Source organism: Babylonia areolata, chromosome 16 (genome assembly GCF_041734735.1).
Source record: "Babylonia areolata isolate BAREFJ2019XMU chromosome 16, ASM4173473v1, whole genome shotgun sequence".
NCBI lineage: Eukaryota > Metazoa > Mollusca > Gastropoda > Neogastropoda > Buccinidae > Babylonia > Babylonia areolata.
The window spans coordinates 14,627,844-14,751,243 of record NC_134891.1 but is presented as its reverse complement, the minus strand read 5'-3'; the positions used below and the strand labels follow the sequence as shown (position 1 = coordinate 14,751,243).

General features: G+C 44.0%; 1 protein-coding gene across 2 annotated transcripts; it reads left to right on the top strand.

Annotated features, from left to right (window-relative positions):
• The first annotated feature begins 14,155 nt into the window (after positions 1–14,155).
• LOC143291184 (uncharacterized) lies at positions 14,156–83,868 on the top strand. 2 transcript variants are annotated; one of them, XM_076600909.1, is made up of 12 exons: positions 14,156–14,276; positions 23,403–23,607; positions 25,666–25,797; positions 26,539–26,673; positions 28,876–29,071; positions 30,197–30,393; positions 45,226–45,431; positions 46,202–46,346; positions 56,833–56,994; positions 58,218–58,651; positions 71,404–71,555; positions 79,062–83,868. In XM_076600909.1, the coding sequence occupies exons 2-12, from the start codon at positions 23,455–23,457 to the stop codon at positions 79,478–79,480; spliced, it is 2,331 nt and encodes a 776-aa protein (XP_076457024.1). In that variant the 5' UTR covers positions 14,156–14,276; positions 23,403–23,454; the 3' UTR covers positions 79,481–83,868. The 2 variants fall into 2 exon arrangements, with proteins under 2 accessions (XP_076457024.1, XP_076457023.1); XM_076600908.1 differs by having other exon boundaries at positions 14,188–14,389.
• The last annotated feature ends 39,532 nt before the right edge of the window (positions 83,869–123,400 follow it).

The following is a 123,400-nucleotide window of genomic DNA, read 5'->3' as shown; positions in this document are numbered from 1 at the left end:
CTTGGAGAGGTTACCATTAAACTGCACCGTCCCTTTCATGTTGGAGTGGAAGGACTCAATCAGGCTGTGCAGTTTGGGGGAGGCAGCCGATCTTTCGAAGAGCCCCGAAAAGGCCATCTCTGCTGACTAGGTCAAAGGCCTTGGTGAGGTCAATGAATGCGACATATATGGGCATCCTCTGCTCCCTGCACTTCTCTTGGATTTGGCGAAGGGAGAAGATCATGTCTACCATGGATCTCTCTGCTCGGAAACCGCACTGTGATTCCGGGTAAACGCGATCGGCCAGTTTCTGCAGGCGGATTAGAAGGACCCGAGCGTAGCCTACAATGCTGGGAAGCGAGATGCCTCTGTAGTTGTTGCAGTCGCTCCTTTCGCCCTTGTTTTTGTACGTGTGATGATCTTGACGTCCCTCATGTCCTGCGGTACAGCTCCCTCATTCCAGCACTGACAGAAGACTGTGTTCAGAGGATGCAGAAGAGTAGTCTTGCAGTGTTTAATGAGGTCTGGGGGAATTCCGTCACTGCCAGGTGCCTTGCCTGGTGTCAGGCTGTTAATGGCCTTGCTGAGTTCGTCCACAGTTGGCTCTAAGATTGGCATGCACTTGATGGCATTAAGGGCTGAGTTGGACACCATGTTTTCTGTGGAGTAGAGGTTGGAGTAGTGTTCTGCCCATCTCTCCATCTGCTGGCTAGGATCGTTGATTACTTCCTCAGTGGAGGATTTGAGGTGGGCAGTCTTGCTCTGTGTTGGTCCCAGTGCCTTCTTGATGCCATCATACATCCCTCGGATGTTGCTTCTTCCAGCAGCATTCTGTATCTTTTCGCTGAGCTCTGTCCAGTACTCATTTGCACATCACCTGGCGTTAAGCTGAACCTTACTCCTGGCGGCCCTGAGGATTTGCAGGTTCTTCTCACTGGGTGACCGTTTGTACTCGGTGAGTGCAGCAAGCTTGACCTCAATAATGGGAGTCATCTCTGATGATTTGGCCTCAAACCAGTCGTGGGATTTCGCAGTTTTTTTCCCAAAGGTGGCCATAGCAATGCGGTGCATGGTGTCTCGTATCGTTTCCCATCTTTCTGTGGCAGTCTCTGGGCTGCAATGCATCGAATTCTCTCTCAAAGGCCTCTGCGAACTGTTCTACAAGGTCTGGCTGGGACATCTTGCTGACTTCAGTGCGAGAGTTCCCTTGTTTTTTTGTTTTTTTTGAACAGTGGAACTTCTTTGGTTGTAGTCTGATCTTGCAGCATACAAGAGAGTGGTCGCAGTCTGCGCTGTGGTAAAAGCAAGTGTGGAAAAGGTTTTTGATGGCAACTCGTCTTACTAGAATCAGATCCAGTTGGTGCCAATGTTTTGAGCGCGGGTGCCTCCAGGAGACTTTGTGTTGGGGCTTCGTCCTGAAGAAGGAGTTGGCGATGCACAGTTCATGGCAGGCTTTGTGTCATTTAGGCTCAAGTAGTCGCTGTCCGTTCTCATTCATTTTCCCCACTCCAAACGGAACCGAGACAGGCGGACCACGAATCGTTGTCTGCACCCAGTCTGGCACTGAAGTCGCCCAGGAGAACAAGTTGTTCTGTCATGGGGATGTTCCTTATGGTTGATGCAAGATTTTCGTAGAACCCATCCTTGGCGTCTGGAGAGGCGGACAGAGTTGGAGCATATGCGCTGACGAGAGTGACATAGCCTTCGGAGGTGTTGAGGCATAGAGTCAGGAGTTGTTCTGAAACGCCTGGTTCGATCATGCTCAGCAGGCTGTTCCTGACTGCAAAGCCTACTCCGTACTCTCTTGGGGCATCAGAGCTCTTTCCTTGCCAGAAGAAGGTGTAGTCCCTCTCCTTTAGTGTTCCTGAGTCAGCCAGCCGTGTTTCCTGCAGAGTGGCAATGTCCACATTTAGTCTCTTTAGCTCGCTGTTTATGACGGCCGTCTTTCTGGCGTCACTGATGTCTTGCAGATCTTGGGAGAGCCCAGGCATCATTGTCCGGACATTTCAATAGGCCAGTTTCATTTTTGAAGTTCTTGAAGTTTTCTGTTTGCCTGGTGCGGAAATTAACGACCTGCTTGTCGGATATTCTCCTAATCTTCATACACCCATAGAAGAAAGCAGGTCGTGGCGGGACAGCACCTAATTGGCTGGGGGCTGCCCAGGTTGGGCGGGCGCCGGGTAGCTGTCCAGTGGGACGCGAGAGTCCATCCTACCGTCAAAAGCAAGGCTGTTACGTTTTGGTGCCAACGCGGCCACAGGAGCTGCCGGAAAGTGACACAGTTTGCCATCCAACCGCCTTAGGGGCCCCGCACCGGATTTTCTGTCAGGGTTTACTCCCTTAGCTAGGTGGCCGCAGGTAGCTCTCCAGAACTGGCGCCCTCAGTAGATGGGTCATTTATTTCTACCGGGGTGTCTAGCCACCCTCCTCACCATCCTCCTGAGAGGACTGGTGGGGGTGCTGGTTTAGTCGCCAGCAATTCGACCCTGTGACAAATGAAATGAAATGAAATTATGGTGCTTAGAGCCTCGCCGACCACTAAGGCCATCTCAAGGCTATCGCCGCGTCAATAACTACTACAAGGATAAAAAAACAACCAATTAAAACGAGTCACCACTTCAAACTTTCCACTCCAAAGTTAAAAAAAACCTCCATAGTTTAAAACCTTCAAATCTGGTTAAAAAGGTTCACTTCTTTTAAGAAGTCCATCAGCGCCCACGGAGGGACATCACGAAACAAAGTCTTCAAAGAAACCGCCGTGTAATGTCTGCGTCTAACGTCATGCAGATCCCAACAATCAAGGAGCACGTGTTTCACGGTGAGAGGCTCATCACAGGGAATGCATCGAGGGGCCTCTTCCCCCTTCAACAAGTAAGAATGAGTAAAAAAAAGTGTGCCCCGCGCGCAGTCTGCACAGCACAGACTCCTCCTTTCTGTTCTTCACCCCCGAAGGGAGGGTCTCTTTTAGGTCCGGACGGATCTGGAAGAGCTTGTTGTCCCTCTGGGTGTTCCACTCCTCTTGCCATAGATCCTTAACGTAGGTGTTCACCTTCCGCTTCATGTCTGTATATGGCACAAAGGATCTGGACAATTCTTTCTTTACAGCGTTCCTGGCCAGCAGGTCCGCCCATTCGTTACCATGAATGCCAACATGTCCTGGAACCCAGGCCAACACAACCTCGTATCCTTTCTTCGTTGCAAGAGTAAAAGTTTAATAAAATTCCAGCAGTTTGGGATGAGTGATATTCCTGCAGGCGATCGCCTCCAGGGTTGACAAGGAGTCGGAAAAGATCATGAATCTCTTCTGTTTCGAAGAGAGAACCATTTTTAACCCCAGAACCAGTGCGGTCAGTTCCGCGGTGTACACCGAGCTGTCTGACAGGATGTGTTCCGTTGAGGGCCGGTCAGGAAAGGCGGGACAGAACGCAGATGCGGCGACTCCATCCTCTGACTTGGAACCGTCAGTGAAGATGCTTTTAAAAGTGGGGAATTTGTGGCACAGTTCCGAAAAGTAGGTTCTGTAGGCCAGAGAACTGGTGGTGTCCTTACGGTACGAGGCCAGATCGAATCGGACCTCAGGTGTTGTAAAGGTCCACGGAGGGCTGTCAGGGAACTTAGAGAAATCCGAGATGCCACCGACATCCAGATTGGCCTTTTCTAAGTGCGGCTGAATGCGGAGTCCGAGAGGAGGTATGCAGTTTGGGTTGTCTGTAAATTTCTTATCGAAAGGGTTGTTGAATACAGCGTCGTAAGCAGGGTTTGTAGGTTCAGAGAACAATTTCAGATAATAATTCAGGGTCAGCTTCAGTCTGCGGTTGGAAAGAGGTGGTTCCCCCGCCTCTGCATACAGGCTGTGCACAGGGGTGGTGCGGAAAGCACCTAAGCTGAGACGGAGCCCTTGGTGGTGTACAGGGTCCAACAGTTTCAGATAGGACGGTCTGGCCGAGCCGTATACCACACTTCCATAATCCAGTTTGGACCGGACCAGGGCTCTGTAGAGGTGCAAGAGAGTTCTCTTATCAGCACCCCAGTTCGTGTGTGCCACAACTCGGATGATGTTAAGGGCTTTTTGGCAAGATATTTTCAGCTGTTTAATGTGGCTGAGGAAGTTCAGCTTCTGATCGAAGATGACCCCTAAAAATCTGGCTTCCTTGACCGCCGGGATGGTGGATGTTCCCAGACGGATTTCAGGGTCCAGATAGAACTGGCGAAAATTATGAAAATGGATGCATTCAGTTTTGGAGGACGAAATTGTGAAGCCATTCTCCTCTGCCCAACACTGGATCTTGTTGACGCAGAGCTGAAGCCGTCGCTGGATGCTGGCGTACGTGCTGCCGGTTGCATATAAGGCAAAATCATCCACGAACAGCGAGCTGTCCGATCCTTTCTGAACGGATTGAACGATGTCATTAATTTTGATGCTGAAAAGAGCCGGCGACAGGATGCTCCCTTGCGGGACACCCAGCTCCTGCTCGTGAATGTCGGACAGGGTGGTGCCGACTCTCACCTGGAATTGTCTGTCTTGTGAAAAATTGTGGATGAACTGAGACAGGTGTCCTCGGAAGCCGAGCTTGTGCAAGTCGGAAAGAATACCAAATTTCCACGTGGTATCGTAAGCTTTCTCCAAGTCAAAAAATATGGCCACCACATGTTGTTTGTTGACAAATGCATTTCTTACAGTGGATTCCAGACGGACCAGATGGTCAACGGTAGAGCGATGCTTGCGGAAACCGCACTGTTCTTTCACCAGAAGGCCGTCGGTCTCTAGTTTCCACATCAGTCTACCGTTGACCATCTTCTCCATCAGTTTGCAGATGCAGCTGGTCAGTGCTATTGGGCGGTAGTTGGAGGGGTTCGAGGGGTCTTTTCCCGGTTTCGGCAGCGGGATTATGAGGGCTTTCCGCCAGGAGGGTGGAAAGAAGCCTGTGACCCAGATGTGGTTATAAACTTTAAGCAGGGTGTCCAGACAGGTTTGGGGAAGGTGCTTTAGGAGTTTATAATGGACCTCGTCCATTCCTGGACAGGAATCCGTACAGGTCTGAAGGGCAGATTTAAGTTCGTTCATTGTGAAAGGAAGGTTGTAATTCTCTGTGTTGTCGGAAAAGAAGTTACATGGTGTTTTTTCTGACAGGTTTTTGGTTTTAAGAAAGCGAGCAGATTTGTTAGCAGATCTCGAGTTCTGTTCTATTGTGGAGGCAAGCAAATTGGCAACTGCTTTCTTCTCTGTGACCAGAGCGTCTGAGAGTTTAAGATGGTGAAAGGTCGGGCATACGTTTTTGCCCTTAATTCTTTTTAAAACCCTCCACACTTTCTTCTTGGGTGTGTTGGAGGTTAAGGAAGAGCAGAAATCTCTCTATGACTTCCTCTGGCTCTTTTTAAAAACATACCTGGCTTTCGCCCTCAGCTGTTGATGGGTTCGAACGCTATCGGTCTCCGGTCTCCGAAAGACGCGTCGCTGCGCTCTCTTCCGAGACTTGCGGGCCTCCCGACATTCCGCGTTGAACCAGGGCGTTCTAGGGACCTGAGGCTTGGAGGTAGATGATGGGACTGCTGCTTTGGCGCAATCTAAAACGATCCGAGTCAGAGCGTCAGCAGGGTCCTGGCTTTTCAATACTGTTTCTTCCTGCAGCTCCGCTCTTATCTTGGTGGTAAAAAAACTCCAGTCTGCTTTGTCGTAATACAGGCGGTCAGGCAGAGAGTCACCTTCTCCATCTGTGAGGCGGAGGACGACAGGAAAGTGGTCACTCCCGTGCAGATCGTCGTGCACTTTCCACTCGTAGTCCAGGACCAACGATGGATCGCAGACCGACAGATCTAAACACGAGAGCTTTCCAGAGGACAGATGCAGGTAAGTGGGAGACTTGTCGTTAAGACAGCACAAGTCCATGTCAGAAAGAAGGTTTTCTATGAGAAGACCTCGGGCTGATGTCATCTCACTTCCCCAGAGCGGGGAGTGTCCATTGAAGTCGCCCAACAGTAAAAACGGACGTGGGAGCTGGTCGACCAGGTTCATGAGGTCCTGCCTCAGAACGCGGACGGAGGGGGGAAGGTAGAGAGAGCAGACAGTGATGGTTTTCTCAAGCGTGACTCTCACTGCCACCGCCTGTAAAGGGGTGCTTAAAAGAACTGTACTGTATAAAAGGGACTTGCGAATAAAAAGAGCGACACCTCCCGTCAATCCCTCTTGCTTCGGTTGAGCGGGTTTAAAAACGGAGTTAAAACCAGAGAGAGATAAAACCTTGCCATCTCTTTGCAGAGTCTCCTGCAGCACCAGCACTGAAGGTTTCAAAGCACGACAAAGCAGCTGGAGTTCCTGAAAATTGGCGTGGAACCCCCGGATGTTCCAGTGGATCACTGCCACTAAAAAAAGGTTAAAAAAAAAATAAAGCAGCAGCCTATTCCATCGCTACCCCCTGCTCCTTTGCTTGCGGTGGCTCAAGGTCCGCCAGGATGGAATATTTATTTTTCGAAGTAAATTTTTCGGATTCCGACCGAGTCGGAATATCCACCACCTCGGCCCCTCCCGATCCCGCCGAGGCCGCAACCCTCCCCTCCTTGAGTTTTGGAGGTAGGGGGGGTTTCCGGCCGCTTCCGCCAGCCCGAGGGCCAGGCAGACGAGAGGCGGGGCGAGGGGTGCCGGGGGGTGGGGTGGGGCGGGAGGAGGACAACGTGCCTCCGCCCGAGGTTTTCCGCTCTCGCCCAGCAGCCCCTGAGGACTGCCGCACAGGATGGGAAGGGGTGGACACGGCGTCTCCACCCAAGGCCAACGGTTCCGACGAGGCGGTTAAGTCGTCCGTCTGCGTTCCTGTGGACGTCGTCTGGACCGCGACGTCCACCGTCCTGGGTCTGACGACAGAGGCATACGACACCTTAGGCGACGCGGCCTCCACCTGTTTCCTTGCCTCAAAGAAGGAAATTTTCTTTTCTGTCTTGACTTTCTGGATTTGTTTCTCTTTTTTCCAGACGGGGCAGTCTTTCGATGAGGAGGGGTGGCCACCTCCGCAGTTGGCGCACCGGGCTGGATTGACGCAATCGCCCTGGTGCGCTGCCTTCGAACAGGTGCCACACGCCTCTTCCTCCTTACATCGGTCCCTGACGTGTCCGAATTTCTGACATTTAAAGCATCTCAGGGGGGACGGCACATACAAGCTTACGCTGACCATGAGGTATCCGACCTGAATGTCCTTGGGGACATCCGGGCAGCAGAAGGTGAGGAAGAAAGTGTTGGTCGGGACTCTGTCCGACCCCTTCCTCACCGTCACCCTGTATACTTCGGTCACTCCCTGAGAGGACAGCTCGCTCTTGATCTCGGCCTCAGACACACCTTTCAACTCCGGGCATCTGATGACCCCCTTTGAGCAGTTGAGGCCTTTGTGAGGGGAAACCTTCACCGCCCTATCCACGAAAGTGGTCGCCTTGAGAAGGAGCTGTGTCTGCCTTTTGGATTCCGTCTGAACTAAAAATGCTCCGCTCCTCAGCCTCTTGATGGACTTCAGCGATCCTGCCAGACACTGAAAGCCCTTCTGGATAGCGAAGGGGCTGAGAGCCGACAACGCCTTGTCGTCATCAGCGCCCTCCATCACCAGCCACGATGGCCAAAATCCAGAGGTCTCAACGACCTCCGAATCGGAGTCTGAGTCATCCGTTCCCTGTCTTCTTCTTTTACCCGAGCCAGGGGGGTGTAGTTTTTTGGAAGTCATGTTGAAAAAAAATTGAATTCATCCCTCCCTTACCCACCCACCATGGGGTCCAACTTAGGGGCCAGGGTCAAGGGAACACCAGCTTGACCCCTTCCAGGTTTCGGGAGGGATATACGACCAACAGTCCAGCTCCAACGTGTTCCCCCCCGATCATGCCCAGCTCCAGGGGACAGAGAACCGAGCACTACGGGGGTTACCTTCGTCAGCCACTAAACTGCCAGTCTTGACCCAGCCCCACGAAGGGGTAGCCGATTGACACACACGGGCCAATGTGTGCCGCCTGTCTTAGGAGAGGTCCGAGCCAAAGGGATGTGTTGAGAGCAGCGTGCTCTCTCAATCCCCAGGATCTCATTCCCCTCCATCACAGGTCGCGCCGCACGACAAACACGGCGGGCCTAAAGAAGGCCGCAGAGAAAAAAAGAATGTGGAAAAGAAGGCTTGATGGGGAGCTGAGGACAGAAAAGAGGCAGTAAAAAGAAGAATAGAGAACAGCGAAAGGGACAGTGGGTCACGTTTAGTTTGGGCCTCACTCACGACCTGTTCGGCATGGGAAGCCCTATCAGGGGCATCAGTACAAAACCACCACTTATTCAGCCCTGACAGCTACGATGGCTATGTAGGCTGTCAATTAAGACCTGGAATCAGAGCACCAAACCCCAAGAAGCACTGATGCCCCCGCCGACATAGCTCGCTCGATCACTGGCCACTAAGCCTCCCGACCACGACAAGGTAGTGACCCTCCCGGGAGTGGGTCAGGAGAACACCAGCCTGACCCCCTCCAGGTTTCGGGAGGACCCTGTGACAGGTAGTACTGGGATCCAGGTTACCAGCAGCAGATATATCTATCTGACATGACATACATACGGGAGTGGGGGCCGGGGGGACCATCGCGCTCAAAAGTATGGAGGGGAAGAAGGGAGGCCGGCCGCGCGCTAGCAGGCTGCCATCTTGCTGCCTGGCGCGCGCGCCTCTCCCTCTCTCTCTGAGTCTTAAATTAAGCTGGCAAATCTGATGTGCCTGAAAATTACCTTGGTTTTAATGTCTCCAAACAAATGGACAAGAGAGAGAGGGAGAGAGAAATTGGTTACTCAGCTGTAAAATGTTAACTGCGACGAAAACTTACAGGAGGGAGGGGGGCAAAGAAAGAAAACGAGATAAAGGTGATAGCACACACACACACACACACACTGTTTTTGGCTGTTGTTTTCTTGTTGACTCACTTGTGTAAACAAAGTGAGTCTATGTTTTAACCCGGTGTTCGGTTGTCTGTGTGTGTCAGTTGACACCAAATTTGGCATAAAAATAGGAAAAATTCAGTTCTTTCCAGTCATCTTGTTTAAAACAATATTGCGCTTCTGGGATGGGCACAAAAAAATAAAGAATGAAGCCTAATTATCTGCAAACTGCATTTACTGTTATATTTTTTGTATTCTCTAAACTTGGCACTTTGATCTGATATTCTGACCCAACAGCTAGAGCAGTCATTATTATCATTTTTGGTTCAAACAGGAACTTCTTTTGCTAAGCATGGAAGTTTTATTTATTTTGCAAACGTTTTGGTGCAGATAATAAAAAAGGGAAATTACTCTGTAATGCTAGTGGAGTTAATTTGCTTTAAACTGATCTTTCTCATCTTAAACATTACATTTTGAAACAAGAGAGGCAAGGCCTTCAAGACTCACTTGTGATGCACTTTTTTTTTTTTAAATGCAAGCTTTTTATTTATTGAGTATAATTTCAAAATGTAATGTTTAAGATGAGAAAGATCAGTTTAAAGCAAACTAAGTTCCCCAGCAGAGTAATTTCCCTTGTTTTACTGCCTACACCAAAACGTTTGCAATAAATAAAACTTCCATGCTTAGCAAAAGAAGTTCCTGTTTGAACAAAAAAATGATAATAATGACAGATCTTTTGTTGGGTCGAATATCAGATCAAAGTGCCAAGTTTAGAGAATACAAAAAATATAAATGTAACAGTAAATGCATTATGACTTACTTTGACTTATTCCTCTTGATTCCGTGGGGAACATAGGGCTGCAACAACACTCCTCCAACGCACCCGGCTCTGGCTGGTCCTCTTCAGTTCGGCCCACGTCATTCCGGCCGCCCTTGTCTCTGCCTCAATGCTTCTCCGCCAGGTCTGTTTCGGACGGCCAACTTTCCTTTTCCCATGTGGGTTCCAATCAAGAGCCTGTCTTGTGATGTTTGTTGCAGGCTTGCGTAGTGTATGGCCTATCCATCCCCATTTCCGTTTCTTGATTTCCGTCTCCAGTGGGGCCTGTTTTGTCATGTTCCAAAGTTCTTCATTGGAGACAACCTCTGGCCATCTGATGTTTAGGATGTTTCTTAGACATCTGTTGGTGAATGTCTGAAGCTTGTGGATGCTGGTCTTTGTCACTCTCCACGTCTCTGAGCCATAGAGTAGAACCGACTTCACGTTGGTGTTAAAAATCCGGATCTTGTTGCGGATTGAGAGGGCTGTCGATCTCCAGATTGGTCGAAGGGTGTTGAAGGCGTGTCTTGCTTTGTTGATACGGCTCTTGATGTCTTCGTCCGTCCCCCCGTCTTATAAATGCATTATACTCAATACATAAAAAGCTTGATTTTTTTTTAAAAAGTGTATCACAAGTGAGTCTTGAAGGCCTTGCCTTTCTTGTTTGTTTTGTTGTTGTTGTTTGTGGGACCTCCAGCCTCCTAGCTAATTTTTCCCACTTCTTTTTTGTTGTTGTTGTTGTCACACACACACACAATGACGCTGTTTTTTGTTGTTTATTGTGGGGCCTCCAACCTCCTATTTTTCACACTTTCTCTCCCCCCCCCCACCCCCCCTTTTCTTTTCTAACTCTTTTCTTTTAAAGTCTTCTTTCATTTTCTTTCCTTTTACACCCATTCATGCACAGTTCTTTGTCTGCCTGTCTTTCTATTGATGTGCAACAATTGTCTACTTAAGTGTACGATTTGCTACATGAACTTTGTCAAAGACAAAGTTGTTTTTATATTTTAAAAAAATATTATTTATTTATCGAAATTTATTTTTAATTTATTCATTTATTTATTCATTTCATTTCATCCTTATTTATCACTATCATTAATTTTTGACTCACGTGTGTAAACAAAGTGAGCCTATGTTTTAACCCGGTGTTTGGTTGTCTCTGTGTGTGTGTGTGTGTGTGTGTGTGTGTGTGTGTGTGTGTGTGTGTGTGTGTGTGTGTGTGTGTGTGTGTCCGTGGTAAACTTAACATTGACATTTTCTCTGCAAATACGTTGTCAGTTGACACGAAATTAGGCATAAAAATAGGAAAAATTCAGTTCTTTCCAGTCATCTTGTTTAAAACAATATTGCACCTCTGGGATGGGCACAAAAAAAAAAAAAAGAAAAAAAGAAGCCTAATTATATGCAAACTGCATTTACTGTTATATTTATATTTTTTGTATTCTCTAAACTTGGCACTTTGATCTGATTTTCTGACCCAACAACAAGAGCAGGTCATTATTATCATTTTTTGTTCTTCTTCTTCTTCTGCGTTCACTCGTATGCACACGAGTGGGCTTTTAACGTGTATGACCGTTTTTACCCCGCCATGTAGGCAGCCATACTCCGTTTCGGGGGGGTGCATGCTGGGTATGTTCTTGTTTCCATAACCCACCGAACGCTGACATGGATTACAGGATCTTTAACGTGCGTATTTGATCTTCTGCTTGCATATACACACGAAGGGAGTTCAGGCACTAGCAGGTCTGCACATATGTTGACCTGGGAGATCGTAAAAATCTCCACCCTTTACCCACCAGGCGCCGTCACCGTGATTCGAACCCGGAACCCTCAGATTGACAGTCCAACGCTTTAACCACTCGGCTATTGCGCCCGTCACTTTTTTTTGTTCAAACAGGAACTTCTTTTGCTAAGCATGGAAGTTTTATTTATTTTGGAAACGTTTTGGTGCAGATAGTACAAAAGGGAAATTACTCTGTAATTACTGCTAGGGGAGTTAATTTGCTTTAAACTGATCTTTCTCATCTTAAACATTACATTTTGAAATTATACTCAATACATAAAAAGCTTGGATTTTTTTTTTTTTTAAGTGTAGCACAAGTGAGTCTTGAAGGCCTTGCCTCTCTTGTTTTATTATTTTTTTCATTTCTATTTTCCTTTTCATTATCATTATTTTACTAGTATTCGTATTCTTATGTCTAATATTAATTTACTTCTTTTTTTCTTCTTTTTTTCACAAGGCCTGACTAAGCACGTTGGGTTAAGCTGCTGGTCAGGCATCTGCGTGGCAGATGTGGTGTAGCGAATATAGATTTGTCCGCAGTGACGCCTCCTTGAGATACTGATCGATACTGATACTGATGCTGTCTGAGACAACTATTTGTTGCTTTAATTATCATTATTATTATTATTATTATTATTATCATCATCGTCGTCATTATATTGTTATTATTATCATTATCAATTGTTGGTATTATCATTATCAACATTATTAATATTATAACTATCATTATTATTAGGCGTTATCATTATTATTATTATAGTCAAGACTATAGGAGAGAGAGAGAGAGAGACACAGAGAGAGAGAGAGAGAGAGAGAGAGAGAGAGAGAGATGTCCAAAAATAAAAGATCGTTTGTTTGCCCCCGCCCCCCTACCTCCCCCCCCCCCCCTTTTTTTTTTCTTTAACAAATAGTACTCTTTCCCATACCAACTATCGCAATTTATTGCCAAACAACGATGAAATATTTTGCTGAAAATGTCTATAATCTACTACTGTCCAGCAGCGAAATATACGCTGCCAGCCTCCAGCAAGATGGAGAACCGGCTGCCGCGCGTGGCCGCCTGTTTGTATTATTATGCTACGTTCACACTAGGCTGTAACCACGATCTAACCAAATGGTTACATCGCTCTCTAACTCACTGGAACCACGAATTTTTGGTTGCAATGGGTTCCCATCGGTTAGACGATTTTTCGGGAAGACCCGATTTTTGGTTAGCTAGGTGGTTAGATGGCCCCAAAAAATATGACTCGGGAGATAAAAAACTTTTCGAGGTTACATCGCCCGATCAAGTTATAAACGGTTACAAAGGCATTCACACTAGTCCCCATCGGTTCCAGTGAGTTAGAGCAGAAAATAGAGGCGGAGCCGAGTTTGAAAAAAAACTCCGACGTCAAAACAAAATAGCATGCCTTGCACGCACGCTGCGTGCGGTATGCAAATTGTCTGGCCCGACACAGCTAACCGACTGCAAGTGATTGCAACCTTCTTTGCATGGTTGGGGTCAGTTAAAGTGAGTTACATCGACGCGTGTTGTAACTTGATCAGTCACAGTGTGAATGTATTTAAGCTGGCTGACTGTCATTTTTTTCGTTCTTCTTGCTGCGTCTACACGAATCCACGATTCATGATGACAGGTCAAGATGGAATGAAGAGACCCCCCTGAAACAAGGGGTTTTTATACTTTCAAAGGGAGTTACAAGGGAGTTACAAGACCCAAGTTCCAACAGGTTGCAGCAGGTCACAGCAGGCTGGTGGAGATGCACAACCTCAAGACCCCCCACCTCATGGAAACCCACGGGAACCACAGAAAACAAAAGTATACCCCAATCTGTACATGACGCCTCAGCCACAGCACCCCTGTAACTTGGCTTGTAACTTGTTCAAGTTAGAACGAAGTTACAACGGTAGTTAGATGCCACCAGTCTAACTTCAGCGCAAAACAAAACCCAGCCAGCGAGCGAGAACTGCTGCTCTCAGTCAAAAAACGCGCGGGAAAAGGGGCGGAGCCTAATAGTTAGACAGTGGTTAGACGCTTTCCGTTCACAGATGCTGTATGAAAAATCTAGAGTTTGTCTCATGGTAGTTACATCCCTCAATGTAACCATTTGGTTAGATCGTGGTTACAGCCTAGTGTGAATGTACCCTTACCGCGGTTGCCACTCCTTCCCATTCAGCTCAGTGGAGGGAACATGTAAAGTTTCACCCAACCCCAGCCGAAACAGTGTTATTTCATTGATTCACGTTGTGTGTAAAGCCAAAAAACCACTGAATCCGCACAAGACTGAGTGAAATAACGTACAAAATAAGAGTCGAAATCCATTGAAAATGGGTTACAACATCTACTAATGATATCTTTTTCATACATGCGCAAAAATGCAGTAAAATAGGTGCAATAATTTAGAATGCTAAAAATAACAGCCGAGTGGTTCAGGACTTTAATATGAAGGTCCCCGGTTCGAATCACGGTAACGGCGCCTGGTGGGTGGAGATTTTTCCGATCTCCCAGGTCAACATTTGTGTAGACCTGCTAGTGCCTGAACCCCCTTCGTGTGTATACGCGCGCAGAAGATCAAATACGCACGTTAAAGATCCTGAAACCCATGTCATATTCATCGGCAAGTCGATGTTGGTCGTGTAACGGAAAGAAGAACAACGGAAATTCCAAAACTTAAAAATAGCAACTACGTAAAGTCCGTTCCTCGACCCGGAAGTGACCAGTCCGACAGTGTGTGCGAGACAGGAGTGACAACGTCTTGTTCTTGAAACCGAAGTTCAGCGGATCAGCCAAACTGGCAGAAGTGTTCACTTTCAACAAAAACCAAGTATGAATGGGGAACATATAGAGGAGAGGACTCCGAAACGAGTGTTAGGTCTCAGTGAAGCAGCTGTCAGTGTCTGTTAATGCCAGCGAATGGTGAATTCTTCAAATTGGAAGGTCAGCCGTCATTACTAACTGTGCGCGGAGGCGTCAAAAACAACAACAGCAACAAAAAGCAACAAAAAGCAAACAAACAACTATTATATAAACCTAATCAGAACCTATGTAGACCTATCTTTCTACCGGAGGGGGTGACAGTGAGAAAAAACATGTATACATATTCCCTCCCACCGTCACTCGCAGTGACTAAACTGTGATCTTGTTCAGCTCCCTCTTGAAAGCTACCAAGGAGGGAGCCTCTGCTGCTGTTGCAGGCAGGGAGTTCCAGGCGGGGTTGGTTGATGGGGAAAAAATGTATTTATAAGGGTCAGAGGAGGAGCTAAGATGGACAAATTTGTGTCGATGATTTGATCTTGTTTTGCTGGATCCTTTCTTGAGAAATTTGTCTGGAGGGATGTCTACAATGCCACTGACAATTTTATACATTAGGGTTAGCCTTTGTTCCACCGTGATTCGAGGGATTCCCATCCTAGTTCTTGCAGCATGGATGTTACGCTGCTGGTCCACCCATAGTCGATGTGTACATAACGTGCTGCTCTTCTTTGCACCATTTCAATCTTGTTCTTTTGGCCTTCTTTGTACGGGCTCCAGACTGATGAGCAATACTCCAGGTGCGGGCGTACGAGAGTTTGGTAGGCGTTGGCTTTGGTGGTTTTATTGGATGTTTTTAGATTCCTTTTTAGGAAGCCTACCATGCTATTGGCTTTATTGGTGACTCTTATAACATGTCCTTTCCAGTTTAGATCATTTCTTATCTCGACGCCCAGATATTTTGCGCTGTCAATGTGCTCGAGGGTGTGTCCTTTTAATTTGTAGTAGTAGCTGATGGGGTTCCTTGATGTAGTACAGGTAAGGACATCACATTTTTCTGGGTGGAATTCCATTCCCCAACGCTGCTCCCAGTTAGACAGTGTGTTGAGGTCTCGTTGGAGCATTTTGCAGTCTTGGATTGTCTTGATGGTAGAGTAGACTATACAGTCATCAGCAAACAATCTAGTATTAGCGTTGATGTTCTGAGGCAGATCATTGATGTAAATCAAAAATAGGATGGGGCCTAGAACTGTCCCCTGTGGGACTCCGATGATGACAGGTGCTGGCTCAGATTTTTTGCCGTCAACTACGACGATTTGGGTGTGGTCGGAAAGGAAGGCCTTGATCCAGTCCAACTTCGATCCTTGTATACCATAATGGTCCAGCTTACGGAGGAGGCGTTTGTGGGGGACCTTGTCAAAGGCTTTGGAGAAGTCCAGAATTACCATGTCGGTCTGCTGTCTGTTGTCCTGGTTTTTGGCAATGTCTTGGAACAGTGTTAGTAGTTGAGTTTCGCAACTCCTTCTGGCTCTGAACCCATGTTGTGAATTATCAAGTATTTCATGTTGGGTCAGATGGCGCATGATATTGCTTGCGAGGATGTGTTCTTGCATCTTACAGCATATGCTGGTGAGGGAGATTGGTCTGTAGTTCGCAGCAGAGTTACGGTTGCCCTTCTTGAATACTGCTGTCACGTTCGCCCTTTTCCAGTCATCTGGTACACATCCATCTGCCAGTAATTTGGTGAAAATGATAGAGCAGGGGTGCGATCTCATTTGCGCACTCTTTCAACACTTTTGCTGGAATCTCATCTGATCCTTCTACTTTATATGGGTTGATGTTCTTCAGCAGTTTGCACACCCCTTCCTTGTCGATCGTGATCTCGGCCATTGCAGGGAAGGACGCTCCCGATGGTGTTGGGATTTTGCTGCTATTTTCTCTCGTGAAGACCGACTTGTACTGATGGTTTAGAATGTTGGCCTTTTCTTTTGGGGATGCATATAATCTTCCTTGGTCTCGAAGTGGAGATACCACTGTACTGTCGTGTCTGAGAGATTTGATGTAATTCCAGAATCACTTTTGGTTGCTTCCTTTCAACTGCTCGTCATCGCTTTTGGGAGGATCAGTGATATTGCTGATGTAAGTCCAGTAGGCATGACGTTGTTCCTGCTGTACTTTGCTCTTCATCTGTAGGTACTGTCGTCTTACTGAGGGGTCAGATGAGGTTTTGTTCTTTCTAAATTTCCCAGCAAGTTTCCTTTTCATTGACTTGTTGTGAGGGGTAATCCTGGGTTTATGGTTGGATTTGTTTCGGACAGTTTTTGAGGGGATGTGTTCCTTCATGAGGGAGTGGTTTATGGTTTTAAACCTTTCCCAAAGTTTGCAAGCGCTAAGCGTGGTTGATGCCTCTATGTATCGCAGCTTCCACAGTACACACACACACACACACACATATGCCCATACCCCCCGCCACCCCCCCCCCCCCCCCCACACATACACGCACACACACATGCCCATACCCCCCCACCCCCCACAGCCCCATCACCTCCCCCACCACACACACACTCATATACACTCATGAACATTCCAATATTCCGCAGCTCCCACAATATCCACAATACAGACATACACCCCCGCTCCACCCCCAACACACAGACACACATTCCTCCCACAACGTACACACACACATCACATGCACACGCACATGCACAGAGCTGTCCAGACACACACACACACACACACACACACACACACACATGCACTTTCTCTCCTCTCTCACACTCTCACACTCACACAAATTATGTGCATGCACACATGCATGTATACACAAATGTATGACACACACATACATGTTCATTTATTGACTGTATCTTTCTGTTTCTTATAGAAATTACACACACACACAGACATATATATGTATGGACACATGCATGCACACACATAGGCACTGACGCATTCATGAACACACACACATAGTCACACAAATAGTCACACACACACACACACACACACACACACACACACACACACACACACACACACACACACACACACATGCACAGAGGTTTGATGTTGCATTATATGAAAAAGTTAGCAGTCATGAAAGGTGCCAACTGATGTTTTGGTTGTCAAGCAATTAAAAGAATTAGAGAAAATAACACAACCAAAAATATTGCCAACAGTCAATTTCAAAATGTTATATTAAGGTATTGTCCTTCTTTGTAATGTTTCTTGAATTGCATTCAGTTACTGGGTGAATGGATGAATTGATGAATGAATGAGTAAAGTACACATGACATAATAACATTTTGTTTGTTTCATTATTTTCATTTTAGTCAGGTTTCTCCTTCGTGAGGGCCTGAAACCTAATCAATAAATCAATTAAATCTCTCCTCCCTCCCCCCCCTCCCTCTGCCACCCCCCAACCACCCCCCTGTCTCCCTCCCCTCTCTTTCCCCCTTTCTCCCCCCTCTCTCTCTCCCTCTCCCCCCTCTCTTTCCCCCTTTCTCCCCCCTCTCTCTCTCCCTCTCCCCCCTCTCTTTCCCCCCTGCTCTCCCTCCTCTCTCTCCCTCTTCCCCTCTCTCTTTTCTCCCCCTCTCTCCCCCCTCTCACTCCCTTTCTGTCTCCCTTCACTGTTTCTCCATTCCATCTCTCACAGACAGACATACAGTTAGACAGACACGCACACACACTGATACATATATTCACATACACATACACACAGAGACACAGATACAAACATAACCACAAACACAGACATACACAAAATGCACATACACAGGAAAACACGAGATACCCACACACGGCCACCCCTCATCCTACCCATGCCCCCACATCCCATCTCTCCCACACACTGTCCACTCCCAGCCTTCAGTGCATGATTAGGTGTCATGTGCAAAGTGCAGGTACACAGGACCCCTTGAGATTCCTCCGTCACATGCCTTTCAGTGTGTGTGTAGTGCTGACATACATGTTTGTGGTATTCAGTCATTTCATTGTTCACCACTCATTCATGGTCAGCTGGTACATGACACATGTATTGTTTGCTTAGGAATACTAATGCACATCGAAGTCTTCTCAAGGAAAAGGTGCAGTTGCTTTTCTCTATTTTGTTTTGTTTTTATGCATATTCAATGATTGACAGACAGACTGAATGAATGAAGTACACACAAAACAACATTGTTGCAGAGTCATGGAGGGTCATCAAAAGAAAGAAGAAAAAAAAGAAAGAAAGAAAATAAAGATCAATTCATTTTCTTCAAGTTACCTCAAGCCAGCACTTAAATTTCAAGTGTGAACAAGACATGACTCTTTGTACGCTTTGACAACATTAAAAAAAATAATCATAGATCAATAATCATGTGACATGAGAGTGTTATGAGTTGGGTTTTTTTTGTCTTTGTTTTTTGTGATAAATACTTCCAAATTACAGATAAAGAGAAATCACAAATGTTTGTTTCTGGACTGAGTGATATTTAATGCCACAGTTGCATGCCAACCAGTCTCCCCTCCTCCCATTCCAACACACGCACACACACATATGCACACACGCGCACGCAGGCATGCACGCACACACACGTAAGTACTTTTCCCAGAGCTTCTGTTTTGGCAGCTCCTGCCTTTGAACTGTATGACGTCATTACCTGCAACCCTAGCTATGGACAGCTACCCTTTCCAGTTACCACACCTGCTTCTCCAGTTTGAAATGGAAGCATCTGCTAGAGAGGACCTCATCCTCCTTCCACCCTCCCATTCTGTGTTATCCAGTGAGCTGCAGAACAAGACTTTGCACACACCACAGAAAATGTTTACCCCTGTCGGGAGAGGACAGTGAAACAGTGAAAAGGAACACTGTACCACCACCCCACCTGTTTGTTTCCAACCCACTTCCTAAACTTACAAAGTTGTCCTTTTGGAACAGCAGGTAGAAACTGTAACCAGTGCACAATCAGCACTGGAAAATGATGTTAAATCTGTGATAGAAGACATGAAAATTGTTACCAAAAACAAACTTCGTGTTAACATGAATGAAAAATTTGACATAATTGTTTCCAAAATAGACGACTTCAAATCACAAATCTTGAATCAGAGAAATCATGCAAATAACTCACAAAAGAAAATGGGTTGATCAAAATCCAGCTTGGGTCCCTCCTGCCTGAAGTTAAGAAATTAAAACTTGGACTGACCACATGACCTACATTTGAAAATGTCTCTGAAATGAAATACTTTAGTTAGCAAAAATGAAAAATACCCTTGACGTCCATTCATGTAAGCTTTTTATTCCATACACGTTTCACTAATTATAGATTATGCGTCAACTTTATGGGATGATTGTACCATTATAAATTTGAAACTTATTCATCATATGTATGAAAAGAGCATTGAAATTAGTATTGTTGAAATCAAGCTCCCTGACCCCTACGGATCACAAACAACATGTTATCATTCCACGACGGACTGTTCTTCAACAAGGCTGTTTGCATACATGATATTATAAAAGGAAATGCTCCACAAACATTACAGATGCTTTAAAACTAATGGTCATAGACAAAGCCATATGTTATGTATACCTGGACCAAGAAATAACCTTAGAAATCCAGTTTCCTGTATACCCCGGCAGAAATTTATGGAATACTCTTCCACTTACTTTAAAGTATAAAGAATAAAAATGTGTTAAGAAAAACCTGAAGAACTCTATGAAAGATAAGCAGTAACACTAATCTGTAGCTATTAGTCTACCATTTTATTTATTACTTGTGATATGTTTTATGTATGCTTTAATTGGAAATGTGTTTGTGTGATATGAGGGAACCTGTGTGAAATGGGGTGGGTATGGTGTTTGAGCATGTGCGTTTGTATTTGTGTGAAAAAAAGCAGTTGTTGCTTCTTCAGTTACCATTGTGAAATAAGAGTCTGAAATGAAATTTTGACTTTGACAGGTTTACATCAGTTGTGTTGAAATATTTTCTGTAACTTAAACGAGTAGTTTGATGACTCCTGTCTCTCTCTCTTTTTTGACTCACTTGTGTAAACAAAGTGAGTCTATGTTTTAACCCGGTGTTCGGTTGTCTGTGTGTGTATGTCTGTGTGTCCGTGGTAAACTTTAACATTGACATTTTCTCTGAATACTTTGTCAGTACTTTGTCAGTTGACACCAAATTAGGCATAAAAATAGGAAAAATTCAGTTCTTTCCAGTCACCTTGTTTAAAACAATATTGCACCTCTGGGGTGGGCACACAAAAAAAAAAGAAAAAAAAAAGAAGCCTAATTATATGCAAACTGCATTTACTGTTATATTTATATTTTTTGTATTCTCTAAACTTGGCACTTTGATCTGATATTCTGACCCAACAACAAGAGCAGTCATTATTATTATTTTCTGTTCAAACAGGAACTTCTTTTGCTAAACATGGAAGTTTTATTTATTTTGCAAACGTTTTGGTGCAGATAGTAAACAAGGGAAATTACTCTGTAATTAATGCTAGGGGAGTTAATTTGCTTTAAACTGATCTTTCTCATCTTAAACATTACATTTTGAAATTATACTCAATACATAAAAAGCTTGGATTTTTTTTTAAAGTGTATCACAAGTGAGTCTTGAAGGCCTTGCCTCTCTTGTTTCTTTTTTCTTCTTCTGTGTTTTTTTTGTTTGTTTTTTTTGTCAGGCATCTGACAAGGCATAACGAATGCTCAAATTCATTGTATGATAATTCCAAAATGTTTATATGAACTTGTCATCTTTAACTTTTCATCCCTGTGGAAAGAAAAAAAGTTGTGAAAATATTTTTCAGATTCATTTTTAACTGACTTATTTCATAAGATTGACAAAAGAAATAGAAAGTGAGCACACCAAAAGATTCTCTCCCCCCCCCTCTCTCTCTCTCTCTGTGTGTGTGTGTGTGTGTGTGTGTGTGTGTGTGTGTGTGTGTGTGTGTGTGTGTTACTTTGCAATTAAAGAAGAGTGAGAGAGAGAGAAACCAGATTATTTCATTATCCCTAAAAGAGAAAGACTATTCTGTGGAAACCAAGCGTTTCACAATCAGCAGTGCCCACACTCAGTGAAGACAGCACTCGGGGGCTTTCCTTCCTTCTCTGCCACAGTATACCAACTCTCCCAGTTTTTCCCCTTTACTGCATGATCTGTGGTCAGTCTTCTCCAGAAGACCCAATGGCACCTCCCACAGAAGACTGGGTGCTAATTAGGGGTGATGTCAGCTTTTGGTACCCATAGATAATTGTGAACTGTGGCATTGATTTCTAACTAAGGTGAATTTTTATGTGCATGAGACTTTTGTATATGCTCACGCATACACATTGGCATGAGAGAGAAAACATTTAATGGTTTATTTATTTTAAGGCCTTGGCCCTTATAAAGAGAAATGTGAAGAGGAAAGCAATTATTATATTATCAGTGTTAAACATGGAGTCAAAAGACATGGAACCATGGACATCAAAAGTTAAACAGGCATGTTAAGAAATAATTTCTATATATTAAAGGCTTTATGAAGGTACATGTGATCAAAGTCTGTAGATAGTGTTCCAGTCTTCATTTCTCTGATCCAGAAGGACAGACTTCACATTGGTGTTGAATTTGTTTTGTGGTTGGAGAGGGCTGTTGAGTTCTGTATTGGTCACACTCTCAGGGTGTGGAATGCATGCCTTTCCTTGTTCTTTTTCTTCTTCTTTTCTTCATTGTTGATATGATTATTTATGTCGTCATCTGCACCTCCAACTTTGCTGACTGCTACCTTGGTTTGACAGTTCTCAGTTTCATTGATGCTCTTGCCTTGTAGATGGACTAGGTCTTCTTTGTTGTTGATTCTCAAAGATTCTGTCTTCTTCGTGTTGCTTTTTTGGCCTGTTGCCTCTGCTTTTTTTGAAAGACAGGTTAGCTTTTCTTGTATGTTTTGGTACTTGTTTGAGATGATGCTTATTTATGTTGTTGAAGTTCTTGAATTTTCTTGTTGTTTATTGAAGGTTCATCAGATGTTCTTGTTCACAATTTGGGTGTTCTTCATGACACAGTCAACAACCAGCAGGAAAATAACTGGTTACAACAGGCAAATCCAGTCTCATGCCATTTGTCAGATGGATCAGTCAGTTTGTCGCTATGAATTTCCTGACATGTAGAATTGTCAGTTGCTGAATGGTGACTGTAAACTTTGCGGGTTATTCCACAGTGGAGCATCAGCTTCCAGATAACTTAGAAATCTCTGCCTGCACCATCAAAAACGTTCTCAAACTCTGCAAATGTTGAATGGAGGGAGCTACCATTCAGTTTATTGATCAATGATGGTACTCACCGTTGCAGTATGGCATACTTATTCATCTATATGTCTGTCTGCCAGACTGTCATACCTTTACCCATCTGTTATCCATCTTTCCACCCTCTGTATGTCTATTTCTTTCTCTGTCATGTGTCAGCACATGCACAGACCATACTGTATTTGTTTTGTACATCGATTTATTGTTTATTTATGACACACTTTTTCTTCTTTTAGTCACAACATATAATTTCTCTGTGTGATATGGTTGTTCTTGTCTCTTGTTGTTCTGAACATTAATATCATTGTTATTGTTGTTGTTATTGTTGTCAATGTTATTATCATTATTATTGTTGTTATTGTTGCTGATGCTATAAATGTTGTCAATATTATTATCATTATTATTGTTGTTATTGCTGCTGATACTATAAATGTTGTCAATATTATTATCATTATTATTGTTGTTATTGCTGCTGACACTTTTAATGTTGTCAATATTATTATCATTATTATTGTTGTTATTGCTGCTGATACTGTAAATGTTGTCAATATTATTATCATTATTATTGTTGTTATTGTTGCTGATACTATAAATGTTGTCAATATTATTATCATTATTATTGTTGTTATTGCTGCTGACACTTTTAATGTTGTCAATATTATTATCATTATTATTGTTGTTATTGTTGCTGATACTATAAATGTTGTCAATATTATTATCATTATTATTGTTGTTAATGCTGCTGACACTTTTAATGTTGTCAATATTATTATCATTATTATTGTTGTTATTGCTGCTGATACTATAAATGTTGTCAATATTATTATCATTATTATTGTTGTTATTGCTGCTGATACTATAAATGTTGTCAATATTATTATCATTATTATTGTTGTTATTGCTGCTGATACTGTAAATGTTGTCACTGTTAAGAATGTTGATGTGCCACAAGCTGGCTGAAGAGGACGAGGCCAGAAGCTAAGAGATGGGTCAGCACATGTCGTCAGCAGTGGGTTACCTGTCCAACATCACCAACATGAACCTGGAGAGCAGAGTCATCAGCACCAAGGATGGTCAGACTTCTGCTGTCAACAACCACAGCAACACTCCCAAGAGACAGCGTTATAATGCCAAGAGGGTGAGTATCAGGGTATTGACAGCATGATTGTGTCCATTATGGAAACCAGTTCTGAATCTGGCATCATCATCATCATCATCATCATCATCGTGATTAACAGCAACCACCACTTGACCACCACCGCCATTATCATTGCATCCTCCTCCCATTTCTTTATGGTTGTCATTTGATTTGATTTTTAAATGACATTTCTTCAAAACACAATGGACACGTACAAAATAAAAAGAAGAAGAAAAGATACACACAACCACGTACATGAAAAGGAATAAGACAAGCATTTCACAGTAAAGACACGGTGTGTATCTGCACTCCTGTTTTCTCTCAGTCATCTTGGTCTCTCCCTCATTCATTCATTCGTTCATTCATTCATTCATTCATTTATCATTCATTCATTACCGCTCTCCCTCTCCTCTTTCCCTCCCTGTCCCTCTTTCCTTGTTTTCCTGTTCACACCTCTGTGTGTGTGTGTGTGTTAGTGTGTGTGTGTGTGTGTGTGTGTGTGTGTTTTCCACTGGGCTTTGATACGTTGTTTTTGTTTCACAATGATACACTGCTTCATGATGTGAAAATGTTCTAAGTTTTGGTCATGGCTGTTGCTGACTTCATGACTGTTTTAGCATTTACTCATGCTGCACAAATTGTTAAGTCTGAAAGTCACATGGGGGATAATGTGCCTGGTGAAAGTGGCCAGTCATTGTGGCCATGAGCAGGGTTGAAGGTTGTAATATAATGTAAAGAGAATGAGATGGTGTGTTCACATTTGTGTCTGGGAAGCTCTGAATTTAGTTGTTTTTTGTGACGACCTTAAGTATAGTTGTTTCATTTGTTTCAATACGTTTCGAGAAGATCTACTGTTTTGTTCAGTCATAGATCCACCAGCAACAGAGGAAGCCCAGGGTGGAGTTGAACAACCTATTGGCTGACGACCTTAATGTAGATTGTCACAAACATATTTGGAAACTGCTTTCAATATTGTTTACAATTAAAATGTAAGGCTGACCAGCTATATCTGTGCATGTGTAATACATTTGTTTACATACAGACATCATCATTGTTGTCTTATTTATTTATTTATTTATTATTATTATCATTACTTTATTATTATTTTTATTACTACTACCTTTTTAAATTATTTTATTTTATTTTATTTTTTATATCATAATTATTATTTATTTATTTATTTATTTATGTAAGCTTATCTGTATATATATATTTTTTTTTTTTCTTTTTTCATTCTTTTTTTCAAGGCCTGACTAAGCGTGTTGGGTTACGCTGCTGGTCAGGCATCTGCTTGGCAGATGTGGTGTAGCGTATATGGATTTGTCCGAACGCAGTGACGCCTCCTTGAGCTACTGAAACTGAAACTGAAACTGAAACAGACAGTGATGTGAAGTCCTTACCAGGGCTGGCCTTTCTTTGCTTGCTGCCTGCCGTGTGGCTGACACCTGTCTGCACTTTGGCCTCCTGCTGACCTTTGATGCACCACACCATGTGGCTGTTTCACCCTGTTTTGTGTCAGCATGTTTGTGTCAGCATGTTTGCACTGCATCTCTGTAAAGAAGCAGCCTGTGTCAAAATGGTCTTCACACCCAAGACATGACTGCAGCCAGTCATAGATATGTATGTATAGATTACATTTCCTGGTCCGTTCAGCAGTTGGTTCCACACAAGATGAATATTGTTATCATGTCAGTGGCTGGACTGCATGATGCCATGGTGTGATTCCATTGCCTGGAGCAGGACTACATCTATGTTGTCCTGTTTCTCATTGCAGTATTTAATTGTATATATGTGTACTCCATAATGTGACAGGAAATGATGTTTTTGCAGGGTGAAAAAGGCGATGTAAATCACCAACATGTGACAACAATAGGATACAAAGAATTAGCCAGTGACTAAGATGTTTAGTGTATAGCAGTGGCTACATCACTTGATGATGATGGTGAGATATATATATATATATATATATATATATATATATATATATATATATATATATATATAAGAGAGTTTATTTTCATTCTTTTTGTGTGAGTGTTCCTCCTTCTATCTGCACAGATTCCCAAAGACTGCAAGCTAAGTTCCAATGAACTTCAGCAGGTCACCAACGATGTCCTCGACCTCATTTTTGACTGGTTCCCAGAACTGCACGACCGCACTTATTTTCTTCCACCTGTGCATATGAACAGGGTAACATGTTCTAGACTTAATTTGATTGAAGTATGGGTTTTTTGTTTGTTTGTTTTAAACTTCATAAAGATACTAATAAACATTTACAGATTACAACTGACACCACCACCTTCCATCCCTCACCCTCTCAAAACAAATGTTCTTTCTGACCTTACTAAATTCTGTAATGGATTGCAGATAATATAATTATAAGAGCTGCCAAATACCCTATGTAAAAAGATATACATGTGTCTTGAGATTTTCCTTTCCAGATTTTGTTGGTGAAAATGGCAGCTCACATCAATTTGTCACCACTTAATAATAAAGATATTGGCAGACCTCAAACACAGCTATCAGTTTTCATAAAATGAGTGGGACAGTAATTGAGTGAGGGGTTGTATTTAGATTTTCAGTGGTGCTGTGGAATTTTGTTCATGTGTTGAATGAAGAATAGCTGTGTTTGAACATCATCTTTAATAATGATTACAACCGTCACTATTGTTATCATAATCTTCATAGTATCTTGATAGTAGTGATCACCATCATCACCATCATTTCTCTTCCTTCTTTTTTCCACCATTGCTGTCCTACATGCTAGAGGGCATAGCATGCAGTCAGTATGTAAGTCTTTCAGCTATCATTGTCATCGTCATCATCTTCACAGTTGTCCTTCTCCTCATCATTGCTCCACCTCCTGTTCAACCACTGTCACCTGTACCACTGCTGATGCCATTGTGTGTGTCATATGGATGTGTGGACCAGGTGACGTACAAGGTGAGATCCATCGGGGGCAGGGAGGTGCAGGCCATCCAGCAGACCCCGGAGAGTGACTGGCGGGATGATGAGGTGATGCAGAGAACCCTGGCCTGTCTGAGGGCCCTCACTGACCACTGCAAGGTACTGCACAACACCACTGGGGTCCTGGCCCACACACTGCACAGTATCACCAAGACTACTGCAGACACTTTCCACAGCGCACTGCACTGAGTATCACCATGACTACTGCAGACACTTTCCACCACACGCTGCACAGTATCACCATGACTACTGCAGACACTTTCCACCGCACACTGCACAGTATCACCATGACTGCTGCAGACACTTTCCACTGCACACTGCACAGTATCACCATGACTGCTGCAGACACTTTCCACTGCACACTGCACAGTATCACCATGACTGCTGCAGACACTTTCCACCGCACACTGCACAGTATCACCATGACTGCTGCAGACACTTTCCACCGCACACTGCACAGTATCACCATGACTACTGCAGACACTTTCCACCGCACACTGCACAGTATCACCATGACTACTGCAGACACTTTCCACCGCACACTGCACAGTATCACCATGACTACTGCAGACACTTTCCACCGCACACTGCACAGTATCACCATGACTACTGCAGACACTTTCCACCGCACACTGCACAGTATCATCATGACTACTACTCTCTGCAGTTCACTTCTCTCTGCAGTTCACTTCTGTCTCTGCAGTTCACTTCTCTCTGCAGTTCACTTCTGTCTCTGCAGTTCACTTCTCTCTGCAGTTCACTTCTCTCTGCAGTTCACTTCTCTCTGCAGTTCACTTCTGTCTCTGCAGTTCACTTCTCTCTGCAGTTCACTTCTCTCTGCAGTACACTTCTCTACAGTTCACTTCTCTGCAGTACACCTCTCTGCAGTTCACTTCTCTCTGCAGTTCACTTCTCTCTGCAGTACACCTCTCTGCAGTTCACTTCTCTGCAGTACACCTCTCTGCAGTTCACTTCTCTCTGCAGTTCACTTCTCTCTGCAGTACACCTCTCTGCAGTACACCTCTCTGCAGTTCACTTCTCTCTGCAGTACAACTCTCTGCAGTTCACTTCTATCTGCAGTACACCTCTCTGCAGTACACCTCTCTGCAGTTCACTTCTCTCTGCAGTACAACTCTCTGCAGTACACCTCTCTGCAGTACACCTCTCTGCAGTTCACTTCTCTCTGCAGTACACCTCTCTGCAGTTCACTTCTCTCTGCAGTACAACTCTCTGCAGTTCACTTCTCTCTTCAGTACACCTCTATACAGTTCACTTCTCTGCAGTTCACTTCTCTCTGCAGTACACCTCTCTGCAGTTCACTTCTCTCTGCAGTACAACTCTCTGCAGTTCACTTCTCTCTTTAGTACACCTGTCTGCAGTTCACTTCTCTGTGCAGTACACCTGTCTGCAGTCCACTTCTCTGTGCAGTACACCAGTCTGCAGTCCACTTCTCTCTGCAGTACACCTATCTGCAGTTCACTTCTCTCTTCAGTACACCTGTCTGCAGTTAACTTCTCTGTGCAGTACACCTGTCTGCAGTTCAATTCTCTGTGCAGTATACCTGTCTGCAGTTCACTTCTCTCTGCAGTACACCTGTCTGCGGTACACCTCTTTGCAGTACACCTGTCTGCAGTTCACTTCTGTCTGCAGTACACCTCTCTGCAGTACACCTCTCTCTGCAGTACACTTCTCTCTGCAGTTCACTTCTCTCTGCAGTACACCTCTCTGCAGTACACCTCTCTGCAGTTCACTTCTCTCTGCAGTACACCTCTCTGCAGTTCACTTCTCTCTGCAGTTCACTTCTCTCTGCAGTGCACCTCTCTGCAGTGCACCTCTCTGCAGTTCACTTCTCTCTGCAGTGCACCTCTCTGCAGTGCACCTCTCTGCAGTGCACCTCTCTGCAGTTCACTTCTCTCTGCAGTTCAGTTTTCTCTGCAGTATACCTCTCTACAGTACATCTCTCTGCAGTACACCTGCAGCAAAACAAGTGAACAGAGCATGAACCTTTGAATGAGAACAACAGCACCACAGGTATGAATAAAAGTTAAGTGGAAAAACGGAAAGGGCAGGGAAGTGTGTGTGTGTTTGTGTGTGTGTGTGTGTGTGTGTGTGTGTTTATCTGTTTTGTGTGTGCATGTGCACACACACATCAGTGTGTGGTATGTGTGTGTGTGTGTATTTGTCTGTATGTATGTGTGTGCGTGTGTATTTATGTATGTGTGTGTTTGTACTATACGTGTGTGTGTGTGTGTGTGTGTGTACATCCCTCCACACACCTTAGCACGAGCTCTGTGGTGGCAGGAGCCCATGGTGGTGCTGCTGCAAATGCAGCACGACAACTACCTGAACAAACCGTGCTACGCTGCTGCTGCCAGCCACTACCCGCGCCCTGCAGACCTGGACACTCACCTCAGGAGGGGAGACTTCGATCTGCTCTTCCTCCACCGCAACCATGGTGTCATTGTGGCTGAGATAAAGTCTGTGGGCTGGAGACCTGGTGAGGGGCAAAGAAGAGACAGGATGGGGGTAGGGTGAGGAAAGGGGAGCAAAAGTAAAGCCTTGGCAATTGTTGGGAGAGCACCAGATCACGCCTGTAGACTTTGTAATCATGTTTTGTTTTCATGATTAGATTAAATCATTTTGTATTGTATTATTGTTTTGTCACAACAGATTTCTCTTTGTGAAGTTCAGGGTGTTCTCCCCAGGGAGAATGCACTGCTAAACTGCAGCACCACATGATTTTTTGTGTGTGTTTTTCTCTACATGCAAATGTGTGTGTTTTCCTATCAAAGTGGATTTTTCTACAGAATTTGCCAGGGACAATTTTTGTTGCCATTGGTTGTTTTTTTGTTGTTTTTTTTACATGTGCTAGGTGCATGCTACACACAGTACCTCAGTTTATTATCTCATTTGAAGGACTTTTGTCCAGACCACCATTCAAGATCCAGCAGAGGGGGAAAAATACTGGCAGGGGTGAAATTCAAACCTGTGCGCTCAGATTCTTTCACTTCCTTGGGGAACCCATTACCACTTGGCCACCACCCCACTTAGAAACTGTTGTTTAATTAATTGAACAATTAACAGGAAAAGCAACAGCAGGAAGTTATTTAGGAAATGAGAAAAGAAGGAAAAGATGTCGATGAGGAGGAAGGTGAAGAGGACAGCTGCACATTTTGTGATGGTTGTCACACACACACACACACACACACACACACACACACACATACATACCCACAGTCTAACCACCCTCCTTCTCCCCCACATGCATACACAATACACAGACCGATTCTCTCTCACACACACACACACACACACACACACACACAACCTCATCATCACCCCTTCCCCTCCACACACACACACACACACACAACCTCATCATCACCCCTTCCCCTCCACACACACACACACACACACACACACACACACACACACACACAAAACCTCATCATCACCCCTTCCCCTCCATACGCGCACACACACACACACACACACACACACTAATATCACTGATAGTGAAAAGACGCTAAACTAAAGAACACACACACACACACACACACACACACACACACACACAAGCCTGCGAACCAACCCTCACACCCCCTGCCATGTATTTCCCCAGGTGGGGATCAGGATGATGCCACTGTGAAGAAGAAGGTGCGGCAGGCTGTGGATCAGCTCAACAAAGCCCGCACCGTCCTCACCCACCTTACCTCCGACGTCGTCCCCCTGCCCCGCATCACCACCACCCTCATCCTCCCCAACGTCCCCTCTAACCGTCTGAGGGGGCTGCTAGGCCAGGACTCCCAGCTGGCAGAGGTCAGTGGGTGGTGTGTGTGTGGTGTGTGTGTGGTGTGTGTGTGTGTGGACATGGTGTGTGGTGTGTGTCTGTGTGGACATAGTGTGTGGTGTGTGTGTGGACATGGTGTGTGTGATGTGTATGTGGACATGGTGTGTGTGATGTGTGTCTGTGTGGACATGGTGTATGTGATGTGTGTGTGGACATGGTGTGTGTGGTGTGTGTCTGTGTGGACATGGTGTATATGATGTGTGTGTGGACACGGTGTGTGGTGTGTGTCTGTGTGGACATGGTGTGTGTGATGTGTGTGTGTGGACATGGTGTGTGTGATGTGTGTCTGTGTGGACATGGTGTGTGTGGTGTGTGTCTGTGTGGACATTGTGGGTGTGGACATGGTGTGTGTGATGTGTGTCTGTGTGGACACGGTGTGTGTGATGTGTGTCTGTGTGGACATGGTGTATGTGATGTGTGTGTGGACATGGTGTGTGTGATGTGTGTCTGGACATGATGTGTGTGGTGTGTGTGTGGACATGGTGTGTGTGATGTGTGTGTGGTCATGGTGTATGTGATGTGTGTGTGGACATGGTGTGTGTGCTGTGTGTCTGTGTGGACATGATGTGTGTGGTGTGTGTGTGGACACAGTGTGTGGTATGTGTGTGGACATGGTGTGCGTGATGTGTGTGTGGACATGGTGTGTGATGTGTGTGTGGACATGGTGTGTGTGATGTGTGTGGATATGGTGTGTGGTGTGTGTATGGACATGGTGTGTGTGGTGTGTGTCTTTGTGGACATGGTGTATGTGATGTGTGTGTGAACTTGGTGTGTGTGATGTGTGTGTGGACATGGTGTATGTGATGTGTGTGTGGACATGGTGTGTGTCTGTGTGGACATGGTGTGTGTGGTGTGTGTCTGTGTGGACATGGTGTATGTGATGTGTGTGTGGACATGGTGTGTGTGATGTGTCTGTGTGGACATGGTGTGTGGTGTGTGTGTGGACATGGTGTGTGGTGTGTATCTGTGTGGACATGGTGTATGTGATGTGTGTGTGGACATAGTGTGTGGTGTGTGTGTGGACATGGTGTGTGTGATGTGTATGTGGACATGGTGTGTGTGATGTGTGTCTGTGTCGACATGGTGTGTGGTGTGTGTCTGTGTGGACATGGTGTGTGTGATGTCCATGTGGACATGGTGTGTGTGATGTGTTTGTGGACATGGTGTGTGTGATGTGTGTGAAGACATGGTGTTTGTGGTGTGTGTCTGTGTGGACATGGTGTATGTGATGTGTGTGTGGACATGGTGTGTGGTGTGTGTCTGTGTGGACATGGTGTATGTGATGTGTGTGTGGACATGGTGTGTGGTGTGTGTCTGTCTGGATATGATGTGTGTGATGTGTGTGTGGACATGGTGTGTGTGGTGTGTGTCTGTGTGGGCATGGTGTGAGTTGTGTGTCTGTGTGGACATGGTGTGTGGTGTGTGTCTGTGTGGACATGGTGTATGTGATGTCTGGATATGATGTGTGTGGTGTGTGTGTGGACATGGTGTATGTGATGTCTGTGTGGACATAATGTGTGTGGTGTTTGTCTTTGTGGACATGGTGTGTGTGATGTGTGTTTGGACATGGTGTATGTGAAGTGTGTGTGGACATGGTGTGTGTGGTGTGTGTCTGTGTGGACATGGTGTATGTGATGTCTGTGTGGACATGGTGTATGTGATGTGTTTGTGGACATGGTGTATGTGATGTCTGTGTGGACATGATGTGTGTGATGTGTCTGTGGACATGGTGTGTGGTGTGTGTGTGGACATGGTGTGTGTGATGTGTATGTGGACATGGTGTGTGGTGCGTGTCTGTGTGGACATGGTGTATGTGATGTGTGTGTGGACATGGTGTGTATGATGTCTGTGTGGACATGGTGTGTGTGGTGTGTGTGTGGACATGGTGTGTGTGATGTGTGTGAAGACATGGTGTGTGTGGTGTGTGTCTGTGTGGACATGGTGTGTGTGATGTGTGTGTGGACATGGTGTGTCGTGTGTGTCTGTGTGGACATGGTGTGTGTGATGTGTGTGTGGACATGGTGTGTGGTGTGTGTCTGTGTGGACATGGTGTATGTGATGTGTGTGTGGACATGGTGTGTGGTGTGTGTTTGTGTGGACATGGTGTGTGTGTTATGTGTGTGGACATGGTGTGTGTGGTGTGTGTGTGGACATGGTGTGTGGACATGGTGTGTGGTGTGTGTCTGTGTGAACATGGTGTATGTGATGTGTGTGTGGACATGGTGTGTGGTGTGTGTCTGTGTGGACATGGTGTATGTGATGTGTGTGTGGACATGGTGTGTGTGGTGTGTGTCTGTGTGGACATGGTGTGTGGTGTGTGTCTGTGTGGACATGGTGTATCTGATGTGTGTGTGGACATGGTGTGTGGTGTGTGTCTGTGTGGACATGGTGTATGTGTTGTCTGTGTGGACATGATGTGTGTGGTGTGTGTGTGTGGACATGGTGTATGTGATGTCTGTGTGGACATGTGTGTTGTGTGTGTCTGTGTGGACATGGTGTATGTGATGTCTGTGTGGACATGATGTGTGTGGTGTGTGTGTGGACACGGTGTATGTGATGTCTGTGTAGACATGATGTGTGTGGTGTGTGTCTGTGTGGACATGGTGTGTGTGATGTGTGTTAGGACATGGTGTATGTGAAGTGTGTGTGAGCATGGTGTGTGTGATGTGTGTGTGGACATGGTGTGTGTGGTGAGTGTCTGTGTGGACATGGTGTGTTGTGTGTGTCTGTGTGGACATGATTTGTGTGGTGTGTGTGTGTGGACATGGTGTATGTGATGTCTGTGTGGACATGATGTGTGTGGTGTGTGTGTGGACATGGTGTATGTGATGTCTGTGTGGACATGATGTGTGTGGTGTGTGTCTGTGTGGACATGATGTGTGCGATGTGTGTGTGGACATGGTGTTTTGTGTGTGTGTGAACATGGTGTGTGTGATGTGTATGTGGAAATGGTGTGTGGTGTGAGTCTGTGTGGACATGGTGTGTGTGATGTGTGTGTGTACATGGTGTGTGTGATGTGTGTGTGGACATGGTGTGTGGTGTGTGTGTGGACATGGTGTGTGTGGTGTGTGTCTGTGTGGACATGGTGTATGTGATGTGTGTGTGGACATGGTGTGTGGTGTGTGTCTGTGTGGACATGGTGTATGTGATGTGTGTGTGGACATGTTGTGTGTGATGTGTGTGTGGACATGGTGTGTGTGATGTCTGTGTGGACATGGTGTATGTGATGTGTGTGTGGCATGGTTTGTGTGATGTGTGTGTGGATATGGTGTGTGTGTTGTGTGTCTGTGTGGACATGGTGTATGTGATGTGAGTGTGGACATGGTGTGTGGTGTGTGTCTGTGTAGACATGGTGTATGTGATGTGTGTGTGGACATGGTGTGTGGTGTGTGTCTGTGTGGACATGGTGTATGTGATGTGTGTGTGGACATGGTGTGTGTGATGTCTGTGTGGACATGGTGTATGTGATGTGAGTGTGGACATGGTATGTGTGTGATGTGTGTGTAGACATGGTGTGTGGTGTGTGTCTGTGTGGACATGGTGTATGTTATGTGTGTGTGGACATGGTGTGTGTCTGTGTGGACATGGTGTATGTGATGTGTGTTTGGACATGGTGTGTGGTGTGTGTCTGTGTGGACATGTTGTATGTGATGTGTGTGTGGACATAGTGTGTGGTGTGTCTGTGGACATGGTGTGTGTGATGTGTATGTGGACATGGTGTGTGTGATGTGTGTCTGTGTGGACATGGTGTGTGGTGTGTGTCTGTGTGGACATGGTGTGTGTGATGTCCATGTGGACATGGTGTGTGTGATGTGTTTGTGGACATGGTGTGTGTGATGTGTGTGAAGACATGGTGTTTGTGGTGTGTGTCTGTGTGGACATGGTGTATGTGATGCGTGTGTGGACATGGTGTGTGGTGTGTGTCTGTGTGGACATGGTGTATGTGATGTGTGTGTGGACATGGTGTGTGGTGTGTGTCTGTCTGGATATGATGTGTGTGATGTGTGTGTGGACATGGTGTGTGTGGTGTGTGTCTGTGTGGGCATGGTGTGAGTTGTGTGTCTGTGTGGACATGGTGTGTGGTGTGTGTCTGTGTGGACATGGTGTATGTGATGTCTGGATATGATGTGTGTGGTGTGTGTGTGGACATGGTGTATGTGATGTCTGTGTGGACATAATGTGTGTGGTGTTTGTCTTTGTGGACATGGTGTGTGTGATGTGTGTTTGGACATGGTGTATGTGAAGTGTGTGTGGACATGGTGTGTGTGGTGTGTGTCTGTGTGGACATGGTGTATGTGATGTCTGTGTGGACATGGTGTATGTGATGTGTTTGTGGACATGGTGTATGTGATGTCTGTGTGGACATGGTGTGTGTGATGTGTCTGTGGACATGGTGTGTGGTGTGTGTGTGGACATGGTGTGTGTGATGTGTATGTGGACATGGTGTGTGGTGCGTGTCTGTGTGGACATGGTGTATGTGATGTGTGTGTGGACATGGTGTGTATGATGTCTGTGTGGACATGGTGTGTGTGGTGTGTGTGTGGACATGGTGTGTGTGATGTGTGTGAAGACATGGTGTGTGTGGTGTGTGTCTGTGTGGACATGGTGCGTGTGATGTGTGTGTGGACATGGTGTGTGGTGTGTGTCTGTGTGGACATGGTGTGTGTGATGTGTGTGTGGACATGGTGTGTGGTGTGTGTCTGTGTGGACATGGTGTATGTGATGTGTGTGTGGACATGGTGTGTGGTGTGTGTTTGTGTGGACATGGTGTGTGTGTTATGTGTGTGGACATGGTGTGTGTGGTGTGTGTGTGGACATGGTGTGTGGACATGGTGTTTGGTGTGTGTCTGTGGGAACATGGTGTATGTGATGTGTGTGTGTGGACATGGTGTGTGGTGTGTGTCTGTGTGGACATGGTGTATGTGATGTGTGTGTGGACATGGTGTGTGTGGTGTGTGTCTGTGTGGACATGGTGTGTGGTGTGTGTCTGTGTGGACATGGTGTATCTGATGTGTGTGTGGACATGGTGTGTGGTGTGTGTCTGTGTGGACATGGTGTATGTGTTGTCTGTGTGGACATGATGTGTGTGGTGTGTGTGTGTGGACATGGTGTATGTGATGTCTGTGTGGACATGTGTGTTGTGTGTGTCTGTGTGGACATGGTGTATGTGATGTCTGTGTGGACATGATGTGTGTGGTGTGTGTGTGGACACGGTGTATGTGATGTCTGTGTAGACATGATGTGTGTGGTGTGTGTCTGTGTGGACATGGTGTGTGTGATGTGTGTTAGGACATGGTGTATGTGAAGTGTGTGTGAGCATGGTGTGTGTGATGTGTGTGTGGACATGGTGTGTGTGGTGAGTGTCTGTGTGGACATGGTGTGTTGTGTGTGTCTGTGTGGACATGATTTGTGTGGTGTGTGTGTGTGGACATGGTGTATGTGATGTCTGTGTGGACATGATGTGTGTGGTGTGTGTGTGGACATGGTGTATGTGATGTCTGTGTGGACATGATGTGTGTGGTGTGTGTCTGTGTGGACATGATGTGTGCGATGTGTGTGTGGACATGGTGTTTTGTGTGTGTGTGAACATGGTGTGTGTGATGTGTATGTGGAAATGGTGTGTGGTGTGAGTCTGTGTGGACATGGTGTGTGTGATGTGTGTGTGTACATGGTGTGTGTGATGTGTGTGTGGACATGGTGTGTGGTGTGTGTGTGGACATGGTGTGTGTGGTGTGTGTCTGTGTGGACATGGTGTATGTGATGTGTGTGTGGACATGGTGTGTGGTGTGTGTCTGTGTGGACATGGTGTATGTGATGTGTGTGTGGACATGTTGTGTGTGATGTGTGTGTCGACATGGTGTGTGTGATGTCTGTGTGGACATGGTGTATGTGATGTGTGTGTGGCATGGTTTGTGTGATGTGTGTGTGGATATGGTGTGTGTGTTGTGTGTCTGTGTGGACATGGTGTATGTGATGTGAGTGTGGACATGGTGTGTGGTGTGTGTCTGTGTAGACATGGTGTATGTGATGTGTGTGTGGACATGGTGTGTGGTGTGTGTCTGTGTGGACATGGTGTATATGATGTGTGTGTGGACATGGTGTGTGTGATGTCTGTGTGGACATGGTGTATGTGATGTGAGTGTGGACATGGTATGTGTGTGATGTGTGTGTAGACATGGTGTGTGTCTGTGTGGACATGGTGTATGTTATGTGTGTGTGGACATGGTGTGTGTCTGTGTGGACATGGTGTATGTGATGTGTGTTTGGACATGGTGTGTGGTGTGTGTCTGTGTGGACATGTTGTATGTGATGTGTGTGTGGACATGGTGTGTGTTGTGTGTCTGTGTGGACATGGTGTATGTGATGTGTGTGTGGACATGGTGTGTGTGATGTGTGTGTGGACATGGTGTGTGGTGTATGTCTATGTGGACATGGTGTATGTGATGTGTGTGTGGACATGGTGTGTGTCTGTGGGGACATGGTGTATGTGATGTGTGCGTGGACATGGTGTATGGTGTGTGTCCATGTGGACATGGTGTGTGTGATGTGTGTGGACATGGTGTGTGTGGTGTGTGTGGACATGGTGTGTGTGATGTGTGTGTGGACATGGTGTGTGGTGTGTGTCTGTGTGGACATGGTGTATGTGATGTGTGTGTGGACATGGTGTGTGGTGTGTGTCTGTGTGGACATGGTGTGTGTGATGTGTGTGTGGACATGTTGTGTGTGGTGTGTGTCTGTGTGGACATGGTGTGTGTGATGTGTGTGTGGACATGGTGTGTGGTCTGTGTCTGTGTGGACATGGTGTATGTGATGTCTGTGTGGACATGGTGTATGTGATGTGTTTGTGGACATGGTGTATGTGATGTCTGTGTGGACATGATGTGTGTGGTGTCTCTGTGTGGACATGATGTGTGTGATGTGTGTGTGGACATGGTGTTTGGTGTATGTGTGGACATGGTGTGTGTGATATGTATGTGGACATGGTGTGTGGTGTGTGTCTGTGTGGACATGGTGTATGTGATGTGTGTGTGGACATGGTGTGTGTGATGTCTGTGTGGACATGGTGTGTGTGGTGTGTGTGGACATGGTGTGTGTGATGTGTGTGAAGACATGGTGTGTGTGGTGTGTGTCTGTGTGGACATGGTGTATGTAATGTGTGTGTGGACATGGTGTGTGGTGTGTGTCTGTGTGGACATGGTGTGTGTGATGTGTGTGTCGACATGGTGTGTGGTGTGTGCCTGTGTGGACATGGTTTATGTGATGTGTGTGTGGACATGGTGTGTGTGATGTGTGTGGACATGGTGTGTGTGTGGACATGGTGTGTGGTGTGTGGTGTGAGTGTGGACATGGTGTGTGGTGTGTGTCTGTGTGAACATCGCGTATGTGATGTGTGTGTGGGCATGGTGTGTGGTGTGTGTCTGTGTGGACATGGTGTATGTGATGTGTGTGTGGACATGGTGTGTGTCTGTGTGGACATGGTGTGTGGTGTGTGTCTGAGTGGACATGGTGTATGTGATGTGTGTGTGGACATGGTGTGTGGTGTGTGTCTGTGTGGACATGGTGTATGTGATGTCTGTGTGGACATGTGTGTGGTGTGTGTCTGTGTGGACACGGTGTATGTGATGTCTGTGTGGACATGATGTGTGTGGTGTGTGTCTGTGTGGACATGGTGTGTGTGATGTGTGTGTGGACATGGTGTATGTGAAGTGTGTGTGGACATGGTGTGTGTGATGTGTGTGTGGACATGGTGTGTGTGGTGTGTGTCTGTGTGGACGTGCTGTGTGTCTGTGTGGACATGGTGTATCTGATGTGTGTGTGGACATGGTGTGTGGTGTGTGTCTGTGTGGACATGATTTGTGTTATGTGTGTGTGGATATGGTGTATGTGATGAATGTGTGGACATGATGTGTGTCTGTGTGGACATGGTGTATGTGATGTCTTTGTGGACATGATGTGTGTGGAGTTTGTGTGGACATGGTGTATGTGATGTCTGTGTGGACAGTATGTGTGTGTTTTGTGTGTGTGTGAACATGGTGTGTGTGATGTGTATGTGGAAATGGTGTGTGGTGTGAGTCTGTGTAGACATGGTGTGTGTGATGTGTGTGTGGACATGGTGTGTGTGATGTGTGTGTGGACATTGTGTGTGGTGTGTGTGTGGACATGGTGTGTGTGGTGTGTGTCTGTGTGGACATGGTGTATGTGATGTGTGTGTGGACATGGTGTGTGGTGTGTGTCTGTGTGGACATGGTGTATGTGATGTTTGTGTGGACATGTTGTGTGTGATGTGTGTGTGGACATGGTGTGTGTTATGTCTGTGTGGACATGGTGTATGTGATGTGTGTGTGACATGGTTTGTGTGATGTGTGTGTGGATATGGTGTGTGTGGTGTGTGTCTGTGTGGACATGTTGTATGTGATGTGTGTGTGGACATATTGTCTGGTGTGTGTCTGTGTGGACATGGTGTATGTGATGTGTGTGTGGACATGGTGTGTGGTGTGTGTCTGTGTGGACATGGTGTATGTGATGTGTGTGTGGACATATTGTCTGGTGTGTGTCTGTGTGGACATGGTGTATGTGATGTGTGTGTGGACATGGTGTGTGGTGTGTGTCTGTGTGGACATGGTGTATGTGATGTTTGTGTGGACATGGTGTGTGGTGTGTGTCTGTGTGGACATGGTGTATGTGATGTTTGTGGACATGGTGTGTGTGATTTGTGTGTGGACATGGTGTGTGTGATGTTTGTGTGGACATGGTGTATGTGATGTGAGTGTGGACATGCTATGTGTGTGATGTGTGTGTGGACATGGTGTGTGTCTGTGTGGACATGGTGTATGTGATGTGTGTGTGGAAGTGGTGTGTGTCTGTGTGGACATGGTGTATGTGATGTGTGTTTGGACATGGTGTGTGGTGTGTGTCTGTGTGGACATGGTGTATGTGACGTGTGTGTGGACCTGGGGTGTGGTGTGTGTCTGTGTGGACATGGTGTATGTGATGTGTGTGTGGACCTGGGGTGTGGTGTGTGTCTGTGTGGACATGGTGTATGTGATGTGTGTGTGAACATGGTGTGTGTGATGTGTGTGTGGACCTGGTGTGTGGTGTATGTCTATGTGGATATGGTGTATGTGATGTGTGTGTGGACATGGTGTGTGTCTGTGTGGACATGGTGTATGTGATGTGTGTGTGGACATGGTGTATGGTGTGTGTCTGTGTGGACATGGTGTGTGTTGTGTGTGTGTGGACATGGTGTGTGGGGTGTGTGTGGACATGGTGTGTGTGATGTGTGTGTGGACATGGTGTGTGGTGTGTGTCTGTGTGGACATGGTGTATGTGATGTGTGTGTGGACATATTGTCTGGTGTGTGTCTGTGTGGACATGGTGTATGTGATGTGTGTGTGGACATGGTGTATGTGATGTTTGTGTGGACATGGTGTGTGGTGTGTGTCTGTGTGGACATGGTGTATGTGATGTGTGTGGACATGGTGTGTGTGATGTGTGTGTGGACATGGTGTGTGTGATGTTTGTGTGGACATGGTGTATGTGATGTGAGTGTGGACATGCTATGTGTGTGATGTGTGTGTGGACATGGTGTGTGTCTGTGTGGACATGGTGTATGTGATGTGTGTGTGGAAGTGGTGTGTGTCTGTGTGGACATGGTGTATGTGATGTGTGTTTGGACATGGTGTGTGGTGTGTGTCTGTGTGGACATGGTGTATGTGACGTGTGTGTGGACCTGGGGTGTGGTGTGTGTCTGTGTGGACATGGTGTATGTGATGTGTGTGTGGACCTGGGGTGTGGTGTGTGTCTGTGTGGACATGGTGTATGTGATGTGTGTGTGAACATGGTGTGTGTGATGTGTGTGTGGACCTGGTGTGTGGTGTATGTCTATGTGGATATGGTGTATGTGATGTGTGTGTGGACATGGTGTGTGTCTGTGTGGACATGGTGTATGTGATGTGTGTGTGGACATGGTGTATGGTGTGTGTCTGTGTGGACATGGTGTGTGTTGTGTGTGTGTGGACATGGTGTGTGGGGTGTGTGTGGACATGGTGTGTGTGATGTGTGTGTGGACATGGTGTGTGGTGTGTGTCTGTGTGGACATGGTGTATGTGATGTGTGTGTGGACATATTGTCTGGTGTGTGTCTGTGTGGACATGGTGTATGTGATGTGTGTGTGGACATGGTGTATGTGATGTTTGTGTGGACATGGTGTGTGGTGTGTGTCTGTGTGGACATGGTGTATGTGATGTGTGTGGACATGGTGTGTGTGATGTGTGTGTGGACATGGTGTGTGTGATGTTTGTGTGGACATGGTGTATGTGATGTGAGTGTGGACATGCTATGTGTGTGATGTGTGTGTGGACATGGTGTATGTGATGTGTGTGTGGAAGTGGTGTGTGTCTGTGTGGACATGGTGTATGTGATGTGTGTTTGGACATGGTGTGTGGTGTGTTTCTCTGTGGACATGGTGTATGTGATGTGTGTGTGGACCTGGGGTGTGGTGTGTGTCTGTGTGGACATGGTGTATGTGATGTGTGTGTGAACATGGTGTGTGTGATGTGTGTGTGGACCTGGTGTGTGGTGTATGTCTATGTGGATATGGTGTATGTGATGTGTGTGTGGACATGGTGTGTGTCTGTGTGGACATGGTGTATGTGATGTGTGTGTGGACATGGTGTATGGTGTGTGTCTGTGTGGACATGGTGTTTGTGGTGTGTGTGTGGACATGGTGTGTGGGGTGTGTGTGGACATGGTGTGTGTGATGTGTGTGTGGACATGGTGTGTGGTGTGTGTCTGTGTGGACATGGTGTATGTGATGTGTGTGTGGACATGGTGGGTGTGGTGTGTGTCTGTGTGGACATGGTGTGTGTGATGTGTGTGTGGACATGGTGTATGTGAAGTGTGTGTGGACATGGTGTGTGGTCTGTGTCTGTGTGGACATGGTGTATGTGATGTGTGTGTGGACATGGTGTATGTGATGTGTGTGTGGACATGGTGTATGTGATGTGTGTGTGGACATGGTGTATGTGATGTCTGTATGGATATGATGTGTGTGGTGTGTGTCTGTGTGGACATGGTGTGTCTGATGTCTGTGTGGACATGGTGTGTGTGATGTCTGTGTGGACATGGTGTGTGGTATATGTGTGGACATGGTGTGTGTGGTGTGTGTCTGTGTGGACATGGTGTATGTGATGTGTGTGTGGAGATGGTGTGTGGTGTGTTTGTGTGTGGACATGTTGTATGTGATGTGTGTGTGGACATGATGTGTGTGGTGTGTGTCTGTGTGGACATGGTGTGTGTGGACATGGTGTGTTTGATGTCTGTGTGGACATGGTGTATGTGATGTGTGTGTGACATGGTGTGTGTGAGGACATGGTGTGTGGTGTGTGTCTGTGTGGACATGGTGTATGTGATGTGTGTGTGGACATGGTGTGTGGTGTGTGTCTTTGTGGACATGGTGTATTTGATGTTTGTGTGGACATGGTGTGTGGTGTGTTTCTGTGTGGGCATGGTGTATGTGATGTGTGTGTGGACATGGTGTGTGTGATGTGTGTGTGGACATGGTGTGTGGTGTATGTCTGTGTGGACATGGTGTATGTGATGTGTGTGTGGGCATGGTGTGTGTGATGTGTGTGTGGATATGGTGTGTGGTGTGTGTCTGTGTGGACATGGTGTATGTGATGTGTGTGTGGACATGGTGTGGTGTGTGTCTGTACGGACATGGTGTATGTGATGTGTGTGTGGACAAGGTGTGTATGATGTGTGTGTGGACATGGTGTTTGGTGTATGTCTGTGTGGACATGGTGTATGTGATGTGTGTGTGGAGATGATGTGTGTGGTGTGTGTCTGTGTGGACATGGTGTATGTGATGTGCGTCTGGACATGGTGTGTGTGATGTATGTGTGGATATGGTGTGTGTGATGTGTGTGTGGACATGGTGTGTGTTGTGTGAGTTTGTGTGGACATGGTGTGTGGTGTGTGTCTGTGTGGACATGGTGTATGTGATGTGTGTGTGGACATGGTGTGTGGTGTGTGTCTGTGTGGACATGATGTGTGTCTGGATGGACTTTGCATGTCTGTGTGGACATGATGTGTGTCTGGATGGACTTTGCATGTCTGTGTGGATATGGTTTGTCTGTTGATGTTGTATGTGTTTGTCTGTTTGGATATGGCGTGTCAGTCTTTGTGGATATGGTGTGTGTCTGTGTGGACATGGTGTGTATCTGTGTTGACATGTGTGCTTGTCAGTGAACGTGTGATGTGTGCCTGTCAGTGTGGGTATGGTGTGTGCCTGCCAGTGTGGGTATGGTGTGTGCCTACCAGTGTGGGTATGGTGTGTGCCTACCAGTGTGGGTATGGTGTGTGCCTGCCAGTGTGGGTATGGTGTGTGCCTACCAGTGTGGGTATGGTGTGTGCCTGTCAGTGTGGGTATGGTGTGTGCCTGCCAGTGTGGGTATGGTGTGTGGGTATGGTGTGTGCCTGTCAGTGTGGGTATGGTGTGTGCCTGCCAGTGTGGGTATGGTGTGTGCCTACCAGTGTGGGTATGGTGTGTGCCTGTCAGTGTGGGTATGGTGTGTGCCTGCCAGTGTGGGTATGGTGTGTGGGTATGGTGTGTGCCTGTCAGTGTTGGTATGGTGTGTGCCTACCAGTGTGGGTATGGTGTGTGCCTGCCAGTGTGGGTATGGTGTGTGCCTGCCAGTGTGGGTATGGTGTGTGGGTATGGTGTGTGCCTGTCAGTGTTGGTATGGTGTGTGGGTATGGTGAGTGCCTGTCAGTGTGGGTATGGTGTGTGGGTATGGTGTGTGCCTACCAGTGTGGGTATGGTGTGTGCCTGCCAGTGTGGGTATGGTGTGTGCCTGCCAGTGTGGGTATGGTGTGTGCCTGCCAGTGTGGGTATGGTGTGTGCCTGCCAGTGTGGGTATGGTGTGTGCCTACCAGTGTGGGTATGGTGTGTGCCTGTCAGTGTGGGTATGGTGAGTGCCTGCCAGTGTGGGTATGGTGTGTGCCTGCCAGTGTGGGTATGGTGTGTGGGTATGGTGTGTGCCTGTCAGTGTGGGTATGGTGTGTGGGTATGGTGTGTGCCTGTCAGTGTGGGTATGGTGTGTGCCTGTCAGTGTGGGTATGGTGTGTGCCTGCCAGTGTGGGTATGGTGTGTGCCTACCAGTGTGGGTATGGTGAGTGCCTGCCAGTGTGGGTATGGTGTGTGGGTATGGTGTGTGCCTGCCAGTGTGGGTATGGTGTGTGCCTGCCAGTGTGGGTGTGGTGTGTGCCTGCCAGTGTGGGTATGGTGTGTGGTGTGTGCCTACCAGTGTGGGTATGGTGTGTGCCTGCCAGTGTGGGTATGGTGTGTGGTGTGTGCCTACCAGTGTGGGTATGGTGTGTGCCTACCAGTGTGGGTATGGTGTGTGCCTGCCAGTGTGGGTATGGTGTGTGCCTGCCAGTGTGGGTATGGTGTGTGCCTGCCAGTGTGGGTATGGTGTGTGCCTGTCAGTGTTGGTATGGTGAGTGCCTGTCAGTGTGGGTATGGTGAGTGCCTGCCAGTGTGGGTATGGTGTGTGCCTGCCAGTGTGGGTATGGTGTGTGGTGTGTGCCTACCAGTGTGGGTATGGTGTGTGCCTGCCAGTGTGGGTATGGTGTGTGCCTGCCAGTGTGGGTATGGTGTGTGCCTGTCAGTGTGGGTATGGTGTGTGCCTGCCAGTGTGGGTATGGTGTGTGCCTGTCAGTGTGGGTATGGTGTGTGGTGTGTGCCTGCCAGTGTGGGTATGGTGTGTGCCTACCAGTGTGGGTATGGTGTGTGCCTGCCAGTGTGGGTATGGTGAGTGCCTGCCAGTGTGGGTATGGTGTGTGCCTGCCAGTGTGGGTATGGTGTGTGCCTGTCAGTGTTGGTATGGTGAGTGCCTGTCAGTGTGGGTATGGTGAGTGCCTGCCAGTGTGGGTATGGTGTGTGCCTGCCAGTGTGGGTATGGTGTGTGGTGTGTGCCTACCAGTGTGGGTATGGTGTGTGCCTGCCAGTGTGGGTATGGTGTGTGCCTGCCAGTGTGGGTATGGTGTGTGCCTGTCAGTGTGGGTATGGTGTGTGCCTGCCAGTGTGGGTATGGTGTGTGCCTGCCAGTGTGGGTATGGTGTGTGCCTGTCAGTGTTGGTATGGTGAGTGCCTGTCAGTGTGGGTATGGTGAGTGCCTGCCAGTGTGGGTATGGTGTGTGCCTGCCAGTGTGGGTATGGTGTGTGGTGTGTGCCTACCAGTGTGGGTATGGTGTGTGCCTGCCAGTGTGGGTATGGTGTGTGCCTGCCAGTGTGGGTATGGTGTGTGCCTGTCAGTGTGGGTATGGTGTGTGCCTGCCAGTGTGGGTATGGTGTGTGCCTGTCAGTGTGGGTATGGTGTGTGGTGTGTGCCTGCCAGTGTGGGTATGGTGTGTGCCTACCAGTGTGGGTATTGTGTGTGCCTGTCAGTGTGGGTATGGTGTGTGCCTGCCAGTGTGGGTATGGTGTGTGCCTGCCAGTGTGGGTATGGTGTGTGCCTGTCAGTGTGGGTATGGTGTGTGCCTGCCAGTGTGGGTATGGTGTGTGCCTACCAGTGTGGGTATGGTGTGTGCCTGCCAGTGTGGGTATGGTGTGTGCCTGTGTGTATGGACATGGTGTGTATCTGTCAGTGTGGACATGGTTTATGTCAGATCGTGTGGGCCAGTATAGGATTCCCCACACACATGCACTTAGCCCAGATTCCTAAGGGTCAGAGCAGGACAATGCCAGAGTGAAGCAGAAAGTCTGTGAACATGACCATGTAATCACTGTCTGATTTCAGGACTTTTGCAAGTGTTTGGGTCAGTCAAGTATACAGTCTGCCATCAGTGTGTGCCTTGGTTCCCAGCACATGACGTCACTTCACAAACCTGCAGACGTCACCCCACACATACTGCAGGAACTGACAGATTGGTGGCACCGTCTGCTGGCCTCAGGGGAAACCACACCTGGTTGTACACCACAAGTATATGAGCTACTTGTTGCCAGGTTAGGATTGGCATGATGATGGTGATGATGATAATTGTAATGATAGTGATGGAGGTGTGCTGATGACAATGAAGATGATGGAGAGAGAGAGAGAGGGAGAGTGTGTGTGTGTTCCATAATGTTATATTTGAAAATGGAGAGAGAGAGAGAGAATGTTCCATAAATGTTATATTTGAAAATGGAACAAGTCTTAATTACACTAGACTTAACTCAACTAAATTAAGTCAAGGTTTGTTATGAGATAACAGGAGATGTTAGGTGTTACACAAAAAGAAAGAATATTACCAGGCCAGACCAGAGCAAACGCATACATTTCAGCCTGATAACATTTGTTTGATATTTGATTTAATCCAGAAATGAACTGGGCTCAGAACTGAACTGGGCTCAGAACTGAATATGATCTGGTCTCTTCCTCATTTCTATGAAACAGTAATTAACTGTGTTGACTGTCCGTCCATGTTCTGTTTATTGTTTCCTCTGAGTTACTTGGATGGGGACTGCTGTGATGGTGATGCTGTGGTTATTCTTGACTTTGGGTTTTTTCCCTTCCTTTACTTTTCTGTTTTTGATTGTTTTCTGGCAGCTACATTTCCTCTGCAATGTCTGCTGTAATAGTTATTTCACTGCTGCTTATCAAAGAAACCTCAGTCTAATTCTAAAAACGTATTTATCCAGTGAACTGAATCCTAAGAAGGTATATGTCTTGAAAACTGAAACCTAAGAGGGTATATGTCTCGTAAACTGAATCCTAAACGTGTGTGTCTGTGCAGGTTCTGTGGCCCTGCCAGTACAGTGCAGGTGCACTGTGTCAGACCTCCCCGCCTGGAGTTCCGAACACTGGCCCATGCCGTTCAGGAAGTGGGGGAACGCATGGTGCAGTTTGTCCTCTTCCCTGAACAACTGGCTCTGCTTCAGGTAACATGCCGACACTTCTTGGTGCTTCAGGTAACATGCCGACACTTCTTGGTGCTTCAGGTAACATGCCGACACTTCTTGGTGCTTCAGGTAACATGCCAACACTTCTTGGTGCTTCAGGTAACATGCCGACACTTCTTGGTGCTTCAGGTAACATGCCGACACTTCTTGGTGCTTCTTCAGGTAACATGCCGACACTTCTTGGTGCTTCAGGTAACATGCCGACACTTCTTGGTGCTTCAGGTAACATGCCGACACTTCTTGGAAAGAAAGAAAGAAAGGGAACAAAATAACCTTGGTTACATCTTGATAGAGAAAAGACAAACTGAGCTGTTTTGCCATGAATTACTGTCTTTCCCCCCCTTTCCTTCACTAGGAAAATGTCAAGAAATCTGATGAATAACAAACTTTGATATTTTTTGATGACAACTTGTTTACTTTCTTGTGAAAACAAAGTGAGTCTGTGTAATAATCCAGTATTCAGTTGTCTGTGTGTGTGTGTGTGTGTGTGTGTGTGTGTGTGTGTGTGTGTTTGATAGATTTTCATTTTCTCTGGAAATACTGTGTGTGTGTGTGCGTGTGTGTGTGTGTGTGTGTGTGTGTGTGTGTCTGTTTGATAGATTTTCATTTCATTACACATACTTAACCGTGACCCAACTAGTGCAGACTCCGGCAGGGGTCTGACATTCCTGTCCTGTGCAAACTATCCGCCCATGCGGAGCAGACGAAACTACGGCCGATAACCTCCCGGAAGTAGGTAACCTCCCCTTTGTCCCGCTGGTTATCGCCCTCTTTTTCCGGCAGCCATCATGACTCCTGTACCTGTGCTCTTCATACGGCTAAGTTTTTTCGTATTTTCTGTCTGTCTGTCGATTCTCTGGCGTTCTTGTTTGTGGTCAAATTATGTCTCCAACCAGGTCACATAATTATGTAGCTCGATTGGGGAATCGTGCTAAAATTAAAGCGCGATCGCAATCGATTCGCTGACACTCTGGGCCCTCTACTCCTGGCCCTCTAAACAACGCCAACCCGCCGCCTTCTCCACTTCCTCCGCTCCCTCCGGTCGACTCCAGACCTCCGCCACCTCCTCTGATGACTTCTAGAGGTTTGTGGTCACACACTCAGGTCAGTGTTACCTTTCATGTCATTTTTTTCGATCCGCGAACTCACTCGACGCGATCCGCGTTTTCTCGGCCCTGCCAGTCGGCAGTGTACGAGTCGATCTCCTCTATCTCTTTACCATACCCACAGTTGCACCAATGGAATGGCCACAATCCCTTGGGGAAAAAAAAAAAAAAAAAAAAAAAAAAAAAAAAAAAGGCAGCTTGTCTTGGATCCGCACGTTAGACTGGGCCCTATGTGCGATGCGTCCGTGGTGGCGGCCGTGACATCGGATCACGCGACCCCCCACGCGGCTTGCCTCGACCGTCTCGGATCCAATAGCGACCGAGGCGTGTAGGGATGCCCTCCCCTGGTGTAGGGAGGAAGGTGGACCACTAGGGGACACGCTTGCCCATACGCGTGCTCCCCCCCCCCCCCCTTGTCCGGATCACCCGATCCAAGGGAGGCAACCCCTGCTTCGGCACCCTTGCCGGTGACCGCCGCAGTTATTTCCCTTGCACCGGCACTGCTCCTCGCCTTCAGTGCGAGTGTGTGCACGGTCCTACCAAGCTATGCGGTGATGACCCCATCTGCCACACCGCCGAGTGCTGCTGTTTCCCATCCACTAATGGTGTCTCAGCAAGCTACTCAACCAAACAATCAGCAACTCATCGCTAAACTTGCTGCAGCAATTATGCACCACTCTGCCTTCTGGTGCCGCGCCTTGCGCCCACAGAGCAGGTACGTGCACGCCCCATTGGAACTTAGGCAGTGTTGGATTCTTCTGCCCCATTGCCTAACTCTGCTGTTTCCCAGACTAATATTGGCACTTCCACGTTGGAGTACCTCTTATATCATATCATATATCAATATCAAGGCGTGCAAGCCTGACAAGGCCTTTTACCCGCTTGAAGTGGGGAAGAAAAAGAGAGTCCCCACGTATGTCTGTTGCATTTTTCAACATTGAGTGCGCAGTGTTTGAAAAATCAGAAAATATGTAAACGAGTTTTGTATTTAAAGTTTTCACAATGAATATCAAGATAATTCTTACATGTATTAATAACTCGATCCTGCCTCTCGGCAGTGCTCGGGCCGATCTTGTCTATCACTTTATCCGTCAACACACAACTGACAACTGAACGCCGGTCCTCTCGCAGGAGCTGTTCGCGAGATTGGACCGCCGTTCAGCAACAGGGGGATGCACATCCCACGGCAAGCCGACGGACTTGTCACCCCCTCGCCCACGACGCCCATAACACTCGATTACGGCGCCGTCATGCCACATGCCCTGACCGTCTCGCGTCCGATGGCAACCGATTCGGGTTGGGATGCCCACGGCACTAAGGGGCATTATAATTATTCCCCTTGCGCTCGTTTTCACCTGTGTCGGTTACGGTGGCATCGAACCACGGACTCTCACACACAACATGACACTCCTCCCTGTTCAGCGAGGACACGTCGCACCAGGAGGATATGTGCTCTAAAGACACATTCCTTTTCGATGATTTTCGGCGCCAAGGGAGGCAACTCCACATTTGTAACCTAGGCGCTCGAAGCTGTGGTTAGTTTCGCCGACACAGCACATCACTCCTGCCCCCCGTGCTGTCCACCAACGATGTTTTCTTTCGGTTTCTCATTGGGTCCTCATGCCCAGTCAGGGACTTTACACATCTTTGCATAGCAACTGCACTTTTCTTGCTGTTTCTCAGGCTATTGGCTACAGGAAATGCATCACAATATTTCCCCTTCTATCCATTTGATTTATTATCACAAGCAACAATCAGGAAATATATATAGAAAAATCTATACATATTTAAAAAAAAAAAAAAAAAAAAAAAAAATCTATATATATATATATATATATATATATATACATATATATATACACACACACATATATACATATATATGAGATATATTGCTACATTCATACGCATTTCTGCTTTCACGTATAGATGCGTACTTATCCATCGGTATACACATGTGTATGTGCTTATGGGATAGGTTCAGACGACTTTCATATTAACATGTACAATTATATTTCTATCTCAATTCATTGACATCTGTTCATTGAGATTCCCTACATAGCAATATAGGCACACTTGCATTTGCGGCCTTCTGTTCACAATGCCCAGAACTCTCTGCCTCTACGTACTGGCACTTTATTCATATGCGTATGTACATCTCATATGTAGGTGCATGGACAGATTCCTTTCCATTGATGATTATGCACACTTACCCACTTACTTGGGTATATCGGTGCACGCTACACGTATGCTTATACAGCCGCTTATTTCTTGTGTCTCGATCTCTTGTCATTGGCATACTTCTGACATCACTTGAGCTGATGGAAGTTTTTATTCCCTTGGCACATATATGTATTCATTTTCATAAATTCATCCCTACCTTGCTTTTGGAGGACGACTGCACTCACAAAAATAAAATAAAATAATAATAGCCTCATTCATGCCTGAATGTATGCTCCTTCACATTTCAATAGTGGCTGGTCCTTAGGGATCCACACATACCCCCTTCACACCCACAGGGCTAAGAATGCCTCTCTTGGTGCAAGGACGGACAAGGCAACCCAACTCATTTGCCTGCAACAATCACCCATAAGGCTGGAGATGCACAAGGAAGGGTGAGGCAGTCCAACTTAGAGGTGCCACTCTGGACACACATGCCTTTCATTCCTTCCAAGTTTGTAAGGCATCCCTTCTTTCTCCCCTTGCCTACAACAACCCTTGGTTTGCACCACTGTGATTGTGACAAAAGCTCCACACAGGCCCTACATCCTAGGCAGCCTTCCCATGAAGAGGTGTCTATCTTGCCTTACAAGTTTTAGCGGACCCAAAAACTGCCCACTGGGCAGGAGACAATCACCCTCAGCCCATCTCTTCTACTCCTCTCTAGTAGCAGAAGGCCTGGGTCATAATTGTTTTCCTCTACATTTGGGAGAAAGGCATATTGACGAGGACGGATGCGCACATCAGTTCACCCCATCACCTTGCTTGAACACAAATCCAGCATCAACGTCTCAAACAATTGGCATTCGAAAGCACTTTCTGCACTTAGTCTTCCCTGCCCGATCCTTTCGGCCTCTACACACAACCACTGCTGTGGTTACAGATGGCCATTCCTCCTCAAGCACTGTCTTTCCAATGAGACACTTCCAGAGGTTGCTAGCCTAGGCAGGCTATCCCATCATGGAGCCCCAGCCTTCGGTCAAGGGACTGTCAGAGGATGACTTTGTTGTCACTTCGGAAGCGAGCACCATGTCTTTCTGACACACGGTTGCACCACAAGACCCCGTCAACTCTTTCCGGCTTCCTTACATTGCAACATAATCTGCATGGTGAACACCTTCGTCCCTGAAGCACACAGCAGCTGTTTCCTGGTTTACCCATGCTGATTGGTGTCCTCCTAGGAACAGTATATGATAATCAGTCGAGTACGACAGTCTCCATCAGAACAGCAGAGGAGGCATCTGCTGTCCAGTCTATTCGGGCTGGAATTCGATTATACAATTTATAGTAGAGAGTGTTTTGCCCAAGTTGCATCCCCGGTCCCTCAATCAAGAGGGCCTTAGGACTCATAATTGGGAAGGTTCCCAAAGGCTACTTAGGCCTAAGGCTACAGCACTAAGTCCCAGTGCAATTTGACTTCTAGTCTGAGAGACATAGTCATTCATGAAAGACTAAGCTGCAAATGATTTCCCTTTGCAATTAAGAAACCACTGATAATACAGCTCTCACCTTGCAGTTGGCCATACTAAAAACGTATGTCAGATCAGTGCCTTGATGTCAATAGCCAGTGCAACACATCTTGAGCCACTTACCTCCCTGCCCCGCCCCGCTCCATCCCAGACTCAGTGCGCACCACACACAGCCAGAGGCCTGTCATGGATCCGGTCCCCTTTCTCACTAAAAAACCTTCAGCAAAAATTTTCCCCATGGAAACCCTCTTCCATTTGGGAATTCCATCACTGAATGAGACTCAGTGACCTGTGGGCACATGAAATGCACTTCCACAGCCTGATCCAACCCAGCCATTGACTGCCGACAACCTTCTGCAGGTTACTCCAACAGGCCACACTCAGGCAGAGAAGCCACCAAGCCTTCCGTATGCCCCTTCGTGATGGTACCTACCTGGGCAATTACACAACCCTGTCCCAGAGACACCAGGGACATCAAGTCTTTTGTTACCAAATGTCTGCCATCCTATGCATAGGCAACATACCAGTGCTGTCATTTTTTGACAACGTCAAAAAAGGGGGGGGGCCAGGGGCGGGGGAGTGCCCATCGCCTGTCAGCTCGCATGGAGGAGCTCCACAGATCTGGCTGTCATGCCTGAGGCAGGCCCAACACGGTGACCTACCTCTGTCTCGTGCCACAGTTTCCTTCAAACACAAAAACCACTTCCACTATCGGCCCACATCCGTTGTGGAATCATCAGATCAAACCACATGCGCACCTCCTTGCATTGACGCTCATCCGCGCTCATCTGCTCAGCTGTGGTCCACAGACCTCCCCCACAATACAGCTGTGGACCTCTGTCTTCTTTACCCGCACTAATGTCCTTAGGCGACACAGTACACTCTACTTTCGTCAAATTCTACTTGAGGGACACCTATCGCCTAAGGGATAATGGCTCATCGACTTCTACCAGAGAGATGTCGCACGCCTGCGGGTTGATGGCGCAAGAGCCATCGCTTCTGTGGTAGCTGCACAACAGACCATCACAGCTCACAGACAGTAGAACAGGCGAGCCCTCCACCTTGTCGTGCTATTCTGCACTAGTTGGGTCACGGTTAAGTATGTGTAATTAAAAGGAAATTTTCTATCTAAAATTACGTTTAAATAACATACTTACCGTGACCCAAATTTAAGACCCTCCCGTCCTCCCCGCTTCCTGTTCTTCCTGCTTACTGCGCTGGTGATGGCATATTGCCGTCAAAAGAGGGCGATAACCAGCGGGACAAAGGGGAGGTTACCTACTTCCGGGAGGTTATCGGCCGTAGTTTCGTCTGCTCCGCATGGGCGGATAGTTTGCACAGGACAGGAATGTCAGACCCCTGCCGGAGTCTGCACTAGTTGGGTCACGGTAAGTATGTTATTTAAACGTAATTTTAGATAGAAAATTTCCTTTTTCTCTGGAAATGCTTTGTCTGCCAGTACCAAACTTGGATTTAAATTGGTGGAAAAAAAAACGTTCAGTCATACCAATAATAGGTTGTAAGTCTTCCGGATTAAGCCGTATTTCAGGATCATGAATGGTTTATTTTACTGAGGCTCTGGATCCAGAAAATTGTAACTGGGCTTCTCCCAGTTGCCTGAATGGTTGTTTTGGTTTGAAGATGACATGACATCATTTTTCATGTTCACAATTAAAAGAAAAGAAATGAAAGTTCTGGACAGAACACATATTTCTTATTTATTTCATATTATTCTTATTTCTTGAATAATAGATATACATAAAAAATTAAACAGTGTTATCACCTTGAATATAGTCAGTTTATTGTACTTAGAAACATAAGTTTAAATATTGATTTTGGTTGTTAGTAGGCAGATGTGTTTTGGCACTGTAAGTCTTCTTGCTTCCAAACTTAACATGCTTGGTTCAGTCACAATCAGATACATTTTTTTCAAGCTTGATAATATTTAAGCTTTAGCCTGCCTAGGGATTTGGCAAATAACTGAATGCTATTTGCCATGGGATTTTCACAAAAATGGGAAGGCGTACAAATAAAAAATATTCTGAATTACTTTCCTAATTGACACAGGTAAAAGTTATAGTTTCTGAAAGGAAAATGAATGGACAATACAGAAAAATTGCTTTGTTGTGATGAAATGAATTTGTGACCCACAAGAATTTTTCAGACAGTAAACATTGCACATACACATACACATGAACACCACAGACATGCAAACACACACACACATACACACATACACACATACACACACACATACATACACATACACACACACACACACACACACACACACACACACACACACATACACATACACACACACACACACACACCATCCCCAACAAAGGAGTGTCTGGATCAAGATCATCAGCCCACTGTCAAACCCACTGATCTGAAAATAGGCATGCCGCCATGCCCATCCCACTGCCTCTCCCCCTCCCTCTTATGTTCTGATTTGCTCTGCATACTGTACTTTTTCTCTTTTATTTGGGATACATTTTTAATTAATTTATCCACGTCTATTACAGAAAAAGGGCATAAAGAAAGCAAAAATATGTCCGGAAAAAATCAGCATTCAAATGACAAGAAAAAAATCCAGTCAACTAAGTACTTGTGCCTCCATATGCACACACAGAGACATGCGTATAAATACATATATTACATATGCATATATACATACATTGACATAATGTAATTTAGCGACACTCAAAATCTAAATTATATGTTTCATTTAATGTTTTCGACTAAGGATAGATATGGAAGCTGTTTTTGCTCTGAAATTATTCATCCTGCACATTAACTTTGCATTGTATTTTTCAAAAGAAGAGGAAGGTGGCAGAACGGTTCAGACGTTCATCTGCCAATACAGAGAGTCTGTGAGGGTCTGAGTTCGAATTCCATTCTCTCCCTTTCTCCCAAAGTTTGACTGGAAATCAGTGTGAAGTCATTTGGATGAGACAATAAACCGAGGTCCTGCATGCAGCACACACTTAATGCACTGAAAAGGAAGCCATGGCACCAGAGTGTTGTCTTCTGGCAAAATTCTGTGGAAAAAATCCACTCTGATACAGAAACATATATGCATACATTCAATGCCTAACGAAGCGCATAGGGTTATGCAGTTGGTCAGGCATCAGCCTAGCGAGATGTGTAACGTACATGGAATTGTCTGAATGCACTGATGCCTCCTTGAAAAACTGAAACTGGAATTGAATAGCATGAAACAAGACTGTGTATTTTGAAAAAAAATTGTCAAACTTGCATTGATAAATATACATTTTCCCCAAAAAGAGTGATTGAAGAAAGTTGAAGACTGGATCAGTGTTTATTTAAGCCATTGTGAGCTGGAAAGTGTGAATTCATGCTATATTTTCTGTTGAATTTTGTGTGTAAAGAAAATCCCATTGTTTTTCAAGTAATGTGAACACAGTTAACCCCTTTAATTGTCCAACTGTTATATTACATTGTGTTGTTTCCGATTTTTAATTTGTTGTTGTATAAAACAGGCTCAGACACAATGTCTGTTTGCAATTTTGGTTTCCAGTTTTTGCTAAATTTTCTCTATGCAATAAAAGTATGTTTCAAAAACAGGTTTCCATTTTTTCTATGCAAAGTATAGCTGGGTCTGTGTTTTTCTATTTCAGTGAAAAAGGGGTAAACTTCAGTTACAATTATTGTTTCCATTTATGATGTGTGGATGTGAGATGTCATCTTTCCATCACACTAGGAGCTTGCGCAGCCCCCCTCCCCCTGCTTGTCTCCCCGGCCCCCAGTTACAGTATGCTTTTTGGATTCAGTCCCTCTCACATCCCTGGAACATAAGGTATGGTGACACATATAATTTTTAGTTTTCATACATTTTCTAGGTTCATTTCAGCTGCTTTTACTAACAATCTATAACATGTATTCAGAAAGTATGTGAAATTTGTTTATCACACATTTATGGTACACTCATTGCTAACCAGTGTGTTAAGTAAGCTTCTAACTATCAAAAATTGAGAATCTGTTAATTTTACTTTTGGAAAAGTATGGGTTATGTATACTTTCTTTCAGTTTTTGTGTGATATATTTTTTTGTTAATTATCACCCACTGCAACCAGAACCTGCCTGGCAAATAGGAAACACAAGTCACAATAATGGCCTGCACTGAGGGGTTAAGTAATATATGTGTATGTCCCAAGTATAATCAAGCCACTTGCAACTGAGTATATATATATATCATGATAAACATAAATCATACTAAACAAAGAAAACACTGTGTGCATAATGAAGGAGAAATGTAGCTTGTCAATTTAGCACTGAAGTTAAAGTAAAGAAAACAAAAGTGTTTCCTTACATGTAAACCATGGTGACCATAAGTGTAACCTTCAAACAAAGGTTAACAAATATACACCTTTGTGGCTTTGGTAAATTGAAGTCAAATAGCCTATGTTTGATTTCACAAGGCAATCAAAATAGGTACACAAATAGAGAAAGTGGCACTAATTATACATCAGATGATGAAAAAAGCAATATAATCTACACTATCACTCACGAGCTAAAGTGCATTCTCTGTGGCTCTTTTGGTTTTACAATTTTGAGACCAAGACTTGTGACTGAACAAAGAAATCATTGTGTGTGTGTGTGTGTGTGTGTGTGAAATAGGCAAGGTCCTTCAGATCATAACACAAACTATTCTTGTGATTATTTTTTTCTTTACTCTTTTTCTAAACTAAAGCAAGAGACATTCCTTAATAACATATTTCAGTGAATACAATTATAGATGGTTAAAAAAAACAGAAAAAAAAGTTTTGGCTGAAAGATGTCCACCTGCTCCAGAAACCTTCTGTCTTGTTTTTTGTTTTTTAACAAGAGGAAGGTGGACACAAAGGGAAACACCCGTCATGTATACTCAAGAGCATGGATACAAATACTTTGCAAGATTTAACAGAGTGGGGCCAACAGACATCAAAATAATTTCAGACAAATATACATACCACAAAGATTTCACAATATGTTTTATGTAGACATACCCATCTTATACATTTGTATACAATCACAGAAGGCAAAATAACTGTCCATATAATCTTAAAACCAGATATAAAAATTATCAAAGACATCTCACAAAGCAACACAAACCATACACATTTCTGTTTGAATCAATGTCATGAATAAGTTTTAACAGCATCCAACCTTTTTTTTTTAAATAAAAAACAAAACAAAACAAGTCTGTAGATGCAGTGGTATAATTAACAACAGCCATGGAAATCTACATACAATCTATTTCACAGAATATATATAATATATATTATTAGAGAAAATTACTGTGTTAAAGTTTACCACACACACACACACACACACACACACACACACACAACTGAACACCAGGTTATTACATAGACTCACATTGTTTACACAAGTGAGTAAAAAATCATGCACATTGACAACTGGTTGTTTGGAATCTTACCTGTGTTCAACAAATTATGGTTTTCTTGCCATTGAGGCCAAACACTGCCGGCACCCACCAAGTTGTATCATAGGGAGTCCATCGCCAATTGGAGGATTCATTTGATGGAAACCGATGATTGTGGTCACTCTGTGGGATGAACAATGGGACTGTCTTAGATTCTTTTTTTTTGGTTTTTGTTTTTTTGCATGGTGTGTTTCTGCTATGTGTGGCAATGTGTGCAGGAGGTGGATGAGGAGTGTGTGTACCTGACAGGCCCCCCAGGCACAGGAAAGACGCTGATGTTGATGCTGGTGGCCCTGCAGTGGTGTCGGAAAGGTCACACTGTGCACATTGTCAGTACTGGCACCTTCAGTGAGGCCGCCACACACCTTCTCTACTATCAGGTACACACACCCACAACACCATTTATGCACAAATGCAGAAAACCAATTGCAGACATGCACACTCACGGCAGGAAATCATCAGTATTATTCCAGGTTATAAATGCTGAAAACAGACCAGCCACCACAAGTCCTGTCAAGATGCAAACCATTGGAAGTGTAGACATTCCTGCTTGTCAATTGTTTTTTCGGTTGATATTTGCAGACCATTCTCGCTCATATAATTTGCTACTGTATTTAATTCATTTTGATACAGCTTTTTTGTGTAATTCATATATCGGGCAGGTGTAATCTTTTTGATTGTAACTTTCATCCACGTGCATATATCATCAGCGTATTGAACCATTACAACATTCTTTGTTAGTTTTTTTTGTAGATCATTCATTGGAATGGTGAACAATATTGGAACAATTACAGAGCCCTGAGGAATACCTGTCTGCAATGTTCGTGTAGATGAATACGTATTCCCTATTTTAGTCTGAAGTTTTCTAAGTCTTTTATAAAGTTATACATATGTCCTGATAGTCTAATCGTCTTCAGTTTTAACATTAGACGTGAATGCCACACTTGGTCATAGGCTTTAGTAATGTTGAAAAAAGTTGCGAGCAAACATTTTTGTCTCGCAAATTGGTGCTTAACCTGAGTGGTTCATTTCACTAAATGATCAATTGTGGATATTCTTTTTTAAAACCTGCTTGATTTACAGGGATGACATTATTCTTTTCACAGTAGTATACTACTACTAGACTGTTTAACATTACTTTTTCTAGCAACTTATAAACATGAGAAGTGAGTGCTATAGGTCTGTAACTGCCAATGTGTGTTTTTGGTTTGCCTTGTTTGTGGATTGGAACTATTATTGATTCCTTCCAGATTTTAGGGAGAACATCAGTGTCTCAACATCGTTTGAATATGTTAAGAAGAACGTTTATCCATTTATCTGGTAGATGCTTAATCATTTCATTAGAAATTGCATCAGTTCCTACCAATGTTTTCTTATTTGAAATGGAATAGACTGCATCTTTCATTTCTTGGTGTGTTAGAGGAGCATTAACGTAATGTTGATTATCAGGAGCAGGATCATTATAAATTTAAGATTTTTCTTCTTTTTCTCTGAGAGCTTTCTGTACCTGTGGTCAGCCATCACGCAACGTTGTATTTCTATGAAATCCATGTGATCAGCTATCCTGTAATGTTGTACTTCTGTGTCCCATCTCCATCCCCAGGTGACAAAGACGCTGGCAGAGTCGGACACAGAGGCTGTGTCCCGCATCCACATCCACCTCAATGGCAACAACATCGACAATGTGCGCAACATCCTCTCTGACCTTCTTGCTGTTGCCAAGGTCACAAACCCCTCACAGAGAAACGGACAAGGCTCAGACCCTGAGCAGCAGGAGAGAGAACTCTCAAACAACACCATTCAAAATGGAGGACAACTATTTCTGGTTGTGGACGAAGTAGGGGAAAAGTTCCGTGAATTTTTTGAGGTGCTGAGGACTCATGTTGGAGACCTTCACATGTGGGCGGCCAGTTACAGAAAGGAGTTCAGACCTCCAGGCATGATGGAGAAGACCTTGTTCACCTGCTTGAGGTCCACTCCTACTGTCAGGCGTAGGATGGAGACAGCCATTTCTTTTGCTGCAAAAGGAGTTGACAGGTTAGTTTGAGAAAAAAAAACCAAAACATTCTTTGGGAGTTTTGTTGTTCGTCATACCTGTAGTGTGTATGTGTTTGTCGGGTTCAATTTTAAATCCACCTACTTTGTCTGAAACAGAGATAAATTTTTGAAGGAAAAAAAGAATATAAAAGGGGAAAGGTGTGGAACATAAGGAGAATGATGGGGAAGAAAAAAACAAAGACAAAAATCCAAGAACAAACAACTGTAACAAGTGTCCAGTATGACTGAACATCAAACATTGTGAGTGTTAGGTAATGCCTTGACATTGTCAAAAATACAAATAAACTCTAAGAAAGATTGGGTAAGAAATGAATAAAGAATGCTTTTAACCTCAAGCATTCCAATATCACATGTTTGCAAGAAACAGGCTTGCCATATATGCATTTAACACTTTCGCTAAATTTAATGACAAAAGTTTTTAGCTTTTTCCTGTATGATAGGGGAGGAAGGTGACAGAATAGAAAATCAAACTGAGCATCAAGTCATTCGTATATAATAAACTGAGGCCCCATGTGTAGCATGCCTAGCAGATGTGTTGTAGCATATATGGATTTGTCCAAACACAGTGACGCCTCCTTGAGAAACTGAAACTGTGTGATAATGCACAAACCTGTCTTCATCTGATATATTACTGTGTGTATTTGATGATTTAAAATTGTGAAGATATCCTTGTAAAAGTAATATGTGTACCTCTTAAACTAAAAAGATATAAGATCTGACTGATATCTATTATAATCTTGGTTATGTTATTGTAGTTTGATGAATTTAAAGCATATGATACAGATTTGGAATCAGTGCAAAATAAGACTCACAAAAAAGGGAAGATCTCTCTCTCTCTCTCTCTCTCTCTCTCTCTCTATATATATATATATATATATGATATTTTTAACCCACCATTTCCATGTGATTGATGCACCACAGATTTTTTAATTTTAGAATATTTTCCATTCCATTGAAACTAAAAAAAAACCTATTTTTCTACTTGTTTTAAAAACTGTTTGGCTGGACTTGGAAGATTAGTAAATAAAAGTCATCTGAGGTATAACAAATTTTATTTTGATGATAGTGGTTTTTTCCCCCCCAAATGTGAATAAGTTTTGGGTTTTTTCCAAAAGGTGAAATATTTCTAATTTTCCACTGGTTCAAGATTTTGCAATTCTTCTTCTTCTGCGTTCATGGGCTGCAACTCCCACGTTCACATGTATGTACACGAGTGTATGACCATTTTTACCCTGCCATGTAGGCAACTTTCGGGGGGGTGAATGCTGGGTATGTTCTTGTTTCCATAATCCACTGAATGCTGACATGGATTACAGGATCTTTAACATGTGTATTTGATCTTCTGCTTGCGTATACACATGAAGGGGGTTCAGGCACTAGCAGGTCTGCACACGTGTTTATCTGCAAGATGGGAAAAATCTCCACCCTTTGCCCACCAGGTGCCGTCACGGAGAATCGAACCCGGTACCCTCAGATTGAAAGTCCAACGCTTTAACCACTTGGCTGTTGCGCCCGTCTTTGCAAATGTTCAAAAGTTGCCCACCAAAGTGTACTTCAGTAATGCATTCAGTGTCTGGTGGATTTGATTCCAAGAACATTATAACACTAGGATTTCAGTAAAAGCTTTTGTCTCTGAAATACTGCAACTGACTAGTCTTTCTACTGCCAGCCAAAATAAATTGGGTTTTCTCATTGTTGACTTTAATTAGTTTAAATCCTAAAATTTGTAAGAAAGTACCAGGAGCAACTAACCTTCTGGGTTGGATTTTTATGGAAGTTGTCATCATTGAGTTGGATTTTTTTTTCATGCAAAACAGTTAGAACAAAAGAATGAACTTTATTTCAGGATAGAATTTCTGCTGAATGCCCTATTACATATACTGGTGATTGTTGATGTCTAATTACAGTATTGATGTGTACATTTGAATGTTATCACTGACTAGTTCAGTGCCAGAGAATTTTGTTAAAAAACAGTGCTCTCCCCTTGTCAGGGAATTTTAAGGATTGGGGGGTGATAAACTTTTTAGAATTCTAGTACAAAAGCTATAGAGAAACAGAAAAAAAGCAAACATTTTTGTGACGGAAAATGAATGTGGATTCTGGTATTGAATTACCCATTTCAGTCTGATTACCACACCGGTCATAGCACTGAGACAGCCCTTCTGTCTGACTGGTCCTGTGTTGTTTCTGTTTGCGGTCTTTCATCATCCCCGTCCGACGTACAGTTTGGTGTGCCACAAGGCTCTGTGCTTTGGCCCATTCTGTTTGTTCTCTATACACAAACGATTTCCACCATTGTCAGTCATCATTTGTTGCCCCACCATAGCGTTTCAGATGACAACCAGCTGTATCTGTTGGGACCTCCATCTCTCCTTCCCTCTCTCATTGACTCTACTCAGGCCTGCATCTCTGATCTAAAGACATGGATGACTGAAAACAAGCTAAAATTAAATGAGGATAAAACTGAAATCATGATTATCACCCTACAAAGACTTTGCCACTCAGTCTCTCTTCCTTCCTCAGTCTCTCTCTGTGGCACCGACATTCCTCTTTCCTCTTCCGTCCGTAATCTTGTGGTCATTCTTGACCAGTCTCTTTCCTGTCAGCAGCATGTTGCAAATATATGCAAATTGTGTTACTTTGAAATTCACAGAATTGCATCTATTCATCATTTCCTGACTGTGGATGCAACCAAAACTCTCCTCTGTGTCTTTATGCTGTCTTGCCTGTATTATTGTAATTCCCAACTTGTTGGTTCACCCAGGTACCTCACTGCTTGGCTTCAGAAAGTCTAGAACTATGCTACTTGTCTTGTCTTTCGTTCCTCTTAATTTGATCACATCTCTCTTTCATGTTTTACACTGGCTTCCAGTACAAAGAAGAATTATTTACAAAGTCCTCTCTCTTTATTTCAAGTCCATTGAGGCTATTGGTCCACAGTGTCTTTCTGATCTCATTCTTCCTTTCATACCTTCACACCAACTCCCCTCTTCTTCTGACAACCACCTGCTTAGGATCCCCCATGTTTGAACCAAAACGTATGGCCAACGCAGTTTTTCATACCAAGCCCCCTTTCTTTGGAATCAACTTCCTCAGCCTCTCCGTCACTCATCTTCACTGCAGTCTTTCAAATCCAATCTGAGGACCCACCTTTTCCCCTCCTGAATAATTTTCAACAGCTCATCCCTTTCCAGTATGAACTGAAATGACTATTAGTGAGTGAGTGAGTTTGACAGTTTCAGAATTTGTTGGTTGTATTTTTGATTGTGTACTATTGATGATTGTGTGCTATGACTTGTGTGCATGTGTATGCATGTGCTTGTGTGGCGGGGGGATGCACAATTTTTAATAATGTTTGGTATCTTGTGTTCAGTTTTTTCCTTTTTGATATTTACATGTGTTCTAAATGTGTTGTGTATCAGGTCAGGTCAGGTCATCAGATCTGCTACTGGTAACCTGTAATCCAGTACAACCTGTTCAGGGTCGGGTTGCCGGCGACTAAACCGGCACTCCCACTGCTCCCTTCCGGGACTGGTGAGGCAGGTGGCTAGACACCCTTATGGAGATCCATAAAAGGGCGTTGGCTCAGGAGAGCCACCGACGGCCATCTAGCTCCACTGTGCTGTGTGCATGCCACACGCAGTTGGCCCCCGGGGTGTGTCTACCCATGCATGCGAAGTCTGGATCCGGCAGAATCTGCGGAAGAAACCTATCGGTTCAACGGAGAGGAAGGCGGTTACAGCAACGCACTGTGGAATGCAGAGAGCAAGATGAGACACCGAAAGGATATCTTGGTCATCCACTGCATCCGTGCTCATCCTCCAGTCGTCTCGACTTAGTCTTGCCACTGGAAATTGGTGGACCCGGACGAGAGAGTGAGGTCGACGTTGCGCAGCTCCTCTTCACTTTAAACAAACTCATCGCGCAAGTCATCAGTCATCCAAAATGACCTTTCATCCTTCATCATTTCATCACCCCCAAGTGGCGACATGCGAGCGACAAAACGACAGGTGTGGGTACACTGGCAGTCGCAGCCGCAGACCTGCACGCAGGCGGCTCAGGCCATAGGGTCATTCTTCGTCGACAGGAGCAGCGATGGAGCTCGGCAGCCGTCTGAGCGTCTGAGCAGCCCTCTTTAGGAATGCACTGCTCACCTCCCTGGCATGAGGAAGGGGCTAGAAAAGGTGCCCTAAAAATTGCCTGCTCCATATCACCCTGGCCAGCATACCGCGGCTGGCGGGGACCCTACATCAGCGGTCGAAACAAAAAGAAAGAAAAAAAACAACAAGGATCGTTCCTCTCACCATTGGTGCTTGGAACATAAGGACTCTCCTGGACAGAGGTAACGCGGACAGACCCCAAAGGAGAACGGCACTAGTTGCATCCGAACTCACCAGATACAACATTGACATCGCAGCCTTGAGTGAGACTCGGCTTGCAGGCGAAGGCGAGCTCTGTGAACAGGGATCTGGTTACACCTTCTTCTGGAGTGGACGAGGAAGCGAAGAGCGACGTGAGGCTGGCGTTGGTTTTGCAGTAAAAACAGCACTTGTCAGCAAGCTAGCTGGAATCCCAAAGGGAGTCAACGATAGGCTTATGACCATGAAACTCCCACTGGCATCTGGCCAGAAGCACCTCACCATTGTCAGTGCCTACGCCCCAACCATGACCAACCCGGATGAAGTGAAGGCGAAGTTCTACGAGGACCTTCACTCTGTCATTGCTGCTATCCCTAAAGCAGACAAGCTCATCATTCTTGGGGACTTCAATGCTAGAGTTGGCTCTGACTACATCTCCTGGGATGGAGTGATTGGAAAGCACGGTGTGGGCCACTGCAACCCAAATGGATTGCTTTTGCTTCAGACTTGTGCAGAGCACGAACTGCTGATAACCAACACAGTTTTCTGCCTCCCTACCCGTAACAGGACGTCATGGATGCACCCACGCTCAAAGCATTGGCATCTCATCGATTACGTCATCGTCAGGAAAAGGGATAGGCAAGATGTACGTGTAACAAAGACCATGTGTGGCGCTGAGTGTTGGACAGACCATCGCCTTGTAGTCTCGAAGCTGAATATTCGAATCCAGCCCAAGAGACGCCCCCAAGGCCAGAAGGCTCCAAAACGGCTCAACATTGCTAAGCTGAATAACATCACCATCAAACAGTCCTTTGTGGAGCTGCTGGAAGATCGTCTGGAATCCGCCTCTCTGGACAACCAGAATGTGGAGTCTGACTGGAGGACCCTGCGTGAGCTGATCTATAGTACAGCTTCAGAGACCCTGGGACCCATGACCAGAAAGCACAAAGACTGGTTTGATGAAAACTGTGATGAAATCAAGCAGCTTCTGGATGAGAAACGCCGTCTGCATCAAGCCTACCTGAGCAACCCAAAGTCCACATCAAAAAAGGATGCGTACGATGCCATCCGCAGGACTGTTCAGCAGAAGTTACGCCAGATGCAGGATAAGTGGCTGAGTGACAAAGCTGATGAGATCCAGGGATATGCTGACAGGCACGATATGAAGAGGTTCTATGATGCCTTAAAAGAAGTCTACGGCCCCACATCCTCAGGATCATCCCCCCTCCTCAGTGCAGATGGGAATACCTTGATCACCGAGAAGGAGAAAATTCTCGAACGCTGGGCTGAGCACTTCAACAGTGTCTTAAATCGCCCTTCCTTCATAAATGATGAAGCCATAGACCGTCTCCCACAAGTCCCCATCAACGAAGCACTGGACGATCCGCCAACACTTCTTGAGACCCAGAAAGCAATCTGTCTGCTATCCAGTGGCAAAGCACCTGGCTCAGACTCCATACCAGCAGAGGTCTACAAGGATGGAGACACTGTGCTGACTGAGAAGCTCCATCAGCTGTACTCACTCATGTGGAAAGAAGAGACGATCCCCCAGGATTTCAAAGATGCATCTATCATTCACTTGTACAAGCGAAAGGGGAACCGGCAAGCCTGTGATAACCATCGGGGCATTTCCTTGCTCTCCATCGCAGGCAAGATACTTGCCAGGATCCTACTAAACCGCCTCACAGCACACCTTGGCCAAGGTCATTTGCCTGAGAGCCAATGTGGATTCCGGAAAGAGCGCGGAACCACCGACATGGTGTTTGGTGCAAGGCAGCTGCAAGAGAAATGTCAGGAGCAAAATGCTGATCTGTTCTCCACCTATGTCGACCTCACTAAGGCCTTCGACACCGTGAGTAGAGAGGGACTGTGGAAGATCATGGCCAAGTACGGATGCCCTTGGAAATTTATTTCCTTGGTCAGCCAATTCCATGAAGGCATGCAGGCTCGAGTCCAGGACAATGGCGAAACATCTGCTCCTTTTGCTGTTACAAATGGTGTCAAGCAAGGCTGCGTCCTTGCTCCAACACTGTTCAGCCTCATGTTCTCTGCAATGCTTACTGATGCCTTCAGAGATGGCGATGTTGGAATCGGCCTAAAGTACCGAACAGATGGCAAGTTGTTTAACCTCAGAAGGCTTCAAGCAAAAACGAAGGTCATGACAGACATCATCAGAGACCTTTTGTTTGCTGATGATTGTGCCCTCAACGCTGGATCTGAAGCTGACATGCAACTCAGCGTCGACAAGTTTGCCACTGCCAGCAGGAACTTTGGCCTTACCATCAGCACAAGGAAAACTGAAGTTCTCCATCAGCCAGCCCCAAGGAAACCCTACGTTGAGCCCAACATCACAGTCAACGGTCAGAGACTCAGTGCGGTGGAGCGGTTCACATACCTTGGCAGCACACTGTCACGAAATGCAACCATCGACGATGAAGTGAACGTCAGGATTGCAAGAGCAAGCGCAACTTTTGGCAGACTCATTGCAAATGTCTGGAACAGAAGAGGCATTAGTCTTGAGACCAAGCTAAAGGTCTACAGAGCAGTAGTTCTCCCCACACTACTGTACACCTGCGAAACTTGGACAGTGTACCAACGACATGCCAAGAAGCTGAACCACTTCCACACAACATGCCTCAGGAAGCTACTGAACATCAAGTGGAAAGACAGGACCCCAGACACAGAGGTGCTCGCAAAAGCCACCCTTCCCAGCATCTTCACCATCCTGATGCAGTCCCAGCTTCGCTGGGCTGGACACGTGGCGCGCATGCCAGACCATCAGCTGCCCAAAAGGCTCTTCTATGGCGAGCTGCAACAAGGGAAGAGATCACACGGAGGTCAGAAGAAGCGCTTCAGAGATACTCTGAAAGTCTCTCTTAAAGCGTTTGATATCAACCCTGACTCCTGGGAGGAATCTGCAGTGGACCGTGACAAATGGCGCACTGCTGTGCACAAAGGCGCCAAGTTGTGCGAGGCCAACAGGACTGCTGCAGCTGTTCAGAAGAGGCAGGCCAGAAAGTCACGGGCAAACAAGCTCCCTGACAATGATATGCCTGTCTTTGTCTGCCCCAACTGTCAGCGAACATTTCGTGCGCAGATTGGACTATTCAGCCATCTGCACATTCACAGATAGATTCATGAGCATCCTCCCCCCCCACCCCACCACCACCCTCCCTCCATCCCCCAGCTGGATGACAACGATGGTCATCATCGATCTCGATGGACACACCACCACCACCAAATGTGTTGTAAATGCCTAGGCTTATTTTCAAGATTAAGCATAAATGCTTATAATAATATTAATGATATTTGGCTTTTCCCACAATTAGTTTGATTGCAGATAAATGTTGAGGCATTTCAAAGTAAAGATTATAATTTCTGTGGAAAAAAGTCTATTTCCACCACCACAGAATGATATCCAAAAAGAAAACAAATAAAATACAGCAGGAAATGTCATGTTTATTGTTAGATTATACCTGTAGAAGAAACTAAGACAGGTTAGAAGTTTATGATAACAAATACAACTCTTGGAGACATGTGCCATACTTTTTGGCTTAGATGGCACACCCCTGAATTAGATAAAATTTTAAAAAAGTTCTTTTGAACATGTATAGGACACACTTATCCGATAAGCTGCACCTGCCTTAAAGTAAAAGTCCTTCAGTGTGACTCTGCTAACAGTGGATGTCACTTCCTAAGTAGTGACGTAACCATCAGAAAACTGGATTGGTATCCAACTTTGTTTCCTCAGCTTGTTGACTTGGCTCTGTTACTCCTGTTTTGTTTTGTTGTTGTTGTTTTTTTTCCTTGTTTTTTTTTTTTTTTTTTTTTCCAAACAGTTTTACAACCTTCAGTTAAATGTACACTATTGCAAAGCCCCGGTTCATAAACTTGTTAATCAGAATCCAATCTTCAAGCCCTGCTTTCAGCCCCATCCACCATTTTGCTTTGTGTTCTGCTTTCAAAAAACAATCAGCTCTACTTTTTGGTTTTTTTGTTGTTGTTGTTTTTTTTGTTTTGCTGTGTCATTACCTGCACCATTTCAGTGACATTACTCCCATGCCGCTCATTCCAATCCTCCAATACACAGCCACACCCAGGTTTGTCTGTCATAGTTCCTGTGCCAGCAGTCCAATGGGAACTTTCGATATTAGGTCACCAGGAGGCCACACACCAGAGGAGACCCTGCACTGCTGCTGAGTCACTTGGGTAGTGTTCGGTAGTGCCTGGTCTGATTTAAGGTATTAGGACACCACCTACTGAGCCTCCTACTGCCGAGAATAATGGCTTAGTCGCGGAGCCAAACTTAGTGAGTGTCTCCCCCAGAGTGGAGACCGCCACCACATCCCTCCAGCGTCAGTCCCCCATGAACTCGCCGACACTGAAGACCTTGACAAGACTCATACCAAGCGCGGAAGTTGAGGGTATCAAAACTGAGGTCACCATGATAGCAGGGCATGAAAGGCCACACAATTTGGGGCTTTTATAAAATGTTATGTTGAAGAGGGAGGAGGATGACGATGATGATGATGATGCTTTGGAGGTCCGTTTAGGTTTGGGACTACATGACAAGGCTGTACTTAACGCTTCCTGTCATAAAGATATCCAGATGTCAACCAGGCCTGAGAGATACAGACACTTGCAGTGTTGGGCAGGAAATTAGAGCAACACACTCAAAGACGCATCCATGAAGTGGATGATACTCGACTGTGTGGTCCCAGTCTTACTATTTAAGCCCATAGCACACTTAACTCTGGCTAGGAGCTGGCCACAGGCCAAAAAACCCACCTCTACTGGGATTTGAACCTGCGTCCTCCCAATCCTCAGTCCACAACACTAACCACTTTGCTACGGCGGCCAGTAATTTCTCAACTTTTGCACCACAAATTTATCTGCAACTCAGACACTGCTCTTTTATCATGACCTAATGGCAAACTGTGATCATGATCAGTTAAAATTTGTTGTAATATGCGATTTGATTTCAATTTAATTTGATGGAGAACATAAACCATGTGGAATCAAATAGTGGTGAGACTGAAGTGTTGTAGTTTAGCGTGATTGTGTGAGTTTATTATGATCAAGATGTTATCATGTATTGAGTTTGTTGTGACAGGTGGCCTCAAGTGATGGTCAGAATTTAGTTTTCAGACTCAGGGTGCATACAGCTGTCAGATATGAGTGTAAGTGATGAGCACAATACCTGAATGGTTAAAGCGTTAGACTTTCAATCTGAGGGTAGCAGGTTCGAATCTTGGTTATGGCGCCTGGTAGGTAAAGGGTGGAGATTTTTCTGATCTCCCAGGTCAACATATGTGCAGACATGCTTGTGTTTGAACCCCCTTCGTGTTTATATGTAAGCAGAAGATCAAATATGCACGTTAAAGATCCTGTAACCCATGTCAGCGTTCAGTGGGTTATAGAAAAAAGAACATACTCAGCATGCACACACCCTGAAAACGGAGTATGGCTGCCTATATGGCATGGTAAAAATGGCCATACACATAAAAGCCCACTTGTGTGTGCATACAAGTGAGCAAGGGAGCTGCAGGTCAAGAATGAAGAAGACGAAGAGTGAAAAAGCAGTGCCTTGTATGTCAAAATATACAGTAAATAAAATACTGTCTCATCAGTGACAAATGTGGGTTTAGTCAAGGGAAAAGGCAGTCATGTTCTCAAAACTGAGCAGTCAAGCCTTTTGTTTTTAACACCTTAAAAATGTCCCCACTTTAGAGGGGGAAGCTCTTTCATGATGTTTACTCCTTCCTGGTTGCAAGTGAGCCAATGAAGTGTCTACTGTGCATCCAGTTTGCCTTCTCTGCAAAGAAGTCGGTCAACTGATCAGTGACAAAAAGCATGAAGAAATAATGTGAGACCTGTCCAGTGTCTATCAACCATTGGTTTCATGAAAACCCTGGATTTTTGGCCATTGTCCATTCCTACCAGCTGAACCCTGTGAAAAGACAGTTCACTGATATTCACAGCCACACCCCCCTCCCACACCCTCTGTCTGGCCTTCAACCTATCATCTTATGCCAGTCCTCTCTCTTCTTCCCTGTCTTCCCAAACTTCGCAAACTTACTGACCCATTGCTGCCTCTCAAAGTCATCCACTCAAAAATTATGTCTGATTGACTCAAGTTGACAACAAACTGTCAAACTGCTGTCAGTTTCATCACTGTTGTTGTCATCTTTGAGTTCAAACAAATCATCAGACAAGATAGATCCTTCTGTCATTGCTGTATGCCTACATCTGCACAGACTAAGACAATTGTCTTTGCTTGACAAAGTTTCTGACACCTGATTTGCTTATGAGGCAAACCCACATTTCATGCATGCTATATGTGGTCCATTTAGCAAAACATTATCGAGAGAAAGGGTTCCATCACCTGACGTATGTTCATTGAATCTTTTCATTTGTTGTTTTATTATATTATTATTATGTTATTTTATCATGTTGTTTTAAACATAAACACTACATACAAACACTTGCATATATCCACAAACATACCCTCCCACCCAAACACCCACAAACACTATCACACAATTTTACAACACAAAAGCTCACTGTAAACAATATTTAAGCTTGAAGCTTTCAGTTGGAGGTATTTAGAAATGAAAACCCCAAAATGAAGGTTTCTAAAATATTGAGTTTTTTTCTATACCCACTTTTGACTTGACCCTGCCCCCTTCCTGTTGATGTACCTTGTCGCATGAAATCATCATCAGGATAACCAGAATCACTTCAGCGGATCAACATTACTTTAGTTTTCTCTCACACTTTTGTAGTTGCTATTGTTGACGTTGTGCGGAAAATCAGACAAACTTTTAGCCACCTCTTCTGTAACATACACTCTGGCAGTCATGTTATGCTCAACAGCTTTTTGCTTTACAAAATGAATTGAAATCGAGCCAAATCTTGCTGAGAAATTGCTTCGAACTCCCTTCAAGACAGTCGCCATTTGCAGTGAAGTAAGTGTATGCAAATGAGTGGCTTGACAGTTAATAATGCAGTTTACTACCCTTAACACGTGGATATATTTGTGGTTGAAAGTAAAAGGCGTAAATAGCATGTTTATAATTCAGACATGGTAAACTAACCACTCAGGATTATATTTATGTTCATTGAACTAAACTCCATTGAAGGAAGAATCAGAATAGATGCAGGAGGCAAGTGGATGTCTTATAATCACTATAACAACACTTTCTGTTGGATGTCAGCTGACATCTTTTAGGCACTGAACAGGTTAAAATGATATGTAAGAGAGGAAAGAGAGGGTTAAGGCACTGAAGAGGTTAAAATGAATGATAATGATATGTAGGAGTTAAAGTGAATGACAATGATATGTAGGAGAGGAAAGGGAGGGTTGAGGCACTGAAGAGGTTAAAATGAATCATAGTGATATGTAGGAGAGGAAAGGGAGGGTTGAGGCACTGAACAGGTTAAAATGAATGATAATGGTTAATGATATGTAGGAGAGGAAAGGGAGGGTTGAGCACTGAAGAGGTTAAAGTGAATGACAATGATATGTAGGAGAGGAAAGGGAGGGTTGAGCACTGAAGAGGTTAAAGTGAATGATAATGATATGTAGGAGAGGAAAGGGAGGGTAGCGGCACTGAAGAGGTTAAAGTGAATGATAATGATATGTAGGAGAGGAAAGGGAGGGTAGCGGCACTGAAGAGGTTAAAGTGAATGATAATGATATGTAGGAGAGGAAAGGGAGGGTTGAGGAAAAAGGTAGATGGAGGGTGGAGTCAAAGATAAACATTTGAGCTTTACCTCAGATAGGATAGATATGTCTGTTTTATGCATAACATTGCAGGTAAATTATATACTGGATAGATATGTCTGTTTTATGCATAACATTGCAGGTAAATTATATACTGTCAAAGGCTGGCCTGACAAAGAACAATTAGTTTTACCTCCAGTTACAAACATTTTTTGTTGTAAAGATAGCATAAATTTGCCATGTACAGTCAGAATTCATTTGAATTTAGGTTACAGTAAACATTCACAATATAAGACCAATAACAGATCCTTGAAGACATATATTGCAAGAATTGTGAATCAAAATCATTTGTTTGCCCATCAACCTCATTACCAGATTCCCTTCCATGCCACCCCCTACTCCCTTACCATCCAAAAAGGCAGCTTCTCATAAGGTCATTTTTATTGTAACTCACTACTTATCATGTTTGGTTTTATTGCAACTCACTACTCATCAAGGTTGGTTTTATCTCACTGCTGATGAGGGTCACTTCTATTGCAACTCTCTACTCATCAAGGTCAGTTATGTTGTAACTCACTTCATTACATGAATGTAAGTTAAAGAATAATTTTATTTTCCTTGGGTAATATTTTGTGAATGTGTTCCAGCTACCAGGACCGCAGACAGGACTACCTCTCTGTGTCAGACGGGCCTGCTGAGCTGTTCCTGTCTCATGAAGGTCACAGTGCTGACCGTGCAATGGACTGTGAGGAGTGTGGACACGCCATTGCCCACTGTCTGCATCATCAGCTGGCTATCGGTCAGAGAGCGTGTGTATCTGTGTGAGTGAGTGCGTTTGTGTATCTGTGTGCACTTGTGTGTATGCATGTGTGAATGTTTTAAAAATGGTGAGTCAAATAGTGTATTATCACCTTGCAATTCAACAATGCCAAGGATTCAATCTAGTTTGCTGATTACTTGGAACAAGGCAAGGAGACGCCTTGGAACAAGACAAGGAGACATTGACATTCTGATCAACATCTTCAAAATTTAGATCGGTAATGAGTGGGAATATGCTTCCACATCAAGGCAGTGATCACCCTCCAGTGGTTTTAGTCTGCAAAAACCTTCAAATAAGTCCTGTATGAAACTGGATAATCCATTTTAGTATGAAGAGGCAACCATCACCGAAAAACTAAGAAACAGAAGAAACAAAAGAACGACACTGAACCGGAAGCAAACCATTCAGCCGACACAGAGAGCCTGGATCGAAAAGCATGCTGCTGTCAAACTCTGGTAAAAAGAAAGAACAAAGCCTTCTCCAGACATAGAAAGTGAAACAACAATGAAGGAAAAAACAAAGCAGTATGAAGTCATAGCTCAAGAAGCAAAAAATAAGTGGAAACAGTTTTGCGAGGCACTCAGCTATGACACAACATTGACAGAGTTCTGGCAATTCTATCATCACATGGAAGGGAAAACTAGCACAACAATGACCCCAGACATATTAGATACTGATGGAACCAAGCTTAAGACAAATGAAGAAAAGGGGTCCATTCTGCTCAAACGGTTCATACAACAGAGGGATTAAAAAATCAAATCCTAACCATGCAAAACATTACTGGAAAGCCCATACAATGCATAATAGCTGGGAAACTCACAAGGGATCTTGAACAGAGGCCTATTCTCCCTCCAAATCAAGGTGGGTACAGAACAGTTAAGTGTTCAAGGGAAAATGCATCTGCTTTCGCATATGACCATAGTATATGAAGGATTTCAAAGAAAAGAAGAAACATCAGTAGTAGCAATTGACCTGTAAGATGCCTACAATAAAGTCCAGTTTGCACACGTCATGCAGCTGCCACTAAAGTAAGGAGTGAGTTTGACACTGACAAGATGGATAGCAGCAGCACTTCAGAAAAGAACCATCATCCTACATCTCAGAGATTGGATGTCTGTACACTCAAAACTTTCCATAGGACTGCCACATATATTTCCGCTCTATCATGTCCACCACAATGTCTACATGAAAGGGCTTGCAGACTTAACAATAGAATAGCTCAGGTGCTTACTCTTGTAGACGATGGCCTACTCTTCAAAACTTCTAAAGATGCTCAAGAAAGAATGATGATATGGATACTTGCATAGCACCTATCCTTGGTCGGAGACCAAGCTCTAAGTGCTTAACAAACATAGGGTCATTTGCACAACAGGCTGCCTACCTGGGTAGAGCCGACTGACGGCTGCCATTTGGCACTTGTCATTCATTTCCTGTTTCATTCAATCAGATTTCAGGCACACACATACACACTCAGACATGTAACATTAAGATAAGATAAGATAAGAAGATAAGAATAACTTTATTATCTCCAACTGGAGAAATTTGGTCAGGTGCATTATCACAACATAGACAAGTAAACAACATGGGGACCATAACTGTAAAAGCCAACAACAGCCCCAACAAATATTACGAAGATACAAATGTAAAAAATATCACGTACATCGTTTCATACATACATCCACACACTGCAGGTAATAACTAGTATTCTTAATGTAAAAACAGAAAAAATTAAGAAACATTATTTGAATATAATTATAAACATAGCCTACTATACTGCACATTGATTATAATAGACAGATAAGATAAGAATAAAGATGAATTGCGGAAAACCACAACCAGATAATCAGCACACACCCGCACCGCAACCCCCCCCCCCCCCCCCCCCCCACACACACACACACACACGTGGATAACTTGATCAAACAAGAGTAATAAACATATGTTCTCAAATAAAAGCATTTCACATATTCGCTTTTAAAAACATTGCAATTAATTATTACATAGTAATTATTAAACAGAAATATATTTAGAATATGGACGTTAGCATTAGACATATTCATTGTACATTCATCCTGCATATTGCACATTATTCTTCCTACATATTGCACATTCATTATAACCAATTGTCACGTTTTAAGCTCAGTAAACACACACACACACACACACACACACACACACACACACACACACCACAACTAGAACAAGGTACAGCCTATCATGCACGGACTTTCACACGTCTCACATGAGAGTGCGCGCGCGCACACACACACACACAGTTCTCAAGAATTTAAAAGGTGGATTGAACGTGGAATAAAAGTCTTCAGAGCTCTGGATTTCAACTTAAAAGTTCTGTAGCGTCGTCCTGATGGCAATAGCTCATAATCCTTTGCTAAAATATGGGTGTCGTCAGTTGCTATATGCCTGCTTTTTTTAACCACTCGACTTTCATACAGCTCTTGCATACTAGCTTGTTTCACTCCCACAATTTTACTGCATACACTCATGACATCGTTCAAAACACGCTTACTCCTCACTCCCAAACTTCCATACCAGCACATAAATGAAACTGTAAGCACAGACTCGATACAACATCGATAATAACTTTGAAGAATATTTGAATTTATACCAACATTTCTAAGCTTCTGTAAACAAAAAATTCTAGATTGACATTTCTTATGAATGGAATCAACATTTCTGTCAAAAGTTAGCTTATTGTCTAAGATGGTCCCTAAATATCTATATTCATTGACCCTCTCCACTGTTTGACCATCAATAACAAGGTCAGCTACAGGCAAGGGGTCTTTCCGAAAATCTATTAACATTTCTTTTGTTTTCAATACGTTGAGATCCAGATAGTTTTTCTCACACCAGGAACAGAACTTTTTAATTTCACTGAAATAAATAGCATCAGAGTTGGACAGATCTTCAATTGCTGAATCATCAGAATATTTTATGACAGGAGTTTCCTCCGTGCCTCTGCAGTCATTTGTGTACAGTGTAAAAAGAACAGGGGACAGCACTGTACCTTGGGGTGCACCAGTAGAAGTAGATTTTAGAGAAGAGTGGGCAGAATGAAAGCGGACGGACTGAGTTCTATTGAGAAGAAAACTTATTATCCAAAGAGTAAGCTTCGGATCAACATCCATGCCTAGCAGTTTGAGTGTATGACCATTTTTGTTTATTTACCCCACCATGTAGGCAACCATACTCCATTTTCGGGGGTGTGCATGCTGGGTATGTTTTTTCTTTCCATAACCCACTGAAAGCTGACATGTATTACAGGATCTTTAACATGTGTATTTGATCTTCTGCGTGCGTATACACATGAAGGGGGTTTAGGCACAAACAGGTCTGCGCATTTGTTAACCTGGGAGATTGGAAAAATCTGCACCCTTTACCCACCAGGTGCTGTTATCAAGATTTGTACCTGGGACCCTCAGATTGAAAGCCTAACACTTTAATCACTGGGCTGTTGCGCCCATAAGAACTACAGCCATCCAGAAATCACCCAGTGGTGCAAGGACACAAGATCTTCCATCATTCCAGCGAAAGCCCAAATGTTGCAATTCACTCTCTACCACAAAACTGTGAGCAAATCACCACCAGCTGTCTCTTGATGGAATTCAGATTGAGAAAACTGTCTACAATACCTAGGAATACAATTCGACATGATGCTGACCTTCAGAAAACACACTGAAAGCACTGTTCTAAAATGCAAAAAGGGTCTCTCAGTCAATGGCAGCCAAAGGCATCGAACAGTGCTACCTCTCGTTCTCTACAGACTAGGGCTAACAACTCTGTCTCAAAGCAGCCTTCTAATGTTAGAGATTTTCTGAGTTCAAAATGAAGTTATGAGGCTGATCCTTGGAACAATGAAAGACACACCTACAGAGACCATGTGGTACCTGCTTGACCTTCCTTCCATGCAGGCCAGAAACAAGTTAGAACCTGTTAAGGTCTACTTCAGAGCATTAGAAAACCCTCAAAACCCACTGCATGATGCAGTTAAGGAACCAAAGGCAGCCATCCAGGATGCGGAAGATCATGGATGGGATAAACAAAAGGCACAATCCAGCTTGTATGCCAGCTACAAGACCTGAAAGAAACAAAAGAATGGGAGAGAAAGCCTGAAAACCTCAATCATCTATTTAACACAATCATTGCACACAGTCTCTGGAAGACTGTCAGGAATGGCCAGAGGGCAAAATTGACGTAAAGTTGAAACTACTCATAGAAGAAAACAGAAAAGAAGAGGACATCATCATATACACAGTTAAGTTGGCTCAGTCACCAAAAACCTATCCGGTTGGGGATTCACTGCAAAGCAAAACAGAAAAAGAATTAGGGAAGAGAATGCTGCATGCAAAGTCACAAACTCCAGCCTGACAATGGAAGCTGAAGCTATGACACATGCTCTCTAGTGGCTGTCATCTATTCATATGCCTGGAAATAAACATGCCATGATTCTGACTGACTCAAAGAACCTCCTACAAAAAACTAAAAGTGGAATAGGGAGCCCAGAGTGGCATGAGGCAATGTGCAACTTTAAGATTCAAAAGCTGAAAGAGAAGTAAAATAGTACCTCAAAAACCAGGTACAAGGCCATCACACTATTGATCGCCTCACAGAAAGAAAGGCAGAGAGAGGAAGTAGCTGTAAGTCAAGCATGAAAGGTAAAGCATGATCCTCTGCAAATCAGTTTTTCTGGGCTTTCACAAATACATTAGACTGAGCAACACACAAGAGCAATATTTTCATGGCATCAGAGACCTTTTCCCACCGTTCTTGCAGCAAACCAGTAGCATGAAATGCGTGTAAACGTGCGTGCATGTGTGTGTGTGTGTGTGTATGTGTATGGAGAGCTCTGTGCATGTGCGAGTGCATATGTGTGTACTTATTTGGGTGTGTGCGTGTGTGTGTATGTGTATGTGTGTGCATGTGTGTGCATCATGGGAGCTGCAATATGTAGGAATGTGTACGCATGCGTATGTTGGGATGGCGTTATGTGTTTTGGGTATTGTTGGAGCTATAGAATATGTGTGTGTGTGCGGGGTGTCATTGGAGCTGATATGTAGGAATCTGTGTGTGTCTTTTAAGGGGGGGTAATGTGGAAGATGGAAAATGTGTGTATGTGTGTGAGCCGGGGCCTGTGTGCTTTTATGTATAGTGTTAGGCCTGTGTTCATTTGTGCTTTCATATCTGTGAGACTGCTTATTTGTTGCATATCTGTTGTGATTGTTTGCGTGTGCGTGTATGCATGTGTGTGTGAATATGCATGTGTGATTGTGTGTTTATTTACATTTATTATATGTATATATTTTTTTGTTATTCATAATATTCTGTTTTTCTTTTCTATGTCTTATTTTATTTTTTTATATTTGTTTATGTATTCTTATTTTATGTTTATTTCTGTTTTAAATATCATTTTATTTTTTCACTAATTATTTGTTTATGCATCTTATTTTACTTCATTTTATTGAGTCGCTTGTCAGCAAAGTGAGTCCGTGTTATAACCGGGTGTTCAGTTGTCTGTGTGTGTGTGTGTGTGTGTGTGTCTGTATGTATGTCTGTGTGTCCACGGTAAACTTGAACATTGCCATTTTCTCTGGAAATACTTTGTCTGCCAATACCAAATATGGCTTAAATATAGTAGGACAAAAATCTTCACAGTCATACCAATGATAGGTTGTAAGTCTCCCGTATTTCCGGATCATTAACGGTTTATTTCATTAAGGCTAGTTCTGGAGTCCGAAAACGCCATTTACCTCTTCACAGTTTCCGGAACGTAGGCTATGTTTGGTAAGATGTCATGACATTGTTTTACTAGTTCATAAGTACAAGAAAAGAAATACAAATTCTGGACAGCACACATACAGGGACACAAACTACACCGTTGACGTGCTTACTGCTTATTAATATTCTAAAGTGGATACTGAATTAACTGGAATGAACATAAAAGAAAAATTGATTTGAACATTTCTTTCAGTTTCGGCCACATGTTGTCAGATTGGTTTGTGCAGATCTATACATGTTGCAGTGTGTCTGAGGCAATGTCAGCGTCTCCTTTACAGCTTAATTAAAAGAATTTCTGAAACAGTTGGGATATGTCAAGAAAACATGATTTAAATGGTGTCATTACCTCAAATACAAGAATATTTCTGTTGCACTAAAAAAGACCTATAGCTTTAAGTATTAGATTTGGTTGAGTGACCTCAGATATGGCATAGCATTGGGGATAAGACAACTTATTTCTAGCAGGCCTGTTTGTTTTTTGTTGTTGTTGTTTTTCAGTGCCAATTGATATTTAATACAGGACCCACTTTAACGATTTTTTAATCTCTCCTTTACTGGATACAACGTGTGTCACAAGTGAGTCTTGAAGGCCTTGCCTCTCTTGTTTTATTTTCCCCCAAGGTCTGACTAAGCAGGTCTGGTTACGCTGCTGGTCAGACATCTGCTTAGCAGATGTGGTGCTGCATATATGAATTTGTCTGAATGCAGCAACCCCTCCTGGAGTAACTGAACTTGATTAAGAGTTTTGTTGTTGATTTAGTTATCAAAACAAAACTCATTTAGTTACTTCCTTCAGCCTTTCTTTTGTTTGTTCATTTTCTCTGTTTGTCCCTGTAAGATCATTTATTGGTGATATTTACTTTTTCTTTCCTACTTTTAACTTGTCACTGGTGGATTTTTCCTCTTGTCTTTCTGTCTTTCCTTCTCTCACTGCTTCCATTTTTGACTCACTTGTGAAAACACTTTTATAACATGGTGTTTGGTTGTCAGTGTGTGTGTGTGTATGTGTGTGTGTGTGTGTGTGTGTGTGTGTGTGTGTGTAAAACTTTAACAAATTCATTTTTTCTGGAAATACTTTGTCTGCCAATAAAAAATTTGGATTAAACATAGTAGGAAAAAAATCCTCACAGACATATCACTAACAGGTTGTAAGTTTTCAAATTAAGCCATATTTCTGGATCATTAACGGTTATTTCATTGAGGCTCGATCCGGATAAAACCCCCATAATCCTGCTTCCCAGTTTCCAAAACATAGGCTATGCTTGGATAGAAGATGGCATAACATCATTTTTCTTGTTCGCAACTAAAAGAAAAGAAATACAAATTCTGGACAGAACACATACAGTGACACTATAGTGACACTAAACATCAATGTGTTTACCGCATATGAATATCTTCTAAAGTGGACACTGAATTAACTAGAATGAACATAAAAGAAAAATTGAATTGACAGTTTCAATTTCAGTCAGCCTTGTCTAGACTGGTCTGTGCAGATCAAGAGAAAATAGATACATGTTGTGGTGTGCCTGAGGTGATGGCAGCATCTCCTTTACCACCAAATTATAAGAATTTCTTCGATAATCGTGATATTTAGAAAAAACAAAAACATGATTCGAATAGTGTTATTACCTCAAATGCGATAACATCTTTATTGCGCTAAACACATTCACTGTCTCTCTTTCATTGTAACAGGCAAGAAGAAAGGCCCAGCCACCTCTGTCAAGCTGCCGTCAGCCCTGCAGTACAGTGACGTCATCATCATCCCAGACTACTACCAAGACATTGACGACCTTCGGGATGACCAGGAGGCCAGGGACCACCACATGGGGAAGGCCCTGAAGGCCTCAGGAATTGTCAGAGGCCTGAGAGCCTGCAGAGTGCCAACCTACGTGGTGACCAAACAGGACGCGGCCACCATCCAGGACCTGGCACGTGCCTCCCGGGAGGCTGTGGCTGTGGTGGCCTGGGGGGTCAGCAATGGTCTGGAGCGTAAAGTGGTGGTGTCAGTGGGTCAAGGTCGGTCCATGGTGGATGGAAGGATGAGTGGGGTGCTGCACGGGGCGTCACGCTGTGTGTCTCAGCTGGTCTACATCATGTGTCCTGACGTGTAGCACTGTACAGGGCGTCATGCTGTGTGTCTCAGCTGGTCTACATCATGTGTCTTGACCTGTAGCACTGTACAGGGCGTCACGCTGTGTGTCTCAGCTGGTCTACATCATGTGTCCTGATGTGTAGCACTGTACAGGGCGTCATGCTGTGTGTCTCAGCTGGTCTACATCATGTGTCCTGACCTGTAGCACTGTACAGGGCGTCACACTGTGTGTCTCAGCTGGTCTACATCATGTGTCCTGACCTGTAGCACTGTACAGGGCGTCACACTGTGTGTCTCAGCTGGTCTACATCATGTGTCCTGACCTGTAGCACTGTACAGGGCATCATGCTGTGTGTCTCAGCTGGTCTACATCATGTGTCCTGACCTGTAGCACTGTACAGGGCGTCACACTGTGTGTCTCAGCTGGTCTACATCATGTGTCCTGACCTGTAGCACTGTACAGGGCGTCACACTGTGTGTCTCAGCTGGTCTACATCATGTGTCCTGACGTGTAGCACTGTACAGGGCGTCACACTGTGTGTCTCAGCTGGTCTACATCATGTGTCCTGACCTGTAGCACTGTACAGGGCGTCACACTGTGTGTCTCAGCTGGTCTACATCATGTGTCCTGACGTGTAGCACTGTACAGGGCGTCACACTGTGTGTCTCAGCTGGTCTACATCATGTGTCCTGACCTGTAGCACTGTACAGGGCGTCACGCTGTGTGTCTCAGCTGGTCTACATCATGTGTCCTGATGTGTAGCACTGTACAGGGCGTCATGCTGTGTGTCTCAGCTGGTCTACATCATGTGTCCTGACGTGTAGCACTGTACAGGGCGTCACACTGTGTGTCTCAGCTGGTCTACATCATGTGTCCTGACCTGTAGCACTGTACAGGGCGTCACACTGTGTGTCTCAGCTGGTCTACATCATGTGTCCTGACGTGTAGCACTGTACAGGGCGTCACACTGTGTGTCTCAGCTGGTCTACATCATGTGTCCTGACCTGTAGCACTGTACAGGGCTTCACGCTGTGCAGGCTGGGAAATCTTCCTCTGATTTGCGATTTTCCGTGGTTAAAATTTCATTTTCTACTGAAAAAAAAGTTTTCCTCTGAAAAATATGGGCGGAAAAAAAGAATAGGTTGTTATTCATATTTAGTGGTCAACAGTAGGCCTAATGTTTTCACTGAAATGAGCACCTGGTGTGTGAGATGTTTAGTCTTGTCTTCACTTGTAAAGATGCAGATAAAGAAGATTTGGGTGCTGGCGACCCTTCCATTCTCTATCGTTGCAGTAACAGGCAAGGCCTGTTGAAAAGCCATTTCAGAGTTCTGTGCAAATATGGGGAGAAAATGATGGTAGATGGGGATTGGGTGGTTGGTGTGAGACTAAGTTGTGATGTCATGTCCACTTCTGTTATGACACAAAAGTAAGTTATTTAGATCTGGGAGTGAAATGGATCGTTTTGATCAAACTGAGAAATTCTCATTACAATGAGTGCTCTTTGAACAAAAAACATAACCACAAGATTCACCTCTTGTTTCATGAGAGAAGATCTACCATTGACATGCTCACAGCTTGATGTGCCGGTGCATGTGTTATACACATGATTCTCACCCTTAATTTTGACAGGGAACATGTCTGCACAGACACAAACACACGCACACAAGCGCACACCCATACACACCCATTTTTGCATCACTGGCATACACACTGACACAGATTCCCACCCACCCACTCCCCACAGACTCACACATACACGCTCACAAGCACACAGATACACACGCATGCACATACGTTTGCACACACACACATGCCCGCCAGCTCACACATACACATATGATTTCCATCCTTGTTCAATCTCGAGGTCCAAGCAGTTTGACAACTTGCAACACAGTAGCATTTGACATCAATGCTTTGAAATTATGGTAGCCGATGATGCTGCAATACACTTCATGGCTGCACTTACATGTTTAGATCTGGGACCTCAAGTGGAAGTACCAAAGATGCATTATGTGCATGAAATATTTTGTCTTGTTCAAACTCGAAATCTGTCTCTCATTCGGACGTCGATGCATGTCACAATCGCCGTTGTCTCTGTATTCTGCCTTCCATGAGGCCATTCCTTGGACTTTGAATCTTTTAAAACTATTTGTGTGTGTGTGTGTGTGCTTGTGTGTGTGTGTGTGGTTGGCGCACTTGCTTGCGCTTGTGTGAGCGTGTGTGTGTGGCTAGTGCGCACATGCAAACCCTCGTCTGACTGTGTGTGTGTCTGTGTGTAGTCACGAGTTCAAGGAGTGGGACAGGGTGGGGTGGCAGGGTCATTGACTTCAAGATAACTTAATAAATCAGTGTGTTGAGTGTGACACAACCACCCCTCTCTGAGTGCCCTTTTTCACTGACACTGCATGCGCGCACTTGCACACACATACACACACAGATTTTAAGATCTCACACACATCAGGTAGCACATATCAGGTCTTACCATCTCTCTCCCTTACTTTCTATTTTGCATGCACACACACACACACACACACACACACACACACAGAGGCACATCTTAGCTCTTACCATCCTATTACTGAGAAACAGAAGGCTACTAATGACAAAGATATCATTTCCAGTCTCAATGATTTCTTTCCAGATATAAAGTAAGCATGGAGTGTCTGTAAAGTTATTTACCCCAAAATACAAATACATCAGATGTGTAAATATTGTACAATAAAATATTGTGTATTTCTGTCAGTGAGGCGACCCCCTATCCTCCCCTGATCCTCCTCCTCCTCCCCCCACACACACCCAACCAGGGCCTTGGTGGACCCTGGACCCCAGCCTGGTTTTCAGTGGGTTTTTTCTTCAGTTGTTCCCAGCGTGGCCGTGTATCTCAGCTGGTGTACGTGAAGTGTCCCAACCTGTAGGATGGTGGTGAGGGTGGTGAGGGAGCCTGTCTTGATAACGTGTTGGCATGTGCATACATACAAGCATACGTATGTATATGTAAGTGTGCATTTGATGTATTTGCATTTTATGTGCATGTTTTTTCTAAGCTGGAAGACAAATATAAACAGAAATTTGTGCACTATTTTTATGTCAGTGCTGTATGAAACACAAAGACCTGTAAAGAATTATATGTTGTTCTGGTGAGTCTGAACATTCACAGAAGGTGGTATATTTCACTTTTCTTCTTGAGCAACAACACGAAGGCTTTCTACAATTTGCTGTTTCCTCCAGCTTGTAATGACAGTTATGATTAGTGCCCCTGCCTTTTGGAGATTGTGCTGGAATTTCCCCTTTTCAGTCACTCTGTTTCCTTTTTATATTATTGTCTCTTCGTTCCTTAAGTTTTGCTTTGCTGGTCTGTTCACCTTTTTTCCCAGAAAGTCTTGGTTCTTTTTTTCTTTTTCTGGACTTGATATATTGGCATTCTTACTGTAATATTATGTAAAGGGACAAATGGAGTCCAGACAGAGTGCTTCTGTGTAAGCCACGTTTATTCCGCCAAGTTCATATTAATCAGAGTTATTTCCCTTAGCTCGTCTCAATACACAAAGCACTACAAACGCATGCATGCATCATACTACAACTCCCCTTTTTTGTGTGGGGTACTGTTCATTTCCATCTAGATACACAATGAACTAAAAATAAATTTAAAGCAGATCATGCAGTATGCACTACGAGTCTCACTGAGCTTCTTTTGTGAGAGTCTGTTCACTTCTCTCCTCTTCCCCCTTCTACTGATTCGTAACAATGTCAGTCAATTCAGTATAGTTTCCTTCCAAAGAAATAAGGAAATTATGGCTTGTGGGCGGATACATATCATGGGATATGCTTTGAAACTTTTAGTGATAAGAGAATTTTGTGGTGAAAAGGAGAAAAGAAAAAGAATGTAGTGAAAAACAAACACAATGCGTTAAACATATTTGTATGGGTTTTGGATTTGGTACCAGTGTACGTTTGATGATGACATGTGACTAGATCAGCGGTTACTGGTAAGTGTTCAGAAGCAATGTACATGTACACACACAAGAATACATATGTCAATGTTGCACTGTGTTCCACACTTTGGTATGGTTATGGGGTGAAGTAAGTTTGTTGTGCTGGTGAAGTTTTCAACCTAATATTTTGTTTTCCCCAAGACAGGTGAGCCATAGGGGCCTTTCTCAGACCCGTATGGGAGCACATTTGCACTTCCTACACTTTGTTTTCCCAGTACAGATAAGCCATAAGGGCCTTTCTCAGATCTGCTGGGTACACTTTCACAGATTCAGCTTCACCGGTTTGTTGACTGGTCTGCCTGATCTGGTGCGGTGTTGACCTGGTGTGTTGTTGACAGCTGATCCTGGGGCCGTGGGTGTTGCTCTGGGCGTGGCCATCTGTATGGGTGGCTGCTGTCTGGGCGATGAGGGGATCTGTTGATGGTGGTGGAAGAGAACCCGAAGACGTGGCATTCCCTGTGGAAGTGTTTGTCTGCAGTGTTGGATGGGCTTCACCAGGCATGGCCACTAGGTGTGACGTGTTACGGCGGATCGTGCCCTGCGTTGTTGCCACGATGAAGGAGCGTGGATTGTGGTGTTCTGCTACAACCTGTTCGGTTTTGTTCATGTCTTTAATGAACACAGACTCTCCTGTTTTGAATGGAGGTGCCTCTCGTGCAGCATGGTGTTTGTTGAAGAGTGTTCGTTGTTTTGATTTCATGTCATTCTCTTTTTCTTGGATGAGAGAGTGGTCGGGAGTTGATGGGCGGAGGGAGGAGGGTAGGATTGGAAGTTTGGTTTTAAGTTTCCTCCCCATCAGGAGTTCGCTGGGGGAGAGACCGTTGCGCAATGGAGTGGCTCTGTAGAGGAGTAGGGCTGCATAGGGGTCTTTGGATTTTTTGAGCATCTGTTTCACCGTTTAGACTGCGCGCTGTGCTTCACCATTGCTCTGGGGGTACCGTGGTGAGCTTGTGGTGTGGGTGAAGCTGTAATCTGCTGCAAACGCCCTGAATTCTGTGCTGGCGAACTGTGGACCGTTGTCAGAAATAACAACATCTGGTATGCCATGGGCTGCAAAAACACTCTTGATCCTGACGATGGTGTGAGCGCTTGATGTTTTTTCTAAGGGTCGAATCTTAATCCATCGAGAATAGTAGTCTATGATGATGATGTACATTTTGCCATCATGTTCAAAGAGATCCATCCCGACTCTGGACCATGGGCGTTCGCGGAAGGAAGAGGGAAGTAACGGCTCTTTTTGGGCTGGCCTGTGTATTGCGCAGGTGCGGCATTTGCTGAGCATTTCTTCTATCTGGGAGGAGATGGAAGGCCACCAAACTGAAGATGAGGCCAAGGCATGGGTTTTAGTGATGCCCTGGTGTCCTTCATGTAGGTGGTTGAGGATGTCCATTCTCATGTCACGGGGAATGACAATGTGATCATCAAAGAGTAGCAGGTCATCGACGACTGTGAAGTGCTGTCTGTTGGTCCAGTATTGCTGGAGGAGTGGAGAGTGAGGTAAGTAGACGGGCCAGCCATTGGTACAGTACTTGCGAACTTCGGTGATTTCTGAGTCAGCTGTTTGTGACTGCTGTGACTGCTGTATTTGATGTAACTTTTCAGCTGATGCTGGGAGGATGTTGATGCACTGTTGGGCATGTGCAGTTGTATCCTCAATAAGGTTGACGTCATTTTTGTCGGGTAGCGAAACTGGTGCGCGTGACAGCGCATCTGCTGTGATCTGATTTTTTCCTGCCACATTGGTGACTTTGGTGTCTTATTGCATGAGACGGAGGCAAAAACATTGGATCTGTGGTGGCATCTTGTGCAGTTCTGTTGTGTTGAGCAAGGGGATCAGTGGCATGTGGTCTGTTTCCAGGGTGAACTTCAGTCCCAAGACGTATTCCCTCAGTCTCTCGCAGGCCCAAGTAGCTGCCAGGGCTTCCTTTTCGATGACTGCGTAATTCTTCTCTGCATCTGTGAGTGATCTTGAAATGAAGCAGATGGGTCGTCGTGTGCCATTGTCCTGTGCTTGGCAGAGCACTGCCCTGATCCCTGCGTTGGAAGCATCAGCTGCAATGGTTGTCTCTCGGTCAGGGCTGTAGTGAGCAAGGACTGGTGTAGAGGTGAGGAGGCGTTTTCTTTGATGGAAAGCTGCCTCTTGTTGGTCGTCCCATGTCCATGCTGTGTCCTTGTGGAGTAGGCCCCGTAGTGGTGCGGTTATGTCAGCAAGGTTAGGCGTGAACTTCGCTAGCTGGTTTACCATGCCAGGGAAGCGCTGGAGCTCAGTGATGTTGGTGGGAGGTGGGAAGCTAATGATGGCTTCCACCTTGGCTGGATCCACGTGGATGCCATTTGCATCGATGATGTGGCCTAGGAACCTGATTGATGGTTTTGCGAATTCGCATTTGTCATTCAGGGTGAGGTCAGCTTCCTGGAGTCGTTGCAGGACTGTTCTCAGGTGCTGGTCGTGTGTTTGCTGGTCCTCTGCATGGACGAGGATGTCGTCCATGTGGCAGATGAGGCCCTCGATATTCTCCAGGATCTGAGACATAAGGTGGTGGAACACTTCACTGGCTGAGCTAATGCCAAAGGGGAGGCGATTGAAGCAAAATTGCCCAAAAGGCGTGACGAAAGTGGTGTAGAGCCTTGAGCCAGGGTCTAGAGGTACTTGCCAAAATCCGCTTTTAGCATCAAGCTTGGTGAAGACTTTGGACTTTGACAGCTTAGCCAAGCTCGCGGGTCCACTGATGCCATGGGGTGAACTTCCCGCTGCACGGCTTTGTTCAGCTGTGTCAAGTCCACACAAATGTGGACTGCCCCGTTTGGTTTTGGAACGATGATGATTCCCAAGCACCAGCTGGTGGGTTCCGTAACAGGGGAAATGACTCCTTCTTCCATCATTCTGTTTATCTCGCACTTGACTTTTGGGACGAGTGGATGGGGAATTTTGCGTGGGGCATAGAGGCATGTTGGACGGGCTTCTGGCTTGAGGGAAATGGAGTAAGGGGTTTGCAGCAGCCCGAGACCAGTGAAAAGTTGAGGGAATTCTTGCTTGAAATCCGTTGTCTGTGTCACATTGTGGATGCGTGCAACTAAGCCAAGCTTGGTGCAGGCTGTATCTGCTGAGGAGGGAGCATGTCTGTCCTTTGATGACATATAGCGTTTCTGTTGTTGTCTTTTCTTTGTGCTGCAGCTGTGCTTGAAAGGTGCCAAGTATGTTCAGTTTGGTATTTCCTGGTCCCTTCAGGGTTTTGGTGGGCTTGGTCAAAGTATGTGAGGCTGCCCATTTTTCTCCTACCACTGTCACTGATGCCCCCATGTCCAACTTGAAGGTGTGAGGACAGCCATTGACAAGGACTTCAGCTGACCAGCAGTCTTCATCCTGTAGATGGTAGACATGACCCAGGAAATGGCTGTCATAGTCATTGTCCCCGTCATCTTCCTCGTCTTCAAACAGCTCATGGACTGCCCTTGGGCGACGGGCGTGTCGAGGAGCTTGGCTACTGTGGCATACTGCTTGGAAGTGTCCATGTTTGTAACACTTGCTGCATGTTGCGTTCTTGGCTGGGCATTTGTCTCGACTGTGTGGCTCTTTGCCGCAATAACCACAAACGTTGCCAGCAGCACTGCTGGCCTTGTGGTGCTGGTACTGACTCCTGGAGTTGAAGCGTTGGTTGTACGTGGCAGGTGGTTTCCTGTCTACCAGGTTGACTGAAGGACTGCCTCTGATTAGCTGCTGGCTTTCTTTCCTGGCCTCTGGCCTGCCTGCTGAGTTGGACAGCTTGGGCCAATGTCAGTTCTGCTTTCGACTGTAGCTCGTTTGATAGAGTGTCATTGATAACACCAACCACGATTCTGTCTCTTATTAACTCTTCTTTCAAGTCGCCAAAATTGCATTCGTCGGCCAATTTGTGGAGGTCTTGAATGAATGCATCAATGGTTTCTCGGACTGCCTGTGAGCGTTTGTTGAACTTTGCTCTTTCTACAATGATGTTTTTTCTCACATTGAAGTAACTAATGAAAGCCTGCAGCAAGTCTTTAAATTCAATTGTGTCCTCGTTTACACGTAAGGTCAGCACTTTCTCCCATGGTGTACAGAAAGGTGCTCACCTGTTCACGTCGTGGTCTGTTCATCAGTCCGGACGCCGTCCAGTATCTTTCGAAACGCTGGCGCCATTTCAGCCAGTTCGCTGGTGTGCCGTCGAACGGTTTGGGAGTGGGGAGATTGAGGAGTCGATGACCGTTGTTGTCACTTGCCTGCTGGTTTTCTGCCATGTTTTTGGGGTCGATGAGACCACTGCCACCATGTATATTATGTAAAGGGACAAATGGAGTCCAGACAGAGTGCTTCTGGTAAGCCACGTTTATTCCGCCAAGTTCATATTAACCAGAGTTATTTTCCCTTAGCTCGTCTCAATACACAAAGCACTACAAACGCATGCATGCATCATACAACACTTACTATGTTGAGTGCATGAATATAGAACATGCTGAGATGGCTTCTGCCTTTTTGGTTTATATGCCTGCTTGTTTGTTTTGTGTGTCTGTTATGTATAGTTATGTTTGTGTTTCATTAATCCTTGGTGAGAAAATTGACAGAAAGGTCACATCAGAAGCTTGAGTGCATGAATATACTTGTACTTGTGCCTAATTTTTCTTTTCTAGATCTTTCTTTTCAAGTTTTATATGATGTGACTTTGTGCATTTAAAAGCTGGGCCATATGCCATCATGATAATAATAACAATAATATATTTTTTAAATTTCACACAGACAACCAAACACAAGTCAGGCATTAGCCCCCGTCATGCACCCCTTCCTCTTTCTTTGGAAACGAAGAGTATGTAGACTGTATGTGATGAACAGTGATGTTAGTATTCTCTGAGGGAACAGTACATGTCATTTTGCTGACTTTTTTGCCTCATCAATAAACCCCTTGTTGTCAGAAAGTACCTCATCCATCCCTTATCTTCTTTATAAATCCACCTTTCAAGTCATGCTTTCACCTGTAATTCTCCCCCACCCTCCCCCGCCTCTCCAGTGTTTAAGTTATTTCTTTATTTGAATGAATCATCTTAATCATTTTGAAAGTCCACTTTCATTTTGAATCCACTTCCCATTTCGAGATTTGTCTTCCTTTCCTCCCCCAATGTCTCTGCCATCCAGCCCCAATTAAGATGATCCCTGTGGTCAGCTGGATTGTATTCAACATGGATTGAAAATGCTACATTTTTGAAATCCCTCCCTTGTCTTGAATCCTTTTCTGCATCTTGAAGATCCCTCCACTTTATAAGATCCTGCATCTTCAATCTGTCTCTGGTCTTTTGCTTCCACCTCCCATCCCCCTCTTCCTTCACAGTGACTGTGTGTCCACTTGTGAAGTGAGCAGCAGCCAACCTCTTGCTTTTCCAGCCAGAAAACGTGTTGACTCCCGAGGAAGACTTTGGGGTCAGCGGTAGTCATAGTAAAGTGGACATGGCGAAAGAAGGGAATTTCATTACAGGTGGGGAAGTGCTCTTTGGGAAGGCAGAAGTCACACTCCCCATATTCACATTGCTTAGTTTCTTCCCTTTCATTTCATTTTGTTCAGCCAGTGCTATCATTACTTAATAGGTTTTTCTTGGGTGCACACATGCAAATACATTCATTTTGATCAGACAATTTTCAGCTTAGTCATTTTGATCAGGTGAGGTTGGTTTGTCATAGCTTTTCTTCTCTTTTTTTGAAAAATCTGCTTGAGCAGGTCAGTCTGGTTATTTCCAGAGGTAATGTATATATGTGTGAAATGTCTCATTTTTGTAAATAGTGTGCTTGCTTCCACATCTAATGGTATTATGATTGGGAATCAACAATATGAACATATCATAGCTTTGGTATTTCTATGATTCCAGCCATGTTATATGTCAATACGTGAATACATTGGATATTTTCATTAAAAAGAAAATTCAATAGGTTTAAACAATATCCTTTAACAGCAAAATTTACTAATGATTGTTATTGCAACCATTTAGTTCACTCTGTGATAGGAATTTTAAACATGTTTATGGTGGAATCTAAACATTCATTTTTCCAATTGGGAAAATTATGTATTATGGCTACTGATGTTTGTAAACTTATCAATGAGACTGATAAGATTTTTTTTTTTACATAAAACAGTTGGTAGACAAACAACTCCCAAATGAATAATTTGAAAACCAAAGATGTACATTGATATACAAGGTTTGTAATGTATAAGATTTGTAATTTTCTGTTTCTTTTTAAAATTCTCTGAAACAGTATTGGTTGACATGTTAACAATTTGGTTTTTATAATGTTTTGTTTTGTTTGATACTTAGTTTTTATGAAGATTCTACTACTTGGTTGACATGAAATGCATCAGTCCAAATACACTTTGACTGTTGTTGTTACCCTGACACCCCCCTTTCCCTTCACCATTCCTTTCTTGACAGCTGTGTCTGTCAACTTGTTTGCAGGCTTTTCTGTTAATTATGTGTAGTTATGTGCGCGAGGGGGATGCAGACGGAGTAGAACTTTGGTTTACACATGTGCGCAAGGATGTGTGTTTGATATCCTTTGAGGAAAAGAATAGTGATTAATTTCAAACCATGGTGCCTGCAAAACATGTTGTAGGCTGAAGTGTGTCAACAGTACTATTTCACTTTGTATGGTTGCACTTGATGTTGTCGTCAGTTCCTATGTGAAAGGAAAGACAGACCGATTCAGTCAGTCAGAGAGAGAGAGAGAGAGAGAGAGAGAGAGAGAGAGAGAGAGAGAGAGAGAGCAGTTCAAAGGCTATTCACTGAAAATGAGTTATTGGGATGTTGAGTGGGATGTTCCCTTGCTCCAAGGGCCGTTCTGTCACCATGGCAGCTGGGAACATGAGGGCATCACATGACCTGTTCCATCACCATTGTATGTTTTAGTTCTACAGTCAGATTACTGTTTATATAGACCCCCTTGGAAAGTATGCCATTTCACACATTGTTATTTGGTGCTAGCATGTCACAGCTATGCATGGCTTGAGAGCCATTGCTGAAACATATCTCATTAACTCTGTATCCATAACTTCAGCATGCAGTGTATGTCCTGGATATATGTTGGTCATTAATTCAACGTCTATTTACCAAAATAATTTTAGATGGGGGAAGAGGTGGGTGAGTGCTTTGTGTGTGTGTGTGTGTGTGTGTGTGTGTGTGTGTGTGTTATGATTCTAAATCTCAATAGATTTTTACTTCATTTGTTGACATTGTGCAGAGTGCTTGTAAATAAGTGTATTCAGTTTATTGTAATGGAAGATGTTTTGCTGCTGCTCTTAGCTATGACTGTTAAGGGTGCAGAGAACTGTTATATATCCTTTAGACTATATTCAAATCTTGGGAGGAGCGGCTAGGCTACGACGGATAGATACAAGAAATGTGTCCACACTTTACTGAGTATTCGAACTAAGAGGCCAGGATAATTAGAGTACTCTAAATTGTGTAGGTGGTTGAGCAGCCATACGAGGGAAGAGGCAGGCAAGACTCTGTGGCCCGTCTCCAAGGTAATGCCTCAGGCAACAGTGAGTCCATGGACGGTGTGAGAAAGGAATAAGATTCTGGACACCAGGGGATGAGCTAGTTGTGAAGGTGGTTGGATGGTAACTAGGAAGCTGAAGAGTACAAAAAATGGGGAATGTTGCTGTTCTCCAACCTCAGGAATAAAGAAAGTTTATAGATTTTAACCAATAGAATTGTAGATAAACAGTCCCTTTAATACAATCACATCTATATATGAAGATTTGTTGCTGCTGTCAGGCAGAAGCAAATATAAATGCATATAAAGGTTATAGTGAATTGATGTGCAAGATTAGGTTTTGTGTGTTTTTATGATGGAAAAAAAACAATGGAAATGTTGTGTCACGTGATATACAATTGTACATACTGCGGGAGGATAAAAGTAGCCACCCAAGTGTGTATCATAGACTTCTGGTAGGGACGTCTGGTTGAGGCACTTCAGGTTAAGACTCGCAGAGCGAGAGGCTTGTGAGAAAGATTGTTCAGACGAAAGGTGATAGGTTGAGGTCGTGGCGTGAGGTGATGGGAAAGAGAGATTGAAGCAAGAAGAAGAGAAGGAAAGAAGACAGAGGAGCAGAGACATCTTCCCGTAGAATGTCCACAAAAACACTTTCCAGCCTGCCAGCACCAGAAGATCCAGAAGACCGACCGGCGTGAGATTCTACAGACCTGTGTGAAAAGGACATTCCAAACCTGATTCTTGGAGCCAGTTACAGTCGGCAAGGGTGACTGTTGGGGCAGAACTGTGGTGTGAATGTGAATGGAAACCTGGCCAGGTGAGAGAGTAGATTATCCCCAGGATTAGGGTTATAATTTGAAAGTATAATGCTTTTGAAATTCCATGTTGTGTGAAGATTTTGACTTGACATGTGTGAATTGATAATTTCTGATCAGTATATAAAGTGTATAAATGTATACTGTGTCCTCAGCTTGTAAAAGAGGAATGAATGAGCAGTGATTGTTTGAGTGCATAGACGTGTGCTTGATTGAGAATCGAACCAAACCTGTGAGCTAACCCTGACGACAACAAAAAATTCACTAAAACAAAACTAAAATTAAATACACATTTTCCCCCAACCTGGACAAGGACTGAGCTTTACTGGGCAAGTTTTTGTCTTTTGTAATCTTATTTCATTGCCACTTAATTACTTCTATTAAAATTGCTGATATCCCAGTTTTTCTTCTATCATTTCCTGAAAAATTGATGGAATGGTCAATGTTAGCATATCCTTGATTGCACGGTACTTGTACCGAATTTTCTTTTCCAAGTGGATTTGATTCTTTTGTTTTTCAAATCTACAGGACCAAATTCACAGTTTTTCAGCCCTGGTACATCCTGTGCGGTCATCTGGGCTATAAGCAACAAAAGATAAAGATTGAGAGAAGAGAGAGAAACTGACTGAGCAAACTTCTCAGTAATTCCGTTGATGTTTATTTTATTTTTTGTTTGTTTGCTACTGTTTTTCAGCACTGTACATATAAACAGTTGACTCATCAGGTAAGTCGACACTTTCCTTTGGCCTTTGCCAGCCGTCTTCTTTATCTCTGTAAATTCTCCTTGCATAACTTGACCTCGTGAAAGTGGATTCATAGCATATGTCGACCAAATTTTAGTGCCCAAGTAAAGTTACTTTCAGCAATCTCTCCAAAGCCACGAATGTAGCTGGCAAGTGTCTTTAGTCCACTGCATTTGGGAAAGCCCAGAAAGGCTGTACTCCATTTTGAAAAACATGTGCATTGTTGGTCTTTTGTGTCAATCATCATTTGCAAACTGGCTGGGATGTATACTGAGGATCCCAGCGACAAGAATTGCATGGCAAGCTCTGAACTGGACACCTACAGGCCAAGAAAGGGAGCACAGCCCAAGATGAACTCAGTGGCAGCAAAGAGTGGAGAGAGACCTTAGACTTATCGACAGACTATGGGGTGACACCAGCAAACTGGTCAAGTAGGCCAACTGCAGAGAATGGAGTGCTGTGACTGCTTCATGCAAGACCATCATATCATCGATCCCCTCAAAGAAAGAATAATGGAGGGAGCAACCCTAAGATAACCTGAAAGAGAGAGAGACAAGAGAAAAAGAGAAATACATGTACAAAGATTTTGTTCTTTTTAAGCCCCAAACATGTGGAACAGACAGACTCCCTGATGACCTCCTACCCTCTGACTCACCTCTTGAATCTGGCCTCAAAACTCGCTCCTCTCTTATTATAAGTTTCATTGTGGAATACCTATCCAAACAGTGTATACTCCTTTGTGTCTGGTATGCTATGCATACATTTGTATGTGTACACATATATGCATGTATTTGCGAATGTGTGTGTGTGTGAGGGGGTGGGTGGGCAGACTCAACAACAGGATGTGGAACAACAAAGGCATCAGGCTCAGCACCAAAATCAAAACCTACAGAGCTGTTGTGCTGACCACTTTGTTGTACTGCTGTGAAACATGGACGGCGTATCGCCGTCACATTCAACAACTTGAGTAGTTTCACCAGAGATGCCTATGAAAAATCCTCGGCATAAAGTGGCAAGACAGGGTCTCCAACCTTCAGGTCCTAGAGAGGAGCGTCCTGCCCAGCATCGAAAGCCTGCTGATCCAGTGCCAGCTACGCTGGACAGGACACGTAGTCCGCATGATAGACAGCAGGATCCCGAGATGCTACTGTATGGCCAGCGGAAGGAAGGCCACCGCAAACTTGGAAGACCCTGCAAGCGCTTCAAGGACACCTTGAAGACAAACCTCAAAGCCTGTGACACAGACATCGCTTCCTGGGAAACTGATGCCCTTGACCGCTCTCGCTGGAGGATGCTGTGCTCTAGTGGCATAAAGACGTTTGAAAACAAGAGAACGCTGGCCATTAAGGAGAAGCGTGAGCGAAGGAAGCAGGGCTCAACTTCTGGAGACGTTTTCCCTTGGAACACCTGTGGGAAGTGCTGCACATCCAGAATCGGACTCTTCTCCCATATGAGGACATACACCGACAGATAAGCCTACCTGCCTACTCATCCGTCAGTCCGACGGGAGACTCTCATCATATATATATATATATATATATATATGTATATGGAACTGTGGTGTATAGTATATTTTGATACCATACTCTCTCTGACACAGTCCCAAGAATCTGTTTTAGGTCATGCCCAAAAACATATCTCTTTCCCCATTACTACGATTAAAAAGAAAAACAAACTTGCCTCCTCCATACCATTTCAGAACGGTTTTTTTTTCAAACCAGACTGATTACTTGGTTGTCATGTGTGTGTATAAGGAGGGAAAGATGGAGCATGAGAGCAGTCACCTCTGTGTGTGTGTGTGTGTGTGTGTGTGTGTGTGTGTGTGTGTGCCCCCTTTTGTGTATATGCGTGTTTGTGGGACATATAATTCATTTTTGCGTTATATACCATACCATATTGTTTCTTTGTTATTACATTTTACTGTCATTGTAAAGCGCCTTGAGCAGACGGTGCTGTATAAATTTCCATTATTATCATTATTATATGTTTTTGAAAACATCTAGAGCAGTTTTCTGGATATAGTGCTATGAAAGTATCCATTATCATTATTATTATTTCATTTAGCAGAAGAAAATACTAAACCATTCCCATTATTGAAAACTCAGAGAGAGATGTAAATAGTGCATGCCACAAGCAAAGGAATACATCAAACTGCACAGAAGTACAAGCCCTGTATGTAGTTGAAAACTAAATGAATGAACAGGGACCACTGAACTAACGTGAAACAATTGCGAATGTAAGGGGGATAATCGAGAAAAGAAAAAAGTTAAAGAAAAGAAAACACACACAAAAAGAGCATGTATACCCAAAAGTTGGCAAAGCCTAAATCAGAATTGTCATAGCCTGCAGGCTCCACAAAATAAATAAATCTATATGTTAACCAGTAGATAAGTCTATTATGTAAACGTTAAAAAGACATGTACCAATGCAGCACAGACAAAGGGATAATGAAATTTATCATATCCCTTTTTAAACTAACTCATCAGTCTCGTGTTAAAAAAAAAAGTTGACTCTCTACATATCTGGTAAGTTTACATTCTGCCAGAAAATGTCAGCTTATCCGAGGTGTGGATAAGCTGACCATCGCATAAGTCAACTATTGTTCGGGGTCCCCAGGGAGTCGACTTATCCGGGGACAGCTGTATTTAGTGACAAGTATTTGATTATTAAAGACAGAAACTCCTAAGTAACTGAGAAAATGATAAAGATATGTTATCGTCTGACTTATGGTTGCTGTGTGTTTGTTTTTATTTAGATGAGCAGGGTTTATTTGAATCATTTTAAAGCAAAGTATATGGAAATAATTTCTTAGCCTTGTTTGTTTTCTGACTGCTGGCTGAGTGTATTAGTCCTTCAGCCAGCCCCTCAAATTAAGGGGGTCGGTACCACTCATAGTGGCAAGTGTTATGATATATTTTTGGAATCGTCTATGTCCCTAGATGTCAGAAAATCATGATAATGTTGTGAACGTGGCAGCTTTCTGCCTGTTATCACGTGATTTCTAACCCCACCCTACCGCGTCGAGAACGCGCACCGTGATCAAGCTCTGTTCTCCCAGAGCCTAAACCATTGAAGATAGAAAAACTATTATTGAACAAAAAAGATGTATAATAGCATGCTAAACAGCTTTTGTTCTTATAAGTACATCAAATTATTATTTGTTCGTGAAATGTAGTGGCGTTTTGAGGATTTCATGACATATTCACACAAAATTCGGCATGTCGTCTTTTGTCAAAGCTAAATCGTTAGATATAGGAAGACACTTTATGAAGCAAAACGAAGCGCATGGGACTTGTGAACAACTTTTATTCTCATAACACTATCAAAATGTTGATCGCTTTGGAAAAGCAATCACTTTTGTGAGTGTCATCAAAGATTACACAACACGACAAAATTCTCAGTTTGTGTTCTGCTCTGCCTAAATGGTTGCAAAGAAAAAAGTATTACAATACAAGAAGATGTAGAATAGCACGCAAAACAACTTTTGTTCTCATACATTTATCAAAATATTAATTCGTTCATGAAATGTAGTGCCGTTTTGAGGATTTCATGACAAAATTCACACAAAATGCGCCACTTCCTCTTTTGTAAAGGCTACCTAGTAAGATATAGGAAGACATATTTAGAAGCAAAACGAAGTGCAAGGGACTTGTGAACAACTTTTATTCTTATAAAACTATAAAAATTGTTAATGGTTTCGGAAAAATCATGGCTTTTGTGAGTTTCATCAAAAACTACGCAACATGACAAAATACTCAGAATTTTGTGTGAATATGTCATGAAATCCTCAAAACGCCACTACATTTCACGAACAAATAATAATTTGATATACTTATAAGAACAAAAGCTGTTTAGCATACTATTATACATCTTTTTTGTTCAATAATAGTTTTTCTATCTTCAATGGTTTAGGCTCTGGGATAACAGAGCTTGATCACGGTGCGCGTTCTCGACGCGGTAGGGTGGGGTTAGAAATCACGTGATAACAGGCAGAAAGCTGCCACGTTCACAACATTATCATGATTTTCTGACATCTAGGGACATAGACGATTCCAAAAGTATATGATAACACTTGCCACTATGAGTGGTACCGATTAACCTGCTGCCTGATGGACTATATGAGCGAGTTTGCTTTTGTGCAGATGTTTGAATGTGTGCTGTCTGTGAAGCAAGTGGTATGGGTAAGTAGCGTTGGATGCCTTTTGGAAGATAGAATACACAATGTCTTTGGGGGTAACAGCACAGTCTTGTTTTTTTGTGTGTTTTTTTAAAGAAACTAAAATACCTGTTGCTGCATGTTTAAACTTCACATTCAGACCTTCCAATTAAATATAAATCAGATTCATTGGAAAAATATACTTGTGTGACACAAACATACAACACTGTGGTTTGTGTCTGGGTGATGCAGCTTGGATTTCATGCTTTGAATGCTGTTACATAAACAAGGACATGCACCATCATTTCCTTCCTTGCACACACACATACATAAGCTTCATACGCATACATACAGTTTACACAATCCGTTGTCCAATAAATTACTTACATCTTCTGTTCTGAAGTATGGAGAATATTTTTTCTTCAAAACTGTATTGAGAAATAAATATATCAAATGTAATCATGCAAATATAAAAGAAATTACATTATCACTAAACTGTATATATATATATATATATATATATATATATATATATATATATATATATATATATATATATATAAACACTTGTAGTGGAAATATTCAAAAAGAAAAGAAATCAACCCAATTTCTTCATCATTGTAGGATGTTACACCCTGCTGGTATTGTCTGAGCTTTCATGGCTGACAACTGATGACTGGATTCCTTGGGACAGATATCTGGTCCAAATTCTTCAGCACACAGGTTCACAACTCTCGGAGACTCCACAGTACTGATGTTGGCGGATGGTGGGCATCTCACACACTTGGCAAACACATATCCCACAGCTGCAAATTCTTCACCAGCACTCTTCCCCACAGTCCCCTCCCACTCCCTCCACAAACGCCACCTCTTCCTCAGAAGCCCCCATGTCGTCCACAAAGTCAGTCAATGACTTTTTGTCATGCTCTTCTTTGGTCTGCAGTTCAGAGATTGGACTGACAGGGGGCGTGCCGTCTAGGGGAAGTTGACCTCCACCCTGACCTGTCCATTGGGTGTGGGTGACCTCGGATTGGTTCCTTCTGGGGGAATGTTGGGACTGGCGGGAGGAGCGGGGTGCCATTATAGCTTGGTGGGTTCTTGGCTGCATGGGCGAGTGCGTGCTGGGGTCTGTGGATTGGAGGGGAGTTTTGACATTCTTTGGGGTTGTTTTGATTAATCTATGAATCAGTCTGTCTGTTCAGTCTGTCCATGTTAGGGTGATGTGGTCTTTCTACCAGATTATAACTGTTATAGGATAAGATAAGAATAACTTTATTATCTCCAATTAGAGAAATTTGGTCAGGTGCATTATCACAACATAGGCAAGTAAACAACATGGAGACCATGTCTGTAAAAAACAACAGTTATTTGGATTATAACGAAGACAGAGATGTAAAAATATCACATACACTGTTTCGTACATTCATTCCACACATGGCCGGCAGTATTTCAAAATGTAAAATTATTTTGAATAATTATGATTGTGAGCATAAAATACTATATTGCACACTGATTATAATCAAGATAAGAATAAATTAATTATCTCACAAAGATAAATTGCATCAGGTGTGGCAAAACATAACCAGACAATCAGTACACACATACATACACGCGCGCGCGGAAGCAACATTAAACATTCCTTGATTAAACAGGAGTAATAAACATGTTTTCAAATAAAAGCATATACACTGTAATTATGATTATTACAACGTAATTATTAACATAAATACATCTAAAATGTGAAAGTTAAGATCAGGCATATTGTATTGAACATTCATCCTGCATATTGCACATTCATCCTATATATATAATGTACATTCTTAACAACCATTGTCATGTGTTTTAAGCTAAATTAGATTGTTAAAAAAAAAAAATAAGTAATTTTTTTTAAAAACTAGAACAAGGTACAACATATGCACAGACTTTCACACATACTCACATGAAAGCGCGCATACACACACAGAGAAACAGCCCAGATGCGCATGTGCGTATATGCGCGCGCGCACACACACACACACACACACACACACACACACGCACGCACGCACGCACGCACGCACACTTAGTTCTCAAGAATTTAAAAGGTGGATTGAACGTGGAATAAAAGTCTTCAGTACTCTGGGTTTCAAATTTAAAAGTTCTGTAGAGTCGTCCTGATGGCAGTAGCTCATAGTACTTTGCTAAAATATGGGTGTCGTCAGTTGCTATCTGTGAACCACTCGCTTCTCATACAGCTCTTGCATGCTAGCTTGCTTCACTTCCACTATTTTACTGCACACACTCATGACATCATTCAAAACACGCTTACTCCTCACTCCCAAACTTCCATACCAGCACAAAAATGAAACTGTGAGCACGGACTGAATGCAACATTGATAGTAACTTTGAAGAATATTGAAATCTACACCAATGTTCCTTAGTTTCTGCAAACAAAATATTCTAGATCAACATTTCTTGTGAATGGAATCAACATTCCTGGAAAAAGTCAGCTTGTTGTCTAAGATTGTCCATAAATATCTATATTCATTCACCCTTTCCACTGTTTGACCATCTGTAACAAGGTTAGCTACAGGCAAGGGGCCTTTCCGAAAATCTATCAACATTTCTTTTGTTTACAGTATGTTCAGATCCAGATAGTTTTCCTCACACCAAGAACAGAACTTTTTGATTTGACTGAAGTAAATAGCATCAGAGTTGGACAGATCTTCATTAGCTGAATCATCAGAATATTCTATGACAGGGGTTTCCCCCGTGCCTCTGCAGTCATTTGTGTACAGTGTAAATAGGACAGGGGACAGTACTGTACCTTGGGGTGCACAAGTAGTAGACTTTAGAGAAGAGTAGGCAGAATGAAAACGAACGGACTGAGTTCTGTTGAGAAGAAAACTTACTATCCAAAAAGTAAGCTTCGGATCAACATCCAAGTCCAGCAGTTTGAGGGCAAGGAGATGAGGTTGCATTGTGTTGAAAGCAGAAGAGAGGTCAACAAAAAGAATACGAACAAAAGATCCTGTGTTATTTAAATAAAGGAAAGCGTTACGAAAGAGAGTTAGAATAGCATCATCAATACTTCTGTGTGGTTTGTAAGCAAACTGAAGAGGGTCAAGATGCTGTTTAGTGAAAGAAAGTAGATGGCGGAGAACATTTTTTCCAAATCATTTAATCACTATTGAAGTCAGGGCAACAGGGTGGTAATCATTTAGTGCGGCTGGGTTCTTTTTCTTGGGGATAGGACAGATAGTGGAGTTTTTCCAAATGTTGGGGACAGAGCAGTCCTTGGGAGACCAGTTGAAAATTTTACAGAACACGTCACAGAGCTGGGAAGCACATGTTTTCAATAATCTTCCGCAGATATTATCTGAGCCTATTGCCTTCTTGACATTCAGTTTTAAAAATTAAGATTCAACAACTTTTGCATCGATCTCAAAGTCCTGACCTGTGTCTTTGATCTTTTCCTGCAACTGTGAGATAACACTATCCTGTTCCCTTCCCAGATCATTCCTTTCAAAGCGATAGTAGAAATCATAAAGTTTGTTTGAAAAATGAACCTGTTCATCCCTTTTCATTTCACAAGTGACTATTTTCCTTTTCGTTTCTCCGGTGATAATTTTTAACCCATTGCATGCACCTGCCATTTTTCCTGTCTGAAACTGATGCTCTTCTTTTGATTTCAATTCCCTCTGTCCCCTCCGTAATTCCCCTCTAAGCTTCTTTTGTACCAGTTTTCTATCCTTCTTGTTCGCAGACTGAAACGCTACCCTTTTCTCGTTTAAAATGGTTTTGAGAGACTTTGAGATCCATGGTTTGTTGTTGGAGAAAAGTTTAATTGTTTTTGTTGGAATTATCATATCTTCACAGAAATTGATATAAGAGGTAACAACATCGGCTGCTTCGTAAACATTTTCACATGGGCCAGTCAACACACTCCAGTCAGTACAACCAAAACATCCTCTCAGTTCATCCACTCTCTCTGACGTCAAAACTTTCACACTCTTTTTCACAATCGGCTGTCTTCATCTTTGGTCTGTAGGCTGGGACTAAATGAACGACATCATGATCACGTGCATACGTGCTGGCATGCATGCGTACATGCATGTTGGTTTATCAGTCTTTATAAAATTTAAAGTTCAGTGTTTCCATATCTTTACCATTACTTCCACATAAAACTAACAAGCAATGTGATGTTATATAATTCACGGATAACTTATTATCACCAGTCTCATCATTCCTGTCTTCTATCAACAGTACCAAATCACCATAAAAATCACTGTTGCGTGTTTGTTATTATGAAGACATTGCCAGCAGGATGGGACAGAATGAGAGAGGGAGAGTGGGAGAGAGAGAGCATACCCATGAAACCGTCTTCCACATTTATGCATGGACAGAACTGCAACAGAGTGTATGACATACAGAGAGTATTACATAGCGTACATTAAAGAGAGCATACAATGTGCAAAATGTACAAATGACAGTATATCAACGACAATGTAGAGAGTATACAAAGTACAAAGTGTATAATAAACAGAGCAGAATGTATAACTGACAGAGTATACACTGCACACAATACGCAAAATGTACACTTAACAGAGTGAAAAGTTGACAGAGCGTACAACTGACAGTGTGAAACTGACATTATACATTATACATTACAATGAATGTTGTGTACAATATGCAAATGTACAATCAACAGAATACGCAGAATGTACAAACAAAAGAGCACATAATATGCAGAATGCATGACATAGAGAATATACGGGAAGTCAGCTAAATCCTGGTGAATCAAAACAGTTGTCCCGTATCATACAGACAAACACTTTCAGAGACGGAGAGAAGGATGGATGGACCGATGGGGCACGCACACAGACACACACAGATGCACGCAAGGAAGAGAATACTTCAACGGAAAAAAAAGACAAGAAAAGAAAGAAACAGCAAAATGGAAAACAAAAGCAGCAGTGGAAACATTACTTAATCAAAGAAGACAAAATGGTCAAGTCATAGATAAGATCCCATTCTTTGACCAACTCCTCTCCCAACGACCTGTTTTCCAGGCTGACCTTCCTTCTTTACTTTCAGTCGGTGTGTCAACTGGTGGACTGACTGACAGACTGCTAGGTTTGGCTGTGTCACACTCATCGACACCAACCATGTCGGGGCGCTTTGACTGGCTATTTGGAACTGCGCGATCTGGTGCTGAAATAAAGTTGATTCCTTTCTTCGAAAATCGACATTGCTATTACTATTATCAAGGTGAAGATCAGATTTTCTATCATATCCAATAGATGTGGATAATTGATTTATCAGCACAAGCTGCATCAAGACCGATGAAATATTTGTGAGAAATGGTGGTCCAGATGGCGAAACAAATAACATTCTGCTGTAGTCTTGACCCTGTGTCAACGTAAATCCTGTCAGACATGTAAGCGTCTTAACCATTCTGCCACCTCTCCTCAGCCAACAGTTCTGCAAGTAATGAGCACAAATGCTAAGAACATTTTCAAGACCTTGATTCAAGGTCTGTGATATATCATTTTCAATGGATGTTAAACAGATGTAACCATAGATCCCAGCCACAGTTGCGGGGGATATTTATTGAAGATTATCCCTGACTTACTTCCGGTTATTGTAGGAGGTTGAAACTGCATATGTTTTATAATAAATACCTCTATTGTTCACATGGTAACTTGCATCTCTGAACTCATAATAGTTTCTCTTTTTCATGTGCTATTGTGGAGTAAGGTGTGATAATAGAGCCAGTTGAATGCAGAGCGGTGAAGTTTCTGTAGGTATACTTGAGAGACATGTAATACTAATACCGTTTGAGAGGCTGCACACCAAGGGAGAGGTTTGAGATGAAAGAGACTTATGGGGAGGATGCCCCATCGTATTACAATGTCAAATACTGGAATCGTCAGTTCAAATGTGGTTGGACATTGCTGGAAACGGTTCCCATTCCCAGAAGGCCACAGTCCGCCATTAATGAAGACACCATCCGGCAAGTGGAGGCCGCCACTTTGAAGGATTGCCGTCATTACCGTTCGGCAACAAGCCCAAGATCAGTGTGGGGTCTGTGGTCATCCATGACCATCTGCACATGCGATGGATACCCCGGTTGCTCATATCTGTTCAGAAACAGGAACGAGTCGCGTGCTCCTAGGCTCTTTTGGCCATGTGCCAAGAAAACCAGGACTTCTTCGACAGACTAATCAAACAGGACGAAACATATGTCCATTACTATGACCCAGAGACAAAAGCCCACTCGAAGCAATTGAAGCATTTTGATTCACCACCTCCTAAGACGGCACGTGTCCAATCCTCGGCGGGCAAGGTATTGCTCACGGTCTTCTGGGATTCGCGCGGAGTAGTGATGATGGATTTCCTGGCAAAGGGTACCACAGTTACCGGGATATACGCTTCATTGCTGCAGAAATTGGGGGTGGGGGTGGGGGGTCGGAGGAGAGGGGGGGGGGGGGGGCATCAAAACCGAGAAGCATGGCATGCTGACCATAGGTGTCCGTCTCCTGCAAACAATGCCACGGTTCACAATCCGCATGTTGCCCAGACGGAAGAACGGTCATGCGGCTATGAAATCTTTCGTCACCCGCTTACTTTCCCGACCTCGCACCATCTGACTTCCACCTCTTTCCAACCATTAAGTAATTTTTGAAGGGCAAGCACTTCCAAGACGCTTATTTTCGAAGTCTTCTGGCGCAACCTGCAGACATCTACAGGCAAGGTCTTCAAAGCTGCATAAATGGGATAAGTGTGTCAACCTTGGTGGTACGTTATGTAGTGAAAGACTAATAACTGTGCCAAGTTTCGTTCCTCCCAGTCCATGGAAAGTGGGTCAGGAGAAATCTTTAATGAATATCCCTCGTACACTGGTGCAGTGGCTTATAAGAAACTGTAGGTGCAGGCACAAAACTGCTTGCATGCACATACACACTTGCACATATACACATATACACACACACAAAATGCGAGGGACATACCATTCAACCAGCACAGACAGAGACAGAATAAGAGAACACAAACTGAACAACAGACATTGTCAGCAAATGAACAATGGTAGCAGTGTCCACTTATTCATGAACGAATTCATCTTACAATGATGATGATGTCGACAATCACAACAGTCAGAACAAGGACAGTTTAAAAAATAAAAAAAAGCATAGATAAATAAACATACATACAATGAATTCAGAACTGGAAACAAAGCTGCAGCCATAGTCAACAAATGGTGACAACTGCAGAAAACAAAGAAATAAGGGAAGCGACAGACATGCAAGTAATCAGCACAGTCGGCATTACCTCCAGGAAAGCGTCAGTCAGGTGGAACCAAACAATGACGTTGTGTGTGATGACAAAGAGCAGGATGACATAGCCCTTGTTGACTGAGGGCCAGGTGATGTCCACCTGAACCATCAACACGCCCACCGAGAACAGCGCGGTCAGCATGAAGGACGTGTACAGAAAACACCTGGAACATCAACACACTGGGCTACATACACTATTTAGCAGTGGGTTATCATATGTATTTGTATTTCTTTTTATCACAACAGAGTTCTCTGTGTGAAATTCGCGCTGCTCTCCACAGGGAGAGCGCGTCGCTACACTACAGCGCCACCCATTTTTTGTATTTTTTCCTGCGTGCAGTTTTTATTTGTTTTTCCTATCGAAGTGGGTTTTTCTACAGAATTTTGCCAGGAACCCTTTTGTTGCCGTGGGTTCTTTTACGTGCGCTAAGTGCATGCTGCACACGGGACCTCGGTTTATCGTCTCATCCGAATGACTAGCGTCCAGACCACCACTCAAGGTCTAGTGGAGGGGGAGAAAATATCGGTGGCTGAGCCGTGATTTGAACCACCGCGCTCAGATTCTCTCGCTTCCTAGGCGGACGCGTTACCTCTAGGCCATCACTCCACTCGAGTGACACGCAGTAAACAAAGTGGGCAGCATACACAACAGTATCAATTTGTCCGCAAGGCCGAGGGGGTTACCATGCACCCCCTCCCCCAACCTCCCCCCCCCCTTATCTCCCAGGAATGAAGTAGACTAGTCTTAAAATGTTCTTTGGTGTGTGCTGAACTCACGTTTACATGTTCCCATGAAAAATATTGGGACACACTCAGAGTTACTGCCCTTGGCACAAGGGTACCCTCTACCGCCCTGGTCAATGAAATTAAGACAAGCTCATCTTCAAACCCTCATAGATCTTTTTTTCTTTTTTTTCTTTTTTTAATAAATAAAGTAAACCACCAAATATCATATGTTTTCTTTATCAATAGGGTCTTTTCTATCCGAATAGATACCCAGAATTGAAATAATTTCATCCATTTGTTCCACAATTAAGGCTTGTATTGGCCTATTATCAAATCTTTGACGAATTAACCTAAAATTGTCCTGTCGTTTTATTTCATCACTTCAGTATCACTCTTTTCGAAATTATTCTTATACAGAGACCTGCGGGGACTTCTATAAATTATTTCTGTGCATTTGGATGAACATTTGACCCTTTGGGAGTCACACTGGTCGAGTTGCTTCCCCTACCCCCAAAATGCTGTTTTGCCAGGAATCACCTTCAAGTCGCAAAATCGTGTGGTTTTTGTGGCTAACGTTTTCATTTGTCATATTCCCCTGCTTCAGAATATAACAAATACTGATTTGAAGAATATGTTTTAAACGAATCTAGAGTGTCCTGTGGTGATTTTACAATTGTTTTCCACACGAAGCTACACTGATTTAACATCTTGGAGGAAATTGTGAGGCTATTGTTGGGCCAACCTGATGTTTATAACTGTAAAAAGATTTTGTTCAACTCTCCTATCCTCAAACAGCAAATATTTCAAGAATGTTAATTTATTGGGGCGTTACTTTTATAATGTGCTCTTGTTTGCTGTTGATGATTCATTATTAACTTTCTCCGAAGCTAAATCAAGCAAAGAACTATATTGCATTACAAATAAGCTTCGTGGCAGAACAAAATCTTCTTTGCTTCCTTCTATCTATCCATCTTCATTACTGCCCAGTGTCTTTTCAGACTTTTTCTGCTAAAAATTTAACCTCAGGAAAGAACTGGATTCACAGTCACTTGTGTCACATCCCTCGGGAAAAGAATTTCAAGGTGTTCCTTTTGTTGCCTTCACACCTGTTTCAGAGACAGATGTACTGACTGTGTTGAAAAAGTCTGCTCCAAAAACATGTGACCTGGACCCCCTTCCCACACCACTACTGTATTAGTGTTTGGATGTTGTTTTGCCTGCACTAACAAAAATTATAAATGATTCTTTAATTTCTGGTGTCTTCTCAGATGTATTCAAAACTGCACTTGTTAAGCCCCTGATAAAGAAAGCCACTCTAGATCACAATGACCTCAAACGTTTTCGCCCTGTATCCAACCTTGCTTTTGTGTCCAAAATTACTGAAAAAATTGTTCTTTCCCAACTTTCAGACCATTTAGCATTAAACAACCTGTTCTCTTCTTTTCAGTCAGCATAATAAATCTACCCATAGCACTGAAACTCCGTTGTTGAAAGTAATTAATGACCTGTTACTGTCTGTTGATGAAGGTAAACTATCTGTGTTAACTTTGCTCGATCTGTCGGCTGCGTTTGACACAATTGACCACAGCATACTCCTTTCCAGACTTGAACATGTTTTGGGGATTCACTCAACAGTTCTGAGTTGGTTTTCTTCATACATATCCAACCGCTTCCAGACTGTCTCTGTTAGTAACTTTAAGTCTAATCCAGCCCTGATCTCCTATGGTGTGCCACAAGGCTCTGTCCTGGGCCCCGTTCTGTTCGTACTGTACACTGCTCCTCTTTCTGATGTCATTTCTGGTCAGTCTGTTCTTCACCACTCTTTTGCTGATGATACTCAACTACAAAAGTCTGCAGAGCAAATTCATGTACATAGGCTGATTCTGTCAATGCAGGATTGTATTCTCGATGTTAAATCCTGGATGACATTCAACAAACTAAACTTGAATGATGACAAAACTGAAGCTATGATTATTTCCTCTGCAAGAATGTTCACATCTACTTCCTTTCCTGCTTCTGATGTGCTTGGTGACGCCATAGTTCAGTTTTCTAAATCAGCAAGGAACCTTGGAGTCATTCCTGACTCAAACATTAGCATGCATGCTCAGGTAGTAAATCTGATACGCATAGTCAATTGTGAACTTCGTCGCATCAACTCTATCCGTCAGTACCTTTCTGTTGAAACTACTAAAGCTCTTATTTCTGCTTTTGTGCTGTCACGAACTGACTACTGTAATTCTCTTCTCATAGGCTGTCCACACAATATTCTTCAGCGAATTCAAAAACTTCAAAACAATGCTGCCCGTCTGACTCTCAGAGTCCCACGTACTGATCACTGCCGCACTCTACATTGGCTCCCCATTGAAGCGAGAATTAAATACAAAGTTGCGTATCTCTGCCATTCTGCTTTCCACTCCGCAGGACCTACATATCTTTCTGACCTTATCAGTGTTTACACTCCCACAAGAAATCTCCGCTCTTCCTCTGACTGTTACCTTTTGAAACCTCCTCGCGTCAATACAAGAACCTATGGTGAACGTTCTTTCTTCTTTGCTGCTCCTCACATCTGGAACAACCTTCATTATCATATCCGTGCATCTGATTCTCTTCCTGCTTTTCGCTCATCACTAAAGACTCATCTTTTTAAAACCTACTTATAAGTACTCTCAGCTTCCTTTTCTCCAACACCACCCATGTCAGCTCACTTTGGATGTATGTAGAGTGGGAAGGAAGAGTGTGAGTGGAGGGAGGGTTTTTTGAGAAAGAGTGGTCATGAATGTTTTATGTTACTTGTAATATTTTTCTTTCATGTAAAGCGCCCTGAGCTCTTAGTGAGAAAGGGCGCTATATAAATGTACATTATTATTATTGTTATAGTGGACAGTTTGGGGTATCATGATTCACATTTACATTTGTTTAGTGTATCTGTTAAAGTGGACCTGGTGATGCTAAAAGAAGACAGAAGAAATGGCTTCAAGAAAAGAGCAAACATGAAACAATCTCCAATCAAGAGTGGGTCTCAGACTTCACTCTTCATTTTGAAGAATCGACTGGAAAGCCTTTTGTTTGTAATTCTAATACAAACGGCTGAAGCTTCAGTTAGAGACGTTTCATTCAAGACATAGACGGTGACTGCTGGAACCCGTAGACTTCCTATATCGCATGGACATGTCTGCAAATTTAGAGGACCTAAGCCCATAGCACAGAGATTGCTGTAAAACGCTTCAGAATCAAAAATACTTTGATGATGAAGTTGTTCAACAACAGCCAAAAACTTTTAGGCATTCCTCCGAGACATCGGATAAAGCATTTTGCAAGCTAGAGTGTATTTTTTTGTTTTCAACAGAGAAGCACAAAAGAAAACTACTTATAGAAAGATGCACACTGCACATCAGAAGGATAAGGTCTCTTGACCTTTTAGCATGGTAACCAAATTATCACCACAGCTGCTATAGGTAATACCCGAGAGATCCAGTCTATTAGAGAAGTGCTGACAAAGAATCTAAACCAAGCCAGGAGGATCTAGAGGATTACACAGGTTTGCTTTCGAACAAGTGTGCCAGGTGACTGGCTTAGAAATCATCAGCAGACAGGTGATCATGATACTCTCTAAGTTGTGCGATATAATACTTAAGTGCTTTGGCAGAGAAAGCTTCCAGATCTGAGCTATAAAGCAGAATGTGGCAGATACCGTTCCTTTTCTTCCCTTAACCAGAAAGGAAGGTACAAATTACACCTCAGTACAAATTTAAATCGAGTTTCAACTGACCAGGTAGGACATCCGACTGCCGAATGATATCGTCAGTAGCGAGCCAGTGGAGGTTTGGAACTGTACACAAGGTATGGCTGCAGCTTTTCTCCATGGTTAAAAGGATAAAACAACAGTTTCTGATCACAGCTTTAACTTGTCTTTTCAGCTTCTGTGCTTTGTAGCTGGGATCTGGATGTATTCTCTGCCAAAGTACTTCTGTTTGTTGATGATTATCTTTGTCAGTCACCTGGCACACATGCTTGAAAGCCTGTGTGTGTAACTCCTCTACTTCATCTTGGTCTTGTTTAGATTCTTTATCAGCACTTCTCCAACGGACTGGACCTCACAGAAATTATCTGTAGCAGCTGTAGCGAGATTTTGTTTTCCATGCTAAAAGGTCAAAGCACCTTATTCTCCATAGGAGCCTTTCGTCCCTTTTCTCTGTTCTGCAGCTTAAGGCACCGTTTTCCAGCCTTCATATTCAAATGATCAAATGCACTGAAATGATAGAAGACCCCCGCAGGTCTCTGTATAAAAATGATTTCGGTAAGAGTGATATTGAAGGGATGAAATAAAAACGACTGGAGAATTTTACGTCAATTCGTCGAAGATTTGATAGTAGGCCAATGCATGCCTTAATTGTGAAAGTATGAATGAAGATATTTCAATTCTGGATATTTATTCGGATAGAAAAGACCCTATTGAAAAAGTAAACATCTGTTATGGGGTGGTTTCTTGTATAAAAGTATGATTTACGAGGGTTTGAAGTCGAGCTTGTCTTAATTTCATTGGCTGGGGCGGGAGAGGGTACCCTTGTGCCAAGGGCAGTAACTCTGAGTGCGTCCCATTTTTTTTCTTGGGAACATGTAAAAATAAGTTCAGCAGGGGGGTGAAGAGGGGGGAGGGGGGGGGGGGGAGGGGTGCACGGTAACCCCTTCGGCCTTGAGGACTAAATACTCTAATTCTTTTTGTTCACTTTTTTTTCACGCTGCGACACCTTGAAACTGAAATTCAGTTTCTGATCACATTATTAGAATGGGTATATTTCTTTGCATCACTTGTCTGCCTCTATGCAAGTTGAGGGGAAGCGTTAAATGGGCTGAACCTGTGTGCGATTGTCTCACTGCTGACCGATCTTTCTTTCTTTATTTTCCTCATTACGACAGTACAAACATCCCCGATTACTTTAGTACAGTTTATCAATGGTGACAACACAAAGTGGGCTATGCAGGAAATAGCATCAACGGTTATGCATACGCAGTATCAAAATGTGAATGATATTGAATGTGACAGTGGCTATAACTGTGACAAAACAATGTGTGTGTATATAGTTTTGCGAGGTGCATTTTGGTGTGTATATGTAACGTTGATTTAATGTGTTTTGTATAACAGTTTGGTAAAGTACTTAGAGCAGCTTTATGGATAGAGTTGATATAAATATCCATTATCATTATTATTGTTAGTATCATTATTATCATTATCATTAAGCAGTACAGTGACAACAATGTTAACAACTGACAGCTCACAGCGGTATACTCGTATAACAGTGTCAACAATAGTAAAAGCTGTGATAATAGTGGGATACACATAATGCTATCAATGTAAAGAATTGTAACAAAACACTGTGGGAAAAACAAAAGTGTGAACAGTAATGGTGGTGTGTCCATCGAGATCGATGATGACCATCGTTGTCATCCAGCTGGGGGATGGGGTGAGGGTGGTGGTGGGGTGGGGAGGAGGATGCTCATGAATCTGTCTGTGAATGCGCAGATGGCTGAATAGTCCAATCTGCGCACGAAATGTTCGCTGACAGTTGGGGCAGACAAAGACAGGCATATTATTGTTAGGGAGCTTGTTTGCCCGTGACTTTCTGGCATGCCTCTTCTGAACAGCTGCAGCAGTCCTGTTGGCCTCGCACAACTTGGCGCCTTTGTGCACAGCAGCGCGCCATTTGTCACGGTCCACTGCAGATTCCTCCCAGGAGTCAGGGTTGATATCAAACGCTTTCAGAGAGACTTTCAGAGTATCTCTGAAGCGCTTCTTCTGACCTCCGTGTGATCTCTTCCCTTGTTGCAGCTCGCCATGGAAGAGCCTTTTGGGCAGCCGATGGTCTGGCATGCGCGCCACGTGTCCAGCCCAGCGAAGCTGGGACTGCATCAGGATGGTGAAGATGTGGGAAGGGTGGCTTTTGCGAGCACCTCTATGTCTGGGGTCCTGTCTTTCCACTTGATGTTCAGTAGCTTCCTGAGGCATGTTGTGTGGAAGTGGTTCAGCTTCTTGGCATGTCGTTGGTACACTGTCCAAGTTTCGCAGGCGTACAGTAGTGTGGGGAGAACTACCTTTAGCTTGGTCTCAAGACTAATGCCTCTTCTGTTCCAGACATTTGCATTGAGTCTACCAAAAGCTGCGCTTGCTCTTGCAATCCTGACGTTCACTTCATCGTCGATGGTCGCATTTCGTGACAGTGTGCTGCCAAGGTATGTGAACCGCTCCACCGCACTGAGTCTCTGACCGTTGACTGTGATGTTGGGCTCAACGTAGGGGTTCCCTGGGGCTGGCTGATGGAGAACTTCAGTTTTCCTCGTGCTGATGGTAAGGCCGAAGTTCCTGCTGGCAGTGGCAAACTTGTCGACACTGAGTTGCATGTCAGCTTCAGATCCAGCGTTGAGGGCACAATCATCAGCAAACAAAAAGTCTCTGATGATGTCTGTCATGACCTTCGTTTCTGCTTGAAGCCTTCTGAGGTTAAACAGCTTGCCATCTGTTCGGTACTTTAGGCCGATTCCAACATCGCCATCTCTGAAGGCATCAGTAAGCATTGCAGAGAACATGAGGCTGAACAGCGTTGGAGCCAGGACGCAGCCTTGCTTGACACCATTTGTGACAGGAAAAGGAGCAGATGTTTCGCCATTGTCCTGGACTCGAACCTGCATGCCTTCATGGAATTGGCTGACCAAGGAAATAAATTTCCGAGGGCATCCGTACTTGGCCATGATCTTCCACAGTCCCTCTCTACTCACCGTGTCGAAGGCTTTAGTGAGGTCGACAAAGGTGGAGAACAGATCAGCATTTTGCTCCTGACATTTTTCTTGCAGCTGCCTTGCAGCAAACACCATGTCGGTGGTTCCGCGCTCTTTCCGGAATCCACACTGGCTCTCAGGCAAATGACCTTGGTCAAGGTGTACTGTGAGGCGGTTTAGTAGGATCCTGGCAAGTATCTTGCCTGCGATGGAGAGCAAGGAAATGCCCCAATGGTTATCACAGGCTTGCCGGTTCCCCTTTCGCTTGAACAAGTGAATGATAGATGCATCTTTGAAATCCTGGGGGATCGTCTCTTCTTTCCACATGAGTGAGTACAGCTGATGGAGCTTCTCAGTCAGCACAGTGCCTCCATCCTTGTAGACCTCTGCTGGTATGGAGTCTGAGCCAGGTGCTTTGCCACTGGATAGCAGACGGATTGCTTTCTGGGTCTCAAGAAGTGTTGGCGGATCGTCCAGTGCTTCGTTGATGGGGACTTGTGGGAGACGGTCTATGGCTTCATCATTTATGGAGGAAGGGCGATTTAAGACACTGTTGAAGTGCTCAGCCCAGCGTTCGAGAATTTTCTCCTTCTCGGTGATCAAGGTATTCCCATCTGCACTGAGGAGGGGGGATGATCCTGAGGATGTGGGGCCGTAGACTTCTTTTAAGGCATCATAGAACCTCTTCATATCGTGCCTGTCAGCATATCCCTGGATTTCATCAGCTTTGTCACTCAGCCACTTATCCTGCATCTGGCCTAACTTTTGCTGAACAGTCCTGCGGATAGCATTGTACGCATCCTTTTTTGATGTGGACTTTGGGTTGCTCAGGTAGGCTTGATGCAGACGGCGTTTCTCATCCAGAAGCTGCTTGATTTCATCACAGTTTTCATCAAACCAGTCTTTGTGCTTTCTGGTCATGGGTCCCAGGGTCTCTGAAGCTGTACTATAGATCAGCTCACGCAGGGTCCTCCAGTCAGACTCCACATTCTGGTTGTCCAGAGAGGCGGATTCCAGACGATCTTCCAGCAGCTCCACAAAGGACTGTTTGATGGTGATGTTTTTCAGCTTAGCGATGTTGAGCCGTTTTGGAGCCTTCTGGCCTTGGGGGGGTCTCTTGGGCTGGATTCGAATATTCAGCTTCGAGACTACAAGGTGATGGTCTGTCCAACACTCGGCGCCGCACATGGTCTTTGTTACACGTACATCTTGCCTATCCCTTTTCCTGACGATGACATAATCGATGAGATGCCAATGCTTTGAGCGAGGGTGCATCCATGACGTCCTGTTACGGGTAGGGAGGCAGAAAACTGTGTTGGTTATCAGCAGTTCATGCTCTGCACAGGTCTGAAGCAAAAGCAATCCATTTGGGTTGCAGTGGCCCACACCGTGCTTTCCAATCACTCCATCCCAGGAGATGTAGTCAGAGCCAACTCTAGCATTGAAGTCCCCAAGAATGATGAGCTTGTCTGCTTTAGGGATAGCAGCAATGACAGAGTGAAGGTCCTCGTAGAACTTCGCCTTCACTTCATCCGGGTTGGTCATGGTTGGGGCGTAGGCACTGACAATGGTGAGGTGCTTCTGGCCAGATGCCAGTGGGAGTTTCATGGTCATAAGCCTATCGTTGACTCCCTTTGGGATTCCAGCTAGCTTGCTGACAAGTGCTGTTTTTACTGCAAAACCAACGCCAGCCTCACGTCGCTCTTCGCTTCCTCGTCCACTCCAGAAGAAGGTGTAACCAGATCCCCGTTCACAGAGCTCGCCTTCGCCTGCAAGCCGAGTCTCACTCAAGGCTGCGATGTCAATGTCGTATCTGCCGAGTTCGGATGCAACTAGTGCCGTTCTCCTTTGGGGTCTGTCCGCGTTATCTCTGTCCAGGAGAGTCCTTATGTTCCAAGCACCAATGGTGAGAGGAATGATCCTTGTTTTTTTTCTTTTCTTTCTTTTTGTTTCGACCGCTGATGTAGGGTCCCCGCCAGCCGCGGTATGCTGGCCAGGGTGATACGGAGCAGGCAATTTTTAGGGCACCTTTTCTAGCCCCTTCCTCATGCCAGGGAGGTGAGCAGTGCATTCCTAAGGAGGGCTGCTCAGACGCTCAGACGGCTGCCGAGCTCCATCGCTGCTCCTGTCGACGAAGAACGACCCTATGGCCTGAGCCGCCTGCGTGCAGGTCTGCGGCTGCGACTGCCAGTGTACCCACACCTGTCGTTTCGTCGCTCGCCTGTCGCCACAGGACTTGAGGGTGATGAAATGATGAAGGATGAAAGGTCATTAAGGATGACTGATGACTTGCGCGATGAGTTTGTTTAAAGTGAAGAGGAGTTGAGCAACGTCGACCTCACTCTCTCGTCTGGGTCCACCAATTTCCAGTGGCAAGACTAAGTCGAGACGACTGGAGGATGAGCACGGATGCAGTGGATGACCAAGATATCCTTTCGGTGTCTCATCTTGCTCTCTGCATTCCACAGTGCGTTGCTGTAACCGCCTTCCTCTCCGTTGAACCGATAGGTTTCTTCCGCAGATTCTGCCGGATCCAGACTTCGCATGCATGGGTAGACACACCCCGGGGGCCAACTGCGTGTGGCATGCACACAGCACGGTGGAGCTAGATGGCCGTCGGTGGCTCTCCTGAGCCGACGCCCTTTTATGGATCTCCATAAGGGTGTCTAGCCACCCGCCTCACCAGTCCCGGAAGGGAGCGGTGGGAGTGCCGGTTTAGTCGCCGGCAACCCGACCCTGAACAGTAATAACAACTGTGAGGATACACAGTGGGAAACACATAGATGTCAACAGTAGTAACACACCTGTGACAAAATACTGCGTGGTACACATATTTAGCAGTGCCATCAGCATCAGGCCTGACAACACAAGTGGAATATATTTAAGTGCCAGTGTGAAATCACACTGTGGGATACATATAAAACAATGTCGGTAATGTCAATACAAGAATGTCTTGAAAAGTTCACAGCAACAGCAAACTTCCATGGCACATGTATACAACGACACTGACAGTGACACGATGTGGCCCAAAGAAGAATGAAGATGATGATGTACTGCCTTAAATGATTGTGATGTAATGACAGCTCCTAAAAACTGTTTGTTGGCAAAGAAGAACGCTGCCAAAAAACGTCAGGTGCTATTCACATTGTGAAACTGATGGTAGTGTGGTCCACTGTCAAAATCAGGTATCTTATGTCAGTGATAAAATTTCGTTTAGTTTGAAATAATATTTTATATGGACATACAGAAGTGACATTGAACCCCGGCCAGGCATGTGTGCCCGGTAACTTTAAGGAAACAACATTACTGGAAGCGCTAGATTCTTTAATGTTCAGCAAATCAAATCAAATCATTGTTCAGCAGCTAGAGGTTTATGTCTACTGAATGACAGTGGTTGTCACATGCTTGTTAATACAGCTTTTCCACCGAAATTCTTTCCTCGGCGACACACAAGACTGCAGCATGTACATGTGTATGCTGTCCACTGCTCGAGGAGACCAGTGGCCACGTGAAGCAACAAAGCCGTTTCATCAAAGCCCAGCCAACATCCAAGGCCGCCTGAGAGCACACTACGTGATAAACACCAGACACAACGAAGAACAATCAACACATGTCAGGATGACCAGCAGTTACTATGGCTTGACCCCTTGAGGACAATAAGATCACAAAAACCAGCAGTGATGTTGTGCAGAGTAGAGGGGCTTCACCAGATCAATGCCACAGATATCTGCAGTGAAAATCACCGGAAGATTGCGCACAATATATAAATATCTACAGATCTATAGGTATATATAGGTCTCAAAAACGCATGCAGAGAATAAAAATGGGACACCTGTAGGTGCAAAGACAGCACATGCTACGCTTGGAGCAATAAATTGGAATGCAACCAAACTGCAAAATCAGCTGCAAAACATTCAATCCAGCGTATTTCGTCGTTTGTTTTTGTCAATTTATTTTATTATTATTATCATTACTTTTTTGTTATTATAATTGCTGTTGTTGTTGTTGTTATTGTCGGTTGACTGGCTGGTTGTCGTTACTGTTTTCTGCGCTCTTCTTATTTTTGTTGTGTGCAGTGCCCGAAAATTATTCATAATCAAAATCAGAAGAAAGTTACCACCATCAGCAAAAAAAGAGTATTATCGAAATCCTGTCATTATCCTCATCCTCACCTGATATCTGTTGGAGTGTCCTGGTATTGTCGGAATGCCAGTAGCGCCAGTGTGTATGTCCCCTGCAGCAAATGGTACCAGATGAATCGTAGCATTTGTCTTCATTTTCCATCGAGAAAAAATTCTCTCTCTCTCTCTCTCTCTCTCTCTTTCAAACACACACACAGTGACTCAGAAAGATATCGGCATACACCAGCGAGCAATCGTGCACACACAAGCCGCGCGCACACCACACCACACACACACTCGCTAACACTGCACGTATGTGTTTACAACCGCATGCCGCACACGCACACTCCTCGTGTAGCCTGCAGCAGAAACATTCATTTATCATTTTCTTAAACTTGTTTTTATTTACTTCACAAGTACAAGGTGGTAAAGTTGATAAAGAAAAAAAAAAACAAATGAATAAAGATGATACTACACATAAGGAGAAAATGGGGGTAGTGCAAGTGTATACATGTATGGAGAAAAGATGATACTACATACAAGGAGAAAATGGGGGTAGTGCAAGAGCATATATGTATGGAGAAAAGACAGACAAACAATGAAACAGAACAGACTATAAACAATAAGAAAAAAAAGGGGGTTTTAAACAACTGGAGCATTTCATGAATGTGTGGAACTCGATTACACAAGATAGACCAATACTGAACGCGTTTATAACACTTCATTTTCAGTGGAAGATGGGGCCTCGATGACGATATTTGCTCTTATAAGTGGATTAGTTTTGTTCATTTTACACTAATATGAATACTGCTTTGCCAACAAAAGTATAAAGTAAAACGTGGCCTCAGTATCTATATGTTGGCCAACTCCAAGGATAACAAAACCTTTTGTCAACTGGATATTGTGAGCATACATGCATTTTTTATTCACCACTGCGATAAAATCATACCAAAATTTTTGGATTTCTGGGCAATTTCAAAACTTGTGGTCAATGCTGTCTTTTGCAGAACGGCAAAAGTTACAGTTGTCATTATCTGACAATCTCATTTGTTTCAAAACCACATTTGTCCCTATGCACCTGTGGACAATTCTCATTTGAAACTATTTCATTTTTATATCAGAAAGTTTATGCAAAACCAGAAAACATTTTTGCCAATCATTTTCAGCATCAAATCTTTCGTCCCATTTTGCACAGCATTGTGGTGTGATGTTATCCTCAACGAGTGAGTCATTGTACATTCTGGATTCTCTGACAACAGACATTAGAGTTTTAAAACAAAGTGAAACAGTAACGGATTTATTATCATCTAGTTTTATTTCAGTATTTCTTATATATTTTGATATTGCAGATTTATAACCACAAAAGGTAAAAAAATCAACATATAAATGATGTTTGCTTAAATTCTTCATTAAAATTTAAATCGGCCATTTTCTTTTCGGAAGTGTAATATGCAATGTACGCCTTTGTCTACGTACTTTTCAAACTTAACAATCTTTTTACCAATTTGAATTCTTCTGTTATAGAAAATTGGTTCAGCAAGAAGTTCGGGTCCATATTATCAATATTATTAAGCAGAAGAAAGTTATACAATGCAATGTTTCCATATGTGTTTTGTTCTATGGAGTTTTCTGACCCAGGCCAGCTTCAAAGCCATAGCAAAAGTTTTCAAATCTGGCAGTCCAAGTCCTCAATTTCTTATGCTTTTGTGTACAGTTTTTCAACTAATTTTCTCTCTTTTCTTGTCCCATATAAATTGATAGCATAAGTTCTGTAGACTTGGGAATAAAATAGCAGGGGGGTGTCGGTAAAAAAAAAAAATCCACAAATGTATCAATTTTTGAAAGAATGAATGATTTTAATTTTTTTTTTTTTACTGCCACTCTTCCAATTGGAGTTATCTGTCACTTTATTCAAATATTGAATAGGTGTTTTATATCAACAATTCTTTCTGAGTAGTTTATTTGAGTAGTCTTTCAAATCATTAGTAAACCAAATACCTAATAGTTCAAATTGTACAGGGTTCCATTCCATCTGCAAATGATCCATGTAATGGACTGAGAAGGTTTTATGACTGCCTAACCTTACTGCACTTGTTTTTCTAGAGTCAGTGATAAGAAACTCTAGGGAGAGCTGGACAGTACAATGTCTTCAGAGAAGAAATCCTCATAGTCAAGTGTTTTGGCCCTTAACTCACTCAGTACGGCCAGTCCTCTCTTCTCCTCTACACAGACCCTTCGGATGTCCAGTGGGTGTCTGAATAACCCAACCTTTAGCTTCCGTCGTCAGAATTGTGGTATCTTTGTCAACATTCACCTCTTCAGTATAAGAACGTTCCGCTTGCAATATTTTGATGATGGTAATTGGGATGAAACGCTGTTAACGTCGTCTCTTTCGCCGTTCGTATGGAGAAAGTTAACTCCTTACATTCTGAGGGGGCCGGGCCGCACCCAGGTCATGACTCCTGGATGCCCTTGTATTGCCGCCTTTTTTTCCCTGGTCCTCAGCAGGTCCGAACCCACGCCTCCAGGGTGGTTGCCACTTTAGGACTGAGTAACCTTTCTGGCAGACGTTTTAACCACTGAGCCATTGTACGCCTAGTTTGAGAAAGGAAATTCAATCCTAATTCCTCCTCGACCTGATCCAGCTGGAACTCTTTTCTGCTGTTTCTGCCATTGCCTTGAAAGCCCTTGTCCTTTCTCTGCCAAAAATCGACAGCTGTTTCATGAGGCTGTGGGCAGATGCGCTCACAAACCCTCTTGCATCGATCTCTACGGTGAGACTAGCTTACTTCTTGGTGTTGTAGATGTGGGCTTCCTCCATTATACTTTCGTATGGCACAGTGTACTCAATCAGAATCGCTTGCTTCGTTGCCTTGGAGTGGAGTACTATGTCAGGTCTCATGCCGCTCTTGCTGATAATTTCCGGGTGTTTCTTCCCCTCTGGTTGGTTAACTGTGCACTCTCAATCTTCGGCGCCATCCAGCAGCCCACGTTTCCATGCTTTGGATGTTACAGCTGTTGCTGGCCAGACTTCATTGCCTACTGGAGAGAGGAACTCTACTGGAACGTCTGGTGGTGTGTGTGCTCATTGGACAGTGCTCACCGCGTGTGCAATTCCTTTTAGCTCTTGGTTGTGCCTCCATGTGTTCCGTCCTTGGCTAAAAACCGCTTTGCATGAGCTGAGGACATGTTCCACTGTTTTGTTTGCCATGGCAGAGTAGGCACGCAGGGTCCTCTGCTTTCCCCATTTCACCAAGTTTGTATTCGAAGGAAGAAGGTCGTACACAGCTCTGAGGATGAAGCTGATCCTCAGAGGGGCCTTGTTCCACTTGTCGCTCCAGCTAACCATTTGGTGTGCATTTGACCATGTTGTCCACTGCCCCTGCTGACCTTGCTGGACTACCCTTTGGACTCTTATCACCCTCTTCCTTCTTGGTCTCTTGTATGATCATGTCTTTTTGCTTTCCCTTTGTCTTGGACCACCATTCCATCTTTGTCGATCCCAGGCCCTGTCTGTTGGTTTGGGTGTGTCTTATCATTTCCCTTGTCTTCAGACTTTCTTTCGCTGCACTGATTGCCTCCCTGATATTCCATTTTCTACCAGTCTTCAGCTTGAGTTGGTTGGATCTCACAATACTGTCTCCTGAATCTTCGAGTATGCTGAGAAGTCTTGCCTTCCCTACCTTGTATTCTTCAACAAGGGATTTCAGGTGGCTTCAGCTTTGCTTGGCAACAGTTGAGTGCCACGTCAGTGAGAAAAGGTGGGACACCAAGCCATTTGCGTGTACTTGTTGATCTCTGCCTCAATCAACTCGACTGTGCTACAGCTGATTTATATCAGGGAGGGCCACAGGAGCTTTGGTATCAGCATAGACTGTGGGCACCACACTTTGTATTTGCCAGGAAGGCCACACTGGTCTATGATATGCAGGCCTTCTGCTGTTTGCTTGGTTTCCTTTCGTCTTTTTGTATCTTTCAGGGACTCATTATACCATCTTCCAAGGCTCTTGACTGGTTCATCCGACACCGTTGGAATGATTCGGTTGGCTACAGTGAATGTGACCGTTTCAGCTACCTTTCCTTTACGCACTGAGAGGCTCCATGATTTCTTTGGTTTGAAGTTCATTCTGTCTGAGGCAACTAGCTCGTCCAACGCTTCAATATTTCATGAGTGTAATCCTCTTTTGTTGAAAGGACTGTTGCATCATCATCCATGAAGGCTTTCAAAGGTGGTGTCTGGTATCCGTTGCCGAGGTCGGCTCGATCCGTGCCCTTCACTGAGCCTTCAAGATCACTTCCATTGCCAGCACGAACAGGACTGGAGAAATTGCACAGCCCATGGCAATGCCCACTTCCAGACTGATCCAATCTGTCATGTATTCCTTGGTGGTAAACCGTATTCAGAAGCCATGAAAATACTTCTTCAGCATTTCCCTGATGTTCGTTGGTACATGGTGCATCTCGAGAGCTAGTTGGATCATCTCATGAGGAACTGACCCGTACGCATTTGTCAGACCCAGCCATACCACGTCTAGATCCTTTTCCTCTGCCTTTGCTCTTTGGATTGCATTCCCATATCATTGTGGCATGTTCTACACAACCAGGAACTCCTGGGATGCCGCCTTTCTGGACTGACACATCCAGGTACTCATTTTCTGTGAGGTATTTTGTCAGTCTTGCAGCCATGACAGAGAAGATTTTTCCTTCGACATTCAGCAGCTATTTTGGTCTGAACTGGCTGACGGTACTTGAAGTCTGCTCTTTCGGGATGTACAGGCCATCAGCTATCATCCACTGGTCGCTGATCTTCAGGTTCCTCCATGCTGATATTATCACTCTGTGGAGCCACATGAAACCTGTCTGATCCTCGTTAATAAGTTTTGGCAGCACAGTCTTCAGACGATTTGCTATGCAGGATGATCCAATTTTACATTCAGAAGTGATACAGGACTCCAGTGCTTTATAAAACGTCTGTCTCTGTCTCCTTCCGGTATGCATGTTATTATTCCTTGTTTTCGTTCACAAGACATTTCCCCTTTTACAAAACAAGCGTTTAGTTCCCGAACAACAAACGGCCCTATTTCCCCCCAAAAGCATTAACTCTCTCCATACGAACGGCGAAAGAAACGACGTTAACAGCGTTTCTCCCCAATTACCACCATCAAAAGATTACAAGCGGAAGGCTCTTACACTGAAGAGGTGAATGTTGACAAAGAATACCACAATTCTGACGACGGAGGCTAAAGGTTGGATCATTGAGACACCCACTGGACATCCGAGGAGTCTGTGTAGAGGAGAAGAGAGGACTGGCCGTACTGAGTGAGTTAAAAAAAAATTCTGCCCAAATCGATCTGTTCCTGGGCTCATGTTGTTTTTCATATTTCTCTGTGCATGACCTACTTCTTCTATGTAATCTTGCCTTCTAGTTCATTTGCTTCATTAATGTTTAAGTTTGGGTGTATCCTTTACCAGGTCATCTATCTCACTGTCCTCGACATTTGATTCCTCATAAAAATTCATAAAAATGTTTTGCAGAATACGTTCTTGTTTGCTTAATATATTATCATCCTTATCAAAGAGCTTTGCCATATTTTTACTCAGAAATGTCACTTTTCTAAATTGCAAAATATTTCGTTATTTTATCACCCTCATATATCCATCTGGCTCTTGACCTTAATAATATCCCATCAATTCTCTTATCTCTGATGATTCTTAGTTGTTCTTATTAAAATTTTATTTGCTCCAAATCTTCTTCTGTATGATCGTTTGCTTAAGTATCTGAATATTTTTCCCTACTCTCTCCTCTTCTTCATTTGTTTTCTTCTTTTTCATAGCTGCATACACACTGTCAGTGTGTGTGTGTGTGTGTGTGTGTGTGTGTGTGTGTGTGTGTGTGTGTGTGTGTGTGTGTGTTTTGCTGTGAATTTGGGAAGAAAGTGGCAGAATGGTTAAGATGCTCAGCTGCCAATATAGAGAGTCCGTGAGGGTGTGGGTTCGAATCCCGCTCTTGCCCTTTCTCCCAGGTTTGACTGGAAAATTCAAACTGAGCGTCTAGTCATTTAGATGAGGTGATGAACCGAGGTCCTGTGTGCAGCACGCGCTTGGCGCACTGAAAAAGAACCTTTGGCAACGAGTGTCGTCATCTGGCAAAATTCTGAAGACGGAATCCACTCTGATAGGTACACAAACATAAAACATGCACTCAAGGCCTGACTAAGCACGTTGGATTATGCTGCTGGTCAGGCATCTGCCTAGCAGATGTGGTGCAGCGTATATGGATTTGTCTGAACGCAGTGACGCCTCTGAAACTGAAACTGAAGTAGCAGCATGAGATACTGTTTTTGATCTTATCTTCATTAACTAAAAATCCAAAAACATATCGTCAGAGACGAGTGCTGCAAATCAAACAAGGGAACGGTGTCAACAGTAATTCTGGCATGACTTAATCCATAATTTTCTTTAACTTATTTAATTTCTTCGTTAATTTCTTCAAGGTAAGTTTTGTCTGTTAATGATGACGTAATTAATTTCCAAAATGTATATCCGTCGTTTCACTATTTCGCCTGAGCGCAACTTTAGGAGAATAAGAGAATGATCTGTTCTATAACCACATTCAATATCTGCATCTTCAATATAAGTAATATCTGGATCTGAAATGAGAAAGAAAACTAGTCTAGACTGTTGAAACGGGTTACTTCTTTTCCGTGTGTACCCTTGACAACCTGGATTCAAATCTGGACGTATGTCATTAAGTTCTAAATCAAGAATCATGTTCTCAAGTACTTCTCTATCTTTAGGATTATTATTGTGCTTGTACTTGCAATAGTCTCTAGTTGGATCAAGAACCAAATTAAAGTCTTCTGCCCTCATTACATTATCAATATTGAAATCCATGACTTTTTGTTTTAAAGACATATAAAACACTGGGTCATCCTTGTTTGGGCCATTCACATAAACTAAGAGAAAATATATACTTCCAGTTTCAATAATATAAATTCCGTTATTTCCTTTTAAAACCCGTTTAACTTTTGAACTAAAAATTATTATTGAAAGCAGAAACATTTATTGTCATGCAATATAAAACAATACAATACAATCGATAATGGTTAAAAACACAGCTACAACTCAGTTCGCCGGGCAGGATCTTTACAGTGTACAAGTCCAGAAAACGACGAAGTCCATCTGGTGGAAGGGCAGAGTGCATTTTGTTATATGCAAAAAATAAATAAATAAAATAGAAATTTAAAAAAAACACGCCCGCATGCCAATGGAAGAATGCTCACCCCTACAAAAAATATGACCGGCGTGATCACCCACCACACTGCGTCTGTACTCAGCCAGCACCTGTTGCAATGCAGATTATTGATGTACATTTGAAAAGACAATTATTCCATCAAATCTGTCTGCATGTGTGTTCGTCTGTTCATCTTTCTGCACTCATCTCCATTCTCACACATAAGTTTCACATCATTTCTGTAGGTTTCAATTCTTAGTCCAGTAAAGTATAGGCCAATTATGTGAGACAAACCGGAAAAAATATTATACTTTGCAAACATCAAGTTCCATTACTGAGTGAAAGTTCCGCAAAATGCCATTCCCAGCAACACTGCCAAATATCACTTCTTCCGAACCTACCCTTGTGACAGTTCGGCATAAGACCCAGATAGGGGGATGGATTGTTGAGGAAGACAACACGGGTAACTGTTAATCTCATCTCTGAATTATAATTTTACTGTAGTACGCTTCTTCATGCATGGAAATGTAATAATACATAATGCGTGTGTATGATTATGAAAGGAAAAA

Coding starts and splice junctions, on each gene's coding strand:
- LOC143291184 (XM_076600909.1), top strand. CDS start 23,455: ATGGGTCAGCACATGTCGTCAGCAGTGGGTTACCTGTCCAACATCACC. Junction 56,995..58,217: donor CACACCTTCTCTACTATCAG/GTACACACACCC, acceptor CTCCATCCCCAG/GTGACAAAGACGCTGGCAGA. Junction 58,652..71,403: donor GCTGCAAAAGGAGTTGACAG/GTTAGTTTGAGA, acceptor AATGTGTTCCAG/CTACCAGGACCGCAGACAGG.